Source organism: Anomalospiza imberbis, chromosome 1 (genome assembly GCF_031753505.1).
Source record: "Anomalospiza imberbis isolate Cuckoo-Finch-1a 21T00152 chromosome 1, ASM3175350v1, whole genome shotgun sequence".
NCBI lineage: Eukaryota > Metazoa > Chordata > Aves > Passeriformes > Viduidae > Anomalospiza > Anomalospiza imberbis.
Window position 1 is genome coordinate 90,412,587 of NC_089681.1, and position 144,179 is coordinate 90,556,765.

General features: G+C 40.8%; 2 protein-coding genes and 1 long non-coding RNA gene across 8 annotated transcripts; 2 read left to right on the plus strand and 1 right to left on the minus strand.

Moving 5' to 3' along the window:
- The first annotated feature begins 8,257 nt into the window (after nt 1–8,257).
- LOC137479260 (uncharacterized) lies at nt 8,258–92,736 on the plus strand. Its single transcript, XR_011002104.1, has 4 exons — nt 8,258–8,443; nt 8,545–8,692; nt 26,308–26,404; nt 91,468–92,736. It is a non-coding gene; the product is annotated as an uncharacterized lncRNA (long non-coding RNA).
- On the minus strand, nt 69,771–83,677 carry CD83 (CD83 molecule). The gene is made up of 5 exons (XM_068199615.1): nt 83,432–83,677; nt 83,173–83,303; nt 73,423–73,639; nt 73,206–73,309; nt 69,771–71,468 (listed from the first exon to the last, which is right to left on the minus strand). The coding sequence occupies exons 1-5, from the start codon at nt 83,472–83,474 to the stop codon at nt 71,310–71,312; spliced, it is 654 nt and encodes a 217-aa protein (XP_068055716.1). The 5' UTR covers nt 83,475–83,677; the 3' UTR covers nt 69,771–71,309.
- A 14,348-nt stretch (nt 92,737–107,084) lies between the features above and the next one.
- RNF182 (ring finger protein 182) lies at nt 107,085–136,398 on the plus strand. Of its 6 annotated transcripts, XM_068199629.1 has the most exons (5): nt 107,085–107,405; nt 113,132–113,260; nt 126,836–126,963; nt 127,745–127,825; nt 133,212–136,398. In XM_068199629.1, exon 5 carries the CDS (start codon nt 133,419–133,421, stop codon nt 134,154–134,156), a length of 738 nt encoding a protein of 245 aa, XP_068055730.1. In that variant the 5' UTR covers nt 107,085–107,405; nt 113,132–113,260; nt 126,836–126,963; nt 127,745–127,825; nt 133,212–133,418; the 3' UTR covers nt 134,157–136,398. The 6 variants fall into 6 exon arrangements, with proteins under 6 accessions (XP_068055730.1, XP_068055747.1, XP_068055738.1 ...); XM_068199646.1 differs by lacking the exon at nt 126,836–126,963; XM_068199637.1 differs by lacking the exon at nt 113,132–113,260.
- The last annotated feature ends 7,781 nt before the right edge of the window (nt 136,399–144,179 follow it).

The window sequence follows — 144,179 nt, forward strand, 5'->3', positions numbered from 1 at the left end:
TGTGTTTTAGAGCAGCAAAATTAACATCGTCACTGCTCTGTGAATGTATGTCAGAGAAGGACTAAAGCAAATGTTCATAAACATTGCACCCTGCTGTTCATACATTTCTTCATCATACTCAAGTCTGGAATCCCCGGGGGATTTCCACATTCACCTCACCTAGAAGAAGGACTCAGGAGCAGTCCTTGCCCCTAACAGAGGTCCTGAACACCAGCCAAAGTTCTGGGCCCCTCCATCTTCCTGTCTTTTGAAACAAGTAAAACAGCTGGAATCCCATGCCACAGGCCACGCAAACTTTGGAGTATGTTTTCACTGGTGCAGCATTGATTTTACTGGGATCAATGTAAATATTACGTTAGCTTGCAACTGCTAATTATATCAGCATAAACTTAATTTATGGTGATGATCACAGTCCTAATGCTGTGCTGCTGCCAACCCTCACAACTGATGCTTTGAGACATCATGTAAACCCAGCCATTAGCAATCAAGTAAATGCTCCCATTACATATCACTGATATTGGCTGAAGAAGTTTTTAATTGACTTAGGATTTATGACAGATGATGCAGACTGTGTGTTTAAGTTCAGGATTCTTTTTCATGTTTTATAACTGCTGCTGCTTAGATAGATAATGGTCTTAGAGTAAATAGTGTAACATTACGTGTTTGAAATTGAAAAGGCTGAGTTTGTTTCACTTGGAAAGAAGATAAAAAAGAGAGCTCAAGAGAAAACTCTGTGAAGGAATGAACAGCACAGAAAAAGTTAAATGGGAACATCTCTTTCCCATCTGCAAAAATAAAACTACTGAAACAGTAATTGAAATTAAAAGGTGGTAAATTCAAAAGTGGTAAAAGGGTTTTTCCCTGTAAACAGAAAGTGAAAATTTAGTTACTTGAGAAATCACTAAGGTCAGTAATTTAGCAACTTTCAGATATGGATTGCATATTTATATGTAAAAGACTACCAAGACAGGTTATACTTAAAGCTCATGCTCCCAGGCAGGAATGTAAAGCTTTAGGATCCTGTGGCTTAAACTGCTCTCTAACAAGCCTGGAGTCAGGCTGATATCTTCACAGAGGCTGGATTAGACAATAGGGGTTTTCTTATCCCTTTCCACTGAAGCATCCAGCAACAGCCATAAGGAGAATTAAAAATGAAAAGCACACCACTAAACCAAAAAAAAACCAGAACGCCCCCTCCCACCCCCCCCCCCCCCAAAAAAAAACCACACCAAAAACACACACAAAAAGCCCCCAGCGCATATAACAAACAAACAAACTAAATGGCTTTCAGTCCTGGAAAATTTTAGGTCTGAGGTAAGGTACTGAAATTTCAGATGCTCCAGCATTGAAAGAAAGCTTACCGTATGGGGGATTTTCAGTGGCCCTGTCTGCAAAAAAAATTCCCAGAGGTATCAGTGAAATAGGGTTATTAAGTTGCACAGAGACTATGGCAGTGAGCCAGGAGGCAAATTATTGTCATAAACTCAGGATCTGAAGGCTAGGGGACAGTAAAATAGTGTCTAGACTACTAGAGGTTAGAGGCAGCACTGAGGAGTGGATGGAGCAGGGAAAAATCACACAGGGTGAGATGAACGGCATATTTTATTTCCCAGATAAATCACAGTGACAAAGTTTTACACCTTTGAGCAGCACTTGGAACACAAAGTACCTGCATAGTCATGCACCAAACTGATAAAGCTTTCTGTTTGTTTTTAATAAGTATTTTTATGTTTCTCTCTCTATATATATGTGTGTGTATATTTGCTTATTTAGAAAATTCATGTTTATACATACATAAATATCTATATTAATTATGTGTATAGGTGTTGTTTATGTGCCATAACTTCTATGATGCATATTCATCACATCAAAAAGTAGCTTATTCTGCCTAGACTAGAGGTTTAAAATGGTACTTAAATACATTTTTTGAAAGCATGCTATCCTAGCCAAGACATATCCATAGCTGTCAATATAGAGATATTTTTCAAAGGAAAGATCTCCAAATAAACTAGTGGGCTTAAGCTCAGCAGGTTTTGGTAACTGTGGGCGACATTTCTAAATATTGTATAACTCTGAAGCAGTGGAGCAGAGGTAGGTAACATCTTCCTGTAAGATGAGCACAGGGAAAGGATTCTGCCCCCCATCAGGGATCTTGGCTTTCCTTTTGATAAAGGGGTATTACAAAATGTACCCTTAAAAAAGAAGCGATGGATATGAAAGCATCCTTGCTGAGCCCTTTCAGATTAGCATAAATCTAGATTCCCTGTGAAGATGTATGTCACCATTTATAGGATGTTTATTGATCTGTATTTATCTTTGTCAAGGACTCGGCTAAACATGGCTTCAACTGCAATTGAGGATTCAGATGAATTGATTAGAAATGTATCCAGATGAAGCTGTTCACTTTGCCTGGTTTTGTCTGCATCCCTGTCACACAGAATAGTCTGCATGCTAAACAGCAGCTGGATCTCAAGTTGATTCTGTTTTGGCAGATTTTCAAAACGGTTTCTGTGTTTTGCCTACCTGATTTGCCTTCTGTTGAATCTGATGACATTTGTTAGCATGCAGCTGGAGGAATTTTAAAAAGTGCACATTGCAAGTACATGTGGATCAGTGAGTACTCTGTGCTTGGGTATAGAGCTGAAGATTGCTGCCATGGATAGAACAGACTCAAAAATACAATCATTTTCTTCATAGCAGGATGAAATTCATGGTTCGATTATCTGATTTCTAGGTTTCATCACCTGCTGGCTTTTAGGTCTAAAAACCCTCTCCCAGCAAAAAAAAAAAAAAAAAAAAAAGTTCAAAGAAGATGGAATTAATAATTGTAATGAATCATAGTAAGGAACAAAGGGGTTTTAATTACTTCCAAGCAAGTTCAACAATGTTCAACAGCCCATTTAATGGCACAAGACATTTGCCATCATAGAGGATTTCCTGTTCTGCAGACATAAATCTCTGCTTGCATGCAAAGCAACAGGCTAAAAAGCTCTTCAGATCATTTTGCATTAAGCACACACTTCTAAGTGCATTAGAAGTGTCGTGCACACAAAGACTAAGACAGTTTAGAAGAAAATATTTTTGGCCTATGACTTCACAGTTTTGTGTAACTTGAAGGTTTTTTCCTGGAAATAATGGTGGTAGCCATATTTTGATAAGCTTGAAAGGGATTCAGCATTCACCTTTTCATCATCTTTGTTTTTTTCATTCAGTCTAGTGTCCTTCCTAAGAGCTAAAGCTACAAAATTGTGTCTCATCCCCTAGTTGTGCCATTGCTTGGCTAAGAAAGAGTAATGGACATAAATGTCCCTCCTGCTAGGCAGCCACTTCAGAGTAATTTGGGCTTCAGATTTACTCTATGCAACCAAATGATTAAATTATGACTGAGATATTCTGTTGCAAGACAGAGCAGCACCCTCAAGGCTTCAGGCTGATACATTTACCATAGAAACACAGAGAGAGAAAAATATTTGTTTCATTAAAATTAAGACTGTTTTTCACCATGACATAACCTTAAAATGGAGAAATTTGCTCGTTAAAATAGAATAATTTAAGAACAGTTAGTTCCACAGCATGACGCACCCCACAATATTATGCCAAATTACAGGTTAAGCAATTGAAATGGCTTAAAAAAGCTTTAGCATAAAGATTAATTCCTGACTTTCCTTGTCTTCATTCAGAAGCTCTGAAAGGTTACAGCTGGGTCTAACAAAGCCCTTAGATGCAGGATAATACAAATGAAATATAATAGCTAAGACAGTGTGATAAGAAGATACTGTCCCAAAGCTGGCTTCTTTTTTTTTAACCTACAAAATTTGAATTGAACTGCATTTGAATTGATCTTGGAATTAAAAAGATAAATTTGAAAGTGTTCAGTGGACCTGCAGCCCAGTGTGAGAGAGAAGTATTTTAATATTCATAAGGAAACACTGAAAGCAGAGTCTACAAATTTCAAAGTCTTTGTCTTTTCATCCAACAGTGGTCCTTATGCTCACTGAATCTGGAGGAACAGAGTGGGGTCTCCTAAGGTTTTCAGGGCAATGAACGCGGTGCTGTTCTGATATTAAATGAGCCATCCCACAGTTTAATAGATTCATAAGGAATTCTCACGAGAGAGGATCTGAGAGCTGTGGGATGATGAGCACTGAAAGATGTTGGGAGAGGTGCTCACTCATGCAGCCTCACCAGATGGGTGAGTACGTGAGATAGAGGTCAGCTGAGGTTGGCTATTCCTCCTTCTCTCCTGCTGTTTTTACTGACCTGAAGTTCCTCTGAGCAATAAAGAGGATGAAAGCCTGGAAATGAGCTGGGGGTCAGTAGCACCATGCGATCTGTTGGCTCTTCAGGCCCCATCAGTGAATGGCCTGTAGACCATGGCTTGGGACTTGCAAGGGAACTGAAGGGAAAGGAGGCCAAAATTTTGATTATACAAAAAATTGCACCACTTACAAGAATTCAGATTGACATGGATCTCTTTAAAACAGTGCAAACATCTTAATTAAATGTACATAAACTAATTTAATCCGTTGCTTAAATCAGTTTAGAGTAATTCATCAATGCTAGCTAAAAGAAGTGTGTGTAAGGATTACACTGGTTTAAATGTCTACAATATAGGTGTGCACTGATTTACTGACATTGATTTGATATAGATTTGATTATGCAAATGCAACTTTCCCTAATTTCATTGGTTTATTGATATGGTAGTTAATTAAGCAGGAAAGGCATATAGAAAGATGGATCTTGCTTTAGAGTAAAAAAGGGTCAATTAATAATTTAATATGTTTATTCTGTTTATAGATATTTGATAAAAACACTGACTATTTTGATTTTGCATCCTCTTTTCTTTTTACAAATCTAATTAAATTACTTTCATGCCAATTAGACAGATTATACTAATATTAAGGGCAGGACTTGAGCTTTTATGTCAAGGTGGTAAATTTGAGAGAGCTGTTGCAGCATAAATTCCTACAGGTAGAAACCACAGGTAGTTAAATTCAGTCTTACTCAAGTCAAAAGACTGTCACTGCCCTGAGAAGCTCATGGCATGAGTTCAAGGCAAGGCAGACACAGTCAGATGGTGGAGCCCACACAAATCACTGCATGGTATCAGTCAGCAGGATTTGCTGCTGATCTTAACCACAGTCTAACAGTTATCATATTTTGCATAAATAACATGATAAGGAAGAGTTTTAAAGACTAGAAGAGGGCTAATGACATATCAGTGCAGACACTTTTTTGTTGGAGAGGGAAATCCTGGAATGAGTGTTGATTTTACAATTTGCCATGTTTTTATACTGAGCATGAGACATTAGTATGAGGGTGGTCAGCCTGAACATTTAAGACAGACTGGACACATTCAATGCAACTGGAAAATGGGAAACAGTGGAAGAAAAAGGTATGGGATCAAAGTAATGGACAAGGATCCCTGGCTCTCTAGGAACATGCTGCATTAATAAGAATCAGGAGGACACTAAAAGGATGTTGCAGTGGTGCAAGTGAAGGGAAACGAGAATTTTAGCAGCATGGCATTACAAGGAGATACCATGGAAAGTTAAAGTACGTGACTTGGCCACAAGCAAGAAAGAAGAATATGAAGACTGACATATGCAGAACACAATGCACAGACAGCAGCAGAGAGGACTGAGCAGAGGCTGACATGGTAATAATTAAAATGAAGAAAAGGAGGCTATCCAAAGAGTTTAGGAACTCTACTTTTTTAAACTCAGTTGACTTTGAAATGGTAGATAAAGAGGTGTAGAGGCAAGGTAGCTGCGGTTGTGAGGTTGGCAGACTGAGACAAGAGATACTGACCTGTGAATTGCCCTCAGACATGTGATTTATGGATGGCTTATAGGTCAAGGAAGCTCAGGATGAAGCAGTGATCAAACCTTTGGCCAAAACGAGGGAGTTAGAAACTCTGTGGAAAAGGTTTCTGTTAAATGCAGGCAGGAGAGCATCCAAGACACAATTAGAAGAAAAGAGTTCCAGGCAGTGTTTGGCCCGATATAGGTGAGTGTATTTTGAGATGCAGGGGACAGTGAAGGTCCATTCTAAGGTGGGGTTACTGTACATCTTTCTGCAGGGAGTGGAAAGAGCCAGGAAACCGTGAGAAGAGGATTGATGAGATGGATGGAGGGGCCAGAAGGGAGATGAAACACTCCTGTGTTTTGGAAGACAAGAGGTTACAGAGGAGGAGGCAGAAGGGAAGGTCAGATGGTTGAAAAGCTGCTCTGTTCTTACCTCCAAGGAGGCTGGACTGAGATGGTGAATGGCAAGATGAAGGGAGGGTTTGAGAGGTGGGTCAAGGAGTGAGGTGAAGGAGAAACTGGCATTGTGCACCATCCAGTCAAGTTGAGCAGGGAAGGGATCTAGATGGGAAGATCACTGACATTAAGAGATGGGAGGGGATATGGGAGGATCTGGGAGAGGGATGTGCCACAGCCACCTAAAAGGGAGTTTGGAGGGAGGGAGCAAAGCAAAAGTATGAGCAGTAGCCAGGAGAGTAAGTGGCCATGGAATGGGGGTAATAGATCTGGACTTAAGACAAATGGGGGAAAGAAGGCACAAATAGATACTATGAATTTGCAGTGGTGGCAGGGAAGGGGGACAGTATCTAGGGAAAAGCACATGGCAGGTTTGTGGGAACTGCTTGTGCATCAGGATGAGAGGAGATTCTGCCAAAAAGAAGTCTGGCATATAGACAAGGCTGGGAGAAAAGCAGTCACAAATTTGGAGCTGAAGTCTTGTGGCCATGGATCTTTCCTCTTCCCTGCCTGTGTGGAAATGCAAACCCTGTGTGATTCAATTATTTCAGATTTCCTTGATTTGGAGGCAGTTTCCTCTTCCTCAGCAACAGTGTGCACAGTCATCCCTCTAATTGCAGCAGGAGCACTGTCATACTTGGCAGGCACAGAGCTTGCAAGCTTTCAAAACATGATGGTGCTCTGGGATCAAAGCTTGCAAGGGTCCTTTTTAATTAGTATCACTTTATATTTTGTGGGTCTGTCTCCACATCTCTAGCTTTAGCCTGTTGTAAATAAACACCTTGGAAACCTAAATTAGGTGTAAACATGATTATGTGAAACAAAAGGTTTGAGATGTGTGAACTGCTTTATGCCTCCAGGAGTGGTGAAGCCTGACACTTAAAATAATGATTTAAAAGTCAGCATTGTATGGTTCACAGCTGATTTTAGCTGAAGGCTCAGGTTGGGAACTTCACACTGCCATCCCAAGAGATGAAGCCCCATATTTAATGGCCCCAGCTCCAATGTCACAACCCACATCTTCCTCCCAATCACTCCTGTATATACAATCTATCTTGATGCTTGTGGTGCACTGAAAATGGCCCTGGCTGTGGCTGTCTCCTGAAGTGGGGTCAGATCTGGACCCAGGGCAGGGGACAGGGCAGAGCAGTGTCACCTGCTGCCAAGCCATGGGCAGTGGCTTGTTTGTTTTCAATGGGAGTTTCATTTTCCTTCTTTGCTCCTCTTTCCTCCTTCTGTTTAGATATTGTTTTTCAAATGTGCCTCTGTTGAAGCTATATTTAGGGCTTGTTTTCTAATTTGGCACTGTTTAGGCTCTCTCACATATACCTTCTTGGATTTTTTTTCATTTTTATTTTAAGCGTGTGATACCTTTAGACGTGTAAATATCCGGCCTAATTGGAATGCCTAAACAGTCACTTCCTAAACTGCCAAGATGTTAAAATCTGTTGATGTGTGCAGTCCCGAAGTTACCATGGCAACCACATCCATTGCAAGAGAGACATGCTAGATCCCCTTCAGCTTGTGGAGGGCATCCCTCAGCCCCAAACTTTAGGCAGCATGTTTATTTCCAGCTCCTGAGCAGCTTGCTGGGCTATAACAGCATCCTGATGGTGAGTGGGAAAGGGGAGGGAGCCGTGGCCTGCTCCCAGGTGGTAAAGGCTGCTCATATGCCCAAGTTTTGCTGCCCAGGAGGCTCAATCTAAGCAGCCCAAGGGTGGCATCATTGTCCATCACCCTGGCTGAGGCAGGACACAAGCAGGGCTCTTGTGGCATAATGAGATATGTCTGACTTTCAGTGACAAATGGATGAGAACCACCTCAAGTTACTGAGAATGTGTTAGTGGGTGCTGGCTTACCCTCACTGTGAAATGGTGAGTCTCAAATCACAGCCCAGGTGGTTCTGGGCCAATCACTACCATTGCTGCTGGGACAGCTGCAAAGGAGCACCGAGTACACTCACCATAGTGCCCCACCTCCAGCACAGAGGGATGATCCTCTGAAAAACCTGAGTACATTGTGGGAAAGGCACAGAGAGACACATTCAACACCTCTTTATGAAAAATAGCAATCACCTTTTTATCCTTCAGTTTGTTCTCTGAGGCAACTTCTTCTGGAGCAACTTCCACAAGCTGGTTTTTTCTTTGCCCCACAAACTACAGTTATATGCTACCGTTAAGGTAAGCATGTGGAGTTTGCATTTTTTCCTTTTGTGGTAAAGCATTATGTGAGTAAGATGAAGTTTGCAGTTCCTTTTTCACGTCCTTTTGTCCTTCTTTAGTCTAAGGGTTTCTAGCCCTGAAGGGTCCACAAAACTTTTGCAAGAAGACTTTTAAAGAGAGGCTTGAGCATGTGGTGAGAGTTTCCTGCACCGAGGCTTCCATTGAAAATACACGGGGATGGACTCAATGTTTGCTGCAGCTTCCTGGGTATAAGAACTTGTTTTCCTTTTACATTTGAACTAAATCCAAGAAAAACAATGTGACTGTGCAGAAAGGTTTGCCTTTTGTCTTGCTGCTTCTGTGAAACTTGCCTGGGCTTTCCATTAGGAGTGAACAACTTTTATGATTGCAGTGTCTAACATCGGACAAAATACTTAAGAACTTTGTGCTTTTAATAGCTTTGATATTCCTACTATCTCTGACAATTGCAATCCGTGTAAGCATTAGGTTTATTTTTATATCTATAAATATTTACTTATATATACGAGTACATATATGTGCATACATCCCTTCATTTTCACAGCTGGACAGATATAGTGTCAGTTATTGTGAAAGTATGCTCCAACAACAGTCACACTCTGCTTCTATTTAATTACCTCTCAAGATCAATTTACTCACATCAGCACTTTCAAAAACCATGTCAAAAAGTCTCCTTGCAAATTCATATATTGCTTAAAATTAATAAATATAAGTTTAGAAAATAAAAAGCAGACGCGTTTGAATTTTGAGTGTGATTTCTGCTATTAAAAAAAATGCAACTGTACTTTGATCTTTTCAGATTTGCATGAGTCAAGTTTAACTCTGCAACAATGAGGATTAGAAATTTAATGATTACTGATATTCTTGTGAAAAAGAATGATTCCAGCCACAAGTGCAACAAGCCATTTGTTTTTGTTCATTGTGGCAGCTCCTGACACAATGTTGGGGTGCCAGTGAGTCAGGGTCCAGCTGAACAGGAGAACTGCAACCGCTTCAGCATCTCAGCACCTTGAGGACTGCTTTCTTCATATTCTCTGTACCAGTGCATTTCTGTTAGTCTAGTTTACGCCATGTTTACTACCCAAAACTCAACAATGCTCTGCAATAGTTAACTTTTGTTGAGGATTATGTCAGGTTCTTAACAGATGAGCTGTCTTTTACTGTGGCCACATCAATATACACTGGTAGTGTAAGGAGGAGCACTGTCCCTTGCAGCCTGGCCAGCTCTGCTCTGCCTTTTGACTCCTGCACCAAGAGAAAAATCTGTGCTGGGTTTCACAGAACTTTCTTGGTTGCTGTGAAAGCATTGTCTAAGGTTAATAAGATAAAACAGCTTTTTTCTTCATGGGGTGGTGGGTTGGTTGCTTCACCTCCAGCAAGCTCTTGTTGCTGTCTTCCGGGTGATTTATCACAGGGATGCCTTCTCAGGTCCTGTAGCCTTAAAAAGCATTAAAAAACATTTAAGCAAATATTTTGTTCAAAATTCACTAAAGATGCTGTGTCAGCTGGGAAATGTAGTGCACTCTTTTCTGAAGAGGATCCCAAAAACTCCACCTGCCTCCTGGGATAATGCTTCCAGAGTAACAGGGAGGCCTCAGGGGTAGGACGTGAGTTGCTTTATTCCCCTCTAGTCCCAAACACCTGTTCTTACTTTATTCAGGGTCAGACCTGTGGTTCCCAGCTGCTGCAAATCAGAACAGTTTGGAAGACTTTCAGCTAATGAAGGGAAAATAATCAGCTGTAATCCAATTACAGAAGAAAGAGATGAAAAGAGCAGGGAGGTTTCCTGCCCCCTACAGTAGGAATGATAATTTTATCTATACTTCTAATCCTAAATATTTTAGCAAATGAGCTGCATGAGGTCACCATGCTGCTGACTCTTCCCCATTCCAGTCAGTTTATTGCCTGCACAGCCATGCAAAGCATCCCCCTCTAAAATTGACATCTCTGTTTTAAAAGGAGCTGTTCTTTGTCCTGTCTTTTTCTACTTGATCACCCTGACACAGGCAGACTGGGAAGAAGAAACTTTACTGCCAGCTGTCTCACTTTTATGACAAGAAAGAGACATAGCTTCTCCATGCCTTGTATCTTTTCCTTGAGCTCCATAAGCAAGAAGGATTGCATGGCTATCTGAGCCCAAACAAGACTACAGACAGTTTTATTTGTCCACAAATTACCACCCATTTGTCATTAATTAAGGCAGGGAAGGACAAGCAAGTTTATTTTCTATTCTAGCCCTGTTAGTTCCCTGAAGATTTTCACTTTGAGGGGAGATGGAGCATGTTTTTCTCTGAATACCAGTTTCAAACACAAAACGCGTCCTTCAAAACTCTGGGGACATATGTCAGAGATGCTTTGAAGTTACAATACATCCTTTTCAATCCCATGCAGGTTCAAACAACCCTGAGGTCTTGCAGTCCCAGGTAAGGTCAAACCTGGTGCAGCTCTTTTGAGCAGAGCTGTGCTTGTGCCTCTCTACCACATAAATGTACAACTCTGCCACAGGCAGGTGTGTGGGCAATGCCAGGCAACAATGTTCTGTGTGACCTGAGGCTCAGCTCTGCCTTTCTTTTTTTTTTATTTCTTCACCCATCTATTTGGGCTCTGAGTTTCCCAAGGCAGAGGCTCCTCTCCCAAGCCTGTGGAGTGCTCTCCAAAGAGATGGCTCAGTACAGCAAGGAAAAATTATTGTAGTGGAGAAGGAGCAACTGCAAGCCCAGTCAGAAAGAAAACTACTTAGTTTCCTTTGGAAAAAAGCCCCACAACATCAAAGGATTTTAATAGTGTTTAAGTAATGCTTTTTTAAATGTGAAGATACTTGTTTTCTCAGTCATTTGTAACAAAACCTATTACATGTACGACAGTGCAATCCATCATAAACACAATGAAACATGTAAGGTGGGAGGAGGAACTCATGACATGTTTTTAATAGACATTTATTCCCTTCCCCCAACCAAACTGAACGTATTTGTTGTGACTTTTACTTAAAATGGGGAAAGAGGAGAGAGAGGGGAGTATGTTTTGAATTCTCTGGAGAAGAAGGAAGATTTGTTTTGTTTTATTTTATTTTAGTAGCTCCAGGCTGCCTTTGAGTAACTAGGTATTACAGTCCTGGTGCATCTCTAATTAATAAGATCAACTGCCCCTGAATTTTCTTTTACAAACTAATTTAGATATGTCAAGGCTGCAATTATTTTGAGAAAGATCTGACTCCTTGCTTATTCATCTTTCCTCCTACTCCATGAGAAAATAAAACCATCAGCTTAAATGCCCTTTGAAGTCTGTTTTAGGTACCTGATTGAAAATTAAACACTGCCTTGCCGCTGTTAAAAGTGGTCAAGGTTCCTGTTCTTTTTTCTCTTTCCCTCACCACCACCCTACAATTTGCAAAGGATAATGAACCTTGGGATCTGGCTTAGTTCCAGATACAGCCTAGCACTGCCGTGGCCATCTGGGCCCCTACCCCCACGTGTGATGGATGTCACGGGTGAGATGGCAGCACCACTGGGGTCAGTGGCAAAGCGCCTGGCTCTGCTGCGCCTGGCGTGGGAAGGGTCTGACCCCACAAGGTGCCAAGTGATCTCTGGCTCCAGCTGACTTCTCAACCCCATGCAATCAAGCTCGCCCTTAGTCCCAGAGAGCCCTTGGATTTGTGGGGAATGGCTCTGAAAGCTCATAAAGATCAAACCGTTTATTGGGGTGAGAGGTTTACTTTTATTTGCCAGTGTTTGTGGCACCCAGGCACTGGGCTTGTGTTATAAAAGTTATTGCATGTCAGGTGCCTCCTGAAATCCTGCTCCAATAATCCCTTCTTCTTTCTGGAAGCCTCCAGAAAGAAAGAAATGAGGCAGGGGAGAAGAGGAGGGAGAATTTGGGCTCCCACTTGTTAAATCCTATCAGTCAAGCTTTCATCTCTTGACTGAGGCTGTTCATCTGGAATAGTCCCCTTGGGATGCTGAAATAAAAGGCTGAAACGACAGGCCCAGCCTGGGCTACACATTTCTCCCTTGTAGGAATGGTGCAACAAGGCAGAGCAGCAATTCTCTGACCAACACAAACACTGGATCCACTAGCAGAAAGAAAAGCTAGCCATGCCTGGGTTTTACAAGATCTATTTTTTATTACAGAAGAAATTGAGCCCCTTTAAATGAAGAAAAGCAGCCTCTTTCTGGTTTTGTTTTGGTTACTCAAGCTGGGTTTCCTATACAGGCAGCATGACTTCACAGTGACCTGCCTGCCACAGAGGATAAATGTTTTCCCCCTTTCTCCCTCCCCCTCCTCTTCCCTACCAAATTCAAGCAGGATCAGCAAAAAGCCTGGCAGGAGGGACACTAGCAGGCGGGCAATTCTCTGACACCCCATTGAGCATCCTCCACCCTAACCCCTGCATGGTGTGGTTTACGACTTAGACTTTATTATCTGCTGACAAACGAAGTCTTTTCTGGAAAGCAAGCTTTTTTTCCCAGAAGCTGACAGAGCCTGATGGGAGCATAGCAAGCTCTCAGCAGAGCTTTAGCTGTGCCAATTCACTTATTCAGAGGTCTCAAGCTAGCATTACATCCTAGGTGATCATAAATGCCGTCTGTCTGGACTGGTGAGAGGGGAATTTCTAGCCCAGTCCTGTCTAGACCAGGGTTTGTCGTGGGGAGAAAGTCACAAAGGGACAGTGTGAAAGTGCTCTGCATGGTGGTGCCATTATGGGGGCATTCTGGACACATCTAAAGTGTAAACCTGGCATCTAGCCCTCGTTAGGGTTGCTGGAAATAACTGGAGAGCTGCCTTTCAGCGGTCTCTGAGAAGCTCATAACCTGAATGCATGTGGGCTTCTGGTAGCCAGATACTAAAAAACACTCAATTTTGAGGTCTTGTTCTTTGGACGTGCAAGTTTCAAGGCTGCATTAAGGTGAAGAGCAAGAGCATAGCTGTAAGAAAAACATGATCTTTCTCTTCAGTCGCAGTTTGTTGTTTTACCTGTGTCCAGCTCCACATAAGAAAGTGACAGAAATAGATAAGAAATTATTGTGATGTACATGCATATTTGCATAGTCATGTATATGATATGCTACCTGTGTGACATCCATGCCCATTTGAAACTGAGTTAAATGTCAGATGTGCTGCAAGATGCGTTACCGATGCAGAGGGCACAATGAGCAGTTTCCTAAACCTTGATCATAGCAACCACTCACTATGTGGAGAAGCTTAACATTGAAAGCATGCTGACAGTGCCTGGGAGACAACAATAAAGCCCTTGTAGGATGCTGTAGCACATTTATCTGTCAAGTCTTTCTGCCATCATCATCATTAACTTTTGCTTGAAATTTTGTCCCTTCATGTTCCATATTTTGAACAAATGGCATGATCACAACAATGGCATGAGCACAATCAATTGTGGTTTTTTATGATCACATTTTATAGATGAAACTGTATTTTAAGTACAGAAGGGGTCAGAAAAGGAAAACATTAGAATGGAATGTGTGAAGACCACCATCAGGCATCTCTACCCTCCCACTGCACCCTTTCACACTCTAACTCTAGTCTGGCCTCTCTCAAAGTACTGCAATATCATGTTTCCTCAAAAGTTTTGCCAAATTAAACACAAGCCTCTTTAGATCCATTTTCACCAGTATTTGTTTCCAATTATAAAAACATAGCTACTCTATTGAACATACTCCCTATCGTTTCTCAGTGAAGTTAACATTTTTAAGTCTGAATGTGAGTAGGAAATGATGACTTATTTATGAACAGTTTTCAGTGGGAAAAATACGGCAACTCCCTGGTATTTTGAAACGTTATCTGCCCCCTCCCACCCCTTTCTGATGATGATTTTAGGAACTTAAACCCTAACAATGTGGCATTTTTCTATCTGTGCATGTGGTGGTTTGCCTGTCAGATGGTTACAGAGCAGGATCGCTCACAAGGACAGACTGCTGACACAGACCTGCCCATACTAGAACGAAAGTGGCCTTGCAGTTTATATTACAGAGCATTACTTTCAGTCATTTGAATCTTTCAGTAAATATTTTCCATTTTTACAGAAACTTCTCTGTTTAGACCCAAAACATTCTGGGTTTTGCTACGCCAAGTATTGTAAGCCTATGCTTGTTTCTCCTTCAAGCAAAAAGTTTGTTCCAAGCATTGTGCAAAGGGTCCTCATGAATATCACTTTATTTTTACTGAAGTTGGGTAGAACACCCCTGAGCACACCCTCGCTTGGAGAAGGAAACTTTCCATACTTCTCATGTGCCTAAAAATTATCCAGAATTAAATATATATTGGTGCATTCCTGGAATCTATGTCTTAGGCTATGTATATTATTTTTGTACATCAGACTGCACAAGTTATTTTTAAGTCCAAATTTTCTTCTCTTTATCCCATTCCAAAAACAATAAACAAAGCTCACAAGAAAAAGGAATAATAACATATAACCTCCCTGTAAACACATGGGTATCACTCCAACAGAATTCCTCTACTGCCTAGCAGCCACCCCTGATCTCACCTCCTCTTGCAGGTCACAGTGCTGTATTAGACTGGGGGTTGTAGGCCAGTAGGAACCACTACTAGGGTATTTATAGTGCTGTTCTGCACTACCTTGTACAAGGCTTTCTTTGGCTGAAAGCTCATCTAAACCCACCGAGACACTTTACACCCATGCGGCCCAGCTAAGGTCACAGCCATGCTGCGTGATGTTTCTGCTGCCAGTCCTCACCTTTCAGAGCTGGTACTGGAAACCCCAGGTGGAGGGTTGTGGGACCTATCAGCTTGAGAAACAAACAAAAAATTTCTATCTCTTGCAGTTCTAGGAAAGAAATGGGGACCCACCACAGACCCATTGCAGCAGAGGAGCCAAGAACCCAGAAAGAACCCAGCCAGCCACACCACCTTTCCATCTCATCCAGAAAAGATGCATTTTTGAAGCTGTATTTAGCAGATGTTGGCCACAGCACTGCAGTAAGATGCACATCGAACAAAAATAGCTGCGATCATATTTCCTTCTGTTGGCCTTGTAGGTCGGGGGATGTGGGAAGATTTCTCTCTCTGCTAGGGTCACAGTAGGGCAATGTTTGTTGTCTTCTGCCTACTGTCATGCGCCCCATAAAGCCCAAAAGAGGCCTTCTCTCCATTGAAAGAAGTACTTGGCATATTTGGAGCACATGCTGACACCAGTTGCTTTTCAAAGGCTCTGTAAATTCCAGCTCACTCTTCTATCCAATTTTCCATTCAGAGACACAGCAAGGGGCATTTGGCAGACCATGAAATAAAACTGCACGTGCTGTAATCCTTTTCAGGGTGAGGCTCAGCTCTTGCTCCCTCTCCTCCCTCCCTCTCTCTCCTTTTCATTCCCAGTCTCTTTCTATACAAGTGTGACCAACTACAGGAGCACCTTGCTTGGATTAGACAAGGTCATGGAAAACGCTTGGAAAATCTAGGGCCTGTTATGAGCTCAGCAAGCAGCGATACTGACCTTACCAGTTTTAATAGCACAGGGGTTTAATTCCACCCTATGAGCTGTCTTTTGTTTTCTCCCCCTCCTTCCACTGCTAGCCAAGGTTAACTCTTTGCAGGCTTGGGAAAGGCTGCTTTGTCAGCCATAACAGAGTAATACACAGTGCCTAAATCACTTGTACTGTACTTGTGGACAGGCAAAATTGGCAGTTCTCAGATGTGTGACTGAGCCCAGAGGGGTTTGCAGTAGATGCGCCAACACCTTCAGTGTATTCCTGGATTAATTTGATATTTCATTCTTGATACTGAAGGAGCCTGCTGCCCCACTCAGAGTATAAACCATGAGAGTAAAAACAATGTTCCTCGGCTTCAGTATCTGTCAGGTCTTACTCTGCAAGGGGACCTTTAGAATGTACCAGTGCAAAAGTGGTGCAGAGCAAGGCAGTGGAAATGATCCTTAGGAAAATCAAAAGGATGGGGGGAGAGACTTCATGCCAATAACTCGTGAGATTTGGGGACCAAACCTACTGGTTATTTTAAATTGGCTTTGTTCCATTTACTTGGTTTCTCACTTAATATATAGCTTTGTGTATTTCCAGATCCTTTAATTTTAGGCCTCGGGGAAAAAAAAAAGTCTATATGATTTCCCAGTGTCTATTTTCCTGAGCAAGATTGCTTGTTCCAAGCATCTCATGGGTCAGTACTGCTGGCTGTCAGTTTGCTCCCTCTTCTCCACTCCCTCCCCACCAGCTTCCAGCCACTTGCTCCCATTCCACTTCTCAGTTAAAATGCAGGCAAAATGGGTGCTGGAGGCACCAGCCAAGCAGTGGGAGAAGGGAAGGAGTGGAGGAGCTGGAGAGGAGGAACAGGCTTCCCTGTGTGGTACTGGTTAGGTGTTGTGTTGGGTCATCCCAAAGGAGCCATCTCCTGTGACATTAATGATTTATCACTGGAGAATCATTTGTTTTCATTGAGCCTACCCATCCATGAAGTCACTGTTGTGAAGTCATGTGTTGCCACAGTGATGGCAACTCTCTTTTCCCATAGAGCTGACATCAGGAGATGAGAGGTGGCCACAGGCTCACTGATTGGTAGAAATCATCTATGGGAGTAGCAGCTGCCAAGGAATGCTCTGTAACATGACTATGATAGCCAGGAGGTGAAGGCATAGATGAAAAGAAAATGGAGAAATGCCTGTGAGGAAAGAGAAAACTCAGGAGGGAAGGATTAATTACTTACATTAATACCAACCAAGTTGTATTCAAAGGGGCATTTTATTTTGAGTAAGTAGTTTTCCAGTATGTGATGCTGGCATGACTTCCTAGCCTTATTTCTCTAAATTTAATTAAAAAAAAATCCATTCTTGATTTGCTTTCAGCAACTTGGAGAGAATTCATATCTAGATGCAAACCTCATGGCTCAGTCCAGTCCTTTCTGCCTCTCTCTCCATTTATTTAGTTTCCAGTTTAGAGCTTTCAGATGTGGGTAAGGGATAAAGCAAAGTTGTTTTGTTAACCTAGGCCTATTTCAGCTGCCTTCTGGTAGAATAGTCTTCAAATACATATTTGTACGTACTGCCAGTACTGCTTTGGTTTAGAAACTTACAGAAACGGGTTATCAAATATGAATACATTAATGAATATAAGCTGTATTTCTCCACATACCTCTAGACCAGTCTCTTTGTACTGAGCAGAGATACAGTTTTTAGTTGCCTTGGGTTTTAACCCAGTGACATCAGAGAAGCAGAAAAGCAATAGTGATGGGCCTCAAGGTGCGTTTACTTAATGTCTTTGGAGCTGCTGCTAATCCATGCCCACTACTGTTTCCTGTAATTCAGAGGAGCTATGCGGAAGGGGAAAGCAAAAAAAAAAAAAAAAAAGCTGATCTCAGCAAATTTTATACAAATTTGGGCAAAGGATCAGAGATTCTGTTTTAAAGGAAACCAGTTCATCAATCCTTATTTTTCATGCAGCAGATCTTTTTTTCCCTGCCCCTCCTCCTTTTTTTCTTCTTCTTGTTTTTCTTTTTTGGTAATTCTTGTTTAAAACATGAAATGGGAAAAAAAAAAGCTGTATCACTAGCCAGAGACTGATTTCCACCAGCACATGAAGGTTTATTTTCTTCGATCTTTTCTAACAACCAGCAAATATTCAAACACATTGTTGTGCCAGATAAAAGAAGAAAGTGATAATGCTCTATAAAATCAGCCCGGGCAGCTAGCTAAGGAGTTGGCTTTCTTTTCTCTCAGAATTAAAGGAATCAAATCCAGTTCTGTGCTGGTATTTACTGTCAAGTGGCCTACTTCAGATTTTAATGATCTCTTGAGACCCTGGCCTGTCCCAAAATGTTGTTACAACTTGGCCCACCTCAGTACAATAAACTACAATCCTGTCACATGGTGCCCCTCATTCAGTAATTAGATATGTCCTAAGAACAGTATTAAGTACTGTGCCTAAAAACAGGCTGAGCACATGCCAGTTTACAAGGGATTCATGGTCAAGGTGCTGAGTGAATTGCTGGCTGTAAAGGCAGGGCTCAAACAAAAAGAAATGGAAAGAAACCTTGCTAAGCTCTCTTAGGGAAAATTGTAGCAGCCTCCCCTCTCCATAATCAGCATCTGCAGAAGCAAAAGTGTTGCTCATCCGTTTTCCTGCCAAGTGGTAAAGATATACTATATGCATCATGGAGATGGAGAATGGTTATAACAACACTATAGATAGAAAACATTTATAAATGGCTAGTTGGATGCTACTTTTCAGGCAAAGAACCAGAGAAGTAAGAAATTATTGCAGAAAATGCCAAAATATGCTTAAAATGGAGGAGTAATGAATACACTCTCTTGTGTCTATACATTATGAACGCATAATTAATTTATATTGTGTTTCAGCAACGTTATACTCTACTTCACATTTAATTATATTAGATAAATACCTGGAGTGAGAAAAACATTGCTGACACTTGCAGCTAAGAAAGTCTTTTGTCATAAAAATAAGGACTCCATTTTTGCAAGGTGGAGACAGCTTTAAGTATTTTCATGGTTAACCCGGTCTCTACTGCTATTTCTAAGTAGGCTATTAACACCCTATGGTCCCAGAGGCTTTTCTGCTTGAAGATCTTTGCACACCACCTCACATCAGTGAGATCAACAATTTGCTGTACCATTCTTACCCTGGGCAGCTAAGCCAGGTTCAGGATACTGAAATGTATCCTCATTTCAGTAGGTTTCCTGGTTCACCAAGGTGGAGTGATATCCCAGGTAATGGGAAACCTCCAATAACATCATTGATGGTGCAGCTCTTAAGTGAGAAATTGAGCAGATGCTTTCACGGGGCCTCTTGCAAGCCATCGTGTCCTCTGACAGTAGAGAGTTAATTGCATTTACAGTATCATTAACCCCACTAATCATCTAACAAAAAAAAAAACCCAAAACAAAGTGCCCTCACACAGCCCAAAAGACACTGGTTCTAAAAATATTTATTGAATCTTTACAACCCAGTGGATCAGGAACAAATCCTTTCATGCATCTTTATGCCTTATAAAGATGCACAAGCATCACACATATGCAATTTATTATTCCTTTTTAGGTCACCTCTGGGAGCAAGGGAGGTAGGTCCAGGCATGGCATTCCCTTATGTTTGATGTTATTGGCCTCCAAGAGGACTTGGGGTAGGCTCACAAGAGGGAGGGAAGGAAGCAATTGGAGGAGAAAGGCAGTTTTTAGAGATTTCACTCTGCACTGTTCCCCAGCTCGCAGAGTGGCGTGATGCAGAGCAGGGCTGTCACACCTTTCCATCATTCTGCCACTCTGCTTGAGGAGGGAGGAAAAAAGAAGTGTCTGCAATCCTTGAGCTAGGAGGCCTGGCTGTGCATCTTTTGTCAAGGTGTGGTGCACATGGCTGCTCCCAAACCCTGTCAGCATGCCTGGCCACACCACAGTTGTGGAAAACTTGGAAACTACACAGGCTCTTTGTTTCATTGTCCTGGAAAATGGAGGAAGAGGTTGCTGTTTTCCAAAGTGACCCTATTAGGAGCAATTACCAAAAATGGAAGATAAAATTAGCATAAGATAAGATTAATGTAAATCTCAGATGACTATTTGGGGATATAACAAAAGAGCTGACTTGATACATTAAAATATTTTTTTTCCATTAGTAACAGATTATGGTTTGAATAAAAAATAAAATCACCCTGTGCAAGACTTAAGTGTGCAGTAAATAGAAATCAGCTTTCAAACCTGACATGGAAGTAATTTTGTTGTGTTCTTGAGCTTGTTGTGCATCTCTGTCATTCCGGCATTGGTGGGAAGGGTTTGATCCCCCTGATGTGGGCTTAGACACCTGGTTTTCTAGGGCCTCTTGGGGACAATTTTCAGTGAAGAGTCTCACTAAAGAGCTCAGAAACTGATACAAAGGTGAGCTGGTGGTTGCCTCTGGCAGGATTCTCTGCTGTAGAAATGTTTAGAGCTCAGTTTTGATGTGATTTGATATGTAACATGCCACTTGATTTGGAACTACTATCTTTTGTATTATTCTATGAACACTCTTAGAATTAATATCCATCAGATTAGTAAGTGCCCAGGATAGTACTTAATCCACTTTTAATGTGAATGAGAGGATTAAAAATCTCTAAGTAAATTTTACACTACTGCCCTCTGGGTTTGGTCCCTTTCCCAAGGACATAATTTAGAGTGTTATCAGAAGCTGAATAGGTCACTGGTAGGACAGCTCTTGTCCATTGGAGTTGGCATACAGAGGTGCCAGGTTTTAGGTGACTAAAAAGAGGGCAGACACTGATGTAGAATGAATGAATGCATTGAAATCACCCCAACTCAATCTGCAGCTGGCATCTCTCTGTAGCAGCCACTCTCAGGAGTTTGCTTGCAGCTCTATCCAGACATCCCACCTGAGAAGTCTACAAACTCAGTAGTCTCTTCATGGGGAAACGAGCTCAGGTATCTTATTTTGGGATCACTAGAAACCCAGCATGGCTGCAGGATAGTCAAAGGAACATGTTTCCTGCCTTTCTCCATACTGCTTCTCTCTCCATTAGCTCCTTGAAAACAGTGGTGCGTGTCTCCAAGTGTAACCACATGCCATCCTTCTCAGGGAGAAGTTGTTTGCTCAAATACTATAGAAAAGAACTACTGGGTTACTCTTCGTGCGTGAATACTCCAGATTTGGAAATAGATGCTTCACCATCAAGTAAGTCAGAGGTGTTCCCAGGTCATGGATCCAAATGATAAGGTGGATAGGAAAAGGAAACAGAAGCTTTCACAATATGTGGTTTTAATTGATGTTTAGATTGGCTGTAAATGTGCAAGTGCCTGTTTGTTTAGAGTTACCGGGATATGAATCAAAGGAATAAAAATAGCAATGCATTAAGGCTTAGAGAAGCTCTTGGGAAAGAGCGAATTAATATTTCTAAGTGTAAATATTTTGACCCAACCTATTAATCATGTTCTCATGCTACAGTGGAAGAGAATTGAGTTGGATGTGGTAACTTGTCTTCTGTTTTCTGCAGGAAGAGCACATTGTGCTTCATACACCAGCAACTTTTCTGACTGATTAAGCAGTGCTATTTTCTTCAAACTTTCCAGTATTATGCCATTGGGTTATTGGGTTTTTTGGTAACAACAACAAAAAAAAAAATCAAAACTTCCCCAGCTTTTCTGTTTGTGATGTGTGGCACATCCAGCAAATTCCAAATCTTGGCACTTCTTTTAATGTCTTTACTACTCTGAGAAATTGCTGGAGACCTTAAGAATACATCTTAATTAAATCAGTGAGTTTCCTCATTCCTTTTTCTCTATTCCTTATCATTCCCATGGTCTTATGTAGCTCAGATTTTTGAACATGGGTAGTGATGTTTAAAATGTTTAATAGATGACTAACAGATGTCAGGACATTACAGGCATAAGCAGAATGTTATATACTATTAAAAGACATTGTCATTCAAAGATGTCAACATAGTATTCTGTAAAGTTTTGAGATACTGTATCATTTTATAGCAGTTTATTACAACATCCTCCTAAGACATTTGCAAATATAAAACTAATGCTAAATATGAAATATATTTGCAATGATTTATCAAGTTGTTGGAACCAATGATAATTGAAACAATTATCTCTGCTAACAGATGTACATCCAGAAAATAATAGCAACAACTTTGTTCGGCTATGTCTAGTTTTTCTCAAGAGTGCTGCTAAGCCAGAGGAATCGCCTAGGGTTTGTGCAGGGATAGTCCCTAGCCATGCTATTCAAGCACTCCAGCCAAGGGGAGAGTGCTTTTAGCAGTTCCATGCCTGCCTCTGGTCCCCTAGGTAGAATTAAAGGTCCAGTCTGAGGGTTGTTTTCTCCTGATTCATCCTTCTTTTGTGAGTAATGATTTGTGATGTCTACAGCTCACTTTGGGTAGCACAAGCCTTGAAGCACTTTCTTGTGTTTACTTTGTGCTGTTAATTAAAGAAAGTCTATAAAAGGAATGCAACAGTGTCTGCAGTGTGCTCCTTATTTCTGTGGAGCCAGCCAGGCTCTGTGTGATGTCTCTGTGGCCCATGTTGCTTTGGCAGTGTGTGATGGCAAGAGCTGGAAATGTTTAGACCAAATCATTATTATCTAATGCATTACAGCTTAGCCTTAAAATCTGGGTTTGTAAAACAGGCATTACTGTAGTGTGGTGGACCCAGTTGCTGGACTTTCATTTTTGCATTGGTCGGAAAAAAGCACAAGCTCGTAATATGGAGCCTTTCTACTTCCTCTGTTTCTGCCGGACAGAACAGCTATTGTGAGGAATGTAGAGTTTTCTTCCAAGGAAGTAGTCTAACGACTGTAAATACTTGTCAATTTACATTTTTATATGTCCCCAGAGATGCTGTAAAGAATATATTTTACAAATGCTAGGACAAATAATGGAATTGTGAACACAAAAAAAAAAATAAAAAAAAAAATTTGCGTGTTAGAGCTGCATTCTTTGCCAACCTTTGTCTTGAGGAGAAATTCTAGGAGAAATGAAGAAAAGATTCCTTTTCCTGGGCTCACTTCCAGCCATTTGGCATTTTAACTATATATTAAGCCATCCCTCTTTCTGAAAGTTTTGATTCTTACAGAATTTATAGGCAAAGAATAGCAGTAAAAAGGAGAATAACAGTAGCCATATCTGACAATAAAATGTTATCAAATTTTTGCCCATTTAATGTCTTTAAGGTCTCTCTAATTTATTTATTTCCTAAGTCTTTCTTGGATGCCTGTCAATGTGCAGAAAGAAGACAAATTTCTGCATTTACTGAATATCTTGATGGAGTATACAAGGTATTTTATTTTCATTGTCTATCTCTGGCTGGCTGTTAGCTGACTCAGTAACAGTAGACAACTCTGCCTCCTTCTGCTTGTTTTTTACTCTTTAGCAGAGATGCACAAAAGTATTTATTTAACTTACTTTATGCAACCTTAGTTTATCAGCTAAGAGGTAAGTGAATTGTACAATAAAAGTACTGGGACTGAAAACTAGAAAGAGATTCTCATGAATAAAGGGTGGGACAGCTGGAGGTCAGGCTACATCATATAAGAAGAAAAGAAAAAGCCAAGAAAGTTTCAAAACTGGGCTCCTATAGATCATTATTGACTAGTGCAGGTAGTAAAATGTGTCACTTAGCTCCAGTCACTATATCAAATCACATTAATTTTACCACAGCTCTGAAATCTCCTTCCCAGATTTCCTCTCTTATACTGTCCCCTGAAGACTTCTCTTGACTTTGAGGTGACATGCTGATTTCCCATTGGAGTCATAATTCAAATGAAATCACGTCACAGTGACACCAGCACAATTAAATCATAAATAAAGGCCATGACACGTATTTCTAAAAGCTATTATTAAATATATATATAGAGAGACATATAATCTGCATTAGATTGTTACTTAAAAGGGGTTTTTTAAAGCTCAGTTTAAGTCAAGCTTGATTGCACATATTTACTACCGTTCCTTTCTAATCTCAGGGTTTGGCAAACATGAGCCTGTGTTACATCCTCTATTATATAGATAGGAAGACTGAGATATTAAAGGTGACTTTCTCCTGGTCACAAAGCTGGGGGCATGGGAATTTTTTGACTCTCAGGCTCCTTAACTCCTCTGTCCTTTCCGTTGCGTTGATGTGTTTCCATACTTCCTTTTTTAGCTATAGACTAGAAGTGATCCAGGCAATCCTTTATCCTATCATTTCTATTCCCACTAGGGCTGTTCTTCTGCTTTTACAAGCATCCTTACTGTCCATTGCCTTCCCAAAAGTAACTGGGCTAATTGAAGGTTTTACTGTATCTGAAGCAGATTCTATTAAAATTAGACATGAAATTGAGTTTGTAGGAATGCAGTTACTGGCATTAATGGGCATTAATTCTGAGGGGCTAGAGGCAGCCAAAACACACCCTGTTCCCAGCTCAGTAAAGAGCAGCATATGACAGCAAAAGAACAGAAAAAGCACTCGCACAGTTCTTCCCTCGGGAATTAGGGGCCTACAAGAGACATCAGCTGGTCTCAGATCCTCAGGAAACGGCTTAAGCGTCACTTGTTGGCATGTAAACAGTGCAGAATAATCCTGTGCCAGATGCCATCTTTTCCTACCACATCTCAAACAGGACCTGAGATGCATTAGTGCCATTTGAGGATGGATGCCTCTGAAGGAAAAGCCAGCATTTGCACCACAATGCAGGCTAGAGGCACACAGCAAATGTGGTGTCTTGTGATGACGCGTGTGACAACGATGTGGGAGTGGAGCACTAGTGACCGTGACATGTGAAAGTTTGGCCCCCAGACTTACTGTTTTGAAGCTTGTCCTTGTTTCCTAATCCATGTGACTATGTTTTCAAGACTATTTAATTTCCTAGGCAAACATTATTGCCTTTTTTTCCTCTATTTCTCAGTAGTGAACAGTAAGAAATCAACCAGATTGAAGTTACCATAAAAATAAGGGAAAAAAACTACCCACATGGTGATGACCTGGAAATTCAGTTCCTAACTGGCAAAGGCCCAGAGGAATTAAGACTCTGTGTCCATGGGGTCTTAACAAGGGGGCAAGTGGGGAATGTGGAGCATCTGAGACTGCATCTGAGACTGCATGGGCTCACATTAGCCTGGCACATGTTGTGTGTCAGCAACACCAATGGATGGCACAGGAATTCAGCTCATTTTGGCTCCACTCTTGTAAGGGTTTAGGCCTGCACTTAAGATGCACATAGGAAGAATAATAAAGCTTGAAGTATGCAAACAACATTATGGAAGAGAGGCCTTTTCATCCAGAAACAGCCTTTGCCACACAATTTTTTATGCCTCAGAATATCAAGCAGTGGCAGAGTTAAATGGAATCATATTAATAAGCATGGATAATCTCATCATCCCGGGCGGGCTGACAGCAAAGCAGCTCCAAACACACGCAGCTGAGTGAAATGTTCCTCAATTAATTGGATTTGATTAAATTTCTCATTTAATGGCTAGAGGAAAAGAAACAGACCAAAGACAGTGAGCAGTTTTCTTGCTAACATGGAGCTTTGAGTAATGGCTGTGGAACACCAGGTTCCCGCACTGCATTACATGGGGAAAGTGTTGCTCTGGACATAGGGGTGCAAGAACCCAGTTTCTCACAACCTTTCTCCTTGTCCTGACCTTCTTTTCTGAAAGAGAAGATGAAAATTTTGACTCCCAAAAAGCTGTTCTGATGTTGCTATGTTTGCATTTAAAAAATTGAAACTACTTAATTTTTGTTCCCAGGAAGGGGGAAAACCAACTTCAAGGCCTTGAAAGCTAAGGGGAAACAGAGCTGTCAATCTCCAGCCAGATTTAGATTATGATCTGTGAACTTAGATGGGGGCACAGAGCTACTGATCCCATCCTTGTCCTTGCTTATATAGAGTTCAGCTCTACTCAGAAACACTGATTCTTGATTAAAATCTCTTACAGCAAGGTCCTCAAAAATCCATAAGTAAAACAAGTAGTTGCTTTTACCATCTTGCTAAAATTGTGCCTGACACATGGAGGCTTACATGGAAAAAAATTGGGCCTGGTTTCAGCTTAATTTTTCATTGTATGATCAAACTATGTTACCTGTTGAAAATTTGATTTATTTTATACAAATGACTCGAGTCCTTTTTGTTGCCTCATTGAATAAAGAACTAAAAAGGGCAAAGGAATTTTCCATGGAAACCCCACAGCATTTTACAAATATCCCAGCTGTGACATATAAAATAGCTTTTTCAAAACCCAGTGAAAGCCTTAGTGAGCTCTGTTTTGCATAATTTTCCATCATGGGTAACACCAGTGATATAACAACAGTGGGAATTTACTACATCGGTTAGATCACCTGGTTTAGGTAAGATTTACACATCATAGTGTTTAATGTAAGCTTTCTGTCACAGGGGTCCTGCTGTCTGTCCAAGAAGTGGCAGTTGCCTCTACATGGCTACGGGGAGGTCAGGTCTCATGTGCAGCTTCTGGTGGCTCAGGCATTACGAGGTCAGTATATTTGCTTCCTGAAATATTGGAAAATTTGAACACATAAACTTAGTTTATGTTGGACTGATTTACAATACCTGAACAAACTGATTTACAGTACCTGAACAAATTAGAATTAAGACTGGATCAGTGGGCAGAGGCTAGTTGTATGAGGCTCAATGACACTCAGTGCCAGGTCCTGCCCTAACATCACAACAACACCATGTAACACTACAGGACTGGGGAAGAGGTGCTGGAAAACTGCCCAGTGGAAAAGGACCTGGTGTTGGTCAACAGTGGCTTAACATGAGCCAGCAGTGTCCAGGTGGCCAAAAAGGCCAGTGGCATCCTGGCCTGTATCAGCAGTAGTGTGGCCAGCAGGACCAGGGCAGTGATTGTCCCTCTGTACTCAGCACTGATGAGGTCACACCTCAAATGCTGTGTTCAGCTTTGGGCCTCTCACCACAAGAAAGACATTGAGGGGCTGGAGCATGTCCAGAGAAGGGGAACAGTGCTGGGGAAGGGTCTGGAGCACAAGTCTGATGAGGAGCAGCTGAGGGAGCTGGGGGTGTTTAGCCTGGAGAAATGGAGGATCAGAGAGGATCTTACCACTCTCTACAACAACATGAAAGGAGGGTGTAGTGAGGTAAGGATTGGTCTCTCCTCCCAAGCATCTGGAGACAGGAGAGATTGAGATTGGATATGATGAAAAATTTCTTCAGAAAAAGGGTGGTCAAGCACTGGAACAGGCTGCCCAGGGAAGTGGTTGAGTCAGCATCCCTGGAGGTATTAAAGAGACGTGTACATGTGGCATTTAGGGACATGGCAGTGCTGGATTAACAGTTGGAGTCAACAGTCTGAAAGGTTTTTTCCACCTAAATGGTCCTCTGAGTTGGAGAGAGAAGCAGCATCACAGCTCAGTCTCATGTGCACATATAAACACACAGAGGCAAGTACATATACACACGTCTGCATACACATGCATGAGCACATCCCACTACAGTTCCCTAACATCACTACACCTTTTTCCTCTGATTTGTGTCACATATACATGGATCATTTCTAAAACCATTGTAGGATAACAGAACTTGCAAATGGCAAAAAAAAAAAAAACCAAAAAAAACCAAAAAAAGGTCTCTTTTCTTTCTCTCTTGGGTTCTTATGTGTGCCAATAAAGCAAGACCCAAACACCTACAAAGCTGGCCACCCTGTAACTTACAGTGGTGGTTATTAAAATGCTGGTCTAAGTCAGCCCCCACAACTGGACATGAGTGAAACTCACAGGGGATTGAGCCACCTGCTTTACCCTTTGCCACACTCCACTTTGGAAGGTTTCCAGGCCAAAAGGTGGTTTGCTCCTGCATTGGCTTTGTGGGGCACTGACCAGCACTCCTGGTTACTTAGCTTCAATCCCCACCATCTCAGCAAGCAGCCCCCACTTGAGGTCTCCAGGACATGCTCATTCTATAATCCTGCTAGGTCCCTGCTTTATTATTTGTCTTTTCTCTCTGGCTGCTTTGGTAATTGTCCCAGTACTTTAAGGGTTCACCTTGTTACAACTACCCAGGATGCCAGGCAACATTTAGCCACACCCAGCTGCCTCTAGGCCAAAATCTGGCAACATCTGCTGCCTGCCAGGTGCTGGTGCACTGGTGGGACTGCTCCTGCTGCATGTCCACCCCCTAAATTTTCAGTGAAAGAAATGCCTTCTCTATAACTCTTGGCAGTAGGTGGGGGCACTTCACCAGTATGGAGATAGATATTACTCTACCACTGAAATGCACCTAGTCTGGAAAGAGCTATGCTGGCAAGGATGTGCCTTTTTTCCCTATAACATTATGGGTAATGCCACCCCATACAGGCAATATACTCTAAAAGCATAGTTTAGTGTTCATCTGTTTGTTTTTCTTAATTGCTGTGTAGCAGCCCCCTGTCCATTACAGAAGAAACCATTATCCTTTCTTCACAGCCAGGGATTTACAATGCACGGATTTAGAGAGGAATCCAGGCCATGCTGAAATCCACAGATGAATTCCCAGGCCTGACCTTGGCAGGGCTGGGTTTTCACCTAAAATGACTTGTGTTATGTATCATACAGAAAGGCTGTGGCGTATTATGTGATTAAAGACTTGTTTGGGGAAAATAGCCTGTTTAAAACATTCCTCTTTCTTTTCTTATATTTTGCCATAAGATTTTGTTTGAATATGTTTTTCTGAAATCTATGACATGTTGTTGTGAGAAACACCTGAACTTACTCTCGCTTTCCTGAGTGAGTGTAAGGACAATTAAGTTGAAAAGATCAGAACAAATATGTGTTACCTCAGCTTTTCAACATGTAATACTCAACTTCAGTTGAGTATCCAAAGTGAAATAATTCAGACTTTCTGCACCACAAGAAATTTTCATCATTTCTGTGCTCCTAATTTGGAGGTGACAAAATACCCAATCATACTTTTTTCACCTTCTTCTCCCAAGAAAACATAATTTCTGTTTTTCAGACAGCTCTAGCAGTGTGTGGCCCTATGTGGTGTTTGAAAGCTTCATCCTTGCTTTGGCATGGGAAGGATGCCCTTCCTATTCTACATGGTTACTGACTCTGGATTCATTCCTCAGAACTGCCTGACTGGTGCTCGCCCTTTGCAATGACACACCCACCAAACAGAGTGACAGGGATGTGGGCTAGACTCCTTTGGGTAGGTGGCACAGCCAGGCTTGTCTGGAAGTAAGGAAGGAAATGCAGCAGGCAAGCCATCTTTCTTGATGAAGAGGTCTGACCATTATGCCTTCAGGGATAAACCCAGGCTAACAACTTATTCCATATTAGTTAGTGCCAATCTGGCATCTGAGGGGCTGTGAGAGCTCTGCTGCTGTGAGCCTGCATCAGATTCAGGCAGCTGACCTCAAAGTTAAAATCTCTCTATCCCATTATACACCCCCTGAGACACCCAGGCCCCATCTACTTTGTTTTCTCTGCTCCCAGTCATTTATTTTCATCTCTTGTTTTAATCTCCTTAACATGTCATGTGTGCCCATCAAAGAGATGCTTTCTGTGCAGTCGAGCAAGCACATTAATGGGGTTCCTTCCTCTTCATGTCTGGGTATCAGCAGTACTTTTTGGCCAATTGTCAAGTATTTCCATAAAGATTATCTTTCAGGGTTTCATATAATCACGTGAAAAGGGCAGACATTAAATAGAAGTGGGGGAAAGGTGCTCAGAGTGAGTGGGGGAAGAGAGAGTAGTTCTAGGAAATGGTTTATTTCTTTCATTGCAAGGAAAAGGTGACTGGGGCAGAAGATGATTGCTGGATTTGTTTCCACACCAAGGCTGAGAAATAAATAAACCAAGCTAAGGATGAGTGACTTTAGCCCTGTTAAAGCTGGAATACACATATTCTGCAGAAATCATGCAGAAATTTTATTTTGCAGGTAAATGGGAACCCTCTGGGTTATGCTATAAGAATGCAGAGCAGCCGGCAGTAAACCTTGTCAGTATAAAAGGCTTTACTCATTAAGAAAGAATGACCTTCATTTTTGTAGGGCAGACCTTTGTTAGGGCTTTCTGGACTACTGTGGTCCCTAAGTGAGGGTTCTTTCCACATTTGGATTTGCACAACATGGCCCTGCAGAACGCAAGGTGCTCCTGGGGCTGTCAGTGGCAGAAGCCCATGGAGCTGGTTGCAAGGTTCAGCTAAAAGACCCTTTTGTTTGGTTTTTTGTGCCTGAAGGGATCAGCTTTATTCAAGGTGAGGAATGTCAGCTCTGATTCCTCTTGTTTCAATCTGTCCACAACTCATTAGCTTATATGTAAACTTAGGATTTAAAATAAACAGCAGTACACCCTGATTTCATATCATATAATGTATCTGACTATATACATGTTTTTGTTATGAACTGGAATTCACAGCATGTTAAGGGCAGCTCTGGTTTTTGGCACTTACAAATGCCTTCTATTTTTGGTAAGGCTCCAAATGTTTTTTTCTCATGAAATAAGACTTGCATCTGGAACCACTGATTCTCCAGCTATTTACCTACTTATATTCCTTATGCTAGGAATTAGCTTTGCAGGATCTTGCTGTTGTCTCTTGATGCTTTAAGAGGCAGTTCTACACTTTGATGTTTTATTCCAAATACTTTGTCCAGGTAGATGAATGCCAGTGTATTCAACACTGCTGGCTGTTATACTTGCTTCGTTGAAGAAAGGTGAATAAAAGACAACCTGAGAAAAATAAAGTGGATGAATTAATATGATTTTTTTTTCCTTGTGCTGTGCAATTTGTGTTGCTGGAAGTTGCTAATAGTACAAAATTTGTTGAATTCTTCGTTAAATATTAACATGTGGGGGGGTGTCTGTAATTTCCATGTGACACTTGATACAATTCCTAAGTATTGTCTGAGATCTTTCTGGCAACTTTTCTGCTCCACCAACTCTTGCATAAACATCTAACTGGAGAATTTACTTGCAGCATATTTTATCCAGATGTCTTCAGCAGTGTAGGAAATTAGACAGCTCTTGTATTCTGATGACTCTACATCTGGGGATGCAAAGGGCTTTGACTTTTGGCCTGACTCTGCCCCATGGTGGCTCTGAATGCCAGTCTTTTGCCATTTCCATGAGGTTTGAAGCAGCGCTTCATATACCCCTGGCATTCTGCTGCTTGTGGGTTGTACCTAGTGGTGTCATCATCTAAGGTGACTTTCAGACTGCTCTTCTGCCATCTTTATTCCCTATTTACAGTAATTTCTGATTTGGGATGAGTGCTAACTGAGGAGGGGGATAGGTGGGAATATTGGGGGGTGAGTTTGAGATGGGCAGGCACAAGAAAGATGGGGAGAGTGCTGTTAGCAGAAACCTGGTAGAAGCTGAACTTTGTGCCCTGGGGCACCAGAAACAGGAAGACGGAGAAAAACACCTGAAAAGACAGGAAAAACATAAAATGCTAAAGGAAATTTATGCTGAAAAGGAGGGGGAGGGCTGCAGTTGGGACGTCTGCCAAATGACTGCAGAGCAAGTTGCATAGCTGGTGTTGCTCTGAGACCAGCAAGGACCCAGACACTCTATGGTGTCCATCCCATGCAGCCTGGAGCTGGTAGCCACGCAACCTGGAAACTCTGCCACAGCTGCCAGAACTCAAATATTGCACAGTTTGGCATTAATTTGTGTCATGTGGGTAGATAATTCTGCCTAGAAAATATGTTTTTCTTAACTAAGGAAGTATTTTTTGGGTGTTGTCTGACGTGGCTCTTGATGCCAAAGATGTCACGTGATGAATACACCTTTATGTCTGTCACAAATCAGGATAGTAAAGAATGCAAGGAAATACTGAACAGTCCTAATTCTGGTTGCTCTTCTGCGTCATTTCTGAATGGGAGGGCCAGGTTTGGCCCTGGCTTGAGTCTGTGAAGTCTAAATGAAAAATTCCATTATATAAATCTGAAAAATATTTTTCAGAATTTCTTAGTAATGAGGTGGTTTTTCTTTGCTGGTTTTTTTTCCCTCCTTTTTTTTTTTTTTTTTTAATGTGGCCAGCATTTGAAATGTTAAATGTCTGAGCACAAAATCACACAAATCAAAGGTAGGATAATGAAAGCCACCCTTTCACCAAGCAAATGAGATAAAACAGTCCAAGGAGGAGCTTGTTAATACAGTCACAGGAGTTTTGACTTGGATATTCCCTAAATCATCTGCATGTAGCAAGTCTGAGTTTCATAACTCTCTCTGTGAAGACTAAACATTCTATTTTGTGGAGAACCACAAAAGCCTTTTAACACAGGTTTAATTATGAAGCCCAGAAAAATGGTTTAGCTCTAGAAAGAAAGTAATAAACAGCACTTCAGTTGAAAGAGGTTGTTTCATTGGTGAGAAGAAGCATACACAAAATCTTTTTTATTATGTTAGGAAGAACATGAAAATAATGGATGCTGTTGTTTTTGTGTTGTGCATTCTGATTAGTGCTGGAGAAAGTACTTAGATAAGTTTAGGTCACTTGCAATAAAGAGAGCACTTATGCATATGGTATAACTTTATAGAGGTATTAAAAACATCTCTGGTCCCTAGAGGATTTACTGAATTGAATTCAGTATTTATCAGTAAATTGTATGAAAAGCTACTTTCATGTACACACAGCCGGAGTTCTCAAAACAAAATGTGAAATAGAAATATTTCCATGATTCTTGCATTTAATTGCATGATAGAGAAAAAAAATAGTTGCAAAGAGAATAAAAATAGTTCCCCATTGCACAATTTTAGCTTTTGAGCCCAGATAAAGAGCTCACGGGTAATAAATAGAACAGGACAGTACTTGCTACAACAAGAAACAGAAAACCAGTATGAAAGGGTAAAAGGTAGGGGTTTTAGAACTTTTTCTTGGGAAGCTTTAGCTGATTATCTGGTTTGCTATCTGAAAAGTGTCTTAAATCAGGCTTCTGCCCAACCTTCAATGCACCTTTGTGCATCTTGAAGGAATACTTGGAGTGTAGCAGTATCCTTTACAATAATAAAGGACCACTAAAGCCTGGCACTTCAGAAACTCAGATCCCCCTCCCTCCCTCTTGAGCAGTTCTCCATCTTGACTAATAACCCTCTAAGTGTTATTTGTAATGAAAGTCAAGGCATTCCTACATACACCTGGATTTCAATCTTTGCAGCTTCTACTTCAGTTTTCAAGAGAAAACTCTAATGTATAAAGATGCCCTCTGACAGATTCAGGGCATGACTCTTCTACATCTCTTGAATCAAGCAGAATAGTACCTGTTATGGTGGTATTCTCAAGAATAGGAAGGTCAATATCAGCACCAACCAGCCTGGAGGAAAGCAGAGACCTGGGAATATAGGAAGATATCTAAGCAAAAGCAAGTATATGGATTAAATGTTATTTACAAGGTAAAGAGCTCAGACAGCCGATGGTATAATAAAGCCACCATTTGGGGCAGTAGGTCCAAGTTTCTTTGGTTCCCCCTAAATTTTTGTTCAGTTTTGGAAATATGTCTGCATACACATATCAACCTTTTAAATCTCCTTGAAAAGGGGAAATTTTGGGTTCCATGATGAGTCACTATATGCCTTTTTTGGTTAAAAAAACCAAAACAAATCAACCCCCCACCAAACCTTAAAGTAAATAGAGAAGCAGGTTACCCTGTGTGTTTGTGTAGCACTGAGCACAGAGGGTTCACAATTCAGAATGAGCCAAGAGTAACACAAAGTACAGCCAGAAGAGAGTCAGTGATCAAACTTACACCTGCTTTGCCTGTATGTTTATGTATTTGCTGCAAAACATACAGCCCAATTCTTCTCTTGTGCCTATATAGAACAATAGCAGAGGAAAGCAAGGAAACAAACTGGTCTATTTATAATTGTTCTGTTACCAATAAACTTCTTCAACGGCTTGCCAAGATTAGACATAATTGTGTATTTATACTCTCTGGAAGAGTGGTACTGAATAATTTTGTCTCTTTTCAGAAGATGCTTTTATAAAATCTGTATTTATAACTGGATTCTACACATCCTGTTACATAGATACTTTAATATTAATTACTTTGACCTCTCTTTGACTACTGTGCAAAGGGAAAGGGGGCTTTGTCCAGGAACATAATACTTTTAATTTTTCAGGAGAAAATAATTTTGGTTCCATTTTATTTTTCTCCAGTTACTGTAACATTTGTCTTGTTCCCAGGGTCCTTTTATAAGAGGAAATGATCTTTCTGTGTGAACTTTTTTCCCTTAAAATCTTCTCTCAGACTTTCTACAACAGACAGAGTAGAAACTCTGGCGTGCTGAAAAACAACAAAAAACTCAGGTTCCTGCAAGTCTCCTGCCAGTCTGTGGTCAGGTGCAGAACAGCACAGCTGCCTGCCTTTTCCTCGGGGCAGGCCAGGGAAGGATGTTGTGTGGTGCTTCTTTCTGCAGAGGGATGATTTAACTGTAGCCAGTGTTTATGTGGAGCAGCACCCACGTTAAGTGTGACTGCAGATTTGGCAGAGGAGGACAGTTCACACTGTGCCAGGAGACTCACTCTTCACTTGTCCTGCAGCAGGTTAGAGAAGCAGCCACCTTTACTGAGATCCCAGGCCTTCCTGGCACTGCTAGTCCCTTTTCCACCTTCCTTTTGCCTTGCCTAATTACAGTGTGGGCTCTTCAGGGCAGTCTCTGCTGCCATGTGCCCACTGCAGTCGGGGTCTGATGTGGGTTAGGGCCCTGGGGCACTGAATGCAGTAGAAGTCATTAATAGGTCAAGAGAGAAATTTTGAAGTATGTGGTAAGGATGGAGAATGTGCAAAACCCTGAAAATTCCCAAATGTTTACTAATCTGAGCTCAGAACAAAGTGTTTGAAATATTTGAAAGATCTTGGCTTAGTACTTTGATATTACTTCTTTTTCCTGACTGAGGATCATTGGGTTTGGCCAGTGTCTCTGCTTCCCTCTTCTCCTCCCTTCTCTCATTATTCACTGACAAAAATCCTCTGGATGGTACAGGGGTTTGGCTTGCAGGGGAGAGTGTCATCTCCAGCAGAGGAACTGGGTTGTCTACTTCTCCACTGCCACCCTCTGGAGTCCACCACCCCAGAGGATTACAGTGGAGCAGACACTTTATTTTACCGTAAAGCAAACATATTGACAATGTCAGCCATTCCCATATTGAATTCAACCATTAAAAAAAAAACCCCAAACAAAAACAAAAACAAAACAAAAGCAAAAAAAAAAAAAAAAAAAAAAAAAACGAAACACAGCAAACAAAACCCCCTGTAGCTAAAAGCTTTACAATGATGGCTTCAGAGGCTTTTCTCACCTCACTGGAAGAGGGGACAGGGAAGGTGCTGCATTGCAATAAGTGTGTTACGTGCTGCAGAAGCAGGCACTCATCTGCTGGTACCCATGAGGGAACTAATGTTCCCTCATTTCCCCATCCCTCCAGCGCCAGCTAATCTGTGCCGGCTGTCTAATTTCCTGGCAACTGTTCTAATGTACAGGCTAATAATGTTTGCAGCAGTCCTGGGAGACATCAGTGTGCAGGCTAACCGTGAGGTTTTGGGTCCAAAGGAGGATTAATTAGGGGAGCTGTGGCATCTGGATAGGGGGAGCTTTTGAGAAGCCCTTCATCCAGGTGGTGTGAGCAGTCCAGATAAGCACCCAAATATTTCTGTGAAGAACTGGGATGCCAACCCTAATTGAAGTTCAATCGCTACTAAGTCCCCTTGATGATTTCTCCTCCTTTCTTCCTCAGAGTATCTTTTTTGTTGTTGTTTCCAACTATAACTTAATGAAAACACATTTGAAAGTAAAATTACGGATTTCTCAGGGACTCTGACCCTTAGGGGCAGCCATGGAGATACTGCAGAAGAAGCTGAGTACACAAGCTCCTGTTAATTAGAGCAGAGTGAATGATTCATAGGAAATAATTTATTCAATTAATTTAGCCTCTCTTTCTTTTGCAAATTATCAGTGAAAAGTTTGCAGTTTTATTGCATTCAGCTTCCAAACAGCAAATGATTTCTCTGCATGTAGTTGACCCCTATGTGGCTTGAAATGTAAGGTCTGGCTTTTAGTTTTTCAGTGGACAGGGGTACTGGAATTAGTGTTCTTCTTTGATTAAACAACTGACTTTTAGTATGTGCCTTGAAAAACTGATGTTCATTTTTACAAATGTAGAGGTGACCTTCCACAAATCTTATTAACCATGGCATAGAAACATCTCTGCCAGTGAACCCATTTAATAGAACAATGATCTGGAAAGTCTGTCCAGCACTTACCCTCCAGTGTCCGATATGGTGTGTCTTTGTGAGCCTTTCTCTCTGGCATGCTCAGGGAATTTTTGCTCTTTCTCCTTCACCAGTCCTGTGCAGAGTCCTTTACTTAAGCTTCTCACCACGTGGAGGCAACCCCTCCAGAATACCAATTGTCTGATCAAAGCAGTCATGAAGCACAGTTGTTAAAGTCAAAGTCATAAAATTCATTGCCAATAATCTGATGCCTATTTGCTGAAGTCCTTGTCAGCAAGGTGGGTATTTATTCAATAAAAAGCATTCATGTTGCTTACCATTTTCCACAGTAAAGATTACAGAATGCTTCACAAGCAGGAGAAAATCCTAAATAGCACCCTCTACCACCAAGCAAACAGCCCTGCTCCATAACCTTGCAGCATTTCCCTTTGCCTGACTTCCACACATAGGGTAAGCTAAACTGACACAGACCTCGGGTGTGGGCAACTGAATTTGTGAATCTGTCCTGGTTTGGGGCAGGGTCATTGTCTCCAGCAGACTTCTGCTGCCCTGGGAAGAGGGACATGCAGAGAGCCCGACACATGGCAGGCAGGCTTTTCTCTAGATGCATCCAAGCATGGGGTTGTAACTCTGAGCTCAAGGTAACATTAGTTTCAGTAACAGCTTTTCACACTCCATCAAAAAGCATTTTTAAAGAAGGACGGTACTGTGTGGAAATTAATGCATGGAAGCATTCTTGTAACAGGTGCATAATATTTCAGTAATAGGCTTGTGGGATGTTTATTCACTAGCCAAATTCATTTATCAGGTATTGGATTCAAAGGATTTCCCAACAGGATACCTGCAGAGATTAGTGAGCTAGGCAAATGTGCTTTGAAAAAATACATCCTTTCATCAAGCAGTCATTTGGATAATTCCAACATCAACATGCTCGCTGCTGGAATGGGTCTGCTGGTAATTGCATTAACTATTTTTCGTGTGGTCATTCGTATCTGTGCCTTAGATCCTACAAGGGCAGAGTTTGGCCTGCAACCTGTTAGTCAAGAGGTACCTGCCCATCTCTGCCTGTACACATGCAGTTTTGGCCAGCCCAGTCTTGCCCAAAGTAACCTTTCTTGCCTTGAAAGACCTGCTGTATCAAAAAAAAACCAACAAAACCCAAGCAACTTTGCCAGCACAGGTTGACAATACTTTTTTTGAAAAGTAATTGAAGAAAAATTGCTTGCAAGAAGTAAGAACATTGTATTTCAAAGTATTTTATAATAAAGTACACTTCATTTTCTTGGGTTTTAGTATGTCTTTGATTTTGTTTTTGAAGTGGAAATAAAATTAAACTTGGTTTTACCAGGAGAAATTTCTCATCTCATTTATTCTTGAAACTTTAAATAGATTGTCATTTTGATAGAGGACAGGAATCAATATTGAAATAAAAGGAATTACCATGGATTGAAAATTTCAGAAGTTCATCTTTAAGATGACAGTCATTCAACAGATATATTGGAACCCATGTTTCATTATCAGATTAATGAAGAAATAGCAAAAGTTTTGTTAGTCTTGTTCCAGCAACTAAGTGGCCCATTTCTTTTCTTATCTGCTGTATCCTATAATATTTCTGGTCTTAAAAAATGTAGTAACTAATTATGGAAAAACTAATCAGTTTGGCTTATTAAATGGCCAATTACATTTCAATAAATTATTTTTTACTCTTTTTAGATGCTTGGTCTAATATAATGAGTCTCTATTTAAGACACCTTAAGTAAAGAACCATAATTCTTCCAATGATTTTTGAAAATGTGGGTCACAATATATAATATACCAAGCTTAAATCCTGTAATGACTTAAATGTGGTTATTCTATAGAAGTAGAAACAAAACTGAGGATTTTAGAGTTAGCGTATGACTTTTCAACTCAATGTGTGCTTTTTTGTCATATTTTTGAGCCTTTTAAATTGTGTAAGACTTAAAGAACATTCAATAAATTTATTTTTGAGTATACCAGTGCTTCCCTGCCTTATGAAACGAAATCTTATCAAGCCTTCAGTGTGAAGAGAACCAGGGCCATGGAGACAGCACAAAAGCAAGAAGGACTCTGAGCAACAGAAAAGGGGAACAAGGAGGAGTGAAAGTGTTTGGAGATTTGGGAAGGTGGTCAATCATGCTTGTGGTTTTCTTTCTTTTTAAATGTTTTTTTTTTCTTTTTATTGTTTATTGGGGGGGAGATTTTTTTGTTGTTGTTGCTGTTGTTATTTGTAAAACATAATATTTTGCTCTGAAAGAAAGCAATGGTACTCTCCCAGCAAGCCCCTTCCCTTGTTTGCATCCTTTGGAGGTCACTAGCTGCTCACGCACACTACTGAGCAGACTCATTCTTATGTTCATTTTAATAACACAAGAGCAGATGTCTCAGGCTGTGAGCCTCAAATTGAGTTCTGCAGGCCCCAGGAATGGTGAGATGTGATACGCATCTGTGTTTTGGGCTTGGCCTGCTCCAAGGATGTGTGTCAGCTGTGTGCTCCAAATCTGAGTTCAAGTCCACATACCCCCAAAAGCTCTGCTGGGAGCTCAGAGTTGTTCCCAACCGCCTGTGCCCACCTCAGTGCATTAGAAATGGCATGGGAGGGGGTGACAGCCTTTCACACACAGTTTTGCCTTGGTGATTGCACAAAGAGGTAGGACATCACCTCCTCATCTTCCCCTGCCATGATACCACTGAAGGCATCAGCCAGACAGCAGTATGGGCCATGATGGGCCCATAGTAGTAGGGCCATGATGTCTTGGCTCATCCCACCATGATTTGCCCCAGTGTCCCCAGGCCGGGCTGTCCTGGGGGACCAGGACATTGTGCCCCATATGCCCAACTAGGACAACTGGTAGGAGGCAGTAGGGGAGGATGCTGGCAGTTGTCACGCTCTCCATCACGAGCAGGCTCCTCTGGATGTCTCTGGCATGGAAGCAAGTGCACGCAGGAGCCCTTCAGCAGTGAGGAAAGGAAAGCCAGAGCACACTGCTGCTTTCTGTCATTGGAGAGGTTAAAAGCAACTTGCCAACTGACAAGCAGCAGCTGCAAGGAAATTTCCCCATCGCTACCACCACCCCTTTTTTCCTTTTTCTTTTTTTTTTTTAATGACAGCAACATTTTAATCCATTTGGGCTGAGCATGAAAGTCTGAGTGGGAGGTGGGATGAATATCTGGGGAGGGGAGGAGGAGCAGAAGAATGGCTGGCTGCTGGCATATGTCCGAGTTGAGGGATGCTCTCTGCCTAGGAGGACAGTTAACCTACACAAAATGTTCTGGCTTCTTGCCTATATCAGCCACATCATGCTGCTCCAGCCTTTCATGCCAGATCCGTGAGATGGTGACTGTCACTCTGACAGAGGGAGAAAGAAGGAGAAAGTATAGAAAAGATGAGGGGGGGAAAAAAAGCAAAACAAACCCACCAAACCTAACACCACAACCCAGTAATAAGCTTGTTGTCAAGGCCAGGTAGAGCAGCTGTATTTTTCAGAAATGAGCAGCAGTGGAAAAGTAGTAAGCCAGCTGTGTGCTTCTGCAGAATAAATTGAGGTTGGATGGAAGGCCTTGGAGAGTAAAGTCAGCAAAGCTCCACAGAAATGGCTATGAACATATAGAATTTATTAGGGAACCTGAACTCATAGAGTCTAGCTGCGAGCAAACCACAACTCAGGCTGGGATCTTTTTTTCCTCATTAAATCCAGGTGGAAGAAACACACTGATTTCTAGAAGAGAAAAATTCATTGTCAGAGATGCTCTGAGAACACCTTTGTTTGTACCCACAGACTTTCTTATACAAGGGATACAATGATAGCCTATTCACCAAAACTGCCCCTGGTCTTGGGTCAAATTCCCTGATTTCCTTAAGCCAGGACTTCTGTCACCTCCTCCCTTACATGCTTCTTAAAGTCTTCTATAGAAGGCTGTTATCTACCACAGATAAGAAGCTGCCTTTCCAAATTATGCCGGAAAGCCAAGTGGCTGCTCTCCACCCCAACACTTTGCGCGTGGGAGTTGACAGACCCATGTCATTACCCAGTCCACAAAAAATCTTTTATTATTTGCAGCACGAATGCCGTTCCCAGGTTACACCACAGCTCTCACAGGCTGCTCCTGCTCCAGTGAATTAGCTGGTCATTGCCAGTGCAGAGCAAAAATGTTCTCCTTTGTCCTCAGATGTCTCCTCAGCCTTCTGGCTTGATTTTGGAGGTGGCAGCTCCCTTGGCAAAGCCCAGAGGAAGGTCTGCCTGTACCCACTGAATGCTGGGGTGGGAGCAGAGAAGCTTTTTGAAGCATTGGGGAGAATTACAGCTGATCCAAAAGTGAGTGTTCAGAAGTGAAGAGACTGCTGGAAAGTGCATCTTAATAGCTAAAAGCTGTGTGTGACTTGACTTTGAGAGCTGGCTGCTGATCTCATAGCTTGCACTCAAGTTGTGCTTTCAAGCTGTTCTCCAAAAGCATTTATCCACTTCAAAAATATTTTCAATGGAGCCCGAGATTCTCCAGCAGCTTGAGTTCTAAGGAAAAACACCAAATACAAGAAGACTCATGTCAGAATAGCACATTAGTCCAGGATATTTGAAGATGAAAGAAGATACCTCAGGTCATTAAAATGAAAGGATGTGAGGTGGGGAGGCTTGAGCATATTTTACTTAGACTCATCACAGAAAATAAGAAAAGCATCTAGGGACCCTTAATGTGGCTTTTAAAATCTGCAAAAGCCACAAATCAAGAAATTTGTTGGAAACAAGTAGACAAACAGTTGGTTTAAAGTACACATTAGGTGCATATGAACCCACAGCTGCTCTTATTTCAACTGCCACCCTAAGTACAGGTCTCTCCATGATCCAGCCTGTCACACAAGGACTGTGCAGATGCCTTGCAAAAACCCTCTCAGCACCTCCCTCTCCAGTGCTGGCAGCTTCTGAAGGGCAGAAAGAGAGAGAGAGACTGGACGGGGGTTACAGCAAACACCTTCCAGCTGGTAGAAAACTTTCATTAGCCTCAAATGGATGGTGAGGCTGCTTAAATAAGCTGTATATTTATATCACATCTCCTCAGAGAATTATAAAATGACACTGCTGTATCTCAGTGGAAAGGTGGCAGAAGTTGAAAAAGTAAACAGAAAAGCCTAGTGGATGGTTTAATAGAAGGTTCAGACCTTATTGCTTTCTTTCTATAGATTCAAGATGTCTTGCTGCAGGTAAGCGATGCAGTTGTTTTGGTGCCAGCTTAATGCCATGCATTATATGGGATGTAAAAGTTGGAGGGCAAAAGAATAATTTCTGTGCTTTTTGCCACTTGCTTAGGGTTTACGTGTAAAGAATCATGAAAGATGTTGTTTTCAGGGCTCTATTTTCTTCCCACTTCTCTACTTTTGGCAATATTATCTGTGTCAATTTTGTTGTTCAGCTACCTCTGGTGGAAAACTTCTTGCAGGCATCAACATCAAAGATCCTTCAGGACTTAACTAGATGTTTTAGCTCTTGAGCAAAGTCTCCTTCCTCTCGTGTCTGTTAATAAAAAATAGAGGCCCCTGGAGCTTTTAATAACTGTATAGATATTAGGATAAGTGAAAGATGTTAACAGAAGCGGGGGAGATGCTTGTTGGTGCATCTTTCGCTGTGAGAATGTAACAGGCATCTCACCCAGCAGTCCTCTGTGTCCATCTATACTGAAAAAGTCTTCAGCAGGCTGGGGTTCCTTGGGTTATAGTGCCCAGATGTGCCCTGTCAGTGGCCTCTACCTCTGAAACCAAAGGTAGAGGGGAGAGTTCTGTAGGAAGATGTTAGAAGTTGGGAGTGGCATTTACTGCACCCACTCAAACTCTATCAAAATCAATCCATGAGTAAGGCATCCAGACCAAAACAGTGACCATCTGATTCCTGGAGAGAAGCTGCACATCCTGATATAGACACAAGTCCTTCTTGTGTTAAATACCCACCTTAAAGTGCTTGTCCCACTTCCCATAGGTTGCCCCCACATTGGGCATTTTCCCAGCCTAAGCAGCTGACTCTGACTTAAAACTACACTTTAGGGTAGATAAAATTTAGACAGTAGGATAAATGACATCTCTGGTTTCTGAATAGCTAAAGTAACAATCAATTGTTAAATAATGAGTGCTTTGTTACACTGGCCTTCTAGCAAGTCCTGTGGTCAAAACAGACTCCAGAAATTAGTTTTTCTCTATCTCCTTGACAGAAAAACAGAGTCTTTCACATCATTTAATGGATAACATTGGACATCCAGAAAGAGGTACTGATGCAAAATGAGCTTTGGTTGAATCATTATAATTGTATTCAGTACTTACTGATTTAATGTTAGACATTGGAATAATCTGCATTTTGAGCAGGATGAATTTAAGTGCGGCATAAGTGTGAATATTCTATAAGGTGGTGCACCTCATTCAGCTGATGAGGGATAGAAAATCAGAATTGCCCTCAGAAGTATATGTAACCATCCACAGAGAAGCTTTTAGACAAACATCACTCGAGAATGTGTTTTATTGAGACACTAGATGTGCCTGAAGGAGGATACACGTACTTGTAAAGCTGAGCAGAGCATAACACTGCCCTCTTTTGTGCGAGACAATACATGGTCACCTGTCATGCTCAACATAACTCCTGCATAATGCTGCTTTTATGCAGCAAGTAATATCAGTCTTACATAGAGATCCTTTTTGCTCTGGGGAAGAGGGAATTATGTATGTGCTTTTCAGCCTAAATAAAGGATGAATTATAAGTTCAATTTTACCTGTGCAAATTATTTGAGAATCAGGTTACACAGGTAGACCTACTGGCACTGGGAGGGCCAGATTATCATTTTCCTGTAGCCCTAAAGAATTAAAGTGCTTTGATCAAGAAGGACTCCAAAAAATATGAATGTGTGTCTGCTGACCACACTTGCCAGGGCTCAAGTTCATGTCAAGCAGAGCTCTCTGTCAGAGGATAGATTTGAACCACTTTCAGGGGCTTCAGAGAAGGCAGGAACTTCTATTATGAAATAGGGATTTCTACTGCTTGTTAGAGAAGTGTCATCTATGATGTTCCATGTGTGTTTTCATGGTCGTATTAGAGGCCTGTTTCTTGGCAGTCATTACAAAATGAGCTGAAGTCTGAGCCCTGAACATCACCAGTGACCAGATCAGTAACATCCTGTCAGCTGTCACTGGTTGTGAGGAGAGAGGAGGGATATTTTCATCATCCCTAGTTCAGTCTTCAGCAAGAATGAACAAAGTAATTATCAAGATCTTTGGCTCATCCCTTCCAGGTCCACACTGTAGACCTGTTCTTGAGAGCAATGTTCTTGAGAGGGTCACGTATTTCCTTTGGATGCTCAACATGCAGTGACAGGCAGGAGAAATGTTTGCAAGGCAAATTCTTTCTGATGGGCCTGCCCCTGAACTCACCAGTCACAATCCATTTGTATGGAAATGACACTAAAATTGCTATCCTAGAGCTGCATCCAACCTCAGCTTCTGCCAGCAGAAGATACAGGGTACCAGATGGCAGAAATCCTACCCAAGCACCAAGTGGTTTAAACTGCTCTTTTTGCTAGGAATTTAAATAGTCCATATGCTGAAAGTATAATGCTCAGCTGCGCCCTGGCTGCCTAGTGGAGGCCTCTGCTGCCTGAGCTAAAGGGGATGAGCAATTAGCTGGTAGCAGCTTGGAGCTTGTGTCTCCTATACATCCCAATGTCAGGCTGTACTACAGTCACACACACATCATAGTGTCTGATCATGCACCTGGAGGAAGATGGTGGTGTCTGATTGTCACACTGGGGCTGTTGTGTCAAAGACTCGAGAGAAAAGCAGACTGAGCATGGTCTGGGTATCTGGTCTCCTCTTTTTCTCATCTTCTGGGATTGCATGATGAAGCCCAGGCTGAGGTACTCAAGGGGCATAGTTTGTCATGGATTTCAGAGGCTCACAAACAGTGGTCTCTGGGGGATTTGTAGCCTCAGATTTCCAGGGCCTGGTGAGACACCAAAGTTGCTTTGCAGCATGATGCACAGTGCCTGGAGCAGAAGGTCCTCAGCTCTGGTCACAGGTTGTGCTTGCCTTTGTGCAGCTAGGACAGCTCTGCTCTTTGATCATTTGGGTGATTTCATTTCGTTGCTGGAAAGGGCTTGCTTCTCCCTGGGCAGATTCCTTACTTTATAAGTCATCCAAAAATCTGCCATCAGTCTGGCTGGCTGAGGCTGTACCCATTCCAGGGCGGTAATGTCCTTTTTTTGTGTGTTGAAAAGGTGACCAAACACAGTGTTTCAAATGAAGAAGTGCCCTACCTCATGCAGAAATGTTATCCCTTCTCCTGGTTTATAGTCTCTTTTCTGATTCATTCAGTTTCCCCTTGCCTATTGTGCTGGAGTTGAACTCCAGATGCATGGCTCAGCGGGCTTTGCTAAAGTATTCCCTGGAGAAAATTCCTTGTCTGGCCAGATCACTCTGAATTACTCCTTTGCTTAAAATGTACTCTCACTGCCTCTAGATTTATTATGTAACATTTTTCTAATTTAAATTGTTTTCTATTTACTGGCACAGTTGCCTCAAAGATCTGCTTCATCCTGAGTCCAGTTACATTGGTCATTATTTGCCTTTTCTCTCTCCAGTTCTGTCAGTATCAACAGACATTGGTATCTCACATCTGATGTCCTTATCTAAATCATTTACGTATATTCATTTAAAGGATATGGAAGTCAAATGTTTCAAAATCTTACAAGGTTACTGAAAATAAAGCAATGATGTCTTTTTTTTTCTTTTTTTTTTTCTCCTTTTTATGTGGAAAATTGTATTTTGGTATTCATAAGGAGATTCTTATAAGCAAATGTAAGAGTGCCTTGAAATGGATATTTTAATTATGCATGTAATTTTTTATGATTGTAACTATTAGTATTTAGCATGCTTGTTATCCTTGATTTTTTTTTATTCCCAGAGGGTCTCCAGATGAACAAAGCAGCACATATTTTAGTAAATTATTCTCTTTGTATCTGGGAGTTGCTGACCCTTTTGAAGACATTTTTTGCTAATATATATTATATATACTTATAAATAAGATAATACAGTGTTCTTTCTAATAAGAACAGACATCAAGAATTTCCCAATGTAAATGGCTCTCTAGCTGCTCCTTTTAGCTTTGTGCCAGAGCTAGATAACTTCCAAGGGGCTCCAAATCTTGAACTTCAGGAGGTTTAACCCCTCCTATTATGTAGGAACTTGTCTGCAGTGTTTTACTGGGCTCCGGGGCAAGTTTGTTCATTTCAACAAAAATTATGTCTCTCCCCAAATGCAGCAAATTGTAAGCAATCCTTAATAGCAGACATGAATCCATTTTCACAGGTTTCAGGTCTTACATCTCAGCAAGTAGACTCCATTTTCACAGAATATGTAGTTAAAGGGGTTGAAGTTTGGAAATATCTAAAGAAAGAATCACATGTTGTGTGATGAAAAACTTTCTCACATACAGCATGCACTGAGCTGGTGTCTCTACAGCTTGCTTTACTGTACATCTCATCACACTAATTATGTCTCTCTCTATTGTTACTGAATACATGGGTTTGTTTGATGATGGGTAGATGGGAAATCTGTAAGAAACCTAGAAAAAAATAATCTAGATTTTATAAGTTCTGGACTAGGAAAAGCAAGTTAGGGGGTTAAAAAGTGCTGTGGATTAGAGAATAAGTCCGCTGAATAGAAGAGTGGAATGTGTTTCATCAGGGATTTATTGCATTTACTCTTTTTCAGTTTACAGTGGTGAAATAAAAATGTCAACAATTGACTAAGAAATTAAACTGATCCAATATCTGTTAACGTATTATACTCCTCAGGTGGCACTAGTCATAAAATAACCCTTGATTAATGTCTGCAATAAATATCAACAATAAGTTTCAGTATTTGACATCAAATGGGCTTTAATACTGTAGCTACACATGCACAGAAAAGTAAAAGGAGAAAGTAATACTTGCAGACAGCAAGAAGACTAGAGGTGCCATACTAAATACAAAAACAGCCCTTCAGAAAGGCACTCTGGCTACCAGTAAAAGAGAAATATTAGAGAAAAAAATTAAAAGGAGAAAACTAAAAAAGATAAATTTTTGAATGTTAAATACTAAATGTAAAACTAATTAAGTAGGAATAATAGATTTTCAGGAGATCTTTTACAAAACTGTAGAAGGCACCAGTGATAAAAATGGCAGCAGAATCAGCAATAACAAAAGCAACCACCTTTGAAACAGAAAATGAGTCAATATAACCAGCAGATGAACAAGAAGCAAAAGAAGGATTTAAGAGAGACAAGGTCACTATGGCAAGAAGAAATTAATGATTGGTCTCACTACTTACTACCTGTGAGACAGGGTCTCACACCAGAAATCTATTTGGTGTTGAGTAGCCTAAGAAACTTTCTAAAACAGGAGTGTCAGTGGAAGAGATTGCTGGACAAATCACAAGAACAAAGCAGAGGTCACTGAAGAGTTATAAAAGAAGTCAGATATGAAATTGTTCAACAACTAATTGTCATGTGTAACCTACCATTTTTTTCTGCAGAATAATGTACTGTGACAAATGTGTCACCAACCTTTTGTAATGGCTGCAGGCTTCACTGAGAACTACAGATCAATAAAACCACAGTCAAACTTGTAGAAACAATCATAATCAGAATTCTTAGACACAAAAATACACACACATTGTTTAGAAAGGACTCTACAGGTTTTGTAGTCCCCCTTGGAGACTTGGAGTGCCTGAAAATGACATGAAAAAATGTGATCCAGCTGATAAGTATTGAACTTATGTTTGACAATGCTTTTGAAAGATCTCTCACCACAAGATTTTAAGGAAAGGAGGTTCTCATGGAGCCCACAGGACCAGAGACATGGCAGGGAGGGGGTTTGCTCTGTGTATTTTTGTCATTTTTCAGCAAAGATGGTGAATCTTGAAGTGACAAACTCTGCAGAAACAATAAAATTACTCAGAATAATAAAAGAAGACAACTTCTGGAGGAGACCATCAAAGAAGTCTAACAATTGGAGAGTGATGTGTAGCAAGCAACTGGGAAGTGGTGATTCATTATTTTGGTCAGTTTCAGACCCATGAAGTACCCAGAGAAAACTATGAAGTAGCAAGACTGAAATAAACTAAAATGGGTTTTGTCACAATATATATTAACTCTTAAACTGCAGTACACATTACCACTGAACATTGCAGGTGCCAAGTAAAAGCAGGTTCAAAACCACATCAGGCAATTCAGAGCTAGCAGTGAATACATTTCAGGTCAGACCTAGTATGGCAGTTTCCGTACCCTGTGGAAAAGAAGTTGTGTTGCTGATGGTACAAAATGGTACTTGCATTAAAGAATTCTTACATTTAAAATGTGTCCTTAGATGATGAAGTGAGCTGTCAGTGTTTAGTTCTTGGCACAGTTGGTCAGAAAAACTGCAGAAAGTCTGTATTGTCATCAGAAATCAAAACAGTTTGCAAAAGAGGATTGCTTTCAGTAGATTTCTGGAAGAAAATAATTGAAAAAAGTGCTAACACTGTAAGGTTGAAACATCCCAACCTATTTTTTACTTTTAAACAATTCTCTGCCTTGATTTTTTTTGTTACTTTGTATTAGTTTTTATTTTTTTGCTATAACATAATATTAACTTTAAAAAGTCAAAACAGAATGTTTCAGTTTCCATTACAACAAAACCTGTCAATCAACTTGAAATGCATTGAAGTTTGGATTTTTTTTTTAAATTCCCCTTTGCAGAGAATTTCAGACTCTGGAGGTTTCATTGCAATTCAGAATAAAGTTAGCTTTTGAAACCTGAAAGACCTGTGAAAATCAGAACTCTTGTTCTTTAAAACTTGGCCAAAATCACTCTATTTTCTTTCTCTTTCAGTTTTCTTATCTTAAAGGTGGCAAGAATGTTGCAGATACATTTTTGCAAAGCCCTTTCACACTGAGCATCCAAGAATTCTTCGTTTCTGTGTCTGATACTAAAATTGTATGCTTCCCAAGCACCATCCCAATCCCACCACCTTCAGCTGAGTCTCTCTCTCCCTCAGTCATATGTTCATCAATTTCAATGGTACTTCTTTTTCCCTTCTCCTTTTCTTCCTGTCCCTGTCTAATGTTTTTGGTTTGCCTTATTTGCGCAAACTGGGAACTGTTCCCTTCTGGGATGGGGGGAGGAGTTACTTTCCAGAAGGCTGTTGCATTTGCCCTTGTTCAAGATCTTTTCATGATTAGTGGCTTATTGAGTGGTGCATGCAAACTCCTGACAGTCCAAGCAGAGATGATTCAACTTTGGCAGGATAGCATGAGGAAGTTCACAGTGCCACCACTTGTGCTATAAATACAAAAATAAAAGGAAGAGTTCATCCTCTAAACTATGCACATTACATCCTCAGATTGGGGACTCAAGCATGCTTTGTGCAGTACATTGGCCATCTGCACCAGAGGGAATGTCTTCCTTGTTCTGTTCCCAGGACAGATGCATCAGGATTGCTACAAGATAGCGTGAGGCAGGAAGAGTTCTCTAGATCCTGGAATGCCAATAAGCACTTCAAACATCTTTCTTGGCTTCTGGAGTCCCTGCATCCAGCACCCTGGAGCGTGATTTCTTTTTATAAAAAGAAAGCCTGTGCTATTTTTCATACCAATCACATGCTGTTCTAAATGGCTTAAAAGTTTCAAGGACTCCAAATGCTGCAAAACAGCTGTATGCTGATGTGAGCAGCATGTGTAAGGATGATTTAAATCTAGTTTTTATCCCATTTAACTCTCAGTGGCTTTTATGTTTTCCATAAATGAATGAGAAAAGTTCTTGGCTGGAAAGAGTAATAAAAACATGCAATAAATTCTTTGTAGTCTCAACATGAGCAATTTGTCATATTTTTGTTTGTTTGTTTTCTGGGATTTTGTTTGTTTTCTGTGACTTTGACATGTCTTGGATCTGTGACGAGTCTCTTGTTCCTCTCTACATGCTAATCCACAGTGATAAACTGTTCTTCGTGTTTTGGTTGCAAGGTGGTGACCTACATGCAGAACAGAACATCCACTGCCTTGGATGGCCACAAGGACCACCTCTGACCTGCTGAAATGTGAGCCTTCCTAAAAATCTCTCCTGCTGGCTAGTTATCTCTCTGGTAAGGGCAGAAGGATTTTAGCTCATGAACTGGTGGAACTCATTGAGAGGGTTCTAAACTAGATTAGAAGGGGGAAGGAGATGTAGCTGGGGTGTCTGGAAGCAGGCCCAAGGGTGGTAAGCCTGAGTTAGGGGTAAAATAAGGAGCCCAGCTGAGGTGCATGTGCACTTATGCATGCAGCATGGGCAACAAACAAGAGGAGCTGGAGGCCATGGTGCAGCAGTACAGCTGTGATGTAGTCGCCATCACAGCTGTGATATGAAACATGGTGGGATGACTCACATAGTTGGAGCACTGCACTGGATGGCTACAAGCTCTTCAGGAGAGACAGGAAAGGGAGAAGAGGTAGAGGGGTGGCCCTTTATATTAAGGAGGCTTTTGATGCCGTGGTATTGAAACTAATGACGATGAAGTTGAATGCCTATGGGTAAGAATTAAGGGGAAGGCCAGCAAGACTGACATCCTACTAGGAGTCTGTTATCATCCACCCAACATGGAAGAAGAGGTGGACAATTTATTCTATAAGCAGCTGGAGAATGTTTCGGGATCACCAGCCCTTGTTCTTGTAGGTGACTTCAACCTACCAGACATCTGCTGGGAACTTAATACAGCAGAAAAGAGGCAGTCCAGGAAGTTTTTAGAGTGTGTGGAGGACAACGTTTTGTTGCAGCTGGTGAATGAGCTCTCCAGGGGAGGGACTATGTTAGACCTGTTATTTGCAAATAGAGATAGGCTAGTGGAAGATGTAGTGGTTGGAGGCCGCCTGGGGCAGAGTGATCATGAAATTACAGAGTTCTTGATACTTGGTGAAATCAGGAGGAACATCAGTAAGACTTTTACACTGGACTTCTGGAGGACAGACTTTGGCGTACTTAGGAGACTTATTCAGAAAGTTCCTTGGGAAGCAGCCCTTAAAAACAAAGGAGTCCAGGAAAGGTGGGCATGCTTCAAAACAGAGATCTTGAAGGCATAGGAACAGATTGTCCCTGTGTGCCGAAAGATGAGTCAGCAAGGCAGAGGTCCAGCCTAGATGGGCAACAAGGTTTGAAGGAACTTAAGAATAAAGAGGAGGGTCAAGTCTCTCAGGAAGTATCTAAGGGGGCTGCTAGGGCATGTAGGAAAAAAATTAGGGAGGCCAAACCTCAGTTCGAACTTAATTTGGCAACTTTTGTAAAGGATAATAAAACATGTTTTTACAAATATATTAATGGCAAAAGGAAGGGTAAGACCAACCTTTGTTCTCTACTGGATGTGGGAGGGAACATAATAAGTGCAGATGAGGAGAAGGTGGAGTATTCTGTGATACTCTCAGCAGTCCAGAGAGCACAAGAGGCAGTAGGACTCCTTAGCAAGAGCTTGGCAGGTTACAAGTAGACGTTTGGGGATTTGACTGTCCCCCGTTACTGATTTGAGAAGGAACTTTGTGGCACCCAACCCAGCCCAGCAGAACTGCTGACAGAGGATTCCAGGCCCTCCTGAACAGACCTGTGTGTGTATTCTCATCACATCTCCAGGGTCAGATTTAGTGATAATTTGACGCAAACTAATATCTACATAAGGGGATTTTGCAAATTTATAATTTCCAAAGGGCACATCTGCTAATATTCTATTATAATTTCTGAACTCCATTTCTTTCATTAAGGAGCTAATTTTGTTCCCAAGAGGATCATTAGCTTTTACCCATTTTGATTAATTTAATTCATATTACCAATAGCTACCTAAGGCTTTATGAACTGGATGGGAACTTTTAGCTTTTGCTTTAACGCAGTCTCTCACCATGAGAAATCTTGTCACCTCTAATTGCATTTAGAGGAATTTAAATTAATTTCCTTTGACATTTTTTTTTCAGATCTATACTAAGTGCATGTTACACTCTTCACAATGTTCTTATTCTGCCTTCATAAAAATGTTAAGCATGGAGGGCTCTTTGTCCAGGATTATCCCAAAATCACTCTCAGGAGATTTGTTCCCAAGAGGTATGGGATTTCCTCAACTCCTAGCGAGTTACAGAGCAGACATACAGATTTTCTTTGCCTCATATCTCTTTTAACAGAGTTTAGCCTTGGGCTCTTCTCCTCTACAGGTCTCCCTGTGGTTCTTGCATCCAACTTTACAGCTGTCTTGAAAGATTTGTTCCCAGGAGAGAGAAAGTGGACAAGGGAATTATATGATGGATGTGGGGATGAGGTAATAACAGCAAAGAGAGGACCAAAGGATGCTTGGTGTATGGCACTTGGGACAGTTCCAGATGTAGGCTTTTACAGAGGTAGGAACAGATGCTGTTAGTGAATTGGCCAAACAGGGCTTCTCAGACATTTCTGGTGGTCACCACTCTCTCTGCAGCTCCTGTCAAACAAAAGCCAGCATGCTTCCTCTTTCCCCACTGTCACATTCAAGCTCCAGGTGATGCCTGGAGAGACTGAACCTGGAACAGAGACTAGACAGAGCTAAAGGAATAAAGTAGGTATTTATTGAAAGACCTAAAAAGATACACCTGGGGCAGTACAAGAGCCTGGCCAGGACTACACCCAAGATGGACCCAAAATGGCCACAAAATGGATGACTGGTCACAAGGTCTCACACTTTTATAAGTTTTGGTCCATTTGCATATTGGAGTTAGTTATCCAATTACAGCTTTAGGTTATGAAGTCCCATCCTCTTTGTTTGCTCTTCTTCAGTTGCCCCTTGGTTATACCTTTTGGCCTGAAACTTGTAACAGTTGTCCTTGGTCTCAAGCTGGAAAAGGATTGTTTTGTCTACCCACCTTGTAAAGAGAACCTACAAACACTTAAGATGAAGCTCAGAGCTCCACCCCTAGGCAGCACAGAATCTGAAAAATATGAAAGCTAAAACTTAAAGCATCACAGGCCATGGCTATGATCATATATTTCACCATTATCAGCAATTTCTTCTCAAATAATGATGGTGATTTGATAGCAGAATGTAAATGCATGTCTCTGTGATCTGCATTTCTTTCCATTTCTACCTGGATTTGCAAAGGCTACAGTGTTGTTCAATTTTCCTTTCTATTGACTGTAAATGGGAATTCACCCTAGCTGGATGAAAAAAAAATCACCGTCCTCAGGCCTAAACTGCCACTTTGCATGTTCCTAATAGCTTGTTATTTTTGGATGCTTAGCTTCAGCCATGGGCATTGTTTTTTTCAATTCCCTCATATTACCATTAAAACTGGTGAGTTGTCATCACAGGTAAAACCATGTGATATATAAAGCAGGCCTTCAAAGCCCATTACAGTGGCAGCTATAAATGGCAGAAATGCAGTAAATGTTCTGCATGGGCAAAGTACAAGCAGAGTCTGCATTCTCCAAATGGCTATTTAGAGACCTTGAGCATCCCCTAAATCCAGCAGGAGGTGTGGGCACTATATATAGTTCATGCTGGGACTGACATAGCAGAGCTGGAGCTGAGGAACAGTGTTGCAAAACCTCTGGGATAATGGCAGGGATGTAAAAAAATAGGTCTGGATGCAGAGTCTGGCCCGTACCTTTGAAGCTAAGGTAGCTATACCCACCACTTACGTGAATTCCCTTGCTGTGTATTTTGCAGTGCACAAGCAGGACGTGGCCTGCAAAACCTTACCATGTTGAGTGTTGATTGTGAGCTGAAGACAATCCTGAGCAGAAGCACAGGCGGGAGGGACCTCCTGAAATGGCCAGCCGCCCTGTGCATGCAGCACAAAGGCAATAAATTCCTTATCTCACCAGCCTATAAATCTTTGTTGACCATCTCTGTGCATGTCTCTAGAAGAACATTTGATCTAATAGCCTTTTTAAAAATTTCCCTTAATTTTCCAGCATAACCCCCCAGTGAATCATTAATGTAACCAGATAAAGATCTCTAGCTAAGGAATTATTCTTATTATAAAGTTCCCAAGTTCTAGTAGCAAACCTCTCCAGGGTATATATTAAGCCAAAAAGGTCCCACACAATCATTTAAATCTACAAAATTCAATTCATTTCTGACTCCCTCCAGGCACTTGTTTTATAGTGATCTAATAAAGGAGAGTTGTGGCTGTTAAATGATAAAGTCTCCAAAGGGGACGTGGGAACTCTGCACACTAGTCGCCAACATTTGCTGGGAAGATTTATTCCTCCATCTCACCTACATCCCTTTTGACAAGGAAACCTTTCAAAGTCTTGCAAAATGAATAGATGATTCTGTTTTTAAAGGAAAGCAAATTCAAAAAAATTTCCTTACATAAATATACTGCTTTAGGATATAAGTTACAAAAAGATTAAGCACTTAATTGTTCCAGAAACTATATGTGTGTCTTCACCAAATCATTGAAACTGAAGATGGAGCAGATGCATATCTGTTCTATTTCCTTGCTGGTGCATCCCTGAGATGCTTTTTCTGCTACTTCCTCCAGCCTAGTTCTAAATTACCTGTGAAGTTATCATTGGAGCAATTCTGTTGTGTGATAATGCACAGAGAGTCCCTGCGAGACAGTGTCTGATGATTTGGGGATTTTTTTCACACAGTCTTGAGAATAGAGAGGTAGGGATAATAAAATACTAGCTCTCCTGATTGTATCAAAAGCATAACTGCAGGTATATCAGTATCATCCACTAAACTGCACTCAAGAGGCATTAGATACTTTTTTTTACAGTTGGAAAATACATTAAGTTTTTACATACAGTTTTTACATGAAGTTCTGTGTTAGAAAAATGAGTCTCTTACCTGATGTTAAACACAACTTCCTACCTAATGCTGACACAGGGCTAGGTCAAACTTGATACTGCAACAGCTAGTTACAGTCCACCTGAGAATCCCCAGGGTTAATCACCATCAGGTAATACAGGTTTTGCAGTATCTATTTTTGTCCATGCAATAAGAGATTATTTATGTTCATTTTTAACTATGTGGTAAGCACTGTATTTTGCAACACATGGTATTTTCCTTGCAAAGATGAGGCATAAAAGAGAAAATTTGAGCTTCCTTCCAAATTGCAAAAAATAACAATTCTGAGGTGGATGCACAAAGACCAGAGGAGAGCCAGGTTTACTTCCAAGGAAGCCAATTCAATTTGTCCTCCAATGCCCACACGTTAATGCATTAAATGTTTTTGGGGCTTGCCACTGGGACTGAATGTATTTTTTCAGCCAAAGACAGGCTTTGTGAGAATGTTTAAAGAAATCAATATGTGAGGTTTGTCTAAGGTTACATATTTGTTAATGTTATATTGATTACACTATTGGTTGTAAATTATGTAACTTAATAAAGCTGTGGACTTTTTCTAATAAAGACAAAGACATTATTCCATTAGCTGGCAACTTAAGGCAAAGAAACTTAATAATGTAGCACATTATAAGACCACAGCCCAGAGACTGACAAATCCAATTCACTATGGAAGTGGCTGTGATGTTGCAGACTGTTGGGCTGTATCCTCACACAGTTAGGCTGTGCAGGTCGAGTTTAAAAGAGTGTGAGGTCTGCTCTCTGAAGCTGTGATGTGGTCATAAAAAGCAGATGAGAACAATGAAGTGGCCTGAAAGGACACACAAAGTAGTTCTGGAGTCTCGGGCACCCCACACACAGTTGAGATGGCATGTGTAGCATCGCTGCCTTCTGTCACATGTTCATGTTTTTAGCTGAGACTTCTGCTCAGCGTTAGTTTTCCCCAAAACTGCTTCTCACATCTCCTTGGAGATGAACGTGTTTTGTTTTATTTTACTTTAAAGAAAGCTCTCAATACCCAGGCAAAAAAAAAACCCTAAAAATGCTTTAAAAGGAAATGAAATGGTGAATTTTCGAGTGACAAAAGATTGCCTCTCCACAATACAATTGCATTTCCACAGCTGTGGAGAACAGATACTGCAGCTCCACTTGGGGTAGGTGGGATTGACAAGCAGTTGCTTGCAGAAGTGGGTCTAATATTTGACTTGACTGCAGTTGCCAGGCATCAGAGTTGTTTTGAGAGCAGAAAAAAAAGCACACCATGTCAGCAAGTTTAGAGCACCTCCTCCAGCTGCCTTCACAACCTGATGCTTTTTATTTAGCTGGGAACAGAGACTCCAAATCTGGTCTCCAGAATGATGCCCAGCCCTGGTGGCCTCCCATCCCCACACATCCCCCCCAGCATTATCTCAGATCCAGGTCAGTAATTAAGCACAGGCATCAGCAAGGCCACCTGCACCACTCTTGTGGTGATTGAAGCACCATCAGTCCACAGGGGACATGGCAAGCACACAGATTTCATAGAAACATAGAATCATAGAATGATTTGGGCTGCAAGAGATATCTGTTAAAGAACATCTGTTCCAGCTCCTTGCCCTAGGCAGGGACACCTTCCACTAGACCAGGTTACTCAAAGCCCCATCCAGCCTGGCCTTGAACACTTCCAGGGGTGGGACAGCCACAGCTTCTCTGGACAACCTGTTCAGTGCCTCACCACCCTCACAGTAAATAGTTTCATCCTAGTATGTAATCTAAACGCAGTCAGGTTCACTTTAAAGCAAATTCGTCTTGTTCTATCCCTACATGCCCTCATAAAAATCCTTCTCCATCTCTTTTGGTAGTCCCCCTTCAGGCACTGTTAGGCTGTTCTAAGCAGCACTCCCTGGAGCTTTCTCTTCTCCAAGCTAAACAACCCCGACTGTCTCAGCCTCTCTTCATAGGAGAGATGCTTCAGTCCCCAATCTTCTTCACAGCCTCCTCTGCACTCTCTCCTGCAAGTCCACATCCTTCTTATGTGGGGGGGCCCAGAGCTGGACACAGTTAACTTCTAATTAATGCAAGCTATGGACTGGAGGAGTGGGTCTGCTGCTAGCCAGAGTGCTCCTCTCCAGGACAGGGAGACCTCTTTGTGCCTGCTGGTCTGTCAGCACAACCATTAACCTGCCAACATGGAAACTGTCTGTCAGACCACGTGGGTCTCCCTTGCCAGGAAGCACCGGGTGTTGTCAGGTGAAAACACCTGAAATCTGTCTCTTGGGTCAATGAATTCAGCCACCTAAAATGGACATGCTCAGGGTCACCTGGTACATTTTACAAATGAAAGGTCTTTCAGCTGCTGTCATTAGAAGCTCTTGAGTTTCTCATCTAGTTAATTAAACCCCTCTTTTTCACAAGAAATTCAGAAGTTGAGGACTGGTTCTGCTTGTGGTTACATCTGTGTCAAATCAAGGCAGTTACCAGGTGCTGCATGCATTGAGCGGGCTCAGTGGATTTGGAGCTGTGAATTAATCCCACAGCTTCCCACAGGAAGACATATTTACTTCATTGGGAATTTAAGGGGAATGACATAACAAAACTGACTCTGCATATTTGGGGTTTTTACATGACAGAGATGTCCTGCCCTGCAGTACCTGTTGTTATAAACCCACTTGTAACCAGCATCCTAAAGAGAAGTTCATCGCAACAACTAAAATCTTTCCCTTTCGCTAAAATCACTGACATCTCAACCCTGAAAGATTAATAAAAACCTCACAGCCCAAATATTAACTCAGGAAAAAACCCTGAAGTTTAAAGAAAATATCAAACTAAACTAAAAAAGAAAAAATCCTTAAGCACAATGATTCGCTTTCATAGAGCCCTGTAGGAAGGAGGAGACCAGGCCACACTAGTATAGGACCAGTGTGTTTTGAATGAGGCAGATGTCCCAGAATGAGCCTGTGTGCCAGCAGTAATGGAGGTGATGGTGCATCCTCCCGTCACCACTAGGTTTTGTTTTTAAAACTGAGCAGTGAATGAAATTATGGACTGGCAGTGCTCTGCAGGACACAAAATGAGCTCCAAAATATACCATCCTCATAACAGCAAATTATTCTGACTTGACCATGAGCCACTGGTAATGAAGACAATGAGCTAACGAGGTGCTGCCAGCCCAGTCTTGGTCTTGAGTGGGAGATGTTGGCCTGAACTCATTCCCACTGCAGCAATGAAAAGTTGCTTATCTGTTAGCAAAAGAGCAGCTTCAAATCCTTCATTTGTCTGGTTGGGAGTTCAGTTTTGTGGGAGGTAAAAATAGTGGTGGAAAGGAATAATTAAACAGCTTAAGTAAGATGATTTAGGTCGTCATTGCAAGCTGAATTTCTGCTGTAAGAAATTGAATCTCCCAGCTGATGGTGGTTTTAGCCACACTGCTTTTACTCCATGCTGCTGCCAGTTTAACACTGATACCAGTCCCCATCCCGCTGTTCCTGGCTCTCTCTGGGCCTCTGGTTTTTGACTTCAAGCAAGCTGGATAGGACAAAAAAGGCAAACCAGAAAAGCTACTAGAGCACCCAGGTGAGCTGTACTCAATCATTACATTTTTTCACCTTTCTTTTGTCTTGCAACGTGTCATGTTCACATCTAATTATGATCTGACAGTGCCAATACTTGGTATTATTTTAATATTTATGCCTGTGAATAACCCCTCTAAAATGAAAGGATAAGTGCTTGTATGATCAAAGCCACTGTAAACTCTGTGTTCTCTGTGGTGGCAAGTGTGTTTTATATTTGCTTCCTAAGCTGCTTTGAACACTGTGGCCACTGCAAAAAATAGTGCATAACAATGAGTTTTCAATAGCGATACTTAACAATTCTTCAGCTGGTAAGAAGGGAAAATGTCCGATTCAATCATCATTTTGTTACGGTGCTGCTGGGTTTTTTCTTTACGAGATCGCTAAATAAGCATGAATGAGGTACAGTATCCTGGGTTTTATTGGAGGCTTAAGCATCAGAATCATTCACAAAATGCTCCCCATTATCACATGTAATTGAAAAACAAAAGAAGATAGTCTCTTTGGGAGTTTAACATATATGATTTCTTTTCAAGACCTAATGCTGTGGAAGATAGGCAGCATTAATTCTGTACATGCTCTTTCATACTTGCATTATTTTTTATTCCTTTAAATAACTCAAGTCCCAAAGTTCCTAGTTAAATGTGCTCTTGTTCTTTTCCTCCTTTTTAATTAATGCTTACAGTTCAATGTCAGTTCGCTTTCTCTACGCTTGACTTAGATACTTAACTTTATTGCTCATTGATTTATGTTATGGCGGACCCAGCACTGTCAATCATTGAGCTCCTCTACAGACTTCAGACAAAGATGATGATCAAATCTACATGATCAGAAACAACATTTGGGCAAAAGCAATAAGCAGCAGCTCCTGGGCGTGTGAGAGGGAAGACAAGGCAAGGCAAGAGAACAAGTTCAGATGTTATTGTGGAATTATACAGAAACCACTACCCCACTTTCCCAATGTGCCTTCTCCATGTCCGTTGCATGCAGATTCTTAAAAATACAAATCACTAAAAAGAAATAGAGAAGTAAATGCAACACCAGAGAAGGTGGTGAAGTACAAAGCAGGATCTTGACGGGAATTGCATTTCATTATATGGCCTGTGGTAGGAAAACATTTGGAAATTAGTCTTGAGACTTCTGTTCTGCTTTAGTATTTTTGTCTCTGGGAGAGGCTGTCTCTCTGCCCTTCCTCATCATATTGACTCAATGAGAAATATATGCTGAGATATACAACTGGGCACAGACTGATGGCTGAGGCACAGGGAGGCTGCAGTGCAAGGGGTCAGTGCAAATGTACAGAGAAGGTCTTTCCTGTGTCCACAGGGGGTGCTGATGGTGACATTTCTTCCACATCTTGGGATGGAGTAGTTCTCATCCCCTGGCCATGATGAAGCCAGGGAAGTTTCTCACTGCCAGCCTCACAGCATCTGGGTATGGCACAGGGCAGCAAAAGGTTGGGAGGAGAGTAAAGATGTTATTGAAGATCATAGATCAGGTACTGGGAAACTCCTTAAACTTACCCTAATTTTGTCTACTTAGCATCTCATCAAAATGCTTCTGTGCATTTTGCAAATCTCCAAAGCCTATCTCTCCAGCGAAGCCCATTACATTTTGTGCTGCACAACTTTGATCTCACAGAACAGTCTCTTTATATTAAGTAATAAGGCATCATTTGGTTTGCATTTCACCCATTCTTTATCAAATCTACATTCAGGTAATTGCTTCCACATGCTCTTTAGTAAAAGAAAAACTCAACTGCAGTTCAGGCGTGTTTACGTTTATGGATGGATTGAGTATGTCAAGTGTTGACACGTTATTTTTTTTTTCCTCCAATACGACCAAACCTCACAGACCATTTAAAGGGCAGAGGAGGAAAAAAGTCAGTAATTCATGTTTCAAAAACTTCCAAAATTGTTCCCAACTGAGATGTTTTTCAAATCTCTAATTTACCATATACAAAGTTTTAACGCTTGCCATGCCATTTTGTTTATGTCAGGGTAGGCCTCCCATGTGTTTGGTTATGTTGCTATTTAATGTGGCAAAAGCTTTAACTCTTTCTATACTACAAGATATTAATAAGGTAACCTGTGACTATTTCTTCAAAGTGGAACAGAGCTGTATTTTGTCTTTCCTAGGAATTTGTAGTAAGTAGCTCCACTTGTCCCCTGTGCTGCTAGCAGAAATAGTTTGCCAACTACAGCATGAATTGTGAAGCCTGAAAGAATAGCAGTGTCAACACAGCAATGCAAAAATACAGTGATTTTAATTTTAATTCTTTTTTGCATGAAGGCTGTTGTTGTGAAGGAGTAGAAACGAAGTACAGGCTGTTCTGGAAGATGTAGAACAGATCCATGTTCTGCATGCTATATAAAGATTAATCTTCATACACTGATAGTTGTTGTCAGCCCAGCTGGCTTTTTTTTCCCTTTTGCTAAATGTTAATAGAAATGTACTAGCACAATTTACCAGAGACACTTACAGCTGTTAAGATGGAGTAAAATGGAAAGAAGCTGCGTGAAGACAAACCCAGAAGATTTGACACCTGCTTTGGTGACAAGAAGCATGAACTGAGGGGAGAATCTCTTATTCTAGGGTCATTGCACACATTGCCAAATTTGGTTGTTTAGGAGCTGTAGGAGTGTCACTTGTCTTATTTTACTGATGTTGGGTGCATTTTGGGGGCGTAGCATGGGAGAGTAGTTTCTTTTTCTTTCCCAAGGGAAGGAACACTTTAAATAGTCCTTTTAAGTAGAAAGCAGTGAACCAGTGACAATGGCCTGGATCTTAATCCACTTGGCTGTATTTATGTGGGACAGAGGGCCTTGCAGCCTGATTTGCCTGTAGATACTACACTATGCACTTAACAAAAGAGCTCCTACTATATACAAATCTCTCATTTCTTCTTGGGCACCATGTGTCCTCCTGAAAGTCCCACACAAATCATCTGTTTATCCTGGGCACTTACTATAATATAAGGCCGCTTCACAGTCCTTAATATAGGCTACTATCCCTAAGAAAAAAAGACAGCAATAAGGAGTTTCTGGGTAACTTGGGTCCTGCAAAAATGCATGTTTAAAAGAGCTTAGCTAAAAGATGTAGCCTCAGGGCCAGTGTTTTCATCCTATCAAAAGGTCCCAGCATGTTATCTGGGATCTCAGCTTTTAGAAAATCAAGGGCACAGTTGCAAGCCCAAGGATGGGATCTGAGTGAAACAGCAGGGAGAAGGGGAAGTTGCTTCCCGCAGCCAGGAAAGTGGACTTGCAGCTCCCTCAGCAATGAACCCCCTGTTGAACTGCTCCACAAGGCAGCAGTTCCCAAGACCTGATGTCTGCAATGATAAAGGCTGTGTAAACATGAGGCTGGCTCTTTTTCTACAGTGTGACACAGGTTAGGAATTTATTTTGATTGTTTTTATCCACATGTAAGACCCAGTATGGTTAAGTGCTGCACAGAACAAAAAAAGCAATGAGACCATGTGCTTGATTCCTTGAGCCCCTGTGTGTGCATGTGCTGTCACAGAGTTCTGAGACTCAGGGATGTGATGAAGACAAAAACTCTCTCTATTAAATGTCACATTTTATGAGCATTTTGAAAATTCAAATACAAGATGTAATGGAGACTATAATTCCTGCAAGGGCCACCATCAGATCTATTGCATATTGATAAAGGCCAGAACACAGAGAAATTTCTCTGATAGCATCCCACGTATCCTTGTGTGTTTGCCCTTGGGTGAAGAAGTAAAGTTTAAATAATCAAGTTTGTTGCCTTTTTATTTGCATTCTAATTTTTGAGGCCTAATTGTCCATTGTTTATTTTTTCTTTTATCCCACAGATACTTTTCATACTGTGTTCTAAAATTTTTCTGAGATACTTTTGGTTATTACTGGCAGAGAGCAGATGTCTTGGAGTGGTCCATTCATAGTGCAGTGAACTTGAAGAGTAGTAATAAATAAATGTTCTCTGACATGAAAAGTGTAGATTTCTAGGATAATTGAGGTGTGAAGGGACCTCAGAAAGTCTCTACTCCAGCCTCCTGCTCAAAGCAAGGTAACCTTTGGGATCAGACCAAGTTGCATTGTTCAGTTAGGTCTTGAAAACCTTTTAGGGCGCAGACTCAACAGCCTCTGTGAAAATCTGATTCACTGCTTGGCTGTCCTCTAAGAGAAAACAATATTCCTCTCTGAACTACTCTTGCTCAATTTATGCTCATTCCCTATCATCTTCCCACCATGCACCACTGTAAAAGGCCCGGCTCTTTCTTCTTGATACCTGCCTCATATTTACTGGGGCACTGCTTTTAAGGCCTGCCCAAACCCATCTCTTCTCCAGGCTGAGCAAGCCCCAGTTGCTCAGTCTCTCCTCACAGGACTAGCATTGTAGCCCTGATTGCCTTGGGGGCAGTTTTGGGGGTCTGGAACTGGGTGATGGAGTTAGGTGTGGTCTGAGAGGCTGAGCTGAGGAGGTGACCTGCTTGATCTGCTGGCTGTGCTCCTGTTCCCAGAGTCCCAGATGCTGCTGCCCCTCCAGACCTCTCGTAATCAGTGTGTACCAGCCAGGCTATTTTGGCAGTAGTGTGCTCAGCACACTCTCCACCTGGGGAGCTGACACCCCCACCGAACCTGCTGTCCACCCAAACACCAGCAGCTACATGTCAAGAGAGGTGTGCTAGCTGCTGCTAATGAAGAGAAGGGGTTAATTTGTCCTGGCTTATACATAACCCTACACTTGCAGCTCAGTAGATGGAAAGAATGTGATTAAGTCGGTGTTGATACCAAGTCTGAGAACAGATGTGAGAATGAATTGGCAGAGCTGGAATTCAGATGGGACAAAAATAGCAAAAGGGAGTGGCTGGGAACAGTCACACATTTGTGTTACAGGTGCTTGGTCTAGACCCCAACATTTACAGAGACTTCTGAATTTTTCTTCTTACTAATTCTTATTAATCCAGTTTCTCTTGTCAGCAGTGCTTTTTTCCCTTAACAGTAATGTCCAGCAGCTCAAACCTGCTGTTCTCTATCCTGAAGGAAAACTTGGGCAAAAAGTTCCTTTCAGCTCCAAGCAGAAAAGTTGCAAATATTGCCAGTTTTCCTGCCTCTCACACAGGGCAACACAAATCGCTCCCATTTATAGACATGGAAACTAAGGCTCACAGTGCAAATATTTTTTAAAGCAAACACATAGTAAACCCCAGCCACTAAGGTTTGTTCTTATTCCCTTCACAGAAGCAAGTGAAAGACTCTGCAGAGAGCAAAGCCCGTGTTTGTGCTGGACTTGTGCAAGCTGCTTTCTCCCCTAGGATGTCTCTTCTCTCACTTGTTGCCCCTTGCCTTCAATCTGTCCATGGGGTTGTTTTGTGGCTTTGTTAGGGCTTTTGTGTCTTGTAACAGAGCAAACACTTAGAGTCAGCCCAGGCTGTCCATTGGCAGTGTAACAGATGAACTTGAAACTCAGCTACAAGGACAATAGCATGCTTTTCCATCAAAGGGTTTGAAGACTCATCAAAGGGTGGGACATAAGATGAAGGCTTCAAAGGACACACCACTCCTTGCAGCAATCTGTTGGTCTTGCCACCGCCCATTCCCTTGGTGGATTTTTCAGGATTTGCGTCACTGCTCCAGAGAGTTAACAGCACTCCTCGCAGCTTGATGCAGAAGTAACATCAGCTGTAGCCAGCAAAAAGCAGAGTACTGCAAACTCAAGTCTTGGCAGCAAAGTGAAGAGAGAACAGACTATCAACCAAAAACTTTCATATTGCTTTTACTTGTAACTTTTTAATCCCCCCAGAAATTTGTTCCACAAAAGACTACGAACCAGAGTTTCACTAACATTTACTTAAAGAAGAGCTGTGGGGAAAGCACTTACAATTTACCTGTGTAGCTGTAGCATAGTGTAGAACCATTGTCTTCACATGGAGAAATGAAGAAAAATCAATTGCAATTCCCAAAAGGCAGATGTTTTGGTTGAGAAGGTCACAAAATACTTGCAGTTGCTCCAAAGACTTGGAACCAGATCCCCTCTGCACTGCATTGCTGCTCAGCTTCACATGGAAAGAGGGAAGAAAGGGAACTCATGCTCTAGGGAAAAGCTCTTTATGCTCATCAAATGGGTCTTATCAAGGGCAGAAGAAAGAAGGGAGGGAGGCATTTGTCATGCCTGAAGAGCTGTATTCTGTTTGTATCACTGACAGGCACAAACCAAGGATTACTTTGGTCCACATTGATGCACACAAGCGTGCTTGTAGCCCCCACTCAGGAGAAACAGGCTGAAAGCTATCCAGCCTTTACAAAAACATTACTGTTGCAGTGCTGTCAAGGTCACTGTCAGCCTGGGTTATCTGCTGTGTAAGTACTCGCCTCACAAATCAGGCTTAGCTAAGGGCTATAATTCATACACTCAGCATTTTGTGGATTATGTCCTTTAGCTTTCCCTCATTGCCATTTTGGATATTCATTCAGTGTGTGACTCCTGCAATTTCTCCTTGAGGTAATTTCTCCATGTGATGCAGTGTTTCCCTGTATATTTCTTAATCACTAGCATACAAAACCAGTCTGTATGAGTAATTTTATATACAATGCTTATTGTTATTTTTGAACACAGATAGTTTGCTGTTGGATAAAACAGTAAGAAATGCAGGCCACAGAGGGGGGAAAAATCAATGGAAAAGGTACAAACCCCACAAGAAATAATAAGAAAGTTCCTGTAATTAAGGCACCCACAGGAGAGTCAGAAAAACTCATTTTCCTCATTCTGATCTAAACTTTTGCAGGAGATTTCTGTTTTCCAGATGTGCAGCTTTTATTCATAAAAGAAAGATTATGGGTTTCCCCATCTCAAGGATTTATTAATATAAATTGCTCAGTCTAAAAGTATGTTAAGAAAGTACTATCAAGAGCAGTTCAGGCACACACTTATGCTATTACATTATTTTACAAAACTGATGACATAGATAATAAGAAGAAAGGTATAAAATAAAACAAATCTTTTTGTCCAACAGAGCAATTATCCTGTGTAATCAAAACAGGCCTTAGATTGTAAAATATAGAAGCATGTTCCCTTCAGTAATGGAGTGTTAAAATCTAAAGAACATGTCTCTGTGCTCATCTCCTCTATGCTGGGCTAGCTGTGGAAGTATTTTTGAATCAGGTTACTTAGATTCACAGATCCATATTGCAACGAAAGCACTCTCTTTGGAGATACTATGCTAAAAAACATGTGTATTTCATTCTGCAAGATTGTCAGGCAATATATGATTTCTTAAAAATTTTGTTCCTGCTAGTGCTGGAATAATTAGTATATATAGTAGTATATATACTTATATTCTTCTTTCTGATTCATAATAATTCCACTTAGTTTTTGTCCTACAATGCCACAAAAGTTTCTTCATGTCCTTTACGCCCCAGATGTGCAGGCACCTTCATTGCTTTAGGAAGTTGCCTGTTTCTCTCCACTTTTGTGATTCAGTGAAGCATCTTGGCATAAGACTTTCTCTCTGCTTTACTTCTTCTAAACAATTTAACACATTTAAGTGGCCTTGAACATGATCACTTCTACTGCACAGCTGGGCCTACAGCAAATCCCCAGAATCAACCAGCCTGAAACTTCTAAGCCTGAAATTTGACTCACAGTGTTGATGCCTCAGGCCCAATCTTCTGTACTGCAGACAGTTTGGCTCAGGAAAAAAATAATGGGCATCATTTTTTGCACAAAGTCCCTTTTTTTTCATTCTGTTCTATCTGATCTGATCCTATTTATCCTTCTGAAGAAATAATTTTAAAAGCATTTCAGCCTTTGCTGCTGACTAATTAACAACTTCTTTCAAGTGAATTTCCCCATCCTTCCTCTTCTCTGTGCTCCTAAAAACATGATTCAAAGATATTCTAGAAATATAAAAAGATAATGCAGAGGCATTCCAGATACTCCAGCCAGCAATCTGGAGACCTTATCCAGGGCCTAACTCAAATGCCTCTACACAAACACTTCGAGTATGGGGAACAAATAGAAGAACTAGAGATGTGCACACACCTGCTTGAGGATGACAACATCAGCATCACAGAGCTATGGTAGGGTGGCTCCTGTGACTAGAGCCTTGGAATGGAAGGTTTTGGGCTTTTTAGGAGGGACAGGTTACAGAGATGAGAAGGGAATGTAACCCTGATGTCAATGACCATCCTTTCCCTGTCAATGCCTGGGAAAAGATGAGGAGCCTGCTGAGAGCTGGTGGGTGAAGATTAAGGGGGATGGCAGGGACAGGGGATGTTGTAGTGGGAGTCTGCTACAGGCCACCCAATCAGGAGAATGGTGTGGTTGAAGCCCTCTATAGGCAGATGGATGCCTGTACACTCTTAATCCCCAGTCCTTGTGGGGCATTTCAACCTCCTCGATGTCTGTTGGAGGGACAACATGGCAGGGCAAAAGAAGTCCCAGAGGTTCCTCAAATGTGTCAAAGCAACTTCCTTACACAAGTGACTGAGGAGCCAACAAGGAGAGGTGCCATGCTGGACCTGGTGCCCACCAACAAGGAGGAGCTGGTGAGGAATGCAGTGCTCCAAGGCACTGTAAGTGACAACAAGAGGTGGAGATAAAGATCCTCAGAGAAGTGAGAAGAGCATGCAGCAAAATCACTGCCCCAGACATCAGGAGAGCAGGCCTTTGGCCTCTTCAAGGACATACTCCATAGAGTCCTGGAAAGCAGAGGGGCCCAAGGATGCTGGCTGAATTTCAAGGATCACTTCCTCCAAGCTCAGGATCAATGCATTCCACCAAGAGGGAAATCAGGAAAAAATGACAAGAGGCGTTCATGGATGGATAAGGAGCTACTGAGCAAGCTCAGAGAGAAAAACAAAGCTTTCAGGAAGGGGAAACAAGGACAGGCGATCTGGGAGGAATACAGGGAAACTGTATGGCAAGCTAGGGACAAGGCTAGGGAAGCCAAGACCCAGCTAGAATTGAATTTGGCCAGGGATATCAAGGATAACAGAAAGGGCTTCTATAGATATATTGCAACAAAAAGAAAACCAGGACAATGTGAGCCCTCTCCAGAAGGAAACAAGAGACCTGGCTACACTGGCCAAAGAGAAGACTGAGGTTCTCAATGACTTCTGTGCCTCATTCTTCAACAGCAAGTGTCCCAGCCACACCACCCAAATCAAGAAAGATAGACACAGGGACTGGGAAAGTGAGGACCCTGAGCCCTCTCAAGTTTGAGGCCATCTAAGGAACTTGAATATGCACAAGTCCATGGGAGTCAACAAGAATCATCTGCAGGTCCTGAGGGAGCTGGCAAAGTTTCTAAGCCACCATTTTTGAGAAATTGTGGCAGTCAGGTAAAACTCTCAATGACTGGAAGAAGAGAGGTATAACCCCCATTTAAAAAAAAAAGATGTCAGAGTTTGACACTGGCCCAACACCAGGTACCCATGAGAGTCATTCGCTCACCCTCCCCTGCTACAGCTACAGGTAGTCAGCGGAGAGGGGAAAAAGTTAACATTTGCTTCATGAGTGAGATAAGGACCGGGAGAAACACTTAAAGGGCAAAACTGGCTCAACTTAAATTGCAAAGTGACTTTTATTACTAACAGAATCAGAAGAGGATAATGAGAAATAAAATAAGTCTGTAAAACACTGTTTCCCCACCAGTCCCTCCCTCCTTCCCACCACCAGCACATGGGGGTTTTTTTTCAGTTCATCACCAAGATTTTCTTCCATCCCACCAACAGCACATGGGGGTTTTGGTCAGATCATCACCAAGATTTTCTTCTTCCACTGCTCTGGAAGAGGAGTCCTCCCCCTGTAAGACTGTGGGGTCACTCCCACAGGAGAGAGTTCTCCGTGAACTTCTCCAGCGTGGATCCATTCTCACGAGCAGCAGCCCTGCCAAAACTGCTGCAACGTGGGTCTCTCTTTCCAGAGGGTGCAGTCCTCCAAGGACAGGCTGCTCCAGCCTGGAAGCAGGGACCCCCTTTCTCCACTGGGTCTCCCACTGGATCACAGCCTCCTCCAGGCATCCACCCCCTCCAGCATGGGCACTTCCCTGATGGGTTGTAGGTGGATCTGTGCATCCCCTGTGGATCCCCATGGGCTGCAGGGGTACAGCTGCTTCACCATGGTCTCACCATGGCCTGCAGAGGGATCTTGGCTCTGGCACCTGGAGCACCTCCTCCCCTCCTTCTCCACTGACCGTGGTGTCGCCATGTTGTTTCCCTCATATAGTCTCACCTCCTCCTCGTCTCTGACTAGAAGCAAAGCCTATGACTTTGTTTTGATTTCCTTCTTAAACCTGTCATCTCAGAGGCATTACCAACCTCTCTTATTGGCCCAGTTTAGGCCAGTAGCACGTCCATCTTCAAAACCAACACGGATTGGCTCTGCTGGACATGGAAGCTTCCAGCAGCTTCCCACAGGAGCCATCTTTGTGGTCCCCCACCGCTACCAAAAATTAGGCCATGCAAAACCAATACAAAAGGGAAAGCAGAAGACCCAGGGAGCTACAGACCAGTCAGTCTTACCTCTGTTCCAGGCAACATCATGGAGCAGATTCTCCTGGAAAATATGCTAAGGCACATGGAAAACAAAGAGGTGATTGATAACAGCCAACATGGCTTTACAAAGGGGAAATTGTGCTGGACAAATTTGGTGACCTTCTGTGATGGGGCTACAGTGGTGGTGGACAGGGGCAGAGCAGCTGACACTGCCTACCTTGACTTAGGCAGAGAATTTGACTCTGTCCCACACAACATCCTCATCTCAAATTGGAGAGGCATGGATTTGCTGGATGGACACTCATGGATAAAAATCTCTCTGGATGGCCACACACAAAGAGTTGTGGCTAACTGTTCATTTTCCAGTGACAAGTGGTGTCCCTCAGAGGTCAGTACTGGGCCGATGATGTTCAACATCTTTGTTGGTGACATGGCCAGTGAAATAGAGCATGAACCGTCAGAAAGTTTGCTGACAACACCAAGCAGTGTGGCGTGTTAGACATGCTGGAGGGAAGTGATGCCGTCCAGAGGGATGTGGACAGGCTTGAGAGGTGGGCCTGTGCAAACCTCATAAAGTTCAGCAAAGCAAAGTGCAAGGCCCTGCACCCAGATCGTGGCAATCTCAGACACACCCATAGGATGGGTAGAGAAGTAATTGAAAGCAGCCCTGCAGAGAAAGACTTGAGGATGATACTTAACGAAAACGTCACATGAGCGCAGTGTGTGCTCCCAGCCCAGAAACCCAATGGAATCCCGGGCTGCATCCAAAGCAGCATGGCCAGCAGGGTGAGGGAGGAGATTCTGCCCCTCTGCTCTGCTCTGGTGAGGACCCCACCTGGATCCACCTGGAGTGCTGCATCCAGCTATGGGGTCCCAAGAAAGAACCGCTGGACTAAGTCCAGAGGAGGACCAGAAAGTTGACAAGAGGACTGCAGCTCCTCCCCTATAAAGATAGGCTAAGAAAATTAGGGGTGTTCAGCCTGGAGAAGAGAAGGTTTTGTGGACACCTCATAGAAACCCTCCAGTATCTGAAGGGGGCCTTAGAGAAGCCAGAGAGGGACTTTTTATCAGGAACTGTAGTGATAGGACAGGACTAATGGGTACAAATTGAAAGAGGGGAAATTTAGGCTAGAGATTAGGAAGAAATATTTTACTGTGAGGGTGGTAAGACCCTGGAACAGGTTGCCCAGGGAGGTTGTAGATGCCCTATCCTTGGCAGTATTCAAAGCCAGGCTACATAAGGCCTTGAGCAACCTGGTGTTGTAGGAGGTACCCCTGCCCATGGCAGGGAGGCTGGGACTAGATGATCTTTAAGACCCATTCCAACCTCTTAGCATTCTATGACAATAAGCCCCAACAAACTATGACTGTTGGAGATTAAGCCTTTCTGACCAAATGGAGAAACACATAAGCCTTCAGTTCATATTTTTTGCCTCCTAAACATACATGTCACCCAGGATGGTGGGCCATGCTTAAAAGTAACTCTGGGCAGACTGAAACACCCTTGTGTTTTTCCTAATGACTTGCCTTTGGTAGGGAACAGGTGTTTTATAATGTACTTTGGACAGAAAGTAAAATTGTGATGAAAATTTAAATGGTGCTAGGTCCTTAGAAATGCATAAAATTATCCATTGCTTAATCAGTTATACACACATACATGCTTTTTTCCTGCAGAAGAGGCTGAATCACATCTCTACCTTATTTGATGTAATTATGCTAGTTGTAAAATAAAATGCAATTGATACAGAGTTTTTCTGGGTTTATTTGCCAAATGTAGTACACAAAACCAAATGGTAGGTTACCTCTGAATTTTTATTTCAAGTATCCTACACACATTTAAATGTAAAAATTACAGGAAAAAAAATAAAACCAATGTGGCATTTCTTTATGTTCTAAGTAATTTGCATATCCCTTGTAACTAGAAGTCATTCTGGTCAGGAGCCTCTTGGACTCCAGCAATGCAGACATCTACCCTGCTCACAGAGCCAGTGCTGAGTGATGTACAGCTTTCTTCCCATCAACACTTCAAAATTCGTTGAAAGATTATAGAAAGATCTTTTTGTCAACAGCCTGGAATTCCAAACTGCATGAAAAATTCTAAGGTTGCTGGTCAGTTCTTGAAGTATTTTTTTAAGACTGTGCTCTTTAGGGTATGCAACTTCTGATGTTTGGGCTCAAATTCTGATATTGTAGCATAAGCAACCACAGTCACTTTAGAGTCCTCTTCCTTCACCTTCTGCACAAGCAATCCAATACAGGAAGGTTCCTTGGATTCAGAGCCTAGGATCACTTGTGCGTTGGTCTAAAAGGACAAATCTTCTCTCCCCTTTATGGTGTGCCTGCGTTCAGCTTTTCTCATGTCCTTTTTTCACATACATACACTGCCAACACCAGAAGCTCATATGCCCCATCTTCCATTCCTGTATCTCATAGCTAACTTAATACATCACAAAGACATGGTTGGTTGATTTCTTCCAAGCCATGGCTTTGGTCATCACTCATGTAGCTTGACTGACATAAGTGTTGTATATGCTTGGCCCCATGTTTTGTAAACCACACAATAAGTCATTTTTACATGTCTTTAATATCACAGCCTTCTTCATTCTTATTTGAGATTAACAGTCTCATTGAAGCTTCCTATAGATTAATCTGGAAAATATGTCCCTATTTTTCCTGCTGATATAAAAAGTTCATTCAGTCCAGAAAGATTTTGAAAAAATCTTCTTCCTTCTCAGCCTGTCTGTCACTCTAAGATTTAAGAGTGAATGTTGCTTTGATCCATCCAGTGCAAGAGCATGAAGTTACCTCTTCAGCCTACTTGAACATCACATGATGGATTACATCTCATTTGCAGTAAAGGAACTCCATCCAGGATCAGGCTCAGAGCAGAGACAGCCCTGCACACTTACCTTTTCATACCACAGCACCTGCTGGGTTTGCTTTGGAGAGGTGGGAGATATCAGTCCAGTGAAGAGCTTCATCTGCTGTCTTTGCACAGCCATGGCCTCCCTATAACTCAGTCTTCATGTTAGAAGCATATTCTTGCTCAGAAAAGGAGGGCTTCACAGCACAGTGAAATAAAGTTGATACCAACCTCATAACAGCATTGTAACATGTTGTATAGCTGTAAAGGTATTTCTTAGCTGACTAACTCTCAAAAGTTACCGTAGTGCATAACAGTGCTTGTCGAAGGCTTGTCCAGCACAAGCAGATTATTGACAAGGTACCCGTACTTTCAGGCTGTTCTGAAGAGACCATATATTATCATTTATTTCCTCTCCATACCACTCAGCCATCCAGCTTGTGTTTACTGATGAGTCCACAGTGCCATCAATGTCAACTTAGACAGAACTTGAAGTAAGCTCAATTTTGCAAGTGCTGTCACTGTTTAAATGCTGGAAAGTTGTTATTTCACGTACATTGATGAGGGTGAACATGTGCTTCATATCTGGTCTGTTTTTTTGGTAATTGGGAGGCATGCTCTCTTTTCTTAGACATGTCTAAAAGAGAAAACACAAAGGAAAGCTTAAAACTGAGAATTCCTATGAAAGACAATTTAAAAAAAACTTTTGAAGGTTTTCCTTTTTCTCTTTGCTAACGATAGCTCATTACACCTTTTCCATTTGTTTGTCACTGGAGGCACCCATTACCAATAAAAGCTGCTGTTTCTGGCTAAATCAATTAACTTCATAGGACAAAAGCCTCAGTGAAAAAAGAAAATTTATATTTGACTCACATTTTCATCTCAACAGGCCTTGCATCAAGCTATTGCAAGTGTGCTTCCACCTGCCTTTAATGCAAGCCAGTGCCTGAAATATTTTCATCAAGTTGTCAAAGTAAAGCCCCAGCCCTGCCAACCAGTTCTAAACTGAATGTTGCTGTTGAGTTTAGTGGAGATAAGGCACAGTCTTCACTAAAAAGAGGACAAGGTAACCTGTAAGAACTTAACAGGCATTTTTAATAATGAACCTCACTTGTGAGATCAGGTTGATATTGAATTTTGATGAAAGCTAGGTTGATACCTGAGACAGGGCCTCACCCAAAAGTAAGATACATGTAATTCCACCAGAGCGATTATCTTCACTACACAGCTCTGCTTTTTATAACTGCAGCACTAAAACTGGGATTTTTTTTGTAAGGGAGGAGAGATTTCTGTAGAGATCTAAAGTTCTTTCAGGACACTGAGAAGAACGTGCAGCATCTGTCTCTTCTGAGTGATATCCTTGCTTTCATACTTCCAGCCTCACAAATTCCTACAAGATTTATCTCATCAAATTTTAGTCTGAATGGCACAAATTACTGGCAGAATTGTCAATCTAAAAAAGAGACAGGCATAAATTTAATTGCTCCCTGAAGATACATGGAAAGCTACATTTAGCACAGCTAATTAGATACACTCTGATCAACATTTATGATTCATCTGCTGAGGAGCAAAACAAGAAGGCAAATATGAAACAGGAAGCAAAAGTTAAATCTGACCTCCCAAAATGCTGGGACTGGTTCTGGTTTTGTTCTTATTACAAATGCAGCCAGTGATGCACTGTACTGGTACCCAAGATTCTTGCTACCCCTGAGACAGGTGACTTCACTGCCACTGCACCCAAAGCATAGTTTTTCTTCTATGGAGTGAACTTCCCAAGTACCTCCTCTCCCTTCCTTTCCCAGAACTACCATCCAGCACTAAAGGTATGGATAAACTCTCCAGTGAGATTTTTCTCCACGTATTTTAAAATGTCTGTTCAACAAGAAAGATGTGACTTCATAAAAATGCTCATCAGAAATGGGGTTGACACCAATTTACCAGTGTGGAAACTGAGGCAAAAAGCAGGTGGACTTGGACATGTCCATCATGCCACCACACGAAGTAATTCCACAGGTGGGGAAGAGTTCCCAGGGGACTGTGCCTCCATCTTGGACAAATGCTGTTCCCAGGTACTAAACCAGAAGACCTGTTGCCATGCCCTTAAACTGATAAGTAGCTTACACAGAGTAACTGGAAGCAGAAATGAGCAGTGAGAGTGCAGGAAAATAACTGATAGTTTGAGTTAGATCAGAGTCAGATCAGGGCGCAGTTCGCTCTCTTTGGAACTCTATCCTCATGTACCTGAGTTTAATCATAAGTTAAGTATGGACACCAACTTCAGACCAGCTGTGTTAAAGCAGTGCTAGCAGAGAAAATGAGTGGGGGTATTTTGGTAGGTATTGTTGCTTTGCTTATGAGAAAGAGAATTACTTACACAAGTAAAGAAGATGAGCAGCAAGTAAAAAATCCCAAGGCAAGTCAGCATGAAGAGCTCGCCTTTATATTTTTTTAGTTTGTCCTCTTCTATTCCAGGGCAACCTAAAATATAAAGCACAGTGTTACATTGCTCTGGTGTTTGTAAAATATTTTAAAATTGTTACCTTCCTGACATATCACACAGAGCATGGGACAGTCAAAGGTCTCCACTGTACCTGTTACTTTTAATGTGACTGTGCTGCTCAGATTGCGTTCTCCGTTCTGCTCCCCCAAAGTGCACTTGTACGTCCCGCTGTTTCGGCCAGTCGCATTTTTGATCCTCAGTGAAAAGGAGGTGTCATTGAAGAGCTCCAAGGACCCCCCAACTTCTCGTGCAAAATGAGATTCCACATCAAGGACTTCCCATGCTATTCTTTCGCTGTCTCCAGCCATCTGGAAAACACAAATATATCTTTCTTCTTGGGCAACAGTGTCATCCTCAGTTTTAGGGTAAAGAAAATTTTAAAGCTGGCTTATGGCTGAAAATGCAGAGGCTGAAGAGAGGCAGGGGGGAGCACAACCACAAATCCATTTAATATGTTCATGCTTGCAATACAAAAGTATATGGGGTTTTGCTTAAATGGACTCTGTAATAGGAATTACAGAATTATTTTGTAATAACTTCTTAAGCTGCCTCACCTGGACAGCAACATGACAGAAGGTAGAGGCAGAGTCTGCTCTCAGTGGGCCTATGCAGAGGCCCCAGAAGAATTCAGACTGAGAGAGACAGTCCATGGAGATGGAGCAGAGGCAGCAAGAGGCAGCCCTACCCAGGTGCCTAGTGGTGGCCCTGGGGACCAGAGGTGCCCAGGAGAGCATGGCAGCACACAGGGAGGCTCCACTGCTGCCTCTGCTTGCCCTGCCAGCACACCTTCTGCCATGCAGTGGTGATAGTTAAACCTGCTAACCCGGCAAGTGTGCCACTGCATGAGGGTTCTGCCAAGCACAGGCTGGCATCCTCCCAGCAGCTCCACAGCCCAGAGTTCCCTGTGGGAATGCTGCCCTGGAAACTGAACTTTCCTGTGCCAGTTTCTGTGTAGCTGACCCCTGAAACCACGCTGCCTCTCTGGAGTAATGGAGGTTTCCCCCAACCCCACTTCCCTCCCTTCCTCTCATGACTGGAACCAAAGAACAAAAAATTGCTTTGACTCCTTCAGATTCAGTTGTGTGAAGGTCACAAGCAGGTTCTGGTGCACTTGGGGAGCATTTGTATGTTGAATTTCTTAATTGTAACCAGAACAGCTACATTCCTTGGCATTGCTGAGAGGCTGCTGGAGGAATGAAGTGTATTCCCAGAACAGTTCGTACTGCGGGGCGATAGGATGCACTGAAAATGACAATTGGCTGGGAACCACAAAGAAAAGAGAAATCACTAAGTTGATTTGAAAGATGGAAGAAGGGTTTGAATTATCCTGTGTCCATTCTTATTCATTGAAGTTGCTCCCTGGGATTCGAGACAGCATGCCCTCCATAAAGGTTTCTCAAGTAATGAATTCAATCTTTCTGTGGATCAGCAGAGCCAGAGCCAGCTCATAAGTCCAAGGCTCAGCATTTCAGCCAAACATATAACTAATGTAAGCCAAGGTTTTTTATTATTATTATTTTATTTTAATAGACACATTTTTGGGTCATATGTTGGTGCTTACTTTCTATCAGCATAGCTACTGCATTGGGGTATAACAGTTACATTGTAAGTTATTAAAATTAACACAACTTTCTCATACTGAGGCTAGGAGTATCTGGTTTCCCTTTCATGTGTTTGCAGGAGGAAAGCACGCTCAAGAGTCTGGAGAGATGTATGGGTCTGATGCTCCCTTCAACATTGCTATTTTTGCAGCCTAAAATGGTATAAAACAAGCTGCAAATTGGGGAACTTTTCAGGAACTGAGGAATGAGACTAAAGCACAAAATTTCCTTAATTGTAAAGATTCTTTCTCAGAAAGGTTTTGGGTTTTTCAGTGCATCAACTGAAAAAGAGCAGTAATTTCCTGGGGCTTTCCACACTTTACCCAGAAAGAGGGAAGAATCTTCCCCTTAATCCCCCAGTAAATTTACCCCAGCTTCTCTTTCTTATTACACTCCACCCCAAGCAGCTACAAGACAAGCAGTATGTATGGTGGTTTTCAGGATGTGGGACTTCACTGTGCTACAGGGATTTAGGTATTTTCAGGCCTTGCACATTGTCAGAGATGTGGCCAGAGGAATTCCAATACCCAGGCTGGGCTCAGCTCTGGTTACAACTAGGTCAATAGCAGTTAAGTGGATATAGTTGACCTCCCTCAGATCTAATTTTTGCCACTCTCCCTTCCCTTACCATCCCCTTCCTCAGTGAAATTTATAACTGCCCACAGGGCAATAAAAGGAACCAGCCTGGCTGCCCTTTTCATTGCCCTAAATTGCAAATAGGAGGTCTGAGCTACACACACAAAAAATTGGATTTGTTTAGGGATTTTTGGTTTTGTTTTTTCCTTTCATTTATTGGCAGCATAAAAATTGCTGTCCTGGGTGGTAAATGGTGGTGTGATTCTTGTGGCTGAGATCTGGGAATGAGAAAACACTTTGATCTTTCTGTATGCAATTGCAATCAGCACTGCTCCTATAAGGGAGAACTCAATTAAGTCCATGCATCCCATGCCTGACCATGCACTTATTCCAAGCAAGATTTTGGGTAAATGATTGAACTTCCCTATTTCATGGGAACAGCGAGGGATAGGATTGATTATTGCCTCCAAAGCTTTTTAAGGTGCTTGGCTGCTGTTGCAAGCAGTGATGGTGACCCTGAAGACAAGACTGTCAGAATTTTGCCTTAGACATGCTCTGTGTAAGGCAAACCAGTGTCATGAAACTGTACTAACAACATGCTTTTCCCCAAAACAAGAAGAACAAAGTACTTTGTGGCCTAATTTGGCTCCCTCACTTGCTGAGAAGCCACTGGTGACCGGGATGCGGGTTGTGAACCTTGAGTTTGGGGAGGCAGAGGAGGAAGGGGTCATGAGTGGGTTTAATTCAGGGTTTGCATGCCTTTCTTCCTCCATTAAATCTCCTCTTTACTGAAGGCCAAGGGCAGGCAAGGCAGTCTGCAGGCGTGCTGTGTGCGCAGCAGCATCCCAACATTTTTTAGGCTGCAGAGACATCTGGTGGCATTTTTCCAGCCTCTGCAGGCAGAGGCTGCAACCCTTTCTCTGATGCCTGAACCAAGCCTTTTTCCACAACAATCTTATCTCCTGTTATCTTATTAGAAAAAAACCCAAATAAAACAAAACACCCCCCCTCCCTTTTTAAATTCTCTACATAGCAAGAAAACATCTGAGCAAATTTGCAGAGTGCATCCTCGTATCCCAGCAGTATAAAAGGAAGTCTATGAGATATTCAGTAAGGTCATCGTTCTGCCTCTTGCTCTATTCAAGATAACCTCTTTCCCACCCCATACCTAATTAAAATTACAAAAATGCCACTTCGCTTGCCACCTCCTGTGAATTACTTGGCAGACTCTCTCACTGGACAGATCATTTTGCAGCTCAAGCTTCTATGATAAACCAGCTCTAATTCATGCCAAGTGTCCTCCAGGTGATACCACAGCCCAAGGTAAATGCTGGGGGTTTTACCTAATTAATTCCACACAAGCTTAGAGGGATCAAAACAAGCACTGCCAGAGACAGAAATCCACTTGTGTAAGGACAATCCTCTTCTTTAATCAGTGAAAAAAAATCTTTTCTTCTCACGTTTCATTTGTGTTTTATGTCCCTTACACCTCAATGCTGAACAAAATGCAGCATGCCAGCTTCCCCTGCTCCCCACCTCCAAATGGAGGAGAAAAGGAGCGTGTTCCTGTTCCCATGTTTGCTGCTAATGGCTTTACCAAAATTCAAAAGGCAAATGATGGCTTGTGTGGGGACAGGTAGAAAATTCTACTGAATCTATTTTCATAAAAAGGGTCTTGTTAGCATGCAATCTGCTGGGGGTTAATTCCTCCAGAATTTTTCTGGGGAACAGGGACTTCCTGGCAAAATAATTCTGCTTATCTGCATAAAACTAGCCATTAAGAAAATGAAAAAAAAGAAGAAATATGAGTTTATATTTAACATCTGTGGCAGACTTTCAGAAATCATCTGGCAGAATATCTTCAGCAAATGCTGAAGTGAGGTGATCCTTCACCTCTGTTCAGTCCCTGCTGAGACACACCCTGGAGTGCTGGGTTCAGTGCTGGGCTCCCCGGGCAAGACAGACATGGTCATACCTGAGGGAGTCCAGTGAAGGGACACAAAGATGGATAATATTTTGGAGAACCTGACATGAGCAGAAGGTGGAAGAGATAGTTCAGCCTGGAAGAGACCAGGCTCAGGATCATCTTATCAGTATTGACTCAACCTGATTAACAGGGGGATAGAGAATCCAAAGCCAGACTCTTCTCAGTGGCCTTCAGAGGCAAGAAAAGAGGTAATGGGCACAGACTGAAATTCATGAAATTCCACTTAAGCAAAAGAAAAACCCTTTTTACTCTAGGGGTGGTTGAACACTCAAATGGGCTGCCCAGAGAGGGTGTGGCATCTCCATCCTTTGAGATATTCAGGACTAAATTGGACACAGCCTTGAGGAGCCAGCTTTAGTTGTCAGGGTTTAGTGAGTTTAATGGAAAATTATTCTAGGTCCCAAAATCTTGGAAACACGTGGTCTAAAGAGGTTGTGATTTTCCCACATATATTCTCTAGTCAATTGACTGATTCCTATTAAGTTTCTCCTAGCCTAGAGCTTTTTGGTAAGAACCGTGGATATTAAAATGGGATGTGTTTGATTGAAAATACAACTGAGCTGATATATTTCTGTTCTCTGACTGTATGAATTATGAGAAATAGGTAGAATAATTAAAGTGCTCTTCAGCAAATATTTCTTTTTCAGAGAACTAAAAACAAGGTGGAGGAAGGAGAAGGAACATTTTGCTCAGTTCTAGCTGGCTAGGTTTTAGCTATTGTTTTGAAAACTGCTACAGCATTACCCTAAAAATGGCAATTCACCTATGCTGTAGTGCTTGCACCCAACTAATAAATTAATATTTATAATGAACATGTGCAAGTGAGCAGTTCTCACATTAACTCATGTTCTCTGCTCTCATTAAATAAGTTTTCTCATCAAACTTTTCCCACGCAAAAGTGGTACACTGTCTTCCAGGTAAATCAAAATGCCAATATAAACCACTTTTCCCAAAAAAGAAAATTTGTATTTCAGCAAAAATTTTGAGGTCCAAAACTGATGTCAGTTTAAAGGTGGAACATATTAACATCAGATCATTTTCTAGTGAGGGTGAGATAATTGTAAAAATGGTTTTGTTTAAAATCATACCAGGCACAATGGCCAAGTTGAAATTTCTGACTTACAGAGAGCTAAAATTCTACATACGACCAGAAGGAATTTATTTTCTGAATCAAAATATATAGAATTCTGGCAATGCCCAATAGCCAACATATAATGAAACACAACTGAGCTGAAACTGATTAATAAGTGTATTTTTCATCATAAAAATGCTTCCACATTCGATTAGTGCTAAAGGTGCATGCATATGGTTCCTATACAATGTCATGTAGAGATGCCAAAGTTAAATTTGAAAATAACAGACATAAATTGTGGGCACATGTGAGTGAACTCTGAGTGTGCTGTAAAAAAAAGGAGGAGGGGGGAGCAGGGGGGTAGATGAGGAAAGAAAATCCAAAACCCAACCCCAAAACAACAGTGAAGGAACTATGTGTGACACATGAGCCAGCTGGAAAAGCCCTTTGACTCACTCACGCAGACTAAATAACTATGCTATTGTTTAGTTGATTTGGCTTGGTTTGATTTCTTTTTTTTAGCTAAGGGCATCCAGCCTTAGCTCATGTCAGACAAAAGAATTGTTTTGGTCATGAAATCATTTCCACTGCTCCCTTCCTGTCTAAATCATTAATGTGATGAAGCTACTTGGGGATGAATAGATGTCTGAGGAGCACTGGACTGCATTTCTTTGTGTAGTTCAGAAATTCAGCTGAAGTAATTTAGCAAATATTTACCTATGCTACTATATCACAGCTATGCACTTTTAGCAAAAATAGTTTCCTTTGAAGAAATGTGCAGTCAATATTAAATGTTTATTCTTATTTTGTAATATGACCTACCCCTCTTATTCTGCCATAATTTTATATTTTTCGAGGAAGTGCTATAAAGTTAACAGATTTCTCTCCTCTGAAGCACAGCCTTCTTTCCTCTTCCTCAAGATTTATTTTAGATTAAGACTCTTCCGGCTATCACATGAAGAAAATAGTGTAATATCTACTGGGACTTCATTTTTGTGTGTTTAAACTTGATTTTCAAACTGGATACAAAGTGATAATTATGAGGGTTTATGAAGTGGTTCTCTTTTTCAATGTCCGTCACAAAGAGAAACTGTTCAGTTTTCAATAGCCCTACACAGCAGAAAGGTAAGTTTCATTACCCAGATTCTTGTCTTATAGGTGGGCTGTAGAGATTCAAACCAGCATTTCCATAGACAATTCCCAGTGCCTCAGTGCTTAGGCAAAAAAGACCTAGTTTTCAGTTCTCAGCTGGCAAACTTCCACGCTGCTCATATATGGCTTTATGGCATTCAGGCTGCCCAGCACTCCTGAAAACGTACCACACTTTAAGACTATCATCATTATGAATTCTTTTCCATGACCTCATAGTGAATGGAAGGAGAGCTCCACCAGGCTGGAAGACGACTTGGTGCTCTACATTCTCCCCAGTGTGTTCAGGCAGCCTACTTCATATATTTTTAAGTAGAAATCATTTTGTCTGAGCTGATTGACTGTGGTCCTGATTCTGCACAGATCTACTTACACAGATGACTTCCTGCATGAGAATAATTAGCTCCAATGGTCCTGGATGCACAGCAGCTCGAACACATCCATGTCTTTTTTTTTTTTTTTTTTCAGTATGAGACCTTAGCAAAAGCAAAGGCATTGAATGCAAACCGTTTTTACACACAGCTGGATTTTGACACCAGAATATTAACTCCATTATACAATTATTTCTCTATACAGCAAATACTTTTAAATTACAACCTTTTTTTTTTTTAGCAGATTGTAACAAACTGGCCCTTACTTGGTCTGAGCACACAGAGGTGCCAGTGGAAAGGAGTGGTTTGCTCACAGAACATTATCCCTGTGCAAACAGCTGCACAAGCAGCGCTGTAACATTGCCACCATCATTTTTTTTAAGTTACAGAAGCAAAGGTTAATTGCTTGCATTTACTTCACACTTCAAAGTGACCTCATACAAAAGATTTCACCTAACAGCTGCTTGAAATTTAATGCCTGAAATTTCATACAATTTGTTGGAATTACCTTTTAATTAGTCCTTTGGGGTTATATGTGGTGTTTATTGATTAATCCTTCAGTAGTTGTTTTTAAATAATAGAGTAATTACCTGTGTTGGGTAGCCCAGTCACACTCCACCATTCCCTCACCCTCCTTTGCAGTGTTGAGTGGGGACAGCAGCACAGAGCCAAAGTGTAGAGAGGGGAGGAGAAAGATCTTCAAGCTGCTGCCTATTTAGCTAGTCCCATAAGTATAAGTATTGCTTGTTCAGCACAAAACACTCAGCCTAGATTGCTTTTCCCCATGGAGAGTCAGGCTTTTTAGATTTGGTGCTCTGCTTTTCCTAATATGGCTGCAACTGTGGCTTGGGCTGGCGTCACCTCCTGCCTGTCCCCACTTCCCACCTCTCTCATGGGACAAGCAAACAGAAGACTGCAGTACCATGGTTGGTGCCATGTGCCCCTGAGGACGGTGGCAAGACCTGACAATAGCTAGACTTTTGTTACTTTTTGTGCCAGCAGAGAAAATAATTGTGAGGTTCTGTCATGCTGGACACTGAAAAACCAGTCTTTTCCTGAGCAAAGCAGTTGAAGCAGGAAGAGCAAGGAGACCATGGAGGGAGTAGGGATTATAGGGACAGGGCAGGGGACATCCAGTGGCAGTCTACACTGTAACAGCATGACTGCTGCAAGGGGAAGCAGCACCAGAGAGGGCCCCCACAAAAGGCATCATCAAATACCACCCTCCTGTGCATGTGCAGTCATTTTGTGCCCAGGTGGAACTGCAAGGAGCTATGAGGCAACACAGATTTGGGTTTATAGGCTTTCCTTTTACTTCATCAGGGAATGGCTTTTGGCTGCTGTTTGCTGCCTGGGCTTCCCAGCTCCCACTGAACTTGGGGAAGCACATGCTTCTGGAGGATCCCCACACTTCAGCCTGTTTTTGTTTTTGTTGACTTCCAACACTGCTATGGGGGAGATTTTCTGGGATCCTGTCAGCCTCTCTGTTTATTCCTCCCCCACCCCCTACCACTTCTCAACTCCTCCAGATCCACCAGACAGCCTGGTTTGCCTTCCATGTGCTCCGTGCCCTTCCTGGACACTGTGGGAGAAAGGGAGTCTTCAATAATTAGCACATATCTGGATGGAAAATATAGATTCTTATCCAGTTTTTGAGGCAGAAAACTAAAAGGAATAAGTTGACTCATATTCCAAATCTCATAGTAAAGTTCAACCAAAAGCATTATTCTATCCTGTTTTATCGCCTGTGCTTAGTTCAACAATTTGGAGAAAGATGCTATACTTTGTGGGTTGGCAGTCAGATGTTCACAACAGCTCTTTTGAGGTGCAGTTGTCATCTGGTCTGTAGCAAGATGCTCATTGTTGTACCAGCAATGAAATTCAGATGCATTGCAAGTTTCAACCTCAGAAGCCGTATCTAATAGCAAACACTGTTTGTTGGTTTACTGTAGGAAATGAGTTTAAAACTGTATCTGACCAAACTGCTGAGGAAACCAAGGCTGCGGCTTTAGGTTCTGGCAGAGATTAATTAACGGTTTTCAACACCCATAAATAAGTTTTTTTTCCTCTTCCCTTCCATTGCTCTACCATCACATGGGAAAGTAATTCAAGTCTGTAACTCGCAAAATCTTTATTCACAGTTTGATTTTCCACTATTATAACTATCAACAGAGATTTGACTTAACAGGTAACAAGAGGACGACCAGGAGTGGCCCATGATAAGCAGTAGGAGTGTACGGCTGGGAGTGGGGAATGGAGGAGAACAAAACCTTCCCTTTTTTTCCCATTAATTTGACTCACATCATAAGCTGAAGCTCTGCACTGAGGTGCAAATTTATGGTGCCATACAGTCAACAGCCACCACTGGGCAATTCTACCTCTCTTAGAAATTTTATCTTGGTAATTTTGAGTGGGACTTTTCTACTCATTAGCAGATTGATTCCTGTAGCCCCTCCTGTACACAGGTGGTCAGCAGGGCTCTCCTGCTCTGGAGAGAGAAACTATGAATCAGAGCAGTCAAGATGCGATTTTTACTTCATGACTGCAAAGAGATAACTCAGAATTTCTAGCTCTCCATCTGCCTTCTGGTCACACTCTGCCCTTATGCCCACCCCACTAGTCAAATCTTCCTAAAGAATAGCAAGTACTTTTTCAGTTCTTCTATTTCAAAGAAAAAAGCATCTCCTGTTTTCAGGGGATTAAACAAGAGCAGCATCATTGATGCTGCAAGGCTTAAATAACATTTTTTTGCTTTGAAGAAAATCTTGGAAGACTCCTCTTTGGAGTGGTATTTGGCAGGTTGTACATGGGGCATCACCTGAATTTTGATCCACAGAAGCAAGCAATAATTTGATAGAAAAGCAGGCCAAGAGCAATTCAGAGAATCATGCTCAAATAGCCTATCTCCAAAGACACAGAAAAGGCCTGCTCCCCATGGTCAGCTCAAAGGTTTGCAGTGCTGCCTTCTCTCTACTGCACTAATGGGAGGATTCCTCTGCAGAAAACAACCCATTTCATACAAGACAAGCCAATATCAGGTAGGAAAGCAAAGCAGACTGCTCAAGTAACTTAGACTTTTTCTTACTTTATACCAAGATGCTGTCTGGTAGGAGATTGAGGAGTCCTGAAGAGCTTTACAGGGCAGCACCACTTCCTCAGCACACCTCACAACAACATCTGGGATCATCACAGAAGTCCCACGGATCAAGCACCAAACTGCAAAGCACAGGTACACATCTCCTTTAAAAAAGATTGCTTACACAGTCCTTCCTGCCTTCCCAAAACATATCCCCACAAAATAGACATGAAAGACCAGAAGGAAAATTGCAGGGCTGTCCACTTACCATTGCACAGGATGATGAGCAGAGCGTAGACTCCCAAAGACATGGCTTTTACTGCTTCAGATCACAGAGCAGCAACAGTGTGCCTCGCTACAGGATGGACTGTGAGAGCAGAGTGAAGCTGTGACTGCTTCTAGAGTGATATTTCTGAAGGCAGACTGGGGAATCCCCCAGACTTATTTTGAGGTTTTCCTCATAGGGGAAATCCCTACATGTATGAACCAAGGCTCCTCCCCTTAAATCTCTGAGGTCACTCCCATTTCTGCAAGCACTTGCAGTAGTAGCAACTTCTCTCCCTTTTTTCTTTTTTTCTCCCCCTCTGTATTGATCTGAACAGAGTTAAGTTTGACCAAAGGGCACTGTGAGTTGGTGTGAAGGCCACCAAAACCAACACTCAACGAATCTCCCTTGAGTGACAAAATGTCAGGGGAAAGGGCTTGCCAGCTAAAAATCCCCTCTCAGCCTTCTCTGTGCAGTTCTAACAGCACCGTGCCTGTGCAAATATTGGCCTTATGATGTCACATTTCTGAAACCACATTTAAGACCTTGGGTCACAGGACCACGGAAACACTTTGACTTGGGGCTAAGCGCTAAACAGGAATTATCAGCATGGCTGAGCCAAACAAACTTTATTTCAGTAGAGTAACAAATTTAACTCTGCAGGTTGGCACACATGAGGTAGAACATTATCTCTTCTTAGCATATTTTGTCATTTTCAAGACAAAAAAAGGCATCTGGAGTGACGTAACTTTACAAATTATTTGCTGGAAAATTTCATCATGGAAAAAAGTCAAGGCAGCTCTCAGAAGAGGAACCATTTGGACATCCCCTCTAGATATCTGGAGGGGGGAGGAGAAATCTTTTCTCTGTGATCTGTGAGAGCTGTTTACCCCTGGAGAATTTTTGAGGAAGTCCGAGGTCGATTACAGAAGCATTTACAAATCCTGAAACTGTAAGTTGCTGATGTTATTTTTGGAAAACCATTGTGACTGCTGTCTTCAGGCTACTGAGATCATGATGGAGAGAAGCTATTTAGTAGAGGGGGGGGGGTTAAGATTTGATGGATGGAGAATGTATGGTCAGCCTCTTTTGAAAACTAGGGTTCTGGATGCCACTCCAGTCTGGGCATCCTAAATCCAAATCACCTCTAGAAAACTTTGTGAGGAGAAGTCAGTTTGACATGTCCTCACATGCAAAAGTCCTACTCAGATGAGTAAATGGTGTGGGTGGGTAACACTGTTGGAAACTCCAGTCTGTTCTGCGAAGAAAGTAAGACAGCAATTTCACTGGGGGCCTCACTGTTGAAATAGCCCACTTATTTTTAAAGACTTTTGCTTCTACCTTCATTGGCCACAATGTTAAATATAACAGGCCCTAAGCTTTATTTTTCTCTTTATATTTTCTGGTTTCAAGGACCAGGACCTTAATCAATTACTTAGAAAGTACAAGTGAAATATAAAACCCAGTGGATCTCTTAAGAGTGAGAGAAAAATCACTCTTTTTCCTGTGTGAAATAATAGAGTCCTTGAGAAGATAGAAGGGGGGGATGCTGCTGAAGGAAATCTTAGCGAGAAGAGGGCTCCAGTTAATGTATTTCACATCTGTTCTTCACTAAAATTATGACTTTTCTGCCCCTACGAGTCAGTCACACATTGAGCCCATCTCCAAGAAGGGCACTCAGCTTTCACCCAAGGGCCTCTTTCTGTGAGTCCTGCAGAGCTACGTGTTTACCCTTCATAAACCCATTAAGAGGCACATCCTTTTTCTATCTCCCTTTTCATCATGAGGAAACCCCCATGAGCAAACCACAGCAAGCTCCTGCCCCTGCTGTGGGTCAGCCCACAGCAGTCCTTCCCCTGGTGGCCTGGCCAGCAGCAGCCAGGGGGGCTGTGGCAAGCCTGAGGCTGAGGTCACAAGTTTGCCCACACAGAAGTGTGCTCAAGGTAAGCGTGAAGGGCCAGGCTTCAGCACTGGGAAATGTACGTGCCACACACACACTTGCCAAGGTGATGTTAAACAACGTTCTTCCTCAGTTAGTTAAAATACTGGACTCTTAAAAACACATGGGTTTTCCCTCCAGGACAGGCATAACTTCAAGCAAAACAGCCCTTTTCCTCCAGAAGTATTTGCAAGCTCAGCTGCTGTTCCACGGCACACTGCATGAAGCAGGAGGGCAAGATATAAAAAACAAAAGCTGAAACTCCCTTTGCTAGGGAAGGAGAAATTATTTGGTTTCTAAATTTTCCCTGGCAGGGATTTTTTTCTTTAGGGAAACTTTGAACTGGGCTGTACTTTCCATCCTAACTTTTAATATCCTTTCTATGGTTTCAAAGATCAAGTCTATTGTCTCCAGAGCCCTAGAACCTGCTTTGAGTTTCACTGAGCACTGGAAGCAACGGGAGCTCTGCGGCACAGGTCCGGGTGTGGGAGTGAAGATGTAGTGATTGCTTGTCAGCCTTCTCCATGAGAAACATATCCACATCTCTGAGGGCCCTCAGCAACTGCAGGAGCTGTGCAGTTACATGAATAAGTGGAAGATTATCATTAAATGGATTATTCTATGGACCTAATGAGACCCGCCTTTGTGCAGTGTGTCCTGTTGCCTTTTGCTCTCCTTCCCTCACCTGCACCACTCACTACAGCAGCCATGAGCCCTTGATCTCACTGAAGAAGAAGCAGCATCTGCTCTGCTGAGTCCAGAACCACACACGTGATGACTGACATTAGCAAGCAGTGGGTAAAACTGCTGCGTTCTGCCCACCTTTCCCTTAGGAAGGGCACTCATTTGGATCCTCATCTTTGACCCAGCTGCTGATTTTCATGAATTTCATAGGCACTTAATTCTCTTTGAGCCTCGATCCCTCTGTCAGTTTGATAGAAAGCAGGTTCAGAACATACTGGCTGATATACAGCCAGATGGCATGATCACAGAAATTTCATTCTCCTTGGGAAATGAGGCTAGAAGCACAAGGATGTGGGATGGATTCATAGGAAAAGGTTAAAAAGTCAAGACTGTATATATTTTTCAGTGTTGATAGAGCCTTGGAAATGCTGTTCATGGAATCGTATCCTGTTTCTTTGAACCAGATAGGTACTACATCCCTCAGATACTTGTGTAGCAGAGTTTTCCTGATTTCTTATTCCAGTGTGTGGCTGTAAAATATATAAGAATGCTTATCTCATGTGTTTTCTCCTGGGTGCTTCATCAGGAAGCACAGCATTTAAGAAAACCCAAAACCTTAGCTCTCCACAATGAAGGTTTAAAGGTTAAGACAAAGGTGTCAAAACAGCATTTAGCATATTTCTCAAGGCACAGATTTTTCTGTATTTGGGATATTATTTTCAAATAACATTTGTTACACCTCATTTAACCTCCTGCTGTGAATAAGGTCCATCCATGTGCTTCATGTCTGTTATAAAGTCTCTGGTGAAAGGGGGTTGTTTATTTATTATTATTAATCTATGCAGCAGTAAAAATTGTCTGGTTCAGTTCAGCTAGCAAAACTGGAAGCCTTTTGCTATATCTTTTAGCAGACAACTGTTTTTTAAATAATATACTGTGTGTAACATTGCAATGTCAGCTAAGGAACAATGACAGAAGAATCCACAGCCACAAAAGCAGAGCAGTCATGTATTTTTAGGAGCCCAGCAGAGCTGCAGCCACAGCATTTATTTTCCTGTCATGCCTTGATCTTGACGTTGCCCACACCAGCAAGTAAAAGCAACTGAGACTTCCCAGGCTGCAGCTAACGAGAGTTATGTAGATTATTCACAAACTGGAGTGAGGAAAGTTTAAGGACAAGTTCTCTTCTCTGCCCCTTTATGGCAGATGTTGGGTCAGGGACTGCCTTTACTATTTAAACAGTAATGATCCAGCAATACTGAGAAACCAAAACATTGGAACTGTGACCTGGTGGGGAGCACAGATCTTTGTACTACAGACTGTCTGCTGCTGCCAGCTCAATAAATAACACCTAATTAATTATACACAAACAGCCAGTCCTCTGAAATGCCTGGACTTTGGAGTGAGCCATTTGAGATGTGCCAGCCCTGTTTGTCAAAGTCAGAATTTAGCATACTCAAGTAGAAATTGAAGTGTGACCAAAAGAACAGATCCAAAATGGAGGCATCCAAAATCAGAAACCTCCTCAGATAGTGCTGGCCTGGGAGTTTAGGAATTGCCTTTAGGCAAGAAGGGAGCAAGAGATTATCACAAGTCCATACACATGACTGTAAGACTTAGGATAAGGCTGGAAGCTGCACCTAGTCCAGCATCTTTGCTGTTTACAGCAGCAGGCAGTGAGCTGTCAGGTAGCCAAGAAACCCAAGGCGCTGTATTCAAACTGCAGTGTCCACTGGAGATACACATTGAAATCTCATTTTTAAGCACCTTGGATCTTATTTTCATCATTTTGGTAGATGGTGCTTGTCTCACTAGGCCTGGGGACATCTTGGACAGAAATCTTTGCAGATTTCAGTGTACTCTACATTGCTTGCCCTACATGTGGGGTCATCCCTGCTGCCTTCTCCAGAAGGTAAAGCGCAGATTATTGGTCCTGACATTTCTACTCACTTCTGCAACAGTAGTCCCCATATAGTCCCTGCATTGTAGAGGTCCTTCTTGGATCTTGCATCTCCTTGCTATACCCAGCCAGGCATTGTTTTATTAGAGGTCTAAAGTTCAGCATGTCTGCCCCCAAATCATGCTGTGGAAATGTTTACTCCTCCTGGTGCTCCTCTCTCTTTTCTCTTGTCTGTACTACTTTCCTAGACACATTCTATGGGACCTCTTAACACTGGAAGAAGTTAGGGATCCCAGTAGGTCACCTGGTACTCCTAGTTGGTTCCATGGCCCATGGGGAATGCAAGTCAGTAGCTCCTCCTGGGAGCAGCCTGTGCTGACAGCAAGCCTTACAGGATGCCCTGACCATTGTGTGCCATCCAGGGACCCAGCCATGTACACACACCAACTGTGCCAAGCTGTGGCCTGTCTCCTAGCATCTTCCAGACTTCTTGTTTGGTTTTTTTTTTAATGCCTTCCCCATCTGTGGTCCCACTGAGTCATGGGATTTCCTGATCAACTTCCCCCACCATCCCCAGCAGAAGAAAGAGGAAGCCTGGTGAAAAGTGCTGATGACCATGGTGCCTATATCCATTCCCTTTTCCTCTGAAGTCACCCAGCACAGCATCAGTGACAACTACCTGCTGGCTCCTCAGATGCCTTCAGGGTGGGGTGCATTCTCCTCTGGTTCCCTATCTGTACATTCCTGACCTTTTGATATTGATCTGCCTTTCTTCCCTCATTTGCTATCTCTCATGATCATTTGGCTTTCTCCAGGCCTTTCAAAGATCATGAGATGAGTGCAGGCATGTACTGACACCTCAACAGAATACTGGTCTGGCCTGAAACGAGTTAAGGCAACTCGCCCCTACTCTATGTAGTTACTTTGAGCCTTCACCAAATTGTCTTCTCACCATATGCCCTCTTTTCCAGTTCATTTATAAATAGGTTAAACAGCAGGAGCCCAAGAATAAAACCCCCTCAAGCATCACTAGAGACCTCCCTCAAATGTGGATGATGGCCATTTACTCTCCCTTTTTAATAGGTTATTCACATGAAGGCTTTTTCTGTTGTCCCATGGTACCTTAATTTCTTTCAGACTCTTTACTGATGGACCTTTATATCTTCAGAAATTGTTGCTGGATTTCTATATGGATGACCTTGTTGTGGTTTTCATTTAACTTGCCAGAGTTTATGATCCTTTCTATTTTCTGTTCTTGGACACAACTTCTATTTTGTGAAGAAAGACTTCTGCTTCTAATAAATTCCTTTATCCTGCTGTTAACTGTGTCAGCTTTTCTTTTCCAAAGTCTTTGTCCATACACAGAGGAGAGAAAATATATAGTCCTACAAAAACTATGTTTAAATAGCCACCACACAAATTTTTTAGCCTTTAGGCATCCATTTTAGTTTATTTTCACAAAGTTCCATATTCTTACATAATTCTATTGCAGTCTGGGTTTTTTTGTTTGTTTGTTTGTTTGTTTGTTTGTTTTGTTTTGTTTTGTTCCCTAAGTATGTTGAGCAGGGGCATTTTGAACCATGTTGTGCATGTCGTTCTGGGCTAATATAAAAGTTCCTTCTTCTTTTCTATGCTCTTTCATGCAGAAACAATATTTTCGTTTTATGCAGCATCAATCCCCCATGTGACATTTATCCAATATACAAGTAGGAAATTGATACCTGCTGCTATTGTTGCATTTCTTGCTCTGTCAGCAACTCTGATCTCCCTCAGCATGTAATAGATACAGATGTTTGATTTAATACTGATATGATATGGCATATTTCTGACTTAGGCCAGAAATGTGAGGCTATATAGGTTTTGAGCTGCTTGTAAACAAAATTAGCATGTTACTTTGATTTGGCACAAAGATTTCTCTAATATATGTTACCACTTCTCTACTGCTTCTGCCTCCTCTGTCTCTATTTTTATGCTTTGTACCCCAATTCTAAATCATCTGATAAATTGCCTTTTTCCCATCACATTTCTGTTTAAAGTCATCTTGTTTGTTAGACCCCTAGCTTTCATAAAAAATGCCTATTTTCTTTTTCTTTTGCTATACTATGAGATTCTTCTTGTTTGATTGTTCTTCATTCTCCCTTTTAAAGTTTCACCAAATTATTGTTATTCAGCAGAGGATAAAGTTTTCCTGACTATCTGCTCTGAATACGTGCCATCCTGAATCATGTTTTAGCACTTGTCAGCTTCTCCCTTCCTTCAGTCTAAAAAAAATCTAATATCTTTTTAGGTGCCACTGCTGGTTTTATTTCAGTTTACCTGAATCTGACTCATGCATAATGAGTCCAACAAGTTCAAATCCTTTGTCTTCAGCTGGTTCCTAGCCAGTCATTGACAGCTTGTCTCTGCTTCTTCCAGTTCAGCTCTGCTCATGGTATTGGAGGCATTTCAGATGAAGCTACTATGGAACTCGTGGCCTCCAAATTACCATCTGACTGCACCCATTTTGCTCCCAAAACTGTCTCCTCCCTTCTTGAGGCCTTTGCTCCATACACTGTGTCTGGAGAGTTTCTCAAGCCTCCTCCAAAAGCCTGCCCAGGTTTTCCACATTATCCAGCAAGGAGGTATTGCATCCAGCAGTCTAATACCACTTTTTGGTATCAGAAAACCACATGGATGTATGCCTGATAGAGCATCAGGAGTCATCTACTACTCTATCTTCCTCAAAACTCACTGCAAAAGTGAATGTGGCCTCAAGATATGAGACCATTTCTGTCCCTCCCCCTGATAAGACTGCCACTCACAGAGCCTTTCCCCCCCTCAGCAGCTTGGGATCAGCCCGGAGGTAGGTCTGTTGAGTGATGATACGAAAGAGGTTGTCAGTGCATCTGTGTGTCAGCCTGAAATCTTTTCATTCTGGTGTCATGGCCTAAAGGACCGGGATGTTGGGTTAATTGCACTGGATGCACATTGCCACAACATATGCACGGAAATGATTCACAGTGGTCACTGGAGCAAACTGAGAACTCCTTGCCCACTCAGCCTGTAAACAGCCACTGCTGATTTACATTAGAGGGAGTCTGATGGGCTCCGTACCCTGCTCCTGAGGGAGGAGCCATTGAAATGCCTAAATAAAGGAGACAGCCAAAACTCCTCCTCTGGCAGATCTCCTTTTATGTCACCCAGCACCACTGGACTGGACTTGCTGTGATCTCATGGTGAGTCTTTGGTTTCTCTCTTACTCCTTGTCACTGACATCCAGAGAGGGAAATGTGCAAGGGATGCTGGAATGTACTGCTACATTGCTTTCCCTCTGGTACATTTTGGATCTTCATTCCTTTAGCTTTGAAGGACATTCTTACAATTACTTTCATTCAACTGCCCTGAGCAGAAGCATTCCACAGGAGTCAGAAATGGTGACTTGGAAACAAGTGACCTTATACCAAGTGCCAGGGTTGAAGTATGTTCATTCCTTTTGCTTACATTTCTTCTGATAGTTGCTTCTTCATTCTGTTTTAGCTTTGAAAGAAAAGATCTACTGCCTGAGAGCTCCACACTCATGGAAGAAAACAAGACCCAGCAAAATGGAGAGCAGCAACACCCAACAAAGACTGTGAAGCATCATGTGTGTAGTTGCCACTGGAACAGCAGCTTTGTGGGAGGCAGCCTAGAATGGAGCCTAGTTTGCCTGGAGGTGAGGGACAGGACATCTAGACAAGGGAACACATTCATGAGAGTGCCCATAAAGTCTCTGGGAACCACTTTCCTCAGAATAGTAGGACACTCTCCCACACACAGCTCCTACAGACTCCCTCATTCCTTCAGCATAGGGCTCTGCTCACAAGCTGTCATCAGCAAAACTATTGCAACCCTGCTGATGCACATAAGGGATGAAAAGGGGAACCACTGTTTCTTGAGGGGGAGGCTGAGGAAACAGGTGACAACATGTCGTGGGAGGATGAACAGTGAGAAATGGAGAAATGAAAAATGGAAAGTTTTCACTAGAGCTGTGACAAATGCAACTCCTGTAATAGAACTAGACGGCAGAGTGTGCAGAGACAACTTGGCGGCCTTTTAGAAGAGGGAGTGACAAATATGTGAAGATACTAAAGTGACCTATGTCCTGGGAGCCCTGACTCTCAGGCTCTGGGGGTTCATGCTGAATGATTTAAGAAGCTCCTGGTCCAAGTTGCTCACCCATTACCACAGGTTGTTGCCCTGTCACTGACTTGTCACAAGTAGTGATGTGCCCATACCATAGGCACCAGACAGATACATTGACATAATTGAGGTGTTTGTGGCTAATTCAGTTTACTAGGAGGTGGACTGTGGTGGCCAAGGCATCTTCTTCTTGATCCCTATCAGGTTTAGTTAAATAGGTGGTCATCTGAGATCAGAAACCTCCTGAGACACCACAGCCTAACCAGACAAGCACCAAAAGTGGCCAAGAGATCAGCAGGAGAGCCTTGACACCAGTTTATAAATTTTTCTTGTCTTTAAACCTCCTTCTCTCTGCTTTTCACTAACTCCTTTGTTGCCCCCTAGCTTGCAGAAGGCATTGGAGAAATTTTTCAGAAGCCCTGTAAGCTTGCCCTTCTGGCATCTCCTTTCCTCTAGGGAGCTGAACACCAGACTGAGTGGTACAGGTGGGAAGCAATCCCACGGCATGGTTCAGAGAAGGGCACTGGTAGTTTTATAGAGTGGCTGTCAGGGTGCAACAAGGGGTGGGTAGGGAGAAATCCCAGGGTGGCAGCAGCAGGGTAGGCTGAGGAGAGGCAGCCCCAGGCCCAGGCATCCAGCATCTCCATGGGGATGGAAATGGGCCTCTAGCCAGGCAGGGCAGAGCTGTGGGGAGCTGGAGACTGGTCCTGCTGTGACATTTCTGGGGCAGAGATTCACAGTTCAGGGTCCTGATCCCCAGTCATGGTGCGGCAGAGCCCTGCAGGAGTTGAAATGGGGTCCTGGCTCCTGGTCAGAGTTGGGGGAGCACCAGGGCAGTTGGAGCCCAAGCAGGGCTGGTGGTGCCCCTGGGATCCTGACAATGTCATTGGCCAAGTCTGGCACTTTTGATCATCTCTTCTTATATTAAGGAACTGGAGAAAAACCTACTCCAGCAAATGAATTGCAAAACTAAGCTTAATTCCCTATAATCAAATTCCTTGTCATTACCGTGGTCCTGTTCTCTCAGTATCCGTGGTGCAAACGACCACTGCAGAGCATAAACAGATGCCAGCCTTACACCTGGTGCCAGCTTTGGACTGCTTCTGGAAACATGCTTTTCCTCTGACTACAACAATCCCTGCATGTGCTAGGAGGAGCAGCTAATAAATGGCAAATAGTCCCAAGAGAATCACAACTAATGGCTGCTGCTCAGTGAGATAATCACCCATTTAATGAAGGGTGAGCTTCTACCTCTGCACTTCCATGGCGAGCATTAATACATTCTTTTCCCCTCCTTAGCCACCTATTTCCACAAAACTGGTAGGAACTTGATATTTTTGAAACCACTCTTCCTCTATTAATCTTAGCTGAAATTGCATAATGGATTCAAATGTTATTAGGAATAGCTAGTTGGTTGTACGAATGTTGACAGAGACAGACACAGAGCATTATCCTATTAAGAAAGCACCTGAGTTTATAAAAACACATATTTTTAAATCACATTAAAATCAGGGTAATGGGTACCATTATGAGGATTATGTTTCATTTCTGCACAAATCTGCCTCACTAACAGCCTGAGAAGGTAAAGGAGCTCAGAAGGAAGTGACCATTGCTTAGACTTCATGCCTTGATGCTCTTCTCTGGGAAGGAGTGATGGAAGGGTCAGGATTTGGCAGGAGGGCTTACATAAATATTCTTTAGAGACTAAGGGTTTTGCTTTGCAAGTCAAATTTTAGGTCTTTCAGAGTTGCAATTATCATGTTTCTCTTCTTCAATATTTTGTAAATTAAATCCCCTCTCACTCTGTCCATTTTTCCCTTCTTTTACTTTGAGACTTGAATGTGCCAAAGTTGCTACTCTTATTCATGTTGAGTTTCTCAATAGCAAAAAAGCCTTATTTTTTGATGAAAGAATTTGTTTTTCAGGCAAGTTCAAGGTTTAGATATAAACATTTGTGAGTAATTTCTCCTTAGGACTATTTAAAATGTAATGAGATCTACATTTTATATTGATTTGAGTTTTGGTTTGCTTGTTCATGCATTTTTGAGAAAGAACAGATGCTACTTGAATGTTTCCTATGAGGCAGATTAAACACACTCTAGAGAGCACACCTGAGCCAAAGGTCAATCTTCCTCGGCAAACCAGCCAAACAAACTGCTCCATGAGTTCTCAATTTTGGTAATGAAGGTTTATAAAATGAACTGTAAAGTAATTATATTTATTTTTATTTAAAATTTACAAACTACTGAAATACAAGTTTTGAAAAAAATTTCTTTGTTGTCCTCTGGAGGATAGCAGCTGGTTTTTTACATACAGTATGGTACAATTTGGAAAATTCCAAGTCTTCCAATAAATTGCTCTGGCAGCTTTTAATGCAGAGTTACAAGTTGAGTGGTTTTCACTACCAGCCATGCCTACAATTCTGCCCTTCTAAGAAGTAAATTTCTCACAAGACTTTAATTCTTTCCAATTAAAGTCTGAAATGGCATTGTCATATCTGTGGGTCACTGTATTCTTATTGTATTATGGTGCTCATGACAAGGACAAGAACTCTCTTTCTTCCTTAGGAGGCTTTGTTGCCACAGGGAGGTGTGCCTACTATGTCAGTAAAAAACTCCTCCCTTCATAATGGTCCATGCTGGTCCTGAGCAGAGTAGTAAAAACAGATCCGTGAAATAAAAGCTGTGATCTGTTGCTGTATATGGCTAGGAGGAATTACTGAAAAGCTCCTTGTGTTCCCTCCTCACCCTCTGAATTGCTCTGGGTGTTACAGTTTACTCCGTGTATTTCAAAAGCGGAAGAGAAACCAATGTCTTACAAGTGTTCAAAATGACAAAGCCACCCTAATAAGCAGTGGATGTGTTATTTGTTTGTGATGATCTCTCCTTACAGATTATTCCGTAAACTGTATCCTAAACTAAAAATTCTAGTTTGCTTATTTTCAGAAAGGGGATGGGTACTTTGAGAGGGGATGAAGGGAGAAAGAAAATGAAATACTCTATTTTTCAGGAAGAGTTTTCTTGCTATTCATCTAAAGATTGAGCAACAGTTAGCTAGTCAGTGTGAGTGGTTTTCTTATATGGACAAGGGGAATTACAAGTCGCAGGAAGCCTGGCCATATTTCCAGGAGAGAACAGAGTATTTATCTACAGTGGTCGGTGAAAATGTCAACTTCCCTCAGCAAAAAAGCAGAATTACATGAATTTAAAAATATCACAGATATTTCAGTATTTAGGTACATATGCCATGACTGAGACAGTTCTTACTGGTGGTGGAAGCAGAATATTTATATTATAAATAATTCTTGATTGTTTTGAGTGATAAATGTCAATAAAAAGTGATCTCAGCTGGCAGAATTCTAAATCTGCTCTGAAAAGCATATTCAGCCTGAAGAAATTGATGGAACGAATATTTTTCATAAGCCCTCGATTTTCTAATTTTATCTACAGTTTCTAAATACAGGTCTGTAATATTTTTCCCACGCATTTGGAAAATATGAATTTCTACTGAGATGACTTCCTAACTTTTTCCACCACCACTTCACCCCACTTATCTGTCCTGATATTTTACCTTTCTAAAGTTTTGAGTCAAGGAGTTATCTTTGTGAAATGTCTGGTCAAGCACTTATGGATTACAAAAGCTCATGTTTAGAGCTCTTTTTCTTGTAAAGATTATTAAAAATGGACACAAGAGAGAGCAGTGAGAGTATTACTGGGATCTTCATCAAAATTCTGTTCAATTTCTGTTTTTCAACTAGTCTGGGAATAAATCAGAATAAAATAAAGAAGTGAATAAACTGATTTTGTTTCAGAAGTAAGAGTTTAATTGTCCAGTGTAGAAATGGATACGTACATAAGACTTGTGAATGTGCACCTGTTGTTAAACCTTCACTGGGACTTTATTTTCCACCAGTTTTCATCTCCATATTTCATTTCCTTCCTGACTCTGTGTATCTCTGTGTGACCAAAACCAAGGATATGAGCGGTTTGGTTTGAAGAAGGGGAGAGGGATGGGATGGGATGGGATGGGATGGGATGGGATGGGATGGGATGGGATGGGATGGGATGGGATGGGATGGGATGGGATGGGATGGGACAGGGGTCCTAGCTCCTGAATATCCACCAGTAAAGCAGCCCAGTAGCTCCACATTTAACCTTGGCACAGCATCCCATGCACTTGTCACTCCTGAGTTAGTTGGTTTTGTTTTAGTTCTGGTTAATTGAAGAGGCCAGAGCTGTGCTTCCATCTTCGAAGGTCAAGATCACTGACAGGTTCAAGTGGTCTCTCTGCAGACTGATGAAAGTAAGGCTACAGGCTGCCCTGCATTCTCCACAAAACCACATAGTGGTAGGCAACTTGTTGGAAACACACCTCTATGAGTTTTAGATTTTGAATTTGGGGTTTTTCTGCATGGTGGTTTTTTTTTTTTTTTGTACTGGGAAGAAAATAGGGCTAAGTGACAGGGTGATGGGAGGTATCTGGGCATGTGGAGGATTCCTCCTACTTTAAGCATAGAGGATAAAAAGACATGCAGAGTTTCTGTTTTGGTGAACTGACTCTAGGTGGCAACAACACCCTATGTAGCCTTACTAGAGGTTAGTCAGGCAAAGACTAATGCTGCTTACAGAGGAAAAAAATTATAGTATTCTCAGTACTGCTTCTAGAAAATTTTACACCTGATCACACCAGCTGCTCATTGCTAGAAACATTTCCAGATTCTGCCAGTTTTAATTGTAATAGAGGACTTGGTTTTCAAGACATACTTTGAATAAGAAGCTGCATGTTTCATTTTGTAGCCATAATATGGCAGGTGTGCAGAGGAAAATTAGCAACTTTCAGTTATCTTGCTTGGATGGGCAATCTCAGGAAGTGTATGCATCATCCTTATTTGTAATGATGTCTGCAAAAAGTGCACAGATGGATATGCACAACTGCAGCTCTGTAGCATTCACTAAGGATGTTCCTGAAATGCCACTTCACCACCTCGGCAAGAAAACAGCCACACACATACCTAAGAAATGCTTGACACATATTCTGCATAAAACACTCTGTTATCTGCCAAGAGATTTGTAATGCCCTATGTCATTCCATCTTCACTACATATCTAACCCCCTGGGCTTAGGAGTAGCTAAGCAAACACTTGAACTATATAAAAATTCTTACAAGGATGATGGCCTGCAGCATTATCACATTTTTCTCCAAAGTCAGTTTAACTCTACTGACCTTGAAATATTTAAATCTGTTATTGATGTGTTCACAGGCAAAGGAAGAAAACAGAAAAAAATATATTAGCTTTGATTATCCCTTGCAGAAAAAAAATCTGTCATTGTAACCACTCTATATACTAATAATGAGCACAGAAAATCTTTCAAGTGCAATTACACCATGCTTGTAGCAGGCCAAAGTGTCTGATGGCACCTACAGGATATGATAAACTTCTTTATTACTCTGTCAAAGTGACAAAGCTGTAAACCCCTCTGATTAAATCAGATTGTTAGTGTAATTGACCCATTCACCTGCATGTTGTCAATTAATCTCCTCTGGAGCTACCTCCAGTATTTCAATCCTCTAAGCTGCTTTAAAAGATAGGAGCTGTCCTTTAAAATGTTAAAATATATCTCTTGAAAGCAATTTCTTCCTTTCCTACCAAAGTGTGGAATTTCCCTTTAAATTATACTGAATCAGATTTCCAGATTAACAGTATTCTAAATCAATATATTGTAATACTGTATAACCTTGTAGGCTGATTTTTTAATATACATTTATAAATGAATCAGGATTTATTCATACTAGGAATATATATATATATATATATATATATATATATATATATATATCCTATCCTATCTAGGATAAGAGTTCCCTAAAAAGGAAAAACAGAATTCACTAAGCCTTTTAGGTACTTTATGTCAAGGTACTTTGTGTTTGTGTAATACCTGTTTTTATTAGTTTTTCTTCCTTTCAATTAAGCAGCAATTTTATTATACATTTTTCAAAATGTTGGGACATGATGGCAAAAGTGGTGGAAATGCAATTAAAAAATTGGTTGCATCTATGACATATTGTTCCTCCTCCTGTTTCTTACTTCTTTTCCTTTCAAGACATCAGCATTTGGAACACATCTGGCATGTAAGGCCAAAGTGAAAAGAGTGGTGTATTGGGACTCCCACATTTTTCTGCCACCAGCTAGGCTCTTTGGAAGCTTAGGAAGTGAATCGTCAATGCCAACTATCCCTACAGCAAAAATGGGGGAATGTGTTGCTTGCTGAGAGCCCAGTGGGTTTCCAGCTGGAGCTGGGTAGGACATATGCCACAGTCTTACCCAGTATGGATACAGGCAAAATCAGTGTGACTCCAGGCAGTGAGAAAGCGTAGGAACTGTTGGGTATTAAATCATGTGTTCTCTAACTCTTCAGTATAAAATTGTCCAGGGGTCTGTTTCACCATTCCTTTACCCTGTGGGCATCTTTCCACCTTGGTTGTCATCCACATCAGTTAAATTGTCCTGTGGATGATGAGAAGTTCCCTGAAACTTGTGAGCCACTGCAAAGCTTATCATCCACCTAAGTTAAAAGAGCCATGCATGAAGTCGTAAAAAATAGCCTTGTCTCTCCAACCAGCCAGTGATACATCAAACCCATAAGTGACATGTCAGATGACAAAATATGTTTTAAGATGAGGCATCCTATAATAAATAGTTTTCAGAGCTTTCTGTTGTTTGTTGTAGTTTGTTGGGTTTTTTCTCAAATAGGGTCAGACATTACTTTGTGTAGATTAAAGCATTCTATTTTCTAAATAGTTTGGGTGCAATATGGAATGTCATTCTCTACCAGCAGTTCCAGAGAATCCACAGGGGATAAAATACAAGATTCAAAACAAAACCAGATGTCCACATGTCCCATAAGTGTAGATTCCTTATTTTTGACCCACCTAAAGGATGTTCCTAAAATGCCACTTGTTTGTTCTTGTTATAAAATTCCCTGTTTATTTTGAACAGCTGTATCCATTTCAAAACTAGTTTTGTTTGACAAAAGAGTTATCACCTTTTCAGGAGTTTGCCTTCTACTAGGTTTACCCAAATTTTGTTTGGTAGAGCACCACCAGCATGGAACAGGATAGCTGTCAGCGGCAATGGCGCAAGACCTAGGAGATATTTGGCTGTTTGAATGTGGTTCTATTTCAAACAGCTACTCACCTCTTCCTTCCACATTACAAGTCTCCACTGTGATTTACAATCCTAAATACAACCCTAGTTACTGAAGATGAGTTGGAAAGTAAAACCTCTCTATGACTGATCTATAGTAAGCTCTCACCACAAGCTGTAGAAGAGTGAAGACCTAAACCAGTGTTATACTTTTATTGATTATAAAAATAAAAACAGACTTTATATTTTGTGCTTATCAGGAAAATTGGAGTGAAGCAAAGCTCCAAACTAAATTTAGATTGTACCAGTTGACTTCTTTCAATGATAAATAATATTTGAAAACTTTTTTCCCCCAATAAAAGCCTATCTTTCTGAATTGCTTCCCTTTACTCAAGTTCCCTCCAAATCCTGGAGCCAGTTTCTCTTAAAAAAATGTATTCTCTTTTCATTTTTTACTTTGACTCTCCAATTGACTTTTACCATAAGATAATTTAAGGTTTAGGTTTTGCATTTTTTCTACAAGGCAAGCAACATTTCATGTAAGGTATGTATTTCTTATACACAAAATTTGTTTTAGGACAGTAATTATTAATGGTAAATCATTGATTCAGATATTGAAGTTACTATTAAGGTTTACAGATCTTAGTGATGCAGGAACATTAATTCAGCATTTTCTGCCTGCAGAGGCCTTCTTACTATATGCATCATTAATTCCTTTGTGTGTAGTTAACCAACAAACAAGAAAATAATATATTAAGAGTAAAGAGGAAGTTGAAAGGAAAAGCTATAATGTCTTTGGCTTCTCTTTTTTTGGGGGGCTTTAATCCTAGAAGCTGCAGTGTTTCATTTTCTTGGTTTGATTTTTTCAAACTTTACAGAATGAAAGAATCAACAAGATTGGAAAAGAGCTTTGAGGTCATCGAGTCCAACCTGTGACCTAAAATAATGTGACACTGTCATGCCACAGATAGACACAGAGTCACATCCCAGAGAAAGCTGAGCTATTACTAGGTTGCTGTTTTCTTCCTTACTGTTGCTTGGGACAGGTGTGGGGTATGTAGTTGTTCATCAACATTTTTATGAAAATTCATCCTGACTCTAAAAAACAACAACAACAAAAGGGAACAAAACATTATCTAGATAGTGTTGATGGCAAAAGACTACTGAAACACAATTGTTACAGTTTTCTGCTGTTCTGTTACAGTTTTCTCCATCTGTGAACCAGCAATTGGGTCTTTTGATGTAAGGCAAGAAAAAATGGGCACATTTTGAATCTGTTGAAGTGTAGTATAGTTTGGTGAATCTACTTGAACAATTCAGACTGGTCTAACACACAAAGAATCATCAAAAAAACTGTGATTCCCATGTACTAAACAGAGAGCTTGAGCCTGAGGATTTGTTTGGGTGACGTAGCTTATAAAAGAGTGAGAAGGTGTCATGGTTTAGGAATGTATTCTCCAATTAAATATTCCCACTAAAGCCACGCTGACACTCACTCCCCCTTCCCCTGCCTCTGAATGAAAGCGTGGAAGGCTGAGATCATGGGTTGAGGTAAGAGCAATGAAATAAAAAAACAAACAGTAACAGCAACAATATTAATAACAACAGTTATAAGACAAAGAAACCATTTACATGGAAAACCACAATAAATACTGACCAGTTCTTCCTGACCATGTTTCTCACCCAATCAGAAAAGGTTGCCTTTCTCCTTGGAATCAAAAGGGATTCACTTTTCCCAGTCCCTGACAACGATGTGAGGTGGTACCAAATAATATTAGGGTCTGACAATGGCCCCCTCCAGGACACTGAAAAAAACTAACCCTGTCCTGGCTGAAAGTAGGACAGAATGTCACAGGTGTTGTAGAGCTCTGTACTGCATCATAATTCACTATCAAATTTAAGCATAATTTAGGTTTATATATAAGTAAATCTCTTTCAGGTAGAAGTAGTTTTCAGTTGGCTGAACATCTTGGGATATGAGTGTTCTTGTCACATTGTCATCTTTCCCAAGATATATGCAGTCCCTACTCTTGTTGCCAGCCACATTTAGCATGTTTTTGTAATGAATATGAAAAAATACATATCTGAAATGGTGAATCTATATTATTGTGGGGAAAAGAAAAACTCTCTTAATGTCTCCAGTTGGGAGTTTCCTGTTACCAATGGCTGCAAAGCTTGAAGTGAAAGTTTCATTATCTGGGGATTGAAACTTTTTTTTTTTTAATGGAAACATTCTGCCTCTGAAGAACCTAGCTTCTATTGGTTTTCACCTAGTAAGTTTGCATCTGTTTGAAGAAACACTAATCAGTTACACATTCAATATATCCATGAGCTGAGTTTAGTATGAACCACACAGCAAGTTACTAGCACCAGTAATCAAGAGGTTTTCAAACTGGAAGGGGAGGGTGCTTTGCTGGATTACTTAGATCACGGATAATAAAAATACAGATCTACACTTGCCACATGGATGTGTCTTTCGATACCTGAGTCCCTGAAGGGAATGAGATTAATGCAAATGAGTTTAAAAAGAACATTTTGCAGATTTCCAGCAATGTTGCCCTCAGCAAACTGTGGAAGAAGAAACACCCAAGTGTGCAGTTGGAGAGGATGTTCACTCGGGCACAAATGGGTGACTGTGGTTGTGGGACATTAGTCCTTCCTGGATAAAAAAATGAATCTGCATCTCAAATGAGAACTAGTATCATTTGTTGTCATAGCTTCTCTCTTTAACCATCAGCAGTAAATGCTTCAGAAGAAGCTTCAAGAAATTCAATAATTTGCCTGAAGATTAATTTCTGTTAATGATTCTTTCCCTGTCCCTCTGGCAATATGACAGGCTTATGCATTGAAATATTAACGTTTTTATCCCTTTACACGTTTTACACAATCTAGTCCTTTCTCCAAATTTAATCTCATGTAACAGTGAATGCTTTCACTTTAATAGCTAGTATTTCCTTTCATCCCTTTCAAATTTATATCTTTTTAATTCCACTGGATGAACTCTTGTTCTTAAATTATGAAAAAAAGGTGCCTAGAAATGTAGGATTTATCTTCTTTGTGCCATTCATTATTTTCTATAAAGCTCTATCATGTCCTTTCTTCATGCCACCCAGATACAAAATTTTCTCTCTCAGCCTCTAATCATTTGCATTTCCCATCTCCAGATGATCTCTGTGTCTTCTGTATCTATTTTGCAGCTGAGTTCCTAGAACTGAACAAAGTACTCATGCCATATCAAATAACCAACCTTTGGGAATTACAATGTTTCCAGACTGATTTTTAACTTCCCACTAGCATTTTGTTTAACAGTGATGTCCACTGAGCTTTCCACAGTAATGCCAGGATTTTTTTCCTGAGCAGTTGTACTCGATTAAGGCCCCAGTAGGTTGTGTGAGTAACCCAAAATATGCCATCCAGAGTTATGCTAACCCAACATTAATCCTTTTGTCTGCTATGGTGTTTATTCATCTCCTTAGGTTAGGCTTCCCTTTACTGTCTCCGAGGCTTTTCAACAGTAAGCAAAATTAAATAACAGAGTGCATTCTGTATGATGCCGCATTGTTTTACCCCTTTCTGGATCAATAATATTCTTAACGAGCCCTTTTAACTCAGGTGTTCCCTCAAGATAGCATGTAGTTACAGGAGGTCACTAGAAGTTTAGATTTGGGATGAATCTACACTGCCCCACACAGTGAATACAAACACATTGGGGCATGTCTGTAATGGCCCAACCCACAGATTGTCTGTTTCTCAGCAGTCTCCTTCACTGCTTTTATTTTCAGGCTGTGGTATCTCAGCACAGCAGTGTACAGTGAAGGGTGGGCATGAGCCTGGCCCTGTTGGAAGTCAACCCCACCATTGCTCGTATTTGCTTTCTGACAGTTTTGAATGCTCAATAGTACTTTCTCTCCCACCACAAATTTGGGTAGAAGCCTTTACAAACCTCTGATAATTATTTTGTTAAATGGTCAGCTGCAATTCTGGATATATGTGTACATACTTGGTTTTCCTTACACCAACATCTTCACAATGTGGTTAAAAAAATATATAGAAATAGGAAGATTGTGAATCTGAGCATGCCCCAGATACCACGGACCTGGTAACTACAGTGCTCCCTCTCAAGCCCTCCTCACCTCAAAAAACCTTTTGTGTCCCTCATCCCTGAAAGCCTCTTTGAGCCACTGCCACTGCTGCAGTGGCTCTGCCCATCTGGAGCTGCCTCTGAGAAGCAGCCGGCAGAGCTGGGAAAGGCCTGTGTCCTTTTAGCTCTCCAGTCCTCCTGTACTGCTATAGCCTTGTCTCCTCATGACATCCAGAAATCTCAAGCAATGGTTTAAAATATGCATTTCTTCCCAAGGTAGAGAAAAAAATGCTCTGGAGAAAGCATATTTTCCTTTTACAAAAGACCGAGTCTACAAGTTCATCCCCTATTTTAGCATATTCATGTTTCATTGCTTCCTTCAATTATCACTTCAGCTCATTTTCCATGTTCCAAAGTCTCTAATTTCCAAAAGGACTGCTAGCCTATAGACAGAGAAAAATGGTTTTGCACTGTCTCCTGTCAGAACAATTATTGCAATTATTACATTATTTAAAATTTATATTACACATATCTAAAGGGCTGCAATTCAATTAAGTCCTACTGCACTTGCCACTACCCAAATGTGTAACTAATGGCATTTCAGGCCCTCAGAAACAACATTTAATTCTAAGGTAAACTCCTCAGGGCAGAAATTATCCACATTTTTGTTCTGTGGGAAAACAGTGCCTGGGGTTGGTACAACCTAGAGGCTGCAACACAATCCTAATAGTAATAGTAATTAATATTAATATTAAATGTTGTTACTTCAGTTTTGTCACAGCTTGCTCCTATCTTTTGTTTACATATGATGTGATAAGAATGTGTTTCATTCCTTCAGCTGAAGAATTCTGTATGCAAGGTTTTGGTGCTGGTTAAGGATACTTTGCTCTGCTTCCAGGGAACAAATAGGCCAATGGAATAAGTGTTTGGTGGGATGAATGGTGTTTGGAGTGAGGACAAATGGAGAAACAGAGGGGACACCATCAAAAGCTGCTCCGTTCCACATGAATGTTAACACTTGTTCAATGTCCCATGATGAATTCCTTCAGTACACCGAGTTACTGGAAAAAATCCACTGCACAGAGAAAGACACACACGTCACTGCTGAGTCAGAAGATGGCCATGGTCATATCAGCACACATTCTTTTCAGTGTTTGTTTTTGGGACGTTTGTCACCCTACCCCAAAGAAATAGATGTTCCTTAAAAACTGTTTCCAGAAGGCATTCCAGATGTAGATTTTAAACATATTGTCCTTAAGCCAAACTGGGACATACAGGGACAAAATGTCAAAATGCAAAGGCAGGATAGCATTAAAATGTTACAAACTGCAATTGCTAATTTAGTACTGATTTATTACTGCAATGCAAGGGTTTAATATTTGTATGTTTCATTCACCTCTCTGTAAGTATAGAATTATTGTGACTGCCAAGCAACAACTTGGCATGGTTGCCCTACTCTGTAAATGCTATTACAAAGTTAGCTTCCAAATGACATTAAGCCAGTTAAAAATTCAAGCAGAGTTTAAAAAAAAAGAAAAAAAAAAAAAAAAAAAAAAAAGAAACAAAAACCACACAGTGGAACACTTTACAAGCTCTAGAACAGTGACCTGGCTAAAGTGTTATCCTAGAGATACAGGTGATATCCATCTACAAAAATGGCTCATCTCTGTGAGTAAAATATCATTGCAACCTTGATAGGAAAAGTAATCTAGAAGGCATGGATATCTGCACAATGCTAAGACATGTTCACTTGAGTTTTCCTGCAAATCCTTTAAAATATCACCCAATTGTCACAACTGCCTTTTCTGGAAATGCTATTCTTTACCTTCAGCCTGGAGAGGGAAGTGTTTAGAAGCCTGTGTGTAGATTAAAAGCCCCAGGAGCACATGAAAGGATATCAGTACTCAGGTGCTTTGCATTAGCAAAGACCAGATAGTAAGCGTGCCTTTCCTATCATTTTCCTGTCCTTTCATGTGTTTCTACCTGGGAGAAAGTGCTATGAATTTATTTTGTAAGAAAAATTAATAGGCATTACAGCTACAGCATTGCTTTCTTCCTGTCAAAATAATGACCATTTCTTTGAGCAACATTTTCATTGCTCAGCTTTCTTTTCTAAATGCATCGTAAGTTTAAAAGCATTCTACACTCTTCCAAAATATTTTAGATTATGGAATGCTTTCCAATTTTTAGAGGGTTTTTGGGTTTTGAGGTTTTTAAAAATTATATCTATTATTAATATTGATATTCCATTTGATTAAAAGGATGTGAACATTCTTTTACATCAGGTAAAACAGGCAGAATTTCTCCTATGCTATGAGATCCAGGATGCTGCAGATCTTTCACTTTTCTAATGTTACTCTTTCCTCCTCAAAGCAAGCAAATTCACTATAAGGTAGAACAAACAAAAAAAATATAAGCTCTACTATGCTCTGACTGGATTTATATTACTTTTTTCTTCCTTTTTAACTCTTGATGTGGTATTTAGCATGCTAATCAGGTAGATAAATGTGTGGTGAGCCCCTGTCTTTCATACCCAACCTTCTCTCTCCCTCATTTGTGCCGCCACTGTCATTCGGCTGTGTGATGGCCTGCCAGCAGCTCTGCTGTAAGCTGGGCTGCTTTGTGAAGAGCTCCTGTGGGGGTCTTTCTTGTCCTTGGCAAACTCTTCATAAAGAGTATTTTCTGCAGTGTGCCAGCAGCTTTTGGCACAGATTCATCAGCTCACAGTGACTTGCAGTGCAGACACTTAATAGTCATCCCCTGTAGCTTGGCAGTAGCTGAGATGGATAATGCAGCCTTCAAGTTGCTCCTTGCATGTTAGGTTTCTTCTGCGTGGCAAACTTGGAAAGTCCAATTTAATCAATATAAACCAGGGAAAGAGAAAAGGGGAGATCCATCTTGCACTTCAAGGGATGTTTCATCAACTTTACTACTATTGAGAGAATAAGAATGTTTCAGGCAGAAAAATTAGAAGAGGATATATCCAACAAGCCGATACCGCTGAGCCTTCCATGCAGGAGGAGGAAAAGAAGAAGAACAGAGGAACTGCCTCAGCTTTTGTCAGTCATGTCAAGCAGGGAGAAGGATGTGAAGATGGGCGTCCCTGACACTCCACAGTGTCAGGAGTTTCCTACAGTGTTGCTGTAGGAAAACATGCCACTCCCCCAACTCAGGATAACCCTAAATCTCAAACACGTCAGGACACAGCGATATCCCTCACACACCTGGCTGCTTTACCCTAATCCATTTTCAGCCTTTCCCTCCTCTTCCTTCCAATCACCCATGCTTCCCTTTCTGTTTACAGCACACAGGACAAGCACTTCAGCTCCTCAACTTATAGGGCCTACTGCATAATACTAAATGCTCTGCAGAAAACCCCTTGGCACCCTTGGATCATGAGCCACCATCCAGAGGGCTCCCATAAGCAAGTTTCCACACAAAAGCAGTTCATCACCTGAGGATGTGAAGCTAAACCACTTTCACGAAATGAAAAACTGTTGCTAAAAATTTGGTCCCGGCTTTGTAGGGGTTTTGTGGTGATGCTCTGGGACCAAACAAGCTGCAAAGGCAGGAAGGCAGCAGCGAGAGTGGATGGTTATTTCATATCATGGGTGCTCCCTGGGTTCCTGCTGCCCTGGGATTCCTTCTCGGAGTGTGAGTGTACCTCTGTGTGTGTTTTGGGGACAAGTCTCCCTGAGGAGGCCGCAGGGCTGGGACGGGGATGCTCTGAGCCGAGACACCTCATCCTAGTCCGAGGAGGCAGTCGAGGTGAGGGCAGCCAGGCGCCCTCCCAACCTCCGGTCGGGCTGGGCGGTGCCGGGGGCCGGCTGCAAGCGGGGGAGGAGGAAAAGGCCAGGATATTCCTGAATGAACGGCTCGCTCCTCACCCCACACCTCCGCCCGGCTCCCGCCTCCCTCCCGCCACTCGCCGGTGTCTCTTCGAGGCGCAGCCAGTTTCTATAGCGACGGCGCTGAGCCGCGGCTCTTCCGAGTAGTAACAAAGCCGGCTGCCCGCTGCCGCGCCGGGGCTGCGGGGGGAAGCGGCTGCCTCTCCCGAGGACACCCCGACAGGTACGGAGCGAGAGGATGCCCACCGGCCGCCGCCCGCCCCCGGCCGGGCGGTGCTGCCGCCGGAGGAGGGCTGCCGGAGGGACAGGGGCTCCCCGCGGGTAGAGCGGCGGCCGCGGGGAAAGGGGGAGGCGTCCGTCCGTCCTGCCGTGCGCTCGCGCCTGTGGCAGCCGATGGACAGCGGGGAGGGCTGCGGGAGGGTCGCCGCAGGTGCGCCCCGGGTGCCCCTTCCCGACTTCTCCGCGGCGCGGCCGCGGACACCGGGACGGGGCGGCTGGCCCCGCGTACCCCCGCCTGCCGGGGCGGCGGCGGGAGGAGACGGCGCGGGCGGGTTCCGCGCCCCGGGCGGCAACCGGTGGGCTTGGCTCGCCCCTCTCCGCCGGGGACAGCGCTGCTCCTCGTCCTTACGGTTACCCCTTCATAGTAATACTAATAATTTCTCTGTTGTTGTTGTTGTTATAAAAAAATATGACCCCCCTGGAAATTTGGGGGTTACAGAGTTTCGTTTCTTCAGCTTTATAAAGTAATGATGAATAGGGTAATAGCCTTAAAATGCGCTACTTAGTTTAAAAAGAAGAAATGTAAAGGATTGGTGTTGTAGAGTAAACAAGACAAATACTGCTTGTTTTTAGGAGTAAGTGTACGGAAAGGTTTTAGGTAAAATGAGTCTGTAGCTTTCCGAGTCAGAAGGCTAAGATGGTAGAGATGCTAAACGTTTGCTTATCTCGAGCATCCAAGGTTAGGCAAGAAGAAGCCGTCTTCACCTCCTGCGATACGAATGTCAGAGTGGATGGGAAGGTCATTAGCAGGTCATTAGCCTGAGCAATGCTTATGGTGACTGTAATCAATAACATCCGAATGACGGTGGCTGTGTGAATAGACACGGGTTTCTGCAGAAGTTTAAAATTCAAAGGAACTTCCTGATGATGAGAGAAGGCTGACCCCGCATGATGAGGTCCTAGGGAGCAGTCATTGTGGTTCATTGCTGAGTGATTTAGGAAATAAACGAGATCCTGGGCCAAAGCAAAACTGTGCTGTGACATCTATGCAGCCAGCAGCACGTTCAAGATGGGAATCTTCCTGGCTGTGAACAAGGGGGAAAAGGGAAATAGTACGTGAGATGAGGACACTGTGACTGAGGACATAGTTATTGAGTAGGTGGACAAGAACTGACATTTTAAGTAATATGTAATCTAAATATCAGATCATTTGAGATTGAGAACACTATACATAATGTAATATCAGGGTATCAAAACTCAAAGGCTAAGCATTGACTGGAAGAAGTTTGAGAAGTATATAAAGGAAATGCTGAGTGAAAAGTGGAGCTACCTGTACCATTAAGTAAATGATGTGAAAACAGTGGAAAGAGAAGATACAGCTCGTCAGCAATCATGAATACAAGTAGAAAAGAAAATGGAGACAGGCTTCTCTTGCAAGAGATGTATAAATAAAATGAAGTTTTAAATGAGTGTTGATCAAGTTTAAACTTTCCTCAATATAACATTAAAATCAGTATTATCATAACGATATGTGGACTGGAATGCTAGGGTTTTTTTAGAAACAGCGGTCACAAAAAAAAAAAAAAAAAAAAAAAAAAAAAAAAAAAAGTGGAATTTCTTAGATATGTTGACTGCAGTGGTTTTCCCAGTGTTTATAAGTGGTTGTCCTTCTTTTCCTTCAAAAGTGTCACAACAGTTGTTTTGTTGAAAGAGTTATATAACCTTCTGAATGACCTCTATTTTTCATGCAACAGAGGAAAGCAAACTCTTGAGTTCATAAAATGGGTAAAAATGTAGACCTCAGATGAGTTTAGCATGATGGAAAATAACATTTCAAGACCACACTGTAGACTACCTGAAATTGAATGCACTTGCAGGAAATAAAAGGTCAGCTGTGTATAATAAGGGCCTGGACATTTCTACTCCCTTAACTGCATGGCAGAGAATGAGAAGCATCAGAACTCAATATCTTGCCTTAAAAGTGAAAGGGATAAGCAAAATATTTATGGCTATGCTGCCTTGTGACATTTCAGTCCCAAAATTGTTCCTTTTGGAACAATTGCAAACTCCACTAGACAAAGTTTATCAGTGGAAAAAATGTAGTAGTTGAGGCAGTACCAGGAAAGAATTCAGTAGTTCAGTAAAGATAATACACCCCATAATGTAGCCTGACAAGCAAAAGGGCTTTTAGTGGTCAACAGTCCTAGCAATTAGATCACAGTCTCTCAGACTGTCATTTCACACCTTTCTGGTGCTCCTCAGTCCAGGCTAGGTTTATAGGAAGCCTGTTCTCAAATCTTCTTGAAATGCATCATCTAAAGCTGTGCATTCTGTGCCTTGATGTAAGGCCACTGCAGGAGTCTACTTGCCACTATTCCTCTTGCTATGTTCAATCTTAATATTTTTATCTATATCCTAGTTTGACTTGCTGTTAAATATTTTTTCTGGAGATGTACATGTGCTTGCTGTAGCCAGCAACTCTTTCAAGTATACAGGGACTTACCACCTGCTGCTGGGAGGCTGTGATTTCAGTTCTCCCAGGAAGGTTGCTAAGGAGTACTAGGGATCCTTGGAGAGTAAAGCTCAGGAAATTCTCTTGTGGCCTTTGCACACATTGTGTGCTGAAGCAGTGCCTGTCCAATATAAACTTCTGTTCCAACAGTAATATAGTATGGCCAGATGTGTACCTTATGTATCACATTGTAACATAAGATAATTGTGACTTTCTAGTAAAAACAAAACATCTGCAAGTGTGATGTGCTGTGATAAGCTGCAAAGAGCTCAGGCCTCTTAAAAATGTACCTTAGGTTTAAAATTCATTTGCAGAGAGAAATCAAGTACAAGATGTGCAGCTTTTAACCTACTACAGCTCTACACTTTTTTAAACCAATTCCTGTGTGTTTTATTCAGATTGTTTTTTCCTGCAGAGATGATGCAGCACAGCATTTTAGGCATAATAAATGCCATAATTCAACATACCTTTTCTTTTCCCATTTTATCTTTTCCACCAGTTGACACAAACATTCAGTAGAAGTTGAAATAACTCAGCAGCACTTTCAGTTTAGTCCAGACAGCATGAAAAGCTGAGATGTTCCAGCATCTCTAAAGCATTGAGCAGAGACTTCAAATCCATTTAGGTTTTGTCTGATCTTTCTTGTCATTTCCAAGAAATTTAGCCAAAGTGTTACAAAGCTGTAGTTCTCTGAAAGATTCAGGTTCACAAGTGTTTTGTAGATGCATATTACATTTTGAAAGTAACATCTATAAAGATTACCACCACTGGAGGTAGTTCAGAAATTGGAGAAAGGAATAGGGACAGACTGTCTTACCCCTCAGCTTTTCTACTTCAACTTGGAATTGTCCAAGTTATTTGCAGAAAGGTGGCCTTGTAGAAAAGAAAGTGATGTGACCACCTGGTTTTGAGAATAACTCTAAGGAAACCTGACAGTGTATGGGACTGTAGTGAGGGAGAAGGTGGGAGCTGATGTGCAGCCCATGATGCAGACTTAGCCCTGGAGTCAACAGACATGGTGGGAGAGTTACGTGGGACTGCTATGAGGAGTCAGGTTGAGATGGGACTCGGACTGGGACAGGCTGGTGGAGACCCAGCCAGGAAAATCTGGTGTTAGACTGTGTGTATCAGGCCCAGCTCAGAGCTGAAGGCTTCTTTTAAGCCCCCTTTTGTAAACCTTCAAGGCTGTGTTGGCAATGGCCACGGCAGAAGGTGTTGGTCAGGAAACCCAAACCTTTCTATAATAGTTTCAGGGCAGGTGTTGTTCCAGGCAGGGGAACTGATCTTGGCAGGCAGTGCATGACAAAGAAAGAAAACTCCCATTTCAGATGGATGGCCAGTCTGTACTCAGGCAGGAGATGTTCTCCTGTGAACAGAAAGAAAATATTCCCCCCTTGGTGACTCACAAGCAGTGACCTGATCAGACTTTGCTTGAAAAAGCATCTGACCTTGAAGCTTCTGCTGTGGAGCATCTTTATGTGAAAGTATGGCTTGACCGCTGAGGAGCAACACTGCAGGTGTTTACCAAGAACCTGCAGATGCCATTTGCCTCCCAATACATGATGGGGAGACCTGGAGTATTTCCACAGAAGTATTCTCTGTTGAAAACCAACATGCTCAAAACTCAAGCTGATACTGGCTTTCCATTCTTTAAACAATTCCTTCAAGTAACTCTCAAAAAAGCTTTAAAAGGCTTACCAGTGTTTTTACAATACTGAAAATATTTAGTTTATTCAGCTAGAATTTTATAAATATCTTAAGCAGAAATTTTGAGTAGTGTTTGAATCACCAGGTGGAGTGTTGTATAATGTGTGTGTAGTGAGGGCTTTTATCTTCCTGTATCTTTCAGTTCACTGAGTTACACTTCTATGCTGTTAAAGTGACAGCTAAATGAAAGTCAAAAAAATAAACAGTGCTGTGTTTGGTGCTAGGCTCAAATGGTGCAATGAGTGAATTGCAGGGCCACAAATTATACAATGAGAATAAACCAAAAAAATTGCTAAATAACTGCTGACTATACTGCAAACTCAGTGAAGCTTCCTGTGGAAGAAAATGATGAGTATTGTATGACTAGAACTGTAATGTAATATATATATTCAGTGGAATGGTGATGTTTTGTAATGATCTAGAACTTGGATTTGCTTTCAGTATATTACAGATATTTTACTGTGTCCACTGAATCAAAGAGCACTTTTGTAGATGATGCTTATTCCTGTAATCAAGTTGCCTCTCATTCTCTGACAAACTAAACAGATTGAGCTCTTTTAAGCTTTTCCTTGAAGGAGATTTATTCAGCTGATTTTTTTTTTTTTTTTGTGATTGTCTCACTGTTCCTGTGAGAAACTGTCCAAACTGTTCAAAATCCTATATAGATTGTGAACACTGTGACTGTGCAAAATATCTTAGTTTGACTCTCACCACTGCCCAAAAGGTATCTCAGCTGTGTTTCCCTCCCATGTTGCTAAATTCGTGTTGCAAAGATCTCACACTCAGATCATTTGTCTCTGTGACTTCTCTATGTCTCTGGTCATTACAGGGGGGTAGGACTAGACGACCTTTAAAGGTACATTCCAACCAAAACTGTTCCAATCTGTGATTCTGTATTCACAGTGCAAATTAGGTGTCCAGCTTACCTGAACAGTCAAAGCTTTTTCTACAGTAATCTGATACACTAACAGTGCAGCTAGCAAATACTTAAATGTTAAAGATAAGAGCTTTTTTTTATGTTCATTCCTCATTTTATTTGTATCACTAGAGCAAAGTTGTTAGGTGGAAGTGCTCTCTGTGCTTTTCAAGATTCTAATATATTTCTCCTTTCTCCTCTGCCATCACCACGGCAGACCTAAATTTGTCTTTTCCTTCTAACAGGCCTCTGAGATAAGTCCCTGATGTTTGTGCTATGAAATTCAAGGTCAACACCTTGAATAACACTTGTTAAGTAAATGGAAAAGAAATATTATCTTATTAGTCAGATCTATCTAAAAAGACCAGAAAGGGAGAGCATCTTCTGACAGTATTTACACTCAAGATAATAGGCATGGGTACCTGCTCATTTAAAGATCAGCTAAGAATGAAAAATTTAATTTCTGGTCCTCTCTGTGATCTAAAAATTAGGAACAAGTATCTATCCAGTAATACAAAAACTGCCCTCTTTATATTGTAAGTTTTTCTTAGCCTGAAATATCAACCTTAATCTTAAAATTCCATGTTTTCCATAGGACAAAGAGAGAACAGAAAGCATACCAACGATGAATCATCTGTTTTTGTTATCAGTCATTCAGACCCTTTGGTGATAGATGGGTGAATAGATTGAGCCTAGAGCTCTAAGCCAGCTTGGCAGCTGGCAGGTAAGTCCCTGGAAGCTCACCAAAATGCTTTCTGAAGCCCCATACTTCTGTTTTAATTATTGTATTTAGTAAAATCATATCCTAGAACATAAAGTATCCTCTTAAGACAATAGGATCACACTTAACTATATATCTACTATCAGTGGAACTTAAGCATACAGAGATTTTACGTGTACTGTGGTAGGGATCTGAAGAAGGATGCTTTTTTTTTTTTTTTTTTTTTTTTTTTTTTTTTTTTCTTGGGGAAATAGAGCAACAGCTCTTACAAGACTTGGAAGGAGCAAGTCAGAACTGAAAACAAATGGTGTGCAGGTGATGTAAAGGTGAAGTAATAATATTGCATATTGATAAATCCCACAAAAATCCCAAGGTAACTAAGTTTCCAGTAAATTTTGTGTCATTTGTTTCTTAAGGAGTAATGAAGTTTTCTTACATGACTGCTTTGACCAACTGTGTCACCTGACAGGCATGTTAAAAGCATTTTGTAAGCCTGGAATGGAGAAGCACTGAGTGCAGTGGTATCTCCCTTCCTTCCCCTGGTATGCCTCCCAAGACAGCTTGTTCCAAAGTAGTGTACTGTGCTAATGGCAGCATTTAAGAAGATTCTTTTTATGAATTTATTGTAACATGGCCAACACATCTGCTTCATGTGGAAGTGTGGTTTTTAGACTCTTAAGGACAGTTCTCTATGTGTTCATCAGTGTAAATGTAAGGCTTCGGTAATGCATATTGACAGAGATTTATTAAAATATGAATTCTCATTGACTTTGGGAATGAGAGGAGGGAGGAATGGCAAAAAAATCCATATAGAAAGAAACTTTCTGGGGTGGCTCTTTTAAGTGCAGTTTTGATATTCAGATATGGCTATGAATAGATTGAACAGCCTTCTGAACTTTATGCCCTTTTAAAAATTAAGTGGCCTGCCTATTTTCTGTTTCAGTAAATTAAAATTATTAATGAAGAGAAATGTCAGTTGTACCAGTCTTATAATTAATTTTCAGTCTTAATAACATTAACAGGAATCTTCACTCACTGTTTGTCATTTATACAGATAGCTCATATAGTGCTTGTATGTGTATTTGAAATTCTGTAGGTATTCTGAGAGTGTAACAGTTTTTCTCTAGTTCTAGAACACACACACACACGTGTGTGCACACACATTTATACATGGTACCTTCTCAAGACAGCTAGAGTATTTTAAATTATGCATATATATGAACATGTATATTTATATTTGCTAGACAGATCAAGAGTATACATTGACATCATAGATATAGGTGTGGAAATTTTCTGCATTCAGTGATGCAGATTACTTTACAAAGATATTCATCCCCGTAACCTTTTGTTTGCCTTTTGCTCAAGGAAGAGAAACAATTTCACACAGTATGATCAGTAAAGTGCAGCTGTGGACATAATTCTATGCAGGTGTCCAAACCAGAATTATCTATCCACTGACTGTAAAATAGTAACTTGTAATAAACAATTCTGCTGCATATTTGATGCCTCCTCCTTTTTACTGGAGGAGGCACTCTGCACTTTCATTATCAGTATTACATCTTTATGCTTAGCTGTTCCCCTCTTTTATTTTGCTTACAGTCTTGTCTGTCTGCATGCAAGAAAGCCAGACTCATTGAAACAGAGATTTTTTTAAAAGTTGTTTCAAAGAATTACCCTGTACGTTTTATTTTGCTGCTCACACATTAGCTTTGTCAAGCAAAGCACAGATAAAAACGAAAAAGAGGCATGAAATAATGCTATGAGAAATAGTAAATACTGGGAAATAAAAAATATACTATGAACAGCACATGGCTGTCTGTATTGAAAAGTGAGGCTCATATCACTCCATTACTGCTGGTCCAGAGCTCCTTTGATCATGTTTGAAGAGTTGCATTTGTCTGGGAATGTTTGGAGGGTTGATACAGGTTGACTTCAATGAACACTTGCTTTTATGTTTGTATATTCATAAAATTTAAAATTCAAAGGCCTATGTGTGTGTTATAAGAGTGCACATAGCTGATGGATTAGATTCATTGTTTGCTGTTAAAATATTAGCAATAACTTTCGTGAACAAGACAGAGTAACGTGGATTTTGCTGTGCAAAATATAGTGCCTAAACAGAGGGAAGAGCAACAAGTAGAGTATGTCACAAAATTCCAAAGAAGGAGGTAATAGTATTTGGCATCAGTTTTGAGTTGCAATGGATTGGAGTGGTTTGCGGGGGTTTTTGTTTGTTTTGGCTTGTGCTTTTTTATGGTGGGGAAGATGGACAATAAGGGTCTTTCAGGAAGAAGTATTAATTACAAGTGGGATTTCTGCACTGGCATTTGGATGAGAAGAAATTTCTGCTCGGCAGTATGCCTGTTAAAATACCTAATTTTGCACTACCAGACACACTGCAATGCTTGTATCAAATTTTCTAGAGAATACACTGAAGGCATGCGGAGCTCTCAGACAATGGGCAAAGCCTGAAAGATTTACAGAAAAACAAAAGTCAAACTGAACCCATATATTGCAAGATCATATTGTTCTGAGAGAAGAAACAAATCTTGGGAAGGCAATTTCATCAGCATTCATAGCACTAAGCAGTGGCCCAGTTCCTGTGCTGCTAGCTCCAGAACTGACATCATCTGTCCACCATGACATACTGGACCACTCAGACGGGCGCACAAATACTGAGCAGCTGCCTCACACAAATCCAGTTGCATATCTCTAGCAAAAGAAAGACTCTAGTCAGAGATATGAATGGTTATTCACCCATTTGCAAAAAGAAATGCAGTGTGCTAGGCAGCAAACAGCAAGCATCATAGATTCACTGATGAGCAAAGTGATAATGGGGAAACCACAGGGAATTGTGTTGATAGGAAATGGGTAAATATTGGGGGTCTGTTCAACTCAACCCACTGGTTCCAGGGAGGACACTTGACAAAGCTCACATCTTGCATACAGCTCCAGCTGTCCATTAAACTTGGTTTATTTTTTTTTCTCTGATTTTTCTGTCTGCTGCAAGTCTGAGAGAAAGGGAACTGAGTCCTGGATCTCTGCTCTGCCTCTCCAGAGTGTCAGCTGCACTGGAATGACTGAAGATAAGTTGTTGTGTTCCTGCAGCTGGCTTTCAGGCTCTGGGATATGACAAGGAAGATATGCACAGGTCACACCAATTTTGGGGTTTCTTTCAGTTACACTGGATCCAAAAAGGGCCATTGTTAAGGAATAGACACTATAGAAACAGCTTTGATTCCCCTGCCTAGACTGAGTGAATTAGCTAAATGGTGAATATCTCACATTGTGCTGTCATTATTGTTCATCATTGTGACAGGCCAGAAAGAGCAAACATAATAATTAATACTCGGCATTGTGATAATGCCATTGTGCCCCAGCTTTAAATTGTTTAAATGAAGCTTCCCTTTTATTTAAGTAACTCCCTGATAATTCTGTTAAATCTTTCTTTTCTTCAGTCTTGAATCAACTTTTCAATAGAGACATCCTGTATCCTCTGGTGAGGTGGGCTTAAAGGCGGGGAATGTCTGTGTTTGTATGTCACTCCCTTTCAAGTACTCATTGTAGAACACAGCTATGACTGAATTATTTTCTTCAAATATCAGATAAAATTATCCAGTTAAACATTATTGCACACATACATCTTGTATATGTACAATGTATTGTATATTGTATATATGTAGATTAGAGCATTAATCTATTAATGTAATGTTTAAAGAAATATATTGAGCTACTTTTCATGGAGTCATAGAATGCTTTGGTTTGGAGGGGACTTCAGAGATCATCTAGTTCCAACCCTCCTGCCAAGGTCAGGGACATTGTCCACTAGACCAGGTTGTTCAAAGCCCCATCCAACCTGGCCTCGGATTTCCACTTCTTTTTTTTCATTTTCAGAAATGCAGTGTTTTATTCCAGTTGAACAACAGTCATTAGCAACAATATTCTATCTGATGTGGTTTCTTTTATGAAGAGATACTAGTGCTCATTTTCAATGTGAAAATTGCAATTTCAGCTTTTATCTATGCATTTTCCTGAATATGTGGTAACGGATTTATAAGTGTGGAAGCACAGTGTGTCAAACAGCACACTCCCTCCTTTGTAACACTTGCTGGAAAATGTACTGTGTGTTAGACCTGCTTTTGAAAATCAGAATAATCAAAGACATAATATATTATAAAGAAAAATACCTGGAAATGTGAATGTTCCTGTTAAAATACATTCATATAAATTTTATCTTTATTTGATAGTGCAGTTCATGGGTGGTTGAAATAAAACTACATTCCTCACTGTGAAACACTGCCCAGGGGCTTTGTGAACCCTTCAGCATTTTGAGGGTTCACAATGTTCAAACGGACAAGGCCCTTCAGACCTGTCTCTACTTTTGCTGAGAATTGTAGTGGGCACCTTGTTGAGAATGGGATTGAATGGGTGTAGAAGGACCAAAGTAACCATGCAAGAAGGACCATGAGAATGGCACCCAGATGAGGTCATCGAGATAACAGCGCACATCTGCCTGACCTTCCAAGGACACCCACTTCAGGAGGCGGGTCAGTGAATAAAGCCTGATGACTCACAGAAGTGGACGGGATGAATAGATTGTTTGCTGTTGCCTGAAGACAACAGAAATACACATCCAGCAGTGACAGGTGTTTGCCAGCCTAAAAATGAGGATGAGGCATGTCCTGTTCACCATGTCACTGCAAGGATTGTATCTCCATTTTCAATGCTGAACAGACTTTTGGTTACCTGTGTCTCCGTGCATATCACGGAGCTTTTCTACATATCACATTGAGCTCTTCTAAGTTCTTGGTACACAGTGCTGCAATATTGTCTTCTGGACTTTTCAGGATGTGAGGTTTAAACCAGATGATTTCCAGAGGTTCCTTCCAATGGAAATTGTTCTGTAATTCTGTCACTTGAAAGCAGTAGTATATTCCATGAACTTCACTGCACAGGTGATAAGATTAGTATAGTGGAGGTTTATGGTAATTTCTTAAATATTACACTTTTATCTTCATTTGTTTGAACTACCCATATTTTGTTTTTGAAAAATTGTTTTAAGTGACCTAGGTACAAAAAAAAAAGGCATTTCTGAGCATAACAATTAGTTTTAAATAATCTTGCACTTGAAAAAATTTCATTCATGGTATCTTTCTGATCAGAAGGTTGTAAACCTCTGAACTTCAGGGACTTGGGATTGAAATGCCATCTCAGTTGTTGGCTGAGACAGGATCAATCACAAACAATGAAGATTATGTACCCACTTAAAAAAAAAATACAGCGCCCAGACTGAACTGTCCAATTTGCAGACCTCATCTTGTCACATTCTTTATGGTGCTAAGCTGATTGTATGAGGCTGGAGCCACAAGTAATCTCTCTCATTCAGCTCTGCTGCAATATTGTTGGACATACAGAATGAAGGCTTGTTATTCAAAATCAGGCACATCTATCAGCGCTAGACTGGGCCAGGAGTTGTGCATTTGGTTTGCTACTTGTCTGACAAAGTACAGTTTCTTTAAAAACACTGAAGGATCTGCTGTGAACCCCACCAGCCTTTATCCTTAGTAGAATTCTCTGTAAATGAACTGAGCCATTTGTCATGGTGGTGGTGTGACAATTCAAGGAGTAAATGTACAACTAAATAAAACAGCTTTCTCCTGAACTTTGCTATTTCACTGTAGCTATTTTACTGGTATTTTCAGTATCAAAATGAGTGCTAAATTTTGATCCCAAATACTTTTGTGTTGTATCAGTCCATTACTATTTATCCCCATTCATTCTCATGAGTGTGGTGGGCAACAGAAGGTATATTTCATTACTCCATTTCTTTTCATATTCAGATTAATACCAAATTTTCCTATCATCTATTCTTGTATAACACACATTTCCTCACTTCCCACCTCTGTCTGTGCCTTAATATTTTTTAATTTGATTCCTGTCACTTGTAGCATACACCTTGTAACCTACACTTTCCTAGCTCACTTGGCACTTCCATTGCTTCCCTTCCTCTTACCTAACCACCTTGTACCTTTTTTTGGCCATCTTCCTAAAGTGTATAATTCTGCTTCTTTGAAATCCCTCCACAAATTCACCTTGTGTATCAAACTTGGTTTTATTCCACTCAGTCCTTCTCCCCCTGTACACGCTTCCTGCTGTGTTTCCTTAGCATGCTAATTTAGAAAGCTTTTTCCTGAATTTTCTTCACTTGCACTTAGCCCTCTCTGTCCACTCCCTACAGCAAAGTCTTTCCAATTCATCATACTGCTACTCTCTTTTCTCTGGTTCACCACTCTCCTCTGTAAGGATCCCAAGACTTTCAAGTAACCATCTTATAAATTGTATTCTGTGATAAATTGCACTCGGGCACCATCAGTAAGACAATGGAATCGAGCCCAGTGGCTTTGCACAGGTATAAGAGAGAAAAGATAGTGAGCATTTACTTTGAAGGTCCTTTTTTGCTCCATTTAGATCTCGTGCTTAATGATGTGGTTATTAAGGTGCTGCTGTAAGATGCCTTATAGGCTTTAAAGACAATTATAATGTGTAGTGCTTTAGTTTGTTCTTTTTGAGTAGCTGAGTTTAAATCTTACCATGTGAAATGGTTAAGGATTGCCGTGGATGGTGAGTGGGATCTCCAGTTCTTTCATAACCACTGGTGTAATAAGCCAGTGGTTCCACCTGGTATGTTCACAGAATATGAGACACATCTGAGGCTGCAGTGTCTCATCTGGACGTGATGCTGAGTCTGTGTGAGTGTATCAAATACTTCATTCACATAATGTTCAATCAGTAAGTCCTTCAGACTTGATATCCTGCCAATGGGGCTGCCACAATTCGTGTATTCATAAACAGTGTCCTTGAGATCTTGTCTGCTCCTTTCTGCATAACCCAGTGTATTAAAAGAACTTTATCTTTCTGGGGAAGGGAACAGTATCCTGTGGTTTTTATGAATGACTAAATGCCATCATAGTTGTTTACTGATGATGTTCCCTGGTTGGAGTTATATATTATGAAGCACAATTGTTTCCAAGATTTAATAATGTGACAATTAAATTTATTTTCTTTTTTGGTAGCAGAGCCAAGGAGAAAAATTGATGGTTGTTTTGTCAGTTTTCTAGTCAATTCAATATGACTTTTGCCTTAGCAGGGATTACGGGTTTAGGAACTGAATAAATGAGGCAGTACCAAATATTAGAAACATCAAAATGGTATCCTATGAAATAGCAATTAAGAAAAGCATACAGCAGTAGTTTAATTCTACCAGCTTTCTCCCTGTTACCCAATAAATAAGCATTTTGCCTGAGAAAGGCCTGCATGTGCATCCTAAGAAAATGTTTGCATACAAGATTTAATTCCTGTTGTCATTTTACAAGCTAAACTCAGTGACAAGTTTTGACAAACAAATCCCTCAAGTAAAGTTTTTCTTAGCACATCTTTAGAGCTACAGGCTACCATAAGGAAAGCAAGAGGAAAACTACTTTTTATCTCAAACAAAGAGATTTTTAAGGAAAGCAAGAGGAAAACTACTTTTTATCTCAAACAAAGAGATTTTTAAGACAAGCCAATGTTATTTGTTGACATATATGTAAGCATTGCAACTTGTTTGGTTGAATCACTCTTAATTTACACAAGAGGATTTTTGTATAATAAATTACCCATATTCTGTGTTGTCATTTTTCTTATCAAAAGACTTGTGACCACGATGACAAAAAAGGAGAGAATGCCTTTATTGCTGTGCAATACCATAAATCATTTCTGAAAATGCTGTGCAGAGCTTTTGATTTTACAGAATTCAGTGGGATCAATGAAAGGTAGAGATTTGGGCATCACCTGTGGACAAGAAATGCTTCATTACTAAGATAAAATGGGCACTAGGGCTATCTAGTGAATCTATTTAACATAAAATTTACTATTGAAGCAGCTGCTTCTCCCCCAGTCCACCTGTGTCTTATGATCTATCCATATAGCAGTGTTTTGTGAAGCCCACTCAGAAGCAGGAGTGTCTGGGAGAAACTCAGAAAAATAATTTTCATTATCCCTGTTTTTCAGGGAGAAAAATAATGAAAATCAAGTTTCTCAAGCCTTCTACTGCAAGTCTTGTCACTTCATACACACAAGGTGTTTATGTGCAGGAAAAAACTTTGGAAAGCATCTCTATGGAGGAGCACTAATAGACATTGTGTGAATAGCGACATTTGCATAAACTTTTTAGAAAGTAGAGATGAAAGTCTCCATTTTCCATGGTTACTGATCCTCAGAAATCCAGTTCAAACAGACATATCTGAGAATGAAAGGTATAACTTTTGCTGTCTTTTAGGGTATCTCCTATCACATTTCAAAGTGCAGTCTTCTGCAGCTTAACACTCTACAGTGATGGCTTACAGATAGGCAAGATATATTGGCACAGGTTGTAGACAAAGCTCAGCATATTAGCACAGGATGTTAGTGTGGGAAATGGTACATGAGGCTGGCTGATTCTCCTACAAGCCAGATTAACTTAGCTCATCCAGAACTATATGTTATTATAGCTAGGTTGGTTCCACTACGAATCCCGCTCAGTTATATCAACTCTGCGCTGCAGTTTAAAGTGTAGATGTACTCACTGTTGCAAAATATATCCAGCACAATTACTGAGAAATGCCCCTCAGGGTGCACTGTCTTTGGCTGCGCTTTCTGAAAGAGTCCTCCAGAAGCAGAGAAGGGGCAAATATGAGCTCAGAAGCTCTCAAATAATATTGCAATTATTTGACTCTGGAGCGGAATTGGATTTTAATCAATTTCACGGAGAGTTCTTTCTGTCAAGAAACCAAGCCCAAGGAAAAAGGTCTATTTTAATTTGCTGCAAATTATGTGGTTGGTGTTTGCAGAGATGTGAAAAAGATTCATAGTGGATGCTGCCTTTTGCACTGATTATTAGTGCAATAGTTGTTAACTTTCATGAAGTTTGGTTTAGTAGACTAACAAACAGCAGTGTGCTGTCCTGGTGCTTCAGTCATGGAGCTTTCCATGAAAAAGTAATAGCATAAATAAAGGCTAATGCTTCTTAGCTTTTGAATAGAGAATACATCTATATGGGATTTTTTTTCCTAGATCTTCAGTCTTTTCAAGTTATATGCATTCAGCACACCGGAAATGAAAAACAGTGAAATATGTGTTATCCTCTAATGTCTAGTTAATTAGTTCACTTCCTAGCACATCTTTCTAGTATCAGTTTTTGGAAAAAATACGCAGTGGAACATTCAGAATCCTTATATTCACTTGCTTAAGTGAAAGCAGAGCAGAGGAGATTAATTATTTAAAATAGTTTAAAGAAAGCTGTCATTAAAAACATCTGTATTTTAAAATGTTCCTGGTTATGTTTCTGTTCTATCAAAAAAATATTTTCTTATTTATTGGAAGGCAAGAATGTTTTAATTTCCTACTTTACTCCATAAGCCTTAGCCAAGCTGCTCATTTGTGATTTTGTATAGAAAACCTGATATCTTTGGGAGTACTTGCTGAAGAGCTGCTGTGCTGATGTTGGGATTTTTATTTCACTAAGTGACATTCATAACCTGTTTGTGTTCACTTTTCTAGTCTTGTAGTACATGTTGCAAAACACTTAAAACTAAAATCCCCACTGATTGTTACCAGTTTAAAAATTACCCGTACCTGGTCTCAGTTATTAATTTACACTAAACTAAATTTATAGGTTAATAGGGAAGTGTAATGGCTCTCTGTGGACTGTGTTGCTTTGTAAACCTTTAGAATTCCATTTTATGTACTTTCTCTCTGTTTTGTGTGTTGGTTGGAGTTTGTTTTTTTTTAATTAGTTTAATATACAAGCTGTGCTTCTGAATATGCCTTGATTACTTCCAAAATTTCTGAAGTGATGCTTTCCTCTCATGCATTTTGTATTTGGAATATGGTCAACTGGCAGACTTCAAACATGTTCATTTCATTTAACCTTTCAACCACTGTAGTTGCAAATGACATGAAAATGCTGTAGCTCTGCTCAAAGAAAAGACAGTTTCATACCCTTCATTGAGTTTGCGAGATTTACCAGTGTAACTCTTTGAATGATGGAAAATTTGTAAAGTCCAGGCTGCCCTTGTCCCAGATAGAATTATGCAGCTCTTTCTGAAACACATTTCCTAAGTGCAGATTTTCTGATTTTTTGTAGGTTCGTATTGATTGATTTAGACCTGATTGGATTATCTGCTGCTGTGGCAGTATATTTCTACCAGAAACACGTGGGAGGGAGATACACTGCATTCTTAACTGGATTCTGATGCATCGTATGAATAAAATGCTGCTTTTTTTCTGCTCCTCTTATCCAGACCAAAGAGCACTGTATATAGAGTGTCAGCCCATACTAGATTCTGCCCATCTAGTAGCACTTCAACTCTTTCAATGACAGTTCAGAATGGGTAAAAAAAATAGCACATTTCACTGCTAAATAACATGTTAAAGCTGAGCAATTCATATCAGCACTCCTGAAGTTTAATTCCTCTATAAGCATTAATCTGAGTTAAGCAAGTCTCACCAGCAGAACACTCCAGTGATTCTGACATTGGTGGTGTAGCAATTTATGGAGGTCTGACAGTCCCAGATCATCCCCAGTAGCTACAAAAATACTACCAGAATAATACTTAAAGCTGCTCGTTTCACATGATTCCTATGTTCTTTAAAGGAATATTAATTTCCCTCCTCCCATCTGCTTTTCCAGTGCCTGCAATTTTATTTCATGTACTTGTGTCTAGCATGGTGGGTGTGTACAAATGTTGTGTAAAAATCAGGCCAAACGGAATTTTTCTACAAGCCTGTTGAAAGAGGGCAGTATATGTTGCTGTCAAAGTTACTGTCTCCTCACTGACACTTGTCTGTTAGGATTGTTCATTTCCCAGGAACACAGTTGAAGACATACAACTTTACTGCATGTCAACCAGATCTACTAATACTGTACTTTTTATACCTTCTGAGGGGTTTGTGTTTGCTCTTTTTTTTTAATATATCAAGAAGATTTAAAAAAAAATCTTAGTTACATTTAAATTCTAGTGATAATAATGATGTTATAATAATAATAATAGATATAATAATGTCAATTGAGGAGGGGCTACATGCCAACTTCGCTGTATTGCTAAAATAAGAATAATCTTTATCCCAGAAATAAGTATTTTTAGGTGTGTGCTTTAGGGGAACTAAATGAAATATTAAAATTACACCTAACTGAATCCAGGTTAGAGCATTGTTTCCTCAGACGCCTCACATTTCAAGCTATTGGGACTATTTGCAGCATCAGCTGGATCAGAATTTAGTTGCCAGTGTTTCAAAAAGGACATGATGATAGAAGACCAGGTCTGAAAATGTTTGTAAGTGGAAATCTATATTGGATTTGGATTATTTTGATTTAGAGTTTTCAAATATTCTTGTGACTGAAGGAAGTGCACTTGTTTTTTACCATTTCCTTTCTGCACAGGATAAGATGCAAATTCTGAGCAGTAGTTAAAGCAGAAAACTTTGTTACCAAATTTAGGTAAAGAATATATAAAATCCAGTATCAGTACTGCCCTGTATAATGTCCACCCTTTTTATTTCCTGATTGCACTATCAACATAAAGTAGACAATATAGTAAAATCTTTATATATAGTCATATCCTCAAAAATGCCTGAAACAGAATATAGTAAGTTAAACATACTTGTATTAGGTGGATTGTTTTAATGACAATAGAAAAAGCAAGAAGTACAGCTTCTTTTCTAGCCTATTCTGCAACTGTTTTCAGCTCCATTAGGACAAAGTTAATGCCACACTTACTTTCTACTAAATCTTATTTTGAAGGTTAATTGGAACTTATTATAATGCATTAAAATGATTCCCCTGTGTGGAGGGAAATTTCTCACTGAATGATGTAATCAAGATAAATTTTCTTTCATTTTCTCTCACCTGATCTCTCCCAAATTACATAACAGAAAATACGTCCAAAGAGTGAGAATTCTGTTATATTTTGGAGGTGTTACATTTTGAGTATGTAACTTAATACCTTTTATTAGAAGTAATTTTTATTTAAAAAGTAGAAGCTATCTTCTTGCATTTCTGGACTTATTTTAATTACTTACATTCAAGCATGCAGTAGCAAGCAGAGCAAGGAAAAAAATTCTGTGGTGCTCTCATCATGTGTTCTGAAACCTAATACAAAATTGTAGTGGCTTTTAATAGTGTCTAATATAAAGATAAATGCTAGACATATCTGTAGGCCATATGATTAAATATTTATGCCTATATTAAGCAATACTTGGAAGCTTTTTATTTATTTATAATTTTGTATCTTTTCAAGTCATATTCTGGAACCAATGTCCTACAGTCTGTTCAACTGTCAGAAGAGCTCCTAAAGGGCACAAGCACTAAAGCAGAGAAGCAGAACTCTATCTTATTTGATAAACCTACAAAAAAACATCCCTACTACCAAAGAGGAGAATGTCTAGCCTTTCCCTGAAATAGAAGTAAGGTCACGAGTTCTGTTGTGAAATATATATTAACTGGAGTAGATCACTTACTGGTTTCAGAGTCATAAAGGAAAAGCCACTGGCAGTGAGAAAAAGAGAAAATGCCTAAACAGCCCAAGTAGGCAGGTTGTGAAATAATTAAAAACAATTTTAAAGGAATTAATTCTGTTTAACTAGCATATTTCCAAAATTAAATGTTACCATTTTAGATACGAATTTCAAGCTGTCTTTTTACTTATCTATTTAATCTAATTAAGCTGGTTTAAATCAAGACAGCTAATCGAAGCTCAGATCCTTTGTCCTTTATTAGTTTTATTCTTAAACAGCTACATAGCAACCCACAACCATATGTCACATTGAGTAGTCACTCGGCATATTACTATATAAATAGCTCATTAATTCTATATGAGGGAAAATTTCCTCTTAAGTAATATTGGAAGAGGTTTTGTTTTTGCCTACAAACCTAAATAATAAAACATTTTTTTCTACACCTCAGTTGCAGGATTCATATAAATTCTGTAGCAGTCTGTAGCCAGAAAGTAAGTAATTGAGAATAGTAAGGTTTCAATAAGGGATTTACTATGTATTCATACCATTTTCCCCTACTACCTGACACATAATGTGAGTTATTGGAATAACAAAAAATATTGCAAATTATATTGCTAATAGGAAATGGAGTTGATGATATTGAATATGTACAGGCAAAGGATGTAAAAAGTATCCTAAGAGCCTGTGTCAAACACTGAATTAAATGAACCCTGTTACATTAAAATCTGCCTGCTTACTTAACAGGATGGGGAGGAGGGATAAGGTTTTTTTAAAAAGACTGCTTTTTTTTTTCTCTTAGTATGAGATGGCACATTAATATTACATAACTTCCCATACTAAATAATTAGAGACCAATTAATTCCACAGCAAATATGAAAAACTGCATTTTTGTGACATTATTGTAGAGGATTGAGAGAGATCAAACAAAGACTAAATATTGTAACAATAACTTCTGATAGGAATGTTTATCTTTTATAATAGTCTCAGCAGTCAATAATACACAACTTTTTTGCTGTATATGTTGTGGGGTTTCTCTTTCATGCATAGTTATTGGAGGAATAACCTCATTACCTATGCTGTTGAAAACTAAGCTTTTGTGAAAAGAATGGAAGCATTTTTCATATCAGTTTACACAGCTGACCATAAGCCAAGCATGGATCAGTACATCACATTCTGTAACTCCTGTGCAAATTCTCTCATTGATTGGAGTTGACAGGGAAATGTCCATTGTTAAAACCCATCCACTGTTAGCAGAAATGTGGCATGAATCAGGTTGAACATGTGATGGCTGCTGGCACTTTGAATGTTGTCTATTCAAATGTTAGATTAGTAAAGCAGTTTGAGGTGTTTTTTTTTTTTTGCATTGTGCTTAGCACAAGCTGGAAAAATCTAGTGTCATAGTCATTTCCTGCTGAGTCAGAATGCAGCAAAGCTCCTCCATGGAACATGAATGCAGTGGCCCACAGGAGATGGTTGCTTTCTGGTCTGTGCTGGAGAAGAGACTGCACTGTGTTTGGAAAAGTATAAATTATCAAAGAGCTTCTGTGACATTTGTGAAGGAAAGTATTTCAATATGTTTTTACAACTCTTCTTTGAGAGCACAGTTTATCTCTTCGGGTGCTCTGCCTTTAGATTAGGGAGTTTTTAAGTGAATTGCTAACATTTGTGAATATGTGGTTGCTAGAAGAGGTAGCACTTCAGAATGTTTAGCACATAATATTGGAAGAGGCTTAAAATCAACAAACGATCTGTAAAGATAACTGGATTATGTTACAGAAATAATTTTAGTAAATGAGATTTACCCAATATATTTCTCTAAACAGGAATCTCAACATATGGCTGTTTCTATCCAAACTAGAGAAGTTGGACTACTTCCTCTCTTTCAGAGAAAATAGCCTGGAAACTCTCCCAGCTGTATTCCTGCTCTACTAATTTTGTTTCCCTCCTGTCTACCAGTTTTTGCCCATGTGGAGAAGAAAAGGCATTTCTTGTGTTCCCTGCAAGTGAACCTTTCCAAGAAGTTCTTTTTTGTGGAAAGTAAGTTTCTCTGTATTTATTTATCTGTCTATATTTTTCCCTTCTCTTCTTTCCTAAATATGCTTAGCTTGTATTTAAAGGAAAATTTTAAAACCTTTGAAAATATCACATGTTGAGTAGACATGGATGATGTCTTATGGAAGTTGCTGAGCTCATATATTAATTTCAGGTTATATGTGAAATATTGGCAAATTCCCTTCACAGAAAAAAAGAAAAGTGTGAGAGATGAATGATAAAACATTGGTTTGATGAACTGGGCAAAGATGATCCATTAGGCAAGAGAGGCACAAGTTTCCCAGCTACTTTGCCCTGTCAGCATGACTAAGCTCCAATATTGAGAGTTTCATCTACGAGTAATTGCTTCTGGCCTCTCATAAGAACACTTTGTCTACACAGTATTTGACAGATGAGTACAAAGGGCCATAACATGTTGCAGAGCCCATTCACCTTTCTTTCCATGTCTGAGAAGAAAGTCTGGCCATTTGTGGGGTCATACATAAGAGCTTGCTAGTGTTGATTCAGTCTGGTCCTGTGGGTCACCTCCTTTCATCCGCAAGGGAGGTTATTCCCCCTGATTCTGGATCTGCCCTCCAGCAGTCACATGGAGCACTGTATGGCCTGCTTGTGTCTTCTACCATCCAGAAGATGCCTCTCTGTCTTCAGCTTTTCTCCCTTTTTAGTAAAAGTTTCAAGTAGAGGAGTTCATAAGGTACAGGACGAGTACCACTGGGACAGAAAGAGAGGGAGTCAGAGCTCAAGCAGCAACAGGAATGATGGATTCACTCCTGCGGTGCTTAGTCAGGACTCTTAAAAAAGGCAAGTGCTTGTCATAGGATAACAGATGTCCTTGTTCTTGAATAAATTGCAGTGGATACTGTCATCATTGGATGTGTCTAGTAGTTTATAGTGGTGTCTAGCAGTTTATATTTTGTTCAGAAAATTGCTGTATGCTACATAACACGGGAATGAAATGGTCTGCAATTGCATTGTGTTGATCCCATCAGATAGATTCTCTGGAAGACAGGCTAGCAGAAGGACTCTGGATTTTGTAAAAATTCATATGTTAAATGAAAGAATTATTATCTAGGAGAGCTGTTTATCTACATAAACAATTGTCAGCCTGATTCTTTGTTCAGTAAGAGATAAAGCTTTTCAAACAGATCACATAGAGTGAGTTCAGGGCAGCAAAACATTGAATCATAGAATAATTTGTTTTAGAAAGAATCTCCAGGAAATCCAGTTCCCTTTGCTCAAAGGAGGGCTCAGTTCCAAGGTAGAGTGGCCTGCCCAGAGTTGTATCCAGTCAAGGATATCTGTAAGGTTGCAGATTTTATTTACATCTGTCTTGCCACGTGTTCAGTGTTTGAATACCTTGTGTACTATTTTTTTTTTTTTTGAATCTGTAATTGAAATTTTCCTAGTTATAACTTGTGTCTCTTGGTATCAAAAAAGCAGGTGAGACAAGTCTAGGTTCAGGTGAAAGGCAGGACATAAGAAACAGTTTAAAATCATGACAAATATCAGAATTAATAAAAATACACACAGTGCTTTAAAATTAGACAAGGGGCTTCACTTTGATATCCAGTCACTACAGATTTCGTACTTGATGTGAAAGAGGTTAGATTCATTATGACTGCCCCTGGATTTCAAAGTCAGAAAGAACATGCAGGTTGCAGCTCAATATTTAAAATAGCCCAAATATTAATGGAGCACATAATAGGGACATACCTTCTTGTGGCATCATAAAAAAAGTGTCTCAAAGAGGAGAATAAAACATGAATATCTAGACACGATCTCTTTTTTCCCCCTGCTTAATATTGCTTTTAACACTCAACAAGTAGAAGTATGTGGATTTTGATGAGGGAGCAAGATTCAGAGGGGCAGTAGTTAACCTCTTCCTTTTTTTAATTCCTTATCCTGCCTGCTTCCAGTAAATACTCATGCTTCACCTGAGAAGCATGCAAAAGACCAGCTAGAAATCTTTGATATAGAGCAGAATTTGCTTGAAGGAGTAGCTGGCCATATTTCTCAAGAAATGCTTCATTTTCTCAAGAAATAGAAATTATTTGAAGCCAAATTTCTTTAAAAGCCTCAGTTTCCATATATTTTTAATAAGTCTCTGATCAGAGAACTTTTTAGTGTGTGTGATGTATATAATAGCAGGGCAGCAGTAATTAAACCCAAAAAGGTGGCAGTTCCCAGGAGAGAAAACTAAAAGGGCAGGAAAGTGGATATTGAGAAGGAAAAATTTCCATAAGAAATCAGGAAAGCAAAATCAAGAGAGGAAGCATCTAAAACCACCATAGAGCTGAGAGGGTAAAAAATACATGAAAAGCTAAAAGGAACTAGTGTTTAAATTTTAATTTTCAAAGGAAAATATGTATAAATAACGAATAGTAATAAGCAGTATTCACACTAAAACATGTAAGGAGAAATCCAACATCTAAACTTAGCCAAAGAAAAAACTATCAATAATGTTGTATTACAGACACACTTTTTTTTAGAGACTCTGTGAAGTGAGAAGGATGATGGAAGTCGCTCTTTCTTGTACAGTACATTATATTAAAAAAAGAGTTTGAAAATAAAGTGTAGAATAGCTCATGACACAAACTACAACAGGAAGATCACTGTGCTCTGGAAATTGAGCTAATGATCCCAGTTTAGCAACTGGGACATTGCTAGTACCAGAGACTTGTTATTCCTTGTATTAATGTCAAAATTTGGTACTTAAAGGTGGTAAAATCAGTAAAACACATTCAGTTTGAAAACTGGTTCAGGGAGAGGTGATCCATGTCTGAATAGAATTGGTTGGAAAGTCGGTTGGGTTTTGTAAAAAGCCTGGAAATATTAATTAGAAGGGTAAACACTAAAATATCAAGGTTTTTTTGTGTTGGAAGTTTTCAAAGAAAGGTCATCATTTTCCATGAGAAGCAGACACATATTTTAGAAGATTTTTGGTTAATCGGGAATCTAGTTTTTTGTTGTAGGACAACGTTTACCAGCAGACCACTAACAGTACCTTCCTAGTAATCCTAATTACTAGGATTAGGTAATCCTAGTACATTAGGATGTACTAGGTACAGAAGGCAAATGATACCCAAGATGTGAAAGCCTAAAAACATTGCTTTTTTGTTTGGCTTCTTAATTTTACAGCAGTTCTTTGCTTTCCTGTAGGCTGGTATTTCACTTTTTTGGTCCATTTTGTGGTTTGTTCATCCTTTGGAAAGTTAGCATCTTGTGACATTTATATCTACCTAAAAGTCATCTAGAAGATGATATTTGGAATGAATAAAAAGAGTAGTAGAAGTTAATAAGGAAGCACATAGTGTAACTAAGGATAAAGGATAAATTGTAAGTTCTGTAAAAGATGTGCTTTTTGTGTCTAAGAAGATGTCTAGCTTGTACACTTTGAAAATTGTGGATGGTCTAATGTTTGTTTTGCCTGATGCAACATGCCACAAATATATCCACAATACAAATAATAAAAACAACAGTAAGGCAGAGATGAAAACCTTTAGAGCACTAAAGACATAAATTGAAAGAGGCAGGAAAGGCGTTATTGAAGCAATTGAATGGGAAGGGGGCTATGTCTGTAACAATTTTTAGAGAAATATGTATGCTTTTTTACATACTATGTTGTCATGGTTTTTTTGTTACTGCATTGTCTGATGTTTACATCTTTGTTTTAAAACCCTGGAGGTGAGTTTTACAAATTATGTTGCTTATAGAAGTTATACATCCCCCTCTCTCAATATCTCCAGTCTTCTGCTGGATATACAGAAATGGAAAATACTTAAAGCACAGTAAGAACAAGAGGCTCATGAAAGAGACTTCACTGATAGTTGGCTGGTAAAAGGTATTGACAGAAGGAGCATGTGCTTAAAAGAGTTGCTTCCTGTCTTGTCCTCAAGTAAAAGAACAAAAATCTGAATGCTAAGAGTGAGTAATAACTTCCCAATGGAAAAGGAAAGAAATCACATATTTACTAAAACAAACAGTCAGGAAATAAGTTTATTGAATTAGGCCACTTTTTCATATTCAGTGTGCCTTATACTTATTGATAATGCTAGAGGAATCTGGACACAAGTGCTGACTTTGCCCATCATTTGACTGTGGCCAATTCCTTGCTAATCTAGCAATGAAGGGATGAGTTTGAAAACCTGCAAAATACAGTTCTGCCCTCATTTCTTTGAGCAAGCATGTGCCTGAATCTGGAAGAAGTTTTTATCTTCTGGCAGATAAGAGCTGGTTTTGTAAATGCTGGTGATTGTCTATCCCCAGAGCACATACTCCTGGTTAATGCTTTGTTTATAATACATGTGCTGTTTCCTGAAGTCATGTTACAAAATATGACATTTGTTTAAAGTGAGGCAGATGCTTCTGGTGGCAAAACTGCTGCACAGAGTGGCAGTGCAGCAGGGCAAGCGTGCCATGGACCTCTCCTTAGCTGAGGTGTGAAACAGCTGTCACAGCCATGACACCCTTGAAAACCAGAGCGTCTGGTGAATGCCCTTGGAAGACACATTAGCCTTCATCCCAGCAGCCACATATTGAAGGAGACATTTGTTTCAACCTAAACACTTATTTTTGTAATCGTATGCCCAGCAGCTTGGTGGAGAAAAAGAACGGGCTGCTCCACCAGAAAAATTAACAAAGCGTAATCCAGATTTGACCTAGGTTCCCATGTAACCCTGGACCTCTTTCATACCCATTCCACTCCCCCAAACTTTTTATTTCCCCAGAGTATCACCAGCTTTCCCCTGTGTTGCCCTCCTCTCTGGCTGAGCTACAGGCAGCATGCTGGCCATTCAGAGCAGAGGTTGGGGTGCTGACCACCCATTGCCCTCCAGGATAAATGGTACTTATTGTAAATATCTCTCCTCTACCCAGTTGCCAGTGCTCATTTCTTTTTAGCAACTTAATTATCTTCAGTACTGTGGCCCCTCTGCTGATTTGCTTGAAATTGGACCGCAGGTTCACAAGTTACCAGGAAAGACCAAAAGCTCCAGGTGTCAAGTCTCATTTCCTTGGGAAACCAGAGTTTAAATAAATGGTCACAGATCAGTGATTAGATTGCAGCTTCTGCTGAGAACTTCATGGGCTGAACCACTCAGAGCTTCAACTCTAAAATAAATCCATGCAGTATGATGCTACGTATCATCAGCATGACTGTTATATAGGCCTTGTATGCCACAGAAAAAAGCTACCTTAGAGGTAGTTTTAGCAAAGGAAGCTGAGCTTACAAAAAGTAGAACTTGCATATTTCATTTGCTAAAGCTTTCCCTCTCAGTTTTCCTCTCTCCCCTTCCCTTTGCTTTTCCCTTTCCCCTTTCCTTTCCTGTTTTTGCCTTTGCTTTCAACAAAAATTCCCCTTTGGCTTTTTCAGATGGACACCTGGCTCAGAGTAAAGGACATGCAGTGCACAATCCCTAGCAGAAGCTGAAAATTGATTATGTCTACTGATGCTTTTCGATGATGTCATCTCCTCTTTTTCTGTTTGTGATGGGTGATAGGAAAATGTTCTAAAATAAGACTGAGCGACCTCTTCATCCCTTGATTTCTCTTTCCACGAGTCTGAAAACCATCTGAAGAAATGACCACTCAACTACCAGAGGAGTCCGTGGAGACCCAGAGCTCAGATGAGCTTGAGTGCAAGATCTGTTACAACCGCTATAACCTGCGGCAGAGAAAACCAAAAGTGCTGGAGTGCTGTCACAGAGTGTGTGCCAAATGCCTTTGCAAGATCATAGACTTTGGTGACTCCCCACAAGGAGTCATAGTGTGCCCGTTCTGCAGGTTTGAAACGTGCCTGCCAGACGATGAGGTCAGTAGTCTTCCTGATGACAACAATATCCTTCTGAATTTAGCTTGTGGGGGAAAGGGAAAGAAGTGCCTACCAGACAACCCAACAGAACTGTTGTTGACTCCCAAAAGGCTGGCATCTCTGGTTAGCCCTTCTCACACCTCTTCTAATTGCCTGGTTATAACAATCATGGAAGTACAAAGAGAAAGTCCCCAGACTCTGAACTCAACCCCCGTGGTGGAATTTTACAGGCCTACAAGTTTTGACTCTGTTGCAACTGTGTCCCACAACTGGACAGTGTGGAACTGCACATCTTTGCTCTTCCAGACTTCGATTCGGGTGCTAGTGTGGTTGCTAGGGCTGCTATACTTTAGCTCCTTGCCTTTAGGGATTTATTTACTGGTATCCAAGAAAGTCACCCTTGGGGTTGTCTTTGTAAGCCTTGTTCCTTCGAGCCTTGTTATTCTCATGATTTATGGCTTTTGCCAGTGTGTTTGCCATGAAGTTCTAGACTGCATGTCATCTTGATAACAAATACAGTAAAATAAGGTGTATTACCAGATGTGTAGCATAGTTGATTTATCCTGTTTTTGTATTCTTTCTATTCTTTTTTATTCTTATTGTCCATCCCACTAAATGCAAGCAGTGGCCCTAGTTACATAGTACCTTTTATTCCAACTGAATTTGACACCCCTCACCCCAAGCATTTTTTGAGCTAAGAACTGGAAATAAAAATTACATGTTGATTTTAAAGGGCTGAATTTTAGAAAGGGATAAAGCAAAATTGCCAAACTTGGTGCCTGCTGCTGCTGCCACTGTTCCTATGAGTAGGACTTTGCTTTGTATTGGACTGATCAAGTCAGTTCATGCTGTAGGATTCGCCCAAGAAGAAATTACTGTAGCAGACACCTTCCAGATGCAAGTACTGCATCTCTTCACCCAAAGCATCTCATGCTCTGAAATATTTGTTATTTATAATCCATCATCATTTATAGCAAATTAAATCACTCTACTAGTTAATATTATAAGAAGAATAAAACAAACTACCTATTTTTTTTTTTAATTTTTGTTATAGCAAAAATACTTGTGGGAGGCCAACATTTTTTTTAATGTTAAAAACTTGTCTCCAGAACACTTTCCCCAAAGAGAAGCACATTTTTCCTTGTCATACAGTTGCAGCTCACTGTGAAATATTTCTGCTAATGAGTACTTCTGGGGACCCAGCCACGTGTTTGCTGTTCTCCAGGTGCATTTATTTCAGTGTACACACTTTAGACTTCCCTTTGAGGGTTCAGAGTTCTGCAGACTTCTCTAGCTATGTTCTATTATGCTTACCCTTCCTCCCAGCATTTCCATGACCACTAGTGACATTTCCAAGCCACCAGTCCTTCCTAATGGATGACCAACCTCATGCACATGTACTCTATGGTAGCTGTGCTGGAGAATTTGGCTTATGTGACTTTAGCTCTCAAGATAGACTTCTATTCCCAACCATTAGGAAACAGATCTTGAATCAGTAATACAAATTCGAGAAAAAAAATCTGAAATGGTTGACTAGGGTTTTGTTTGGATTTTTTTTTTTTTTGGGTTTAGGGGTTTATTTGTTTGTTTGTTCGTTTGTTTTTGTTCTGAGTTCACAGAATGAGCACTGTAAAGAGATAATGTGATTTTGGGAAGATTTCTGTTTAAGGCATAGTCCTTCAAAATGTTTTAATACTCTGAACTCTCCCTGTCACCACTGTGAGTTGATGGCAATCTAGATGTGGCAATTAGTATGTCTCCATTAGTGGAGCCCAGAGGAATTACTGATACTTTACCATTCCACAAATAGAACCAGGCCCTGTAAGGCTTGCTTGTATGTTGCATGGTTTAGGCTACTTTTTGAACTACTGAAAGAACACAAAAATAAGTAATATTTAATGTTTATGTGTATAACTAGGTCTAGCAACACCGCAGCTGCAAACTGGTTTTCTTGTGCACAGCAGAGTAGAGTTGAGCAGTGCAAGCCTGGTTTTTGGGTCTGGCACAAGATTTGATCATTTCAGGGCAATGTAAAAGGGAGAGAGGTTTGTTGCATGAAAATTGAATGTATGGCCTAACAATATACTCTTAGAGCAAACGCACTTCGGTAAGGATGAAAAAATGACAGTGGGAAAAGCAGAGCCTGTCAAGAGGATTTGAAGTTAAGCTGGTTCAATTTTTGTAGATGGCACAGGTGGTATCTTCAGTTTTATTCCTATTGCAAACAGAGAAAGTGTGGAAATATAAAGGTCCTGCTTTTCTTGACCCTCATTTTATAATAGTGCATATGTATGTGTGTGTATGTACATATAGACACATATGTGAGAAGAAAACTTACAGCGAAATTATAGTTTTCAAGTGTATGGAGTTATGGAGCTATGTATTGAATGATTAAAGGAATGTTTCAGACTTTTCTGTAATGACAATAATTATGCCTAAAATATTTTCAGAATTCCTAGAAAATGCTGTTCCTAAGTAGTTGTTTTTAATGTTTGTGGTAAAGCACATGTAGTTAGAAGAGGAATCATCTCCAGTCAAGGTTTGACTCATCTATGAACTCATTCATTTTAAGTATCCAACAACAATCATGTCAAAAAAGAAAAAAAAAAAGAAAAACAGAAACCTATATGGTTTTCTAGAACTTCATAACTTTTGGAAAAATGTATTTGTAGTGTTAGGGGTTTATATGTTTTAGTATTTGTTCAATTTGTCTGAATATAGTGTCTCTAATAAAGGGCTGACTAACAGAGGATATAGGTTTTGCAAATGTGTGATATATATTAATTACCTCTGCACAACATGCTCTACAGTGCTACCTGTTGTCTTTTCCTTTTGATTTTCAGCTGATCATCTTAGGTCCAGCGCCAGGTATTTTGTACTCTGTTTTAAAACAGAGCCTAATTGTAGCAAAATTACAGTGGTATCAGTTACACATCACAGCACAAATTAATACACCAGTTGTTATACTTCTCTATTTTTCAGACTGCCAGCCCATTAAATTTATGCTGTTATTTCAGGCTGTGCTGCATTTCTAACCAACTCAAAGATGCAAGCATGCAAAAGCATATTGATTGTACAGCTATGCTGCCAGTCAGCCAGAGCATGCTATTGCAACTTTGGGATCATAAAATACCTCCATGACTTACAATATGGCCATTGAGAATTGTTGGGAGATAAATCTCAATTATTTGTGGAGAAGAATTTTTGCTGTATGACTGAGACTAGAAGAACTTCAGATATTACTCTTCTCTTATTTTTATTCTCTACCATCCTTTAGACTTTTGTCTAAAAAAAACTGAAAACTTGTGTCCTCTGCAGTGGAATAACTGTGCTGAAATCGATGTAAAAGGGGCTAAAATCAAGACTTGCATACTTCTCTGCCTGATTTTCCTTCCTTTTCTCTGACTACTTTTCTCTCCTTGGGAAGTAATGGCTCCTGGGGCTGTGAAATACTGCCTGCACACCAAGGCAATTCCCTTTCAATGGGATTTATTCCTGCTATGCTCAGACATGACTCAACCAAGTACAAAGTGCTAGAAATTCATTACTACGGGATTAATTTAGTCCAAATGAGATTTTTTTGGTTTGTTTTTAATTCCTGCTTATCCTGTGGATGCAGACTCTAGCCTCGCTAGCTGCCCATTTACAGTATGATATTGTGGTATCCCCTGAGGGCTGGGGCAGGATGATGCAGGAGCTGGGCACAGCTTGGGAAGGATGTGCTGAGCTGGGCCATCCTGTGAGCAAGACTTGGTGAGGACAATCTACAGGTGTGGCTTGAGCCCAGAGCCCAAAGGGGAATTAACAGAGGGTGGGTTAACAGAGTCTGTGGGCTCTTACATAGGACGTGGGGCTGGGGTTCGGCTTACTGAGAAGCTGAGCAAAGCAGAGAGGGGGGTTTTGTCTATGCCTGGGACAAAGGGGCTGTTTTGAATAAATATTTTGGGGTAGAGCTGCTGCAAACAGTTTAATGTTTTTCATACTGACTCTTCTGGGGTTCAAAATTCATTTGGTAATTAAATTAATTCACTACTGTTCTTACAATTGAGTATTGAACTTCATTCTAATTTAAATGGATTAGATTTGGGCATACTCCCACTCTTATGTTAACTATTTAAAGCTACAGGACTGGCCAAAGTAAGGGTTGATGTCTTTGATTTGGCTGTATTGTGAGCTTTGGTAGGTCCTGCTATACTGATCATAGGGCCACAAAACTGTATATGCTAATATAAAACACTTAAAATAGGCAAACTCTTGTCCTGATAACATTATTGGCAAACTTCAGGGTTGCCAGTATTTAACAATGTACCCAAAAATACTCTTCCAAACAGACTTGATTACCTGAAGATACAGATAAGTTGGTCAGAGCATGATGCTGATAATGCTAAGGTCATGGCTTTGATCCCTGTATGGACCATTCACTTGAAAGCTGGACTTGATGATCCTTGTGGGTCCCTTCCAACTAAGAGAATTCTCTGTTTCTGTGGAGTACAGCAGCACAAAGCCAGATAGACAAGCACAAAACAGGAAAACACAGCTTTCCACCTAAGTGGCTACACTTCAGCCTGAGGAAGAGAAACTGTAGAGGTTCACAGGAAGGCAGATGAAGTTTTTGAGGGACTTCCTTGTTATTGGGTACAGGGCCATTGTTTTTCTTAATTTTAACCAGTTCTAATGGTAGATTCAACTCACTATTCCTCTTACTTTTCTTCCCCCTCTCATGAAACAAGTCTACCTGAAACTGTGGATAAGCAGTATTTTGAAATGAAGCAATCTTTTCTACTACACTGAGTTTGCAGCCCAGTCCAGCATGGCAAGGCTAATACTGAAAATATGGCAAATTGCAGCCAGGATACAAGAATGAACAGGCTGCAGTGGGTAAATGGCAGCATGTTGTTGAAACAGTTTTGATGTCAAAGCAAGGAAAACATGGGGCTGTATCCTGCCTTGTCTTGGCTGGTTCAAAATTACTGAAAGGCTGTTCCAAGCCTGATCACCACCATGGCTCAACACCCACCCCTGCATTGCCTCTGGGACAGTTCACTTTAGCTGTGCATCTTGATTTCTTGTACAGGAGTTCTATATCATTATTTCATCTTCCTATATGCATGGTAGGTGGAGTGAAAGATCCACAGTGTTACACTTTTAAACATTTTGACTATCCTAAGGCTTCTCAGGGTTGGGTTTTTTTCCATTTCTTCATATTTATTTCTACAAAGCAAGACAGTGCACTTTATTTTAAATAGAGTAGTGCCTTCAAGGATCAAAAAATAAAAAGCAGAGAAAAAGAAAAAATGTGGGGAAGAAGAACTGAGAATTTTGAAATCATTTTAAGATATTCAAAGTGATAGAAAGATACTGAGACTCTTTTTACTTTCATACTAGCAGACTAGGTGTTATCCTTTGAGTGACATCAGCAAATATTTAGTGCAGGAGATTCCCGAGGGAATTGATAAGTCTGCCAGACCTCAGGCACAGACCCCGTACTCCACTACTTTTCTGTAAAGCACCATTCTTCTTTTGCATCAGCCACCTCTGTCAAAGTTGAAACATCACAGTTCACAAAGAGTTCTGGCACAAAGAATAAATCCCCAGTCTGGGGACAGTAAATCATCTTTTTAGAGACATGTGTGACAGTAACAAAGCTTTCAGTTTTAGACCTTAAACAAAGACGAGTCATCTTGCAGTCTGAATTGCTATCATAAATTTAATTTTAAATCAAGTTTAATTGTGCTGGGCAATACTACAAGTAGAAAATGTTTTTTGTTTTTCTGCCTTTTGCTATACAAATGTGGTTTGCATTTTAAAAATGTATTAAATGGTAGAAATCAGAGATGGATAGGAAGAAGCCTAATAAGTAATTTTATCCATTTCCTTTGCCCCTGTAGAGATGAATGCTTTGGCTAGTCTGGTTTGAAATATCTAAAGTGATGAGGCCTCCACCTCTTCCCACAAGGGACTTCTCAGCCATTTAATAGGCTTCTTTGTTAGGAAATACTTGCCTCATACTGATCCTATCTTTTTTCTTCTGCATAATGTAGTCCTTTTCTTCTATGCCCACTATTTTAACTTTTATGAAATCTGAGAAATGCATCATATTTATCCATTTCATACTGTAGCTGAATAATTCATAATCCTTGTTATTCAAGTAACAAAAGAGATAAGCAACCAGTAGCTGAGCAGCCAATACTTCACTGAGATGGTGTACCATGTACCCGTGGGTACATTTCATGGCAAGTCCTGGCTGACACTGCTTTCTGCATTAGGGAGTGAAAAATGTCAAGAATGTCAAGTGAAACTGAAGAAATGCATCTTCCCAAGTGCATGCATGGCAATTTTACTGAAATTTCAAGAGGTGCTGAGGCAAACAGCCTACTTCTTTGGATAGAGCTTTTCTTTCTAAAAGTGGATGATTTTATTAAAAGTATGCTTTCAAAAAGCATTTCAATTTTCTATTCATAAGCAAACCTCTAGATGAGGACCACACTATGTCAAAACTCTTTAACTTGTTGAGAGACAAGGCTGGATTGATTGCCACTCACTGCTAAGCAGTTTTTGCTGACAGTTTAGCTCAGAAGAAAAATTTAATCCAGCGTTACAGAGTTTGAAAAGATGCCTTTGCAACTGTGACACTGGAATCAGATCTGTGCATGAAAAAATGACTCATGTTTTGACAACAGTAACTGCATTTCTGATATAATTACAACATATTAGATAATCCTCTACCTCACTCAAAGGACAAGAAGGAGCAGTGTGACTAAGGAAATTCTAGGTGGACAGCCAGATTTTATGTGGTTTTGTATTAAAAAGCTACTTGCTTTAAAAAAAACTATGCTATGCTTTATGCTGACCCTGGGCCAGGTGAGAGGTCTGCTGAGTCTCTGTAACCTCACAGCTGTAGTGGATGCACATAAAAAAGGAATATGAACAGCCCACATGGATGTAGAGCTCCTCATATACCTCCTAATATATGGCCATCCGCAGCTGGAGATCTCTTGAGATGGAGGTTGTGTCTGTGGGTTTGATTCTTGCCTATGGACTTCTTTGGATTCCTTTAAATGTTGTGTTTAACCCACTTACAGTCTTGGCACCTATAAATTCCCACAGCATAGGGTCCCACAATTTAATTCTATACTTGGTGGAAAAGGTCTGCTTGTCTTAAAAACCCCTGAGATACTTGTTACATCTGCCCTACTTATTCCAATAAGGAAAGCAGTTCTGAGGTATGATGGCATATTGTTTCCTCTGCACTCTTCAGAACTTCATCTATCCTTGGAGATGTTAACATCGGGGTTTTAACCCTTGTACTTCTCCTCGGCTGCCTTTTGTCCAAGCTGAACGTCCTAGTCTATCTGATCTCTCCTTAGGCAGCAGGCTTTCCATGCTCACCACTTGCCTGAACCTTTTCTATGGCTTCTTCTTTTTTACTTTGAGGTGGGATGAAGCATTTAGAAATAGATTTTAATTAGTACCATTTGTTGATAAGCCATGTGACTGCATAAGACATCTGTACTCCTACAGCCATGGAAATGACTTTGTCATTTTTATTGGTCCTGACAGCACATCTGAGGTGTTACACTTGATTATTGCTAGTTTATGTGTTATATGGATGTGGATGGATAAACTCACTAACATGTGAGTTTATCCTGTGCATTCTAATATCCCTGTTTAAACTGTCTGGTTCACATAGGTGCAGGAGACAGTAGATTCCAGAGAATATTTAATTTAATCTTGGCATAGACTGTACGGATTTTAGCTCTATTAAGCACATGGCCTGACATTGCTGGACTGAGCAGCCACTCATCATCTCTCTCTGCCATAATGATGGGATCTACCTCATCCACTTGCTGCAGCCATCCCAAACTACGGCCCAGAGCTTTTTTTTATTGCAAGAATATATTTTTCTTTTAAACACCTTTTACTGAATCTTTTATTTCCTTAAGACCTGTGGCCTTTTTCATGCCCTTCTTTCTTCATTCCAAGAATAGGAGGTGCTCTCAGATAAAATGATTAATAATGATGCTGTTTAGACAGTAAGCCCATTACATTGGGTCTCTTCATATTGCCTAGTAGGGCAAAGGTTTGGGGTCTCTTCCTTCAGATGTCCTACCAGATATAAGCAGGGACCTCAGCATTTTGTTGTCCTGGGCCTCCCAAGAAGGCTCTGTGCAGTCCCTGGAGGTCTTGATGCTGATGCTCTTTACATCAGTGTCCCATCTTTTAGTTAGAAAAACTGAGTGACCCTATGGAAATATTATTATTGCAATAGAACTAGATAGAGTTTATTTTCTTTCAGTGAAGAATGAAATCATGAGGCTGATACTTTTTGGGGCACTTCCAGGGTCAGCTGCAAATCTCTAATGACTTTTTTGTTTGTTTTAGTAATTAAACACAATAATAAAACCAGGTCAGTGAGGCTGCATGAATCATGCAGATAGTTAATGAAGTTTCACAAGTAGGTGCTGAAAATGTGAGGGAGAAAAGGGATTAAAAAACAAAATAAGAAAATGGAGGAAAAGACTTGATCACATATAGGGCTTGGGTGGAGAGGGCAAACAGCTGTAGATCTACAAGAGATTGCAGAAATAATGCACAAAGACATGTAGAACATGAAGACTGTGTGTGTACACTCCAGTGAATTATGGACACATTGTAGAGTGGAATTCTCAATCCAACAAACTTGAAAAAAGGAAGTTTTAATCATAGATTGCTTTACTTTTTACTTTGTCACAAAAAATCCATAGGTTTAAATTCCAGATCAAGTTGAGGCTTACCAAATGTAACATGATTTTTTTGAGAGGAGTTCAGCTGCTGTAACTTTGCCTTCTATAACTGTATTTTTTAGCGTGGGAACTTCTTTTTGATTCTGTTTATTTCATGAGTGGAACAATGAAATCTGCCATAATCTTGCAGACAAGGAAACTATGACATGGAAGCAAATGACAAAAATATAATCATTCCTATCTGAAATAATGAAGTACTAATGTAAAAGCAATTGTTTCACTCAATAAAACTTTAATTTTTCAGTAAAGATTCGTCATGATAAGCATATTTCTTAATGTGTGGGTTTGAAGGTCTCAGATTTTATTTATGTTACTCATTGCAACAGTTCAAAATATAGACTGAAGGTGAGTACGTGATGGTATTTCAATGTTTTTACCAAATAGAGAAAATATTTTTGTTTACTTCACAAGTATGTAAAGTGTTTTGTAGAAAGGAAGACTGCAAGAAAACTAAATTAAAGCTAGAAAAATTTCTGGATTATCACTCAACCATGCATTTTTAAAATAAAATGCCAGCATGTAGAGAGCATTCCAGGTAGCAGCCAGAAAGTAGTTCGCAGCATGTATTTTGCATTGGAGTCCTACATTTTCTGGCCTTGCTAAATGACTGGTTATTAAAAACACAGGGCTGATTCCTGGCTCAGAGAAGGATGTCCTTGCCTGGAAACCTTTAGTCCAGGCGCCTTTAAAGCCCGAGTCCACAAGCATGTGCTGCTTTTGGAGGCAGTTGGCTGCAGGTTGGGTCATCCCTCGCGTTGTCAGAGAGGTGTTGGTGGAGCCTGGTCGTAGGGGACCCGGATGTGATTTGCACACACATGCACAGGGAAATGGAGCTGCTCAGTGAACACACACTCCCCTAGCATGAATTATTCCTTCTTTTAGCAGGACTGCAAGGAGTAAGAGTTTTGCCTAACTCTGCTGGCTTCAGGTGCAGCTAGACCACAAAGAAGTGCAACTCACAGGGGTGCGGTATGTGATCTTGTAGAATTGGAAGATTTTTTTCACATCAGCTGGTATGTGGCCACTGGTGTAATTTGCATTCTGAATGGATGAGACTTTGGTTTAGTGATGGCTAGATATAAAACTCATGCAGTGTTTCTTAATTTTTTAAATTGCAAAACCTTCCCTGCCGTGCTTTGCTTCCTTCTTCTCTGTTAGTCTGGGATGGCCCAGAACTGATCAGCTTTCTGATATCCAGTTCTCATGATCCTGTAAGCTTGCAGATATTTGAACCCTGGATTGTAGGCCAAACCCACTCTGAGGTGAAAGCAGCCCATCCTTGGAAAAATGTGGAGGCATACTGTCTATCCCTCTTTCCAGTGTAGGAATAAAAGCTCAGATTAAAATGTAATTTGTTTTGTCCATGGTAAATTCAAACCTGAAATGTCTTTCCAACTTCATTTTTACCACCTCAGAATTTCTTATATTTCTCCTGGTTTGTCCTGACAAAACTTTATACATAGGTTTCGAAAATCAAGTGCAGTGAGATGAGAGAGAGAAAGAATGAGAAAGAATGAGAAATGAGAAATTCTCATCTCAAATGAGAAAGAATGTGATCTTCACTTGCAAGTTCTTTGTTTCTTTACTGAACAGTTCTCATAAAAGCAGCATAAAAAATAAATTGGGAAAATAGACAGCATTGTTAGATATCAGACTGAACTTTAGCACTTAGCCAGCATTGCTGGAACCTCCAAAGAGGAAAATAAATGAAGTTTAGACCAATGTTCTTTATATGTTAAGACTAAAA

Coding starts and splice junctions, on each gene's coding strand:
- CD83 (XM_068199615.1), bottom strand. CDS start 83,474: ATGTCTTTGGGAGTCTACGCTCTGCTCATCATCCTGTGCAATG. Junction 73,640..83,172: donor AGACAGCATCTTGGTATAAA/GTAAGAAAAAGT, acceptor TGTGTTTTCCAG/ATGGCTGGAGACAGCGAAAG. Junction 73,310..73,422: donor AGTCACATTAAAAGTAACAG/GTACAGTGGAGA, acceptor TTTATATTTTAG/GTTGCCCTGGAATAGAAGAG.
- RNF182 (XM_068199629.1), top strand. CDS start 133,419: ATGACCACTCAACTACCAGAGGAGTCCGTGGAGACCCAGAGCTCAGAT.